This window comes from Empidonax traillii, unplaced genomic scaffold (genome assembly GCF_003031625.1).
Source record: "Empidonax traillii isolate 1590-97213 ecotype Southwest subspecies unplaced genomic scaffold, ASM303162v1 scaffold443:size705114, whole genome shotgun sequence".
Classification (NCBI taxonomy): Eukaryota; Metazoa; Chordata; class Aves; order Passeriformes; family Tyrannidae; genus Empidonax; species Empidonax traillii.
Genome location: NW_020955636.1, coordinates 81,750 through 212,373, shown reverse-complemented (window position 1 = coordinate 212,373; position 130,624 = coordinate 81,750). Strand labels below are relative to the sequence as shown.

General features: G+C 40.9%; 4 protein-coding genes, 1 long non-coding RNA gene and 1 other non-coding gene across 9 annotated transcripts; 2 read left to right on the top strand and 4 right to left on the bottom strand.

Moving 5' to 3' along the window:
- The first annotated feature begins 9,198 nt into the window (after positions 1 to 9,198).
- CNOT11 (CCR4-NOT transcription complex subunit 11) lies at positions 9,199 to 20,835 on the top strand. The gene is made up of 7 exons (XM_027894822.1): positions 9,199 to 9,622; positions 11,028 to 11,192; positions 13,237 to 13,389; positions 13,924 to 14,126; positions 14,909 to 15,111; positions 17,924 to 18,020; positions 20,495 to 20,835. Exons 1-7 carry the CDS (start codon positions 9,199 to 9,201, stop codon positions 20,690 to 20,692), a joined length of 1,443 nt encoding a protein of 480 aa, XP_027750623.1. The 3' UTR covers positions 20,693 to 20,835.
- Positions 20,836 to 22,637: 1,802 nt separating this feature from the next.
- RNF149 (ring finger protein 149) lies at positions 22,638 to 46,458 on the bottom strand. Its single transcript, XM_027894823.1, has 8 exons — positions 45,993 to 46,458; positions 38,214 to 38,464; positions 35,237 to 35,305; positions 32,339 to 32,421; positions 31,782 to 31,878; positions 28,936 to 29,131; positions 26,472 to 28,557; positions 22,638 to 23,244 (listed from the first exon to the last, which is right to left on the bottom strand). The coding sequence occupies exons 1-7, from the start codon at positions 46,456 to 46,458 to the stop codon at positions 28,499 to 28,501; spliced, it is 1,221 nt and encodes a 406-aa protein (XP_027750624.1). The 3' UTR covers positions 22,638 to 23,244; positions 26,472 to 28,498.
- LOC114062895 lies at positions 26,047 to 26,162 on the bottom strand. Its single transcript, XR_003572471.1, has one exon. It is a non-coding gene; the product is annotated as a small nucleolar RNA SNORD89 (small nucleolar RNA).
- A 3,084-nt stretch (positions 46,459 to 49,542) lies between the features above and the next one.
- CREG2 (cellular repressor of E1A stimulated genes 2) lies at positions 49,543 to 68,605 on the bottom strand. Its single transcript, XM_027894809.1, has 4 exons — positions 68,198 to 68,605; positions 66,087 to 66,256; positions 54,588 to 54,701; positions 49,543 to 53,169 (listed from the first exon to the last, which is right to left on the bottom strand). The coding sequence occupies exons 1-4, from the start codon at positions 68,594 to 68,596 to the stop codon at positions 53,022 to 53,024; spliced, it is 831 nt and encodes a 276-aa protein (XP_027750610.1). The 5' UTR covers positions 68,597 to 68,605; the 3' UTR covers positions 49,543 to 53,021.
- Positions 68,606 to 72,054: 3,449 nt separating this feature from the next.
- On the bottom strand, positions 72,055 to 105,145 carry RFX8 (RFX family member 8, lacking RFX DNA binding domain). Of its 4 annotated transcripts, XM_027894805.1 has the most exons (16): positions 105,015 to 105,145; positions 101,719 to 101,842; positions 99,274 to 99,335; positions 97,684 to 97,770; positions 93,246 to 93,308; positions 91,633 to 91,696; positions 90,433 to 90,567; positions 90,276 to 90,353; positions 89,637 to 89,750; positions 88,837 to 88,987; positions 87,335 to 87,393; positions 83,180 to 83,336; positions 81,556 to 81,650; positions 80,319 to 80,433; positions 76,250 to 76,537; positions 72,055 to 72,394 (listed from the first exon to the last, which is right to left on the bottom strand). In XM_027894805.1, exons 1-16 carry the CDS (start codon positions 105,104 to 105,106, stop codon positions 72,348 to 72,350), a joined length of 1,731 nt encoding a protein of 576 aa, XP_027750606.1. In that variant the 5' UTR covers positions 105,107 to 105,145; the 3' UTR covers positions 72,055 to 72,347. The 4 variants fall into 4 exon arrangements, with proteins under 4 accessions (XP_027750606.1, XP_027750608.1, XP_027750605.1 ...); XM_027894804.1 differs by lacking the exon at positions 72,055 to 72,394 and having other exon boundaries at positions 75,766 to 76,537; XM_027894808.1 differs by lacking the exons at positions 72,055 to 72,394; positions 76,250 to 76,537 and adding an exon at positions 78,996 to 79,305.
- A 95-nt stretch (positions 105,146 to 105,240) lies between these two features.
- LOC114062883 lies at positions 105,241 to 121,202 on the top strand. Its single transcript, XR_003572466.1, has 3 exons — positions 105,241 to 105,322; positions 108,560 to 108,675; positions 120,309 to 121,202. It is a non-coding gene; the product is annotated as an uncharacterized LOC114062883 (long non-coding RNA).
- The last annotated feature ends 9,422 nt before the right edge of the window (positions 121,203 to 130,624 follow it).

Genomic DNA, 130,624 nt, shown 5'->3' with positions numbered 1-130,624 from the left:
ATGGCAAAGACAGTGCTGACCACTTCTCTAGCAATGGCTTTGCATTTATTTTCTACTATGTTCCCTGAGCCACCACTGAGCTCCCCAGAATATGACCTTAACATTCAGCCCCTTTGGGATATAAAGAAAAACCCCAAGAGTGCTCCGACCTCTGCATCCCACATGTCCCACAACCCGCCTCCTTCCCTTCCACTGTGCCACCACCTCTCTCTCCCCACCTCTGAAATACTGCCAAGTACACAGGAGAGCCCCTCCAGAAGTACCTCTGAACTCCCACCCCAGTGCCTCTTGTTCTTCCACCTTTAGGAGACAACACGCATCTTAGCAGTATTGCAGCTATGCCCAGGGTGACAGGCCAGCCTGTTGCTGCCCACCTGCTGAGTTCAACCAGTACTGACTACTCCCATGAGGGAACTGATGAGATCTCTCCTCTGGCCCAGCCACTGATTTTCATAAAACTAATGTGCATTTAACACTTTTAAAAGAATTTTGCCTTTCTTTCAGATCCGGCTGGGAAGGATTAATGATGAGAAGTTGACGGGGGGGAGGGAAGAGGGGAAGAGGGTTGATTTGATAGACAGACAAATAGACAATGTGATTGCATCAGTGTCATTTCCTTAGGAAACTGGTCTAAAAATAAAGGGCTTTATTCGCCTCTGGGAATAAAGCAGAATGTCTCTCACATCTTTACAAAACATTTGTTTCTATGTATACTTATAAATAGTCATGATGAGAGAGGAAGTTTGCACTGGATTTTGAGAAAAGAATTAAAAGGAAGAGCAGGAGGTGCATGAATTTCCAAATCTGGGATCCTTTTAGGAATATGGAGGAATGAATGATGGGCCTTGTCCACCAATGCCACATTATCCATGTGTATATATTGCTGCCCTGCAAGCCAGCTGCCCACTGGGCAATTTTTCACACCCCCACAGAATGAATGCCCTTATACTGCACCAGTGATGAATGATGTGCTTTAGACCAAACCCTTCATGCACTTTGAGGTCAGCATGCTCTCCCAGGTGTAGGTGAGCAACATGGAAATTGGTGTATTTGTTCAGATTTATCATCCAGAAATTCCTGTCCGATGGTGACCAAGACAAGCTACAACAGAGGAAATAATCCCCCAAGTGGTCTCATCTATCATTAAGAGATTGTATAAGCCTTATAAATGTTACTTTCCTGGATTTACTTTAGAAATTTTGTTATCTTTGAAAATGTCATAGGCCTCCTTACAACCTTGGCCTTGATGACAGCCTGTAGCAGTAAGTTCATTTTTTGCACGCTGTATATAAAATGCTTTTGCTTATGAGATTTGAATTTACTACCCTTGGTTGAACCAGCAGCACTGGGAATTTGAACTTTTATTGTCACGCTTAACAGATAGGGAACAAACTAGTTCCACATCCTCTAGAAACTTCTGATTATTGTAAGACAAATGATGGCGTAACATCAAAAGAAGGGAACGGTTTTTACAGCAGGGAATTCCCTCATAGCAGGTGAGCAGAACAGAAGCAGTTGTATTGTACATCTTCTTTGCTTGTGCACTACGTGTTAGCTTTTGTTTCAATCCCCTATGCACAGAAGCCTCTTTTTCCAGAGACATGCTAGAACATCCATTACAAGAATACTTCCCAGTTCCCGAAAATGCTGTACTGAGGACTGTCACTAGAGGCAGTCCTCGTCCTGAAGAATTTAAGTTTAAAATATGAAAGACCAGCACAGTCTGGGAAAAGGGTTGCAATACACCACTGGAAGCTTAGAAAAGGAACAAGTATCTTGCCTTCAAGTATGACTGCGGTTCTTATCAGGAGTTAACCTTAACTCAATGTCAAACTTGATCTTTTTCCCCAGGGGATGGAATTCATCTGTCCTAACTTAGAGGTCAAAAATTGGATGTCTGAGCTTGTCATTCTACAATCCCTACACCATCACCAAGAGAATTAGGTGCTTCCAGGAGACCATTCATGTGACCTATCTTAAATAAAAAGGTAACAGTGATTTCTTCTGTTTTCAACTATATGCATTTGAGATTTCTTCTCAGACTGGTTTAATATCCATGCCCTGCTCTACTGTTTTTATCAGTTACTCTTACTATCACCATCTATTCAAGGTAGAGTAAGACAGATGCAAAATAGAACTTACATTTTAATAACAAAATATATGCCTACGCCTTTCTTAGGTACCTTATTTGATAAACAGTTTTGAATTTCTCATGTAACCTCTGAAATTGTGTACTATAATTTCAGTCTAGATACTGGGAACTAATAATAATTCCAAAAGCATCTCAGACTTCACAATCACTTACATATTCTCAGAAATTTTGCTCCTGACCTTACTTGTATCATGTTCTTGAAAGAAAACCACAGAGGTTGAAAAAACATCTGAACAAAATGGCAATGAAAGCAGCTGATTTTTTTTTAAACTCAGTAGCAAACCCCCTGTCTAATTATGTGCAACTGCAATGAAGTCTGAGTCATGACTTGTCAGATGATCCTCTTGGTTGATGTGGCTACAAACCAACAGCTCTACACTGGGAAAGCAAGTGAACTGAAGACCTTACAAAAGCTCAAGTCTTCCTTGTTTCCATGGTCCCTTGCTTTTCTCTCTTTCTCTATGTATTACTGGTTTTTCAATCAACCCATAGGGCAGAAAACGTATTTCGTAATATCCAGATAGCGTCATGCACATTTATGTTGCTGTACAGATGATTGATGTGCAAAAAACATGAGTGATGCTGTGAAAAGACATAAGGGTAAGGTTAATATATCATGTAAACTTGACTTGTATTCACTTTTTATTAAACACTCTCCGAAAAAGACATATTACAGCACTGGAAAAAGAAGGTCTTTGCTTATAACACTAGCAAAATATATGGCTGATACAGCCTTGCAATTCTGTTGATAGTTTTATGTCCAAGTAGTCACATATGCAGGCCAGTCAGGGCACTGCATGGCTGCTTCACATCTTGCTCATTGACTTCTCAGAAACCTCCCTTGAAAACAAAATCCTCCATAGGATGCAACTACTGAGTTATTCATCAAAAGGGATGTGTTTTTATTTTTTGTATTTCTTAGTTCATCCACTTAGCCTGAATAAGGCTGTCCCATAAGTCAGGTATCTCCTGTCTGGAGGGCATCCTTGGGCAGTTTACTTCATTCCGGAGCTAATGTGTTCTATTCTCTGACAGCACTGACTGCATGGGGATCATTTATATCTTCATTGGGACCAGAGCAGATAAGCAAAGCTGTGTCTGGATACTGCGATTTTGTGGTTTTCCCTTGTATTTCCTTGTACAAAGTATTATGGTATTATGGCTTGCTTATTTTAAGACACAGAAAATTATATACTTCCAGTGTGGCTGATTGCAACAAACAGATTGTGGGTGAGGGGGAAAGACATTCAGTACATAGAGACCGTGAAGTTTTTTTAGTAAAGAGATACTGGGTTGCATTTGCCTTGCCTTTGAGTTACATTAAATATACACACTGATAAAAGGCTATTGAAATGTTCAAATGTCAGTGCTTCAAATGAAAATCAATAGCATGCTATTAGGCTAATTATATTGCTGTTATGCATCATTAAAATGTATTTAAAAGCTTTCAGCAGAAACCAGGAGATAGGATGAATAACAAGACAGTTCGAGGACATGCAGCATACTTAGAAGGCAGTAAAGAGTAGGGCACAAGAGAAACTTTGTAGGCAACTGGAAAGAAAGCCCTGGGAAAAGCTCACTGGGTATTTGAAATGTATGGAAACACAAGAAAACCAAAGACGCAGAACTCAGGATACAGACAAATGAGTGGAGCTGAACCACTGCTGGAGGAAAACAAAATTGTCAAATATTTTTAAAGATACTTTTATAAATGGGTCCTTATGGTTTGAGGTTTTCTCTTTGCCTGGTCTATATAGACTGCAGTACCACAATGCTCAGTGATGCTGCTAAAAATACTGCTGACATTTTGCCTTCTTACACAAAAATATTACATTAGGTCCTAAAAGCACATTTATGAATTAGCTTTTCCAAGCATCTTTCAGGTCAAATGTATTGTCAAAAAGTGTCACATCATCAGATACTCTAACATACGTCTTTCCTATCTGAAATAGATTCCTAATGAGAAAAATTTGATTTACTATTTAAATACGGAGGGGGTGTTGATACATGAGTAACTACTTACATACACGTACAAATACACACACACACACACACACATATATATAACACTAAGAGAGATTTCTTACTAAATTTATGAAATTTTCTTTCTAAAGGGAAAGAATGGGAAGAAGAGACTCCCCCAATGGCTGGAAGTTTAAATTGGCAAGAAGGACAACAAATTTCTAGCACTACACAGATGTAGTGGTATCCTTTTATATGTGATTACCATTGAGCCCATGTTTGCGTTGTTTCTGGAGCAGGACTAGAACACAGACCACCCACCATCCTCCATGTCACCAAACACACTCTCACTGAAACCATCAGACCTTGCTTTTGCTCCCTTCCGCTTCCAGTGAATCTTCAATCCCTGTAATTACACAAGGTAACTTCAGCCAGAGGAGATGAAGAGTCCCCTCTACTCCTAATAGCCACAGCCTGTGCTGGAGTTTAAAACCCTGTAGTCAGAGGAAGAAAGAGAACCTAAATCTCCTACTTCCTGGACAAGAGTTCCCTAATCAACTCAGAATTACTGAATATTCTTTCAGAAGGTGGATTTCAAATTTGCAGCTTAAACATAAAGTACTTCCTCCTGCAATGTTATCTGCATAGCTAAAGATTCAGCTGAAATTGATTTTGGATTAAAACAGAACCATAAAGCACAAATCAAGTCACGGAGCCAGGGAACGGAAATAGTCCTATTTGAGTCAGATGTGCAATTGCACAGCTCAAATTAAAAATGCTGAGCGCTCAAATTAAAGTTCATAGTGAAGAGTTCCCGAGCAATGCACAGACGGAATGTTTTCACACAAAACATATGCTCAGTTATTTTAAAATTACAAAAAAATCCCGTCTGAATAAAGAGCCAGAAAAACAAGGACAAATGAAAATATTATTTTGCTTCAAATAGTTTTTGCAGGAAAATGTGTTTCTGACTTATCAAGGAAGGGTCTCCTCATCACAAGAATGGTCTATGCAAAGATACATGTGTAAATAGCCATACTTTTTGGATGCCAATACGACTCTGCTGGAGATTCACCATTAATTTAAATCAGGCCAATTCCATCTCTTCTGGAAGTGTCCAACACTCAAGAAACCAAGTGAGTGGACTAATATTAATTTACATGTGTGAGCATCTGCCATGTGAATACTGGCTTAAAAAACCAGAGTTATCACTAAAACTCACTGTAGTTAAAGAATTTAGCATCAAACATATTTATTTCAAGTGTTCAGCACTCATGAAGCCATTCATGCAATGACATTTTTGGTGTTTCTTAAGCACTCTTCAAGCTGTATCCAAGATGCCTTGGCAGCTTTGAGGGCTGACTGATAAGTGAAGATGTGTTCTTATACAGTTATTCAGGAAAACTTTTAGGCATTGTTGGTATGCCAATACTGTTGATTACTCTAGGAATAATAAAATCTGTTTTTGCATTGGTGGTCCTATCTTGTGTTTTGAATTGAAGAGATGAACTAGTAAGAAAAACATGCAGTTGTCACTAGAAAGACACACATGAAGAAATGCATGCAAAATGCTTCTACTCCTTCCTCTCTCTGATATGTTGCTACTTAAAATACATTGTAGAGAGGATGGGTCACTTTAACTACTGTGGAAAGGAATTTGTGTATGAGAGAGAATTCTCATGAGAATAAACAGAACAATCTGGCAGTGCTTTAATTTACCCCTTAAGGTGTGATTTAATTCCTTCATACTGTGTCCTTTCCAAATGAAAGGTGGAATAAGAGATATGCTGGTAGGAGTTGTTTCCTAGGTATTCAGCCTCTTTGCTAGAAGAAACTCAGATATTTGCTGCACAGCAAGTCAGTTTAATAGATCTTTCTAACACTTTTTTTCTCCCTTCAAATATTGTCTTTTTGTATTGATCCTTGATTAGTAGTTTTTTCCTATTGCCTGCAATGCAGTTTGTGTTCCTTATGCATCATCTAAAATACAATAACAAACAATAATATAATCAGTTTTAATAATGAAAGAAGGAAAAACAACTTCTGTGGTCAAATGACACAGACTCTCCCTTAGCTTGGGAAATCTCCATGTTCTCCCTTGGATGGGAATTTAATTTTCCAGTAGCAATTACTATTTATCAGAGGCAGATGTTCTTCTAAATACCAAAACAATAACATATTAATTGTCAAATAATTAGTAAAGGTGTATTTGTATTTGCAAAGGCTTACCTTCTAAACTAGATTGTCTGTCACTTTTGATCTGGAATCTCTGCATTTCTATGAACATTTATGAGCCAACAGGACAGAGTACACAAGTAGACTCAGAGTCAGTAATTTAAGTATAGTCCCAATCCCTTCAATCCTCTTTAGGAACTCAAAAGTATGATTTTTATTGAGGTTCTTATTCAGACCCAAGCATAAAGAATGACAGGTATATTTTATGCTTGTATTGGCCATTTAGTAGCCATTTTAGCCATCTAAAAGAAATGGAATATGCTCAGCCTGCTCCCAGAGGAGTCATTCTGCAAAGGGACTAAAACAAACTGTTCCCTTTACACCATGAGACTTTGCTGCAGTGAGGTATCTCCTCCGGAATCTGCCCCCGCTGACCCACTGAGGTAGCAGAGGCCCCAGGCCTCCTCCTTAAGGGCAATGTGATCCATTTCAGAAATCAAATCTGGCTGAGAACTCATTTTATTTGAGTCTGCACTAATATCACATACTCTGGCTTCTTCATTACACGTTTTGAGCCCAAGAATATCCAATACACTCATGTGTCCAACAAAATACAGTGCCCTGTGCAGTCACAGAAACCTTCTTCTGCAGTACACTTCATACCCCAAGAGTATTTTACCCCCATCTTTTCCTTAGATTAAGGATTTTCCTGCCCTGAAATGGTAATCTGTTTTAAAATCATTCTGACTTCAAAATTGCCTTTGTCGATTAATGTCTGTACCCATCCCATTTCCTGTAAAGTATTCCATCTTCTAAAGTGTTAGCTTTCCTGTTTCGACCAGAAACCTTTTAATTTGGGTAGAATAATTTCAGATGGCTGCATTAGTGAGCACATATGAGTCACACAACTTTTTTGCTATCTTAGTCATTGGGGAAACTTTCTATTGCTCTGAAGTCCATTTCTGCAGTTCTGCTTACATTATTCCAGTAAGCACAACATCAGAGTGGCTTGTATTTCTGAAATTTACAGGAAAAGAAGCAGCTTTCACTTTCTAAACACGATTCTTCTTTTGGCTCTGATGTCTTCAGCAGAGCTTGTTATTGGGAGCAGGCTGTACAAAAAAGATCACCCAGACAGAAGTGTCACAGGTTTGTTCAGGTGGATTGCTGGGTGATTAGCACCCAGCAAACTGCCCCTCAGTTTAAGGCACAATTTTAGATGTGATAATTTCTAACCATAAACTTCATCCCAAAAATGAACAAATACAACTTTTGCCAGCACATCAGAAACAGAAAATCTGCTGGTCAGTCTGAGGTCCACGCTTTCCCAAGTCCTCCAGCTCACCCTACCACACACATATACAGTTTACTTCCTCAGCAATTTGCAATACTTTGATCTTCCCAAATCTTACAAATAAAGTCCTTGCTGCAGCTGATGTAAATTCTAAATTGGTCTAAACTTCCAAGTAATCTTTGAATATGCTGGCCATGTTAGGCATCCTCTTCCATCTACTTTATTATTCTAGCAGTGTATCTTTCAAGCAGACCTCTCAGTGTGATCCAGTCTGCTAGTGAGTAGCTGCTCTATCAACAAGGCTTTCAGATCATGCCTCACCTGGCTGTAGACCCCGTTTTTTCTCCCCAAAGCATTGTTTTCATAACAGCTGTATATATACCCTTTACACTTTGAGATCTGGGTTTCCTTCCCATCGGTAATGTGAATCAGGGATCACCTCTGTTAATTAATCTATATGAGGAACACGAGCTTTCAATTAACTTCAGAAACTGAATCTCATTTCTTGCATCAGTATGGCTAACTGGAAAGCCAAGCTCTTCTGGGCTGGGTGACTTCCCAAGCCCTTCTCCTCTCAGCACATTCCACAGAAAGCCCTTTGTCCATCCAGGCCGTGACCTCAGCACGTCTTCAGGCTGCACCTGTGAGTTTCTGTCCCGCCAGATGCACTTCCACAGGACAACCCAGTGAAACAGATCATCACACTTAACAGGGATGGGCTTCCATCCCCAGCTCCCAGACACTGCTGCTCACCACCCTTCAGCTCTGCTGAGTGCCCCACCAGCAAAATGGGTATTCTCACCTGAGCTGGACAAGAACGGGACAAGAGGGCACGGGCTCAAGCTCTGTCAGGGGAGGTTTAGGTTGGATATTAGAAAGAAGTTTTTTACAGAGAGAGTGATCAGGCATTGGAATGGCCTGCCCAGAGAGGTGGTGGATTCACCGTCCCTGGAGGTTTTTTAAGACGAGGCTGGATGTGGCACCGAGTGCCATGATCTAGTAATCACAGTGGGGCTGGACCAAGGGTTGGACTTGATGATCTCGGAGGTCTCTTCCAACCCGGTTAGTTCTATGATTCTACGATTCTACGACCACGATGAAAAAAAAAAAAAAAAACGGATGGACATCGGGCCCTCCGGGACGCGCTCTGGGCCGGACGGAGACCGAGCAGCGGGAGCGGGTGAACACAGCCTGCCCTTGCCCTTTGAACACCAGAGGGGCAAGACGAAACTGCCACAGGCTGGAACACAGCCCCGGCAACTCTTTCCTGTCCCTCTCCCAGGGACGGACGGGGCGCCACAGGCCGGCCCCGCCGCGGCCGCGCGCCCCCCCTGCCGGCCCCCCCCCGCGGGAGCGCGCGGGGCCGTGCGGCCCCGCGCGCTCCCGCGGGGGGGCACCGGCAGGGGGGGCACCGGCAGGGGGGGCGCGCGGCCGCGGCGGGGCCGCGCTGGCCAACGCCACGCCCCGCCCCGCCCCGCGCGGGGCCGCGCGGGCCAATCCCGGTGCGCGCCGCCGCCGCCGCCGCCGCCGCCACCGGAACGCCCCGGGAAGCCTTTACGGCAGCGCCGGAAAGGGCGGGCGGCGGGCCCGGTGTGGGAGCCGGGTCGGCGGTCGGATGCCCGGGGGCGGCGGGAGCCCCGCGCCCGGCACGCAAGGGGGAGCGGAGGCGGGCGAGGCGGCGGCGGCGGCGGCGGCGGCGGGCGGCAGGATGAGCCTGTCGCCGAAGGAGCTGTCGAGCCTGCTGAGCATCGTGTCGGAGGAGGCGGGCGGCAGCACCTTCGAGGGGCTCTCCGGCGCCTTCCACCACTACTTCGGGAAGGCCGAGCACTTCCGGCTGGGCTCGGTGCTCGTCCTGCTGCTGCAGCAGCCCGACCTGCTGCCCAGCCCGGCGCAGCGGCTCACGGCGCTGTACCTGCTGTGGGAGATGTACCGCACCGAGCCGCTCGCCGCCAACCCCTTCGCCGCCGTCTTCGCGCACCTGCTCAACCCCGCGCCCGAGCGCGGCGGCGGCGACGAGGCTGAGCGCACCCCGCTCTCAGGTAAGTGCGTGCGTGTGTGTGTGTGAGAGTGTGTGTGTGTGAGAGTGAGTGTGTCTGTCCCATCGCCGGGGCCCTCCCGGGGAGAGCCGCGGGAGCTCCGCACGGCCCGCGGCTCCGGGCGCGGTGTCGGACAGGCCAGGCCGCCCGCGGGGAGCTCTGCGTCTGCCTGAGGGAGCTGGGGGCTGCTTGGCCTGGAGAGGAGGAGGAGGAGGAGGAGGAGGAGGAGGATCAGGGGGGACCTTATCACTCTCTACCTGTGAAAGGAGGTTGTGGCCAGGTGCGGGTTGGGGATGTGACATTGGAAGTGGCAGAGTCACCGTCGCTGGAGGTGTTTAAGGAATGACTGGACATGGCACTTTGTTCCATGGTCTGCTTGTCGTGGTGGTGTTTGGTCACAGTTTGGACTTGATGATCTCAGAGGTCTTTTCTAACCTAACTGATTCTGTGATAACGCAGAATTTTTGTGGAGAAAGCCGTTACAAAAACCTGGAGGTGATAAGAGGCTTCTGACGGCTTTGAAGCTGTGAAACAAACCTCTCAGAGACAAATACGTGAAGCACTTTTTCCCTTCGTCAGTAAATACAGCATTGTGTAAGTCGGTTTTAAAAAAAAATAACCTGTTGGAGAGAGTCCGGAGGAGGGGCCGCCAAGTTAATTAGGAGAATGGAGCATCTGTCGGCACAAGGAGATGCTGAGAGAATTGGATTTGTTCAGCCTGGGGAAGAGAAGGCTTCAGGGTGACCCAATTGCAGCTTTCCAGTGCCTGAAGGGAGACTATAAGAAAAACGGAGATGGACTTTTTACAAGGGCCTGTAGTGATAGGACAAGGGGGAATGGCTTCAAACTGAGAGTAGGTTTACATTAGATATTAGTAAAAAATTCTTTACTGTTAGGGTGGCAGAACACTGGAAAAGGTTGCCCCCAGAAGCTGTGGATGCCCCATGCCTGGAAGTGTCCAAGGCCAGGTTGGATGGAGTTCTGAGCAAGCTGGTCTAGAGAAAGGTGTCCCTGCCTGTGTCAGAGGGGTTGGAACAAGATGGTCTTTTAAGGTCCCTTCTGACCCAAACCATTCTCTGATTCTGTGAATTTCCATGTCAGGTCATACTTTGTAGCTCACTGTCTGGATTGGAAAGTGTGTGAATAAACCACTGTGAGTGACTTAGCCTCAGATTTTGCATGTCAAGATGCATACCGGTGATCAGGGTGGTGCTGCGTTTTGCATTGCTTTAGGAGCTGAGTGGGTAACAATTTTATGTGTGCACACAGACTCTCCAGCTGCACTGATCCTGCCATAAACAATTCATCAGTTAGCATTTTAGTTTTGCTTGTTCTACAGGAAGCACATGGAAACTGTTCATGCTCCTGCATTAAAAACCAGGAACTGTTTTCCACTGTGTGTCCACAGGCTTCTTACCACCCATAACTCCTCCAGAAAAGTTCTTTCTTTCTCAACTGATGTTGGCCCCTCCTAGAGAGCTGTTCAAGAAGACTCCTCGACAGATTGCTGCAATGGATGTGGGGAACATGGCCCAGTCAGTGGATATAAGTGGCCTTCAGCTGGCATTAGCAGGTAAGGAAGGTTTGTGGCTGTGGTTCTGTTATGAATGGAAACTCTGATTGTTCCATGACTGTGAGTTACCTGAGAAACACTTTCATCTGTCCTAAATATGGAAAAGCTTGAACTGTGCTGTAGTGTCTTCAAGCCCTTGTTCCAGCACATGGAGAACTTCAAGCACATATTACACCTTAACTCTTTTATCCTCCTTAACAGTAACATTTTAAGTATGTATGCCACTGCCTGAAATATGAGAGCATTTTCCAAGTATAGAAATGTGTTAATCTAAAGCTTTGTGTTTTGGTTTTTTCTAAGGGTGGAGTTTTTTGGTTTGTTTTTGTTTTATTTTGTGGGTGTTTTTTCTGCATTTTCATCCCTTTTCACCCTTTGCAGTATTTCTAGTGTGAGAGAAAAAGCATAGCTGTCACACTGCTGTCTTGTACCAGTACTTCAGCTGTACCTGGCAAATTGACTGTTACTTATTACAATTATATCATCAGTTTATAATAAAGTTACATCTTGGAGCATTAGCTCAAGAGTGGGAAAAGGATCCACTTTTGCTAGATGGAAAAAAAATGTGATGCTTATCCTTTGACAGGAGAACATGAGGAGGAATGTGACTGTTCAGGTCACACTGACTGATGAGTCACATCTGGAGCTAATCCGAAATATATTGTTAGGAAGAAGGAGCCGGTTTGAACACCAAAAAACACTGGGTTTCTTTTTCTTTAGGTATCTGCAAATAGACCTGCTTGCTTGGAAACTGGCCATTCCACTTCTATATCAGTACAATGTGGGGAAGAAGATGTGCTCATTTGGACTTTAAATTTGTTTGTTTGCTTAAATAACTGAAAAGTATGCTAGTTGTTGCCTTTAATAGAAAAACATACCCTGCTGTGCTACTTTGGTGAGCATATATGCAAATATTTGCATTATCTGAAAGCAGGGAAGTGTCAACGTGGTTGCACAGAAAGGAGCAAGCACATTTTGCTTAGGAGTGTTGGGGAACACAAAATATGACAGCACTACACTCAATTAGCCAGGAAAAGGATTGGTGTTTCGTTTCATGTAGAACTTCTTCAAAGATTTCTTTTGTGGTACCAACAATTTTGGACTTCAGATTGCTTAAGGCTTAATCTGCTTCCTAGTGTTCTGTGTTAATGGGCTGGGAGGGAGGAGTGTCAGGCGGTGTTTCTGTAGTGGGGATTTTTCTGGTTTTTGTTCTTTGGAGTTTTTTTGCCAAAGCAGTGGAAAACACGATCTATCAAAATAGTACATAGAATATTAGCCATCAAGTCTTCAGATACAGAAGGGTGAGAGGTTGTGACAGAAGAACACTTAAAAATCTGACAATGCAAGGATTGAGCCCCGATATTTTCACTTTTGGCCACCTTTTCTTCAAGTCTTTGACTGTATATACTAACCTTAATATTATTTTTATGTAACTTGTTTATGTTCCATAGTTTGGCCTTCAAAGAGACACTTTCATCTCCTTTCAGGTTTGCTTTAATGACAATCTCTCTAGAATTGCATAACAGTTAAAATTCCATTGTTTTCCATAGGAGCATTGATTGTGGTTTGACAGAGAATGCACAAGTAGATTAGGCAATGCCATGGAAAGGTGTTGGGTGAATTTGAATAGCTGACTTCAGGTCTGGTATGACAATTGTCTTGTGTAAATGGATCCATGTAGATTTCTCACTTTCCTGCTCTGAGAGTAAGTGATTACAAAATTAGATACACCATGTGAACTCTTTCAGGAGTAGCATGGGAACCTAATAATGTGCTTTTGGATGCAGATTACATCAGTTACATACCCTTTCTAGAGCCAAGACTGTTTAAGATTAATTTCTATTTCTTCTTTATCCTTGCTGCATACCTCGGTCCCTTGCCTGTCAGCTGATACTCTCACTACTGATGCTGTACTAAATTTCATGTTGATGTTATCTGGTTTGGGTTTTTTTAAGCTTGTTAATTTTTTAAAGCTGCTTGTTTCTCACTACCTTTAGTATTCAAGGCACCTCTGTTTCAATTTTATGCTTTAATATTCTTCTTTCAGAACGCCAGTCCGAGTTGCCAACACAGAGCAAGGCCAGCTTCCCCAGCATCCTCAGCGATCCTGACCCAGATTCTTCCAACTCTGGTTTTGACAGCTCTGTTGCTTCCCAGATCACAGAAGCCTTAGTGAGTGGACCAAAACCTCCTATAGAAAGTATGTGCATTTTCACATCTTTGTTTCTGTATCGTGACATGCTGTGTTATTCTGCTTCTTCAGATAAAATAGAATGGAATTGAGAAGTATGAAATGGGAGTTAAGATGAAGGGAACAGAACAAAACTGCACTATCAGGCTGTCTGTAGATCAGATTCCATAGCGTTTGCATTTTCAGACTTTGGAGTCTGTCTTCGAGCTCTTCCCCATGTCATCTGTTGGCTAACAGATCTTAGACCCTGCACTGAGATCTGCATTGGCTGGTAATACCTCCCAAGGAAGCGGTTGCTGTGTGAGGGGAAAAAGACCATGGGATCAGTACCTTCATGATCTGAATCAAGAGAAAAAACACACTGATGTAACGGTATCACTAAAAATCATAAATAAATGTTTTTATGGGAGGCAAATAGGATTGTAATGCTGTTCTCAGTGTTACAGTGGCTTAAAAACGTAGGGCTTTGGGGGTTCTTTTTGTACTGATGTAAAACTGAATACCCTCAGCCTAAGAAAACATTTCACTTTGTTGCCATTTTAGGTCATTTTCGACCAGAGTTTATTCGACCACCGCCTCCACTCCACATATGTGAGGATGAATTGGCATGGTTAAATCCCATCGAGCCAGATCACACAATTCAGTGGGATAAATCAATGTGTGTTAAGAACAGCACTGGAGTGGAGATAAAAAGAATAATGGCAAAAGCTTTTAAAAGTCCTTTGACTTCCCCACAGCAAACACAGGCAAGTATGATGCAGTTTTGCTGTCTAGAATGATTTCCTAACAAGCTGTCTAACTCGTGTATTTTAGAAAACTTTGAGCACTTTAAATGATCTGTGTTTGGATTCAGGAAACTCCAAGTACTTCAAATTGTAAAAACCCAAGAATTTTGACTTGGATTTGTGTTATTATGGAAGAAATCCTTAAACTCCATAGCAGTGACTGGATGTAGTTAGAGTTGATCAATAAGTGACACTGATATTTTTCTGCATGGAAGAATCTTCATATAACTAAGTTGTTCATGCTTCTGTGGAAGCTTTTTATAAATAATTATTTCAGAAATACCAACACCAAATTAATTATTTTTTCTCAATTTGATAATATTACCCCTGATTTCAGTGGGCTTTTTTTTCATAATCATCACACTATAAAATAACCCTTATTTGCAGAACTCTTTCTGACAACAGTGAACCTGAAACTGAGACTTTCTTCTGCTGGACAGGAAACTAAAAAAAGCTGAAACTTTTCATGTGTTTTTTTTGTTTTTTTTTCTCTCTGTTCTTTACTATCCACTGATGAAAGACTGCTAAATGCCTTACTAAAGGTTTTATGGCTACGGTTGCCACATGGAAATTTTAAAGTAGACCTCTGGCGTTTTTTCAGTCGAGAAGCCTACATCTAAAGGCTTATCATTCTCCTGTATCTTAGATGTATTATAGTAGTTTCTTCAAATAGTAACGTGAATAGTTGAGGCAAAACAAACCAAGAGTTTTTGGGTTTTTTTGTTGTTTTTTTTTCTTTACAGCTCCTTGGAGAATTGGAAAAGGATCCCAAGCTTGTTTACCATATTGGTCTCACTCCTGCCAAATTGCCAGACCTGGTTGAAAACAATCCTTTAGTAGCCATAGAAATGTTGCTGAAACTAATGCAGTCTAGTCAAATAACAGAGTATTTTTCTGTCTTGGTCAACATGGACATGTCCTTACATTCAATGGAAGTTGTAAATCGGTGAGTACAATCTTAAATCTAGCAACGTTTTGCTAAGTATGTAAAACAGATAAATTAACAGTTACTAAGTGATTGTGAGGCCACAGGGCTGTATTTAGATGCATTCCAAACACTCCCAAAAGTAACAGGAATGGAAGAAATAGCTAGTCAGATTACAGTGTAGGAAAAGAGTATCAAACTGTCATTCCCTTTTCAATTTCTTTATGGTGTTTATGTTGGATTTTTTTTTCATACTGTTTTAATAATAAGCCTTAGTGTTCTCCAATTAATCCTGCAAGGAAGAGCGTGCTGTGGATTTGTTGCTTTTTATGACTCCTGGACTGTCTAATGCTGTTTCTTTCATAAATGCTTTACTTCCTTTCCTATAGTTCTTTATTGGTGGTGCCTGTAGTTTAAGAGAAAAACCTCTTATTTTAGTCCAGACTAAGTTTATAAAGTTAGTTTAGGGTGGGTATTAAAGAATTGGACCTCTCAAACATCTTCAGGGCTAACTTGAGAGAACACTGCCAATTTTTAAGTTCCTTTTTACAGCCTTGCTATTTTAAAATATAGCTGTAATGTTAACAGCTTCCTATTAGCAGCTGCAAAATTGCAACAGGAAAAAACCCTCACAATTTCCCGGGAGAAAGATGTGATATTGGAGGCATATATTGCACTTTATATTAATTATAATTTTATATAATTTATATATAATTTTATAGTTTAATTAAAATATCTTTTTGTTAATGATTCATAACATACCATATTAGGTATGGTAAAAAGATAGTTTCTTGCATTGGTGCTTTGCCAGTGCAATCTTTCAGTCCCTGCTCCAAGAATGGAGAGGCTTATTTTCTTTAGAAAACACTGTATTACTCTCTAAAATTAGCAAAGTGTTTCTACTTTGATAAGAATAGGGAAATACATGTCCTGTTTTGCATAACTTCAGCTGGAGTGGGTAACTGCTAGAAGATTATTTTATCAAACTGATACACTGAGCTCAAAACAGTTATTTAAAATGGTGCCACTTAGAGAGTCTGTCACTGCAATCCATAATATGTCTGAATGTTTTTGTCAGACCTCAGGTTCTGGATAATAAATAAATTCCCCTATGTCCCAGGAAGCTGCCGGTTTAGTTCCTGACTTGCAAAATGACCAGTGAATGGATGTGTTTGTGTTTGAACTGTAGTGACTGACAGCTCCCCTAATGAGTCACACAAATTCATGTTCTTTTCTCATACCTAAAAACTTAGCGCCGTCTCTAGCTTCCATGTTTTCTGCCAACTAGGGGAGCAGTTGTGTTTTATTAGGACATCTGGAAATGTTCATTTTGATCCTTCTTGAGGCATGCCTGTGTGGGAGATAGAAGAGTACAGTGGGACAAAGGGCAGCTATTGTGAGAATCCTCCACAAACAGTTAATTCCATGTGGCTAATCTGCTTAATCCCAATTTGCATTCTTGATGCAGCTTAAGTGAACAAAAGGTGTTATTGTTAAATAGTGGCCCTGCTGTAGGTTCATGCCGTTTTCATTGAGAATAACTTCTGCATATTGATACAACCCATTTTCTAACAGAATGCTAGCCCCTTAAATAGGAACACTTCTCAGACAGCTAATCCCCACAAACTACAGAAGTACATCTGTCTTATTTTTTTCCATTTCTGAATGGCAATTACTGAATGTGATCTACCAAATCGGCCTCCTTCAGCAGTCTTTTTTGCAGCAGGGTCAAACTGCACTTAAATATCATTTGAGGAAAGAAACATACCTGAAATAAATCCCTCCCTACATTGCAGACAGCAGTGACTGCCCTGAATGTCCAGGATAGCTACAGCACCAGGCATGCTGGTTCTCCCACAGCACAGCTACCATAGGAACAATTTCTATCATCAGACAAATGACTCAGTGCAAACAGGGAGACACTGATTTTTAAGTGAAATAAGACAAAAAATTGAAACTGCACTTGAAACTAAAACATGCACCTTTTTCCCTATTGCCCCCCTTTCACTGCTTGAGATAGGACTGATTGGATTTACTTGGGTCAAGTTCTGTTGTAACCTTAGGCAGTTCTACATTTAGTGTATATGTTGTTATCTGAAGAGAGCTGTACTGCTCTTTCCGTTAAGAAACAGTGGCAACTCAAATATGTTGGTGGTCAGTATTGTTAAAACACAAATAGGTGTGATTTGCTGTTAACCCTTAAAAATACACCAGTACCATTCTTTGATGCAGTAGTTCTCCAATTCTTCTGTAGTAAGAAGCTTCTGAGGTTATTGTGCATCATCAGTCTCTAGTTAACCTTCTCCTCTAGTCAGGGTCTCTTATTTGAACCATAGAGATTCATTTTGCTCCAAACTTGCAGCTGAAGGAACTAAGGAATCAATATTTTGCAGTAACAAAGGAGTTATTCTAGTTGTGTACGTAAGGAAGGATTTCAGCATCTCGAATCAGTACATGAAATTCAAATATGAATAAGCAAAATGGTATTGCAGTGCTTATTGCAAAGAGCCTTGGTACTCAGACAGCTAGAGGGCCTCATTGTAAATTGAAAACTAGTGTCACTGACTCATTTGTGTAATGTTTGTAGGTGTGTCAGATATACTAGAAACCAATCTAACTCAGCTTCTATATTGTGTCAGAGCTAAAATAAAATGTTTTGGACTCTTAATGAAGAAATCTAAATAAGTAGAAATGTCTGTGGAAGCTGTCAAAAATCAGCTCTGTATGACAAAACAGGGAATAAACTAATATCACAAGTCTAACTTAGTTGTTTTGCAACAGAATCACTAGAGTTACGGTTTCATAAACCACTGGATATTTTTTATTTGAACAGGCTTACTACCGCAGTTGATCTCCCACCTGAATTTATTCATCTTTATATCTCCAATTGTATCTCCACCTGTGAACAGATTAAAGACAAATATATGCAGGTGAGTACTTGAATGAATTGGTTTGGAAAAAGTGTCCCATATATTGCTGTGTTTAATATATGCTGTGATTTTATATGGCTGATAAGCATTAAGTTATTCTGTCTTACTGTTTCTTTATTTCAAAGGCACGTGTTTTTTCCTAACACAGTTAACATAGTGTTTAACAGATGGTTCTTCACTTTTTTGTAAGACTTCACAGGTAATTACTGTTCCTTGTTTTTCTGTAGACATCATACATTTCTTCCTGGCAAAACTGCAGTTTTATGTGACTGGGGTCCTTACATCCAAAAGGGTTATCTGTCACTCAGCCTTTTTTTCTCCCCAGTATTAGTTTGCCTTCTCCATAATTTTAAGCTTCAAGCTCCTTTTCTATACAAGTGTACCCAACACTTCCAGACCTCTGAGGTGAATGTTACAAAACTCCCATGGAAGTCTCGCTTTTCAATCATGACAGCTTGCAAGTCTTTTGTCTTCCTAACACCTTGCTCTGCTTCACGAGCCTGTCATACTTCTTCAGTACCAGCATGCAAGTTACAGCCACTTTAAGGATCCCTGACTGGGGAGGATCGGGGAAACATGAGGAGGTTTCCACACCTTCAGCATGCAAGGTTGTCTGTGTGCTATGTGAGGTACTTCCTTCTCTCCTGATCTGTTGGTTTCACCAAGTGCCCAGTCAAACTTGTTTTCTTGGGTACGTCATTGGTGGAAAATAGTTCCACGTTCAGTTTACCCAAGGCTCTGTGAATCTTGACCAAGTCCTGCCTCAGCTTTTTCCTCTCAATACTGAAGAACTGCAGCCTCTAGTCCTTTCTCCAGCTCTACTATATCCTTAAGCGACAGAGATGAAAACTCTGCACGATACAGAGGACAGGGTTGTGGTGGGATTGGAAATAGCAGCAACCCTCCTTCTGTCTTTTTCTCAGCACCCTTCCAGGTGGTGACTAACCATTTGTTGTCTTCTGGTGGCTTCTGATGCTTCTCTGCTTTGGGACTCTGCCAGATACACGAGTGACTTAACCTGTGACCTGCTGAATAGCAGCTGTGCCTATATTATATTGGGTAGTGGAACAGGAAAACAGCAGCAGGCCTGGACTGCAGCTGAGAATAAGCCCAGAGTGGGATATTATGAGACCATGTAGGAGCTGTGCTTCAGGCACACACAGGACAAAAGAACAGAGGGTCAAGGAACACATACTGATCCCTAAGTAGCAGGCAGAGCTTGGGAGATCTAACATTTTTTAAATGTGTATAAGGCCTCACAGACTCATGATGTTTTGTTTGAAAAGCATGGTACAAAACTGATACTGGAAATGATCCTCACAGACTGGGAGTCAGCCAGTGTCTTGCATTTGTTCTTTTGCTCCGAGTTTCATGTTCCTCAGTTATTAAAGTTACTCTTGTAACTAACTTGTATTGCAGAGAAAGCATGATGCCTTTTGATTTCGGTGAGGGAAATCAGTTGTTCAGTTTCTGAATTCTCTTGTTACAGGTAGTAAATTTTGCAGTAGTAAACTCAGTTCCTGATAAATAGCTGATAATTTACATTTAGTGTCAAATAATCTGAAATGCTTTGGACACTTAATCTATCAAGCCCCTCACTCCTGTCTGATAAACATCCTTCATGTATATAGTTGCCTTTAGAGAAAGCTTTGTGTTCAACTCTTTCTCACAATATTAAGTATGAGACCACTTTAATGATAAAGATCTGCTTTTGTCCTTGGGAGAGAATGTGCTCTGTGTAAAGCAGAGAGTAGTGACTGGATCTATGTATGACAAATTGTAGGTGCCAGTTCCTAGGCCTCCACTTCCAACTCCCAGCATGCTCTTCAAGGTGTTACCTAAGCAGCTCTTAAGAAGGAGGAACACCTCCACGATCCCCTCTTTTCACTGGATCAGGCAGGAAATGAGCCATGAGCTCTGAGGCATATTCTTGGATTAGGTGTCCCTGGAACTGTCTTTCCTTCTAAGACAGAGTGAGAGGGTCATCTGCTAATTCAGCAGCAGAGCACTTTCCATGAAGGAAGTTTGGAATCAGTTCTGTTGCTGTCACTTCCCATCTGGAGTGCCTTGATAATGTAGTGATGGAAATTTTGAGATGTGAAGCTTTTTCGTTTTTCTTTGTGGTTTTATTGTAGAAAGTAAGACTAAGCAAGACCCAAATGATGACATCATCTTAAGCTATTATCCCTTCTCTCTGCCTCTATTCAGAGATTACATAACAAATTAATTACAGTGCATAGGTGGGTCTGGTGCTTCATCTGTGCATGGGATTAATCTTGAGAAAGCTCCCGTATCCAGAAGTACAGATCTATAAAGCAGAGGATTCAGTTTTTTAATTGAAAAAGCGGTACCAGATAGCTGATGAAGCTGAACTGCTCCTGAAATGCCTCACTTGCACTGCTGAGGGCCATCCTTTAACTGACGTGGCTGCAGACATTTATTTGGATTATGAAACCATGTCTCTTTTGTTTCAGAACCGCCTGGTACGTCTTGTTTGTGTCTTTCTTCAGTCTTTAATCAGAAACAAAATTATTAATGTACAGGACTTGTTTATAGAAGTGCAAGCATTCTGTATTGAGTTCAGTCGGATACGAGAAGCAGCTGGCCTCTTCAGATTGCTGAAGACACTAGACACAGGGGAAAATCCATCAGAAATGAAAACGTCAAAATAAAGTGACTGTCACTGGCAAAAAAACCTCTGTGCCAGCGTTCTATACCAATTACTTGTCTATTTTGAACTTAAATCCCTGGATTATGTAATACATTATAAATAGCATTTTATGCATTTAAACAATAAATAAGGATTTTTCTGATACAGCTGTTTAAGTTTGTGAAATGCTTTAGGCCTTACTCTGTTTTTGACTGGTTAAACTTTGTATGCTGTATACATGTCCTGAGATTCAGGCTCTGATTCTAGAGAGAATATAAACTTAAATACTTAAGTATTAATCTGCTACTCACAGTTTTGTGTCTAAAACTCTTTGTGTATAACTAAAGTCAACTTGTATCAAGGTAAGTAACTTCCTTGTTTTGCCCTTTGTTCACTGTTCACCATGTAAGACCTCCTTGGAGATGGATACAACTCCTAGAAATGCGTGGCCATTTCAGTGAGTAAGGGAAAGTCTAGAAACTACTTATTGTTACATGGCAGAAAGGAAGTGTGGGGTGCTGTAGGCTCAGAGTGGTACTCTCTCTTTTCACGATCACTGAATATTTCCAGAATCATGCCATCAAGTAGCTGAAATACCACACCTATTTCACGCTTGTAAGAAAATTTCACAGAGGAAAGATGGTGCCATTGCTTCCATAAAAATCCAAGGCATGAGCCTCTTCTCGCTTCCAAACTTGCATAGGCAGTTGCTCTGTGGCTGCCATAGTTAAAATAGTGTCTTCCTTCTAAAGCACAGAGGGATAGTATCATTCACACGTTAAATGCCTGGTTTTGGGGAAACTGGGGAAAGAAGTCTGCATAACTGTTATTTTAAGCTGATAGCAGAATAGCTGCTGTTATTCAGGCCTTGAGACTGAAAAGGAAAATAACTTGAAAAGCTGGCTAGGTCCAGCTTAATGCTGACTGATAAATGAAAGCTGTTTTAAATCTGCTTCTCAGATTTTTAGGAAGTACAAGATTAGTAATGCAAGGTTAAGACTGGCTTTTGGCTTCCTCTTTCCAAATAATTTAAATTGCAGAACTGCTTGTATTGAAAATCCCATTGATTGCTCATCTCACACAGCATAAGCTTTTGGTAAGACGTCATGTGAGAAGTATTCTCTCCTCATTAGGGCATAGACTTGTGTAACTTCCCAGAGTTAGGATGCATCAAATCAACTAATGTAACACTTATTTAAGGTCCGTTCCAATTGTAGACATTCCTTCTAAAACCCAAGACATGTGCTATGAGGTATTTTTAGCAGCAACAGTTAACTGAGCTTGTGCTCTAAACTTATATCCTAATGTTTTAAGAGAGGCCAAGGCTGCCCTGGGCGAGAAGCAGGTCGGACAAGCTGGCACAGCCAAGCCCTTCAGCCAGGCTGGTGCCAGCTCTGAGATAACCCAGCAGTGGTCTATACCTTATGGAGAGGATCCACACTGGAGCAGTTGTTTAAGAAATGCAGCCCCTAAGAGGAAGGTCATGATGGAGCAGGGGAAAAGAGTGACCAGGGGACAGCACAGACCAACTGTTACAAGGCTGACCACACTGCTCCTTCCCCATCCCCCTGCCACCACTCACATGAAAGCAGGAAGAGTGAGGAGGGAGTCAAGTTGAGCCTACCAAGGAGGGTAGTTTTAATTTTCTGTTTCTCACTATCCTACTCTAATTTATTGCCACTTAAAAGTAATCTTCATCTACTTAAGTCTGTTTGGCCTGTGATGGTAGCTGCTAACTTTCTTATCTTGACCCATGAGCTCTTCCATGTTACTTTCCCCCTCCTCAACAGGACAGCAGCCAGCCAAGGTTAACCCAACCCACGCAGGTATTGGTTACAGGGGTAAAGAGGCACATGCTGAAGGGATGTTCCCCTTAGATACCTACCATGAAGTTAAGCTCGTTTTGTGCTGTGCTAGTGCTGAATCTCTCAGTGTATCACAGAAAAAACCCTCAAGCTTTTCAGACATTGCTTTTTAAAAGGTCTGTATAATTTATTAAGGAATTTGAGCTTTTAGCCATTAAGTTACAACAATGCATAACTTGACATTCTTACAATTGTACATACACAATGGAAAAGACACAAGTGCTTAATCCAAACAATGCAACCAAGTCAGTACAAGGTTACAGTAAAAGACAGTCGGTTGTGAATAGCTGACAGACTAGCAAATTCAAATGGTTCTCTGCAGGTATGTTTATAATAGAAGTAAGTGACTTCAAAGTTTTGGACCTAAGCTTCAGACTAACAAAATGATGAAACTCAAATTATTTTCCTCTTCTGAATTAAGGATATGCTCATTTTAAAATGCAGTATCATTACCATGTTTGAGACAGTGAAAAGCAGCTTCAGGTCCAATGGAAGTATAATGGACAGTCCCAGGCAATGCACTCTTCACACAAACACATGCAATTATAGAGACATTCTACTTGTAAAACTTTCTCAAATCAAGTTTTGCAATACAGCAGGATATCTGAGGAGAGAGATCAGGACCCATACTGAAAAAAAACCAAAAGCCTTCAGCTTGATTTGTGCATGTTTAATCTACAATTCCAATTCCCAAATCTTCACATATCACCTGTGAGAGAAAAGAATACATCCAGTAAAGACCAGTCTCATATACGTGCTACAATTTCTTACAAGCATTCCCATTTAAAAAATTGGTGTTGCCATATTCAACTGTAATTTACCATGGCCCTATTAACAAAATTGCATTCTCTTCAGCTTACCCAAGGGGAGCCCTTCTCTCCCCTCTTCCACCCCAACAACTCCTCCCTTTAGCCCAGCTCTAAAACTCAGTTAAGTGCACAGTAAGTATGCAGTTTTTTAGCTTGTCAAAATACAATCTGCCGTGACAGATTAAGTTTTCTGCCAGTTAAAAGAGTATTTAATGAACTAATTCAGCGTAATCTAAATGTGAGACACAGCAAAATTAAAAGCAGAAAAGGAAAACCAGAAAGGACCACTCTTATTTCTTCTTGCAACAGCAAGCTCTTACATCAGTCCAAGCCTTTGTGTGAAGTCTCACCGAGACTGGTGACTGAAGGGAGACACACACAACAGAACAGTGAAGTTGCCAACACAATCTGGCACCCAGCAGTCAACACCAGCAACTCCATTCCCTCCAGGTTAACCTCAGGAGATACTTCAGCTCTCTCCTCTACTAGATTTCAGTTCCACCCCTGTCTGTAGAGCTGCAGAGTCAGTACATTCTTACTGATCTCAGTATCCTCATCCAGCACAGAAACACTGCATTCAGTGCCAAGTGCTGTAAACCAAACCAATGAAAACTATATATGAAACCTCTCCACTCAAAAAAACCCCAAACAAACAAAACCCCCCAGACCTTTCCCCCCAGTAAACCCCAAACAAAAACTCCAAAAAGCTAACACACCCCCCTCAAACCCAACCTATTACATTACCAGTATTATTGTCTTGGTTCATGGTGCTAAAGGCTCTGCTGACCAACAGTTCCCAGATCAACATATGAGATGTTGATGTGTAACTAAAGACATAGTTTTATTACATGTTGTGGCAGTAACTGAAAAAAATATTCCACAAATTCAGACTGCAGTCCTTAACCTACTGGTGTGTGCTTCAAAGTACAGTTGGTGTTGCCAACAGTACTTGAATGTCTACAGTTGTCTAGACAGAAGTCTGCTTTTATGAAACAGCTAAATTATCAGTCCAACCTATGGTGTTCTATCTGTTGTCACTGGAATGTGAAACCAACACCTTTTGCTTCTCATCGACCTCATGAAAGCCTGCAAGTGCCACTGCCACTGCCACTGCCTCTGTCTCATCCACAGGGCTTAGGATATGGGGAACCAGCACTGCACCCTTGCTGGACTCCTCTCTGCACAACTACAGCTGGCTGGTCTTAGAGAAAGCTTAGAGGACAGGCAGAAAACCTGAATGACCATTCCCAAACCAGTAAGTAATTAAAAAATCAGCTTGCACATTTGACAAAGTTGTTGCAATGGCATTTCTCTGTGCCAATTACACCCTGCACAGGACTGGAATTCCCAAAGTCTAATGGCCCAGCTTTGGCAGGAATAGACTGGTGCCCAATTTATTAAATCAGCATGGATTAAAAGCATTCTCTGTGTAGTTAAATTATCCTACCACTCCTTTGGCATACCTCCAGAAACTAGCCCTAATTACTGGCAACAGGTTACTGGATTACATTCAGATCTGAGGTAGGGGTGAGGGGCAGGGGAAAGGAGTTACTGATATCCTATCAAACTTCTCCAGTACATGCAAAGCATCTCCTCTAAGCATTGCTTAGAGCCAAAGAAGAATCCACTTGAGGGGTGATTAGTAAAACAAAATCCAATTTTAAATTGGTACTGTAAGCAATAAAAATCACTATTAACACACTTTCAGATCTGAAATGTCTATGGTTCATTTCTGCTTGCTGAAAGCCAGTTTAAATGGTTATTTGATATAATTTTCTTTACAATTTGTCATTTGTAGACTATTATTAATAAACTAAAATTTCTGAACAGAGGGGCCTCTAGTTTTGCTTTAAGACACCAGTTATTTTGACATGTTCATAGCTCCTTTAAAAACAACCAACAAAAACAATCACTTAACTTCACAGATTTTCTCCATAACAAAGCCACCAGAACTGACAAAGCCATATCAATTAACACAACACTAATAAAACTTAACCCAAAACAAACAGCATCCCCTATTCCTGCTAGGGATTCTTCCCAAATAATTTATTCAGCATCGCCATTGAGGGGCTTCAGACCTCACGTGGGCACTGGGCTTTAGCTTTTTGTATAATCATACCACATGAATACCTCTAATAAGAAATCCTCTGCCCAATTACAGCAAAGTCTGACAAAGGGACAGATGTCTCCAAGACAAGTTCCTGAATGTTTTACGAAAAATGTGCAGCTAGGAAGAGAAAGAGATCAGGGCATGGGCAGGCTGCAGGAACCCACAACACACACAGCATCGGCTCCCACACTAGGCAAGACACGGCCTAAGCCCAAGAGGCAGAATATAGATTCCCCAAATGGTGGGGAAGGGAGCCAGAAGGCACCTGGCCTACAAAAAGCATTCATGGGGGAGGGTGAAAAAAAGACACTAGTTCTGACCTGCATATAGGCTTTTGGTAGGTAAAGTGCTAGAAACTCAAAACACCAGTTTGATCCAACACAGTGGGGGTCCAGATCAGCAGTCTGTGAACCTGTACTTACCTTCAGCTGCCAACACCTGTTTAAGTGTTTCAGATGAGCTGTAACAGCAGCTCATATGCTTCATGTTTCTAATCTTCTCTTGATACTGTTTTAAACTCCCTAGATTGTCTTTTTCCGGCCCTATACTTTTTATCCTACCTCTCTTTTTGCTAATGGATGTCAGCTTTTTGACTGAGGTCAGACTAATGATTCGCTTCGGGTGATTTTTGTCATTGTGCTTCCAAGGAGAGCAAACTGCTTGCTGGAGGCACTGCAATTCGGCCTTTTATTGTCATCATTCCTCAGCAGCACAGCTGGCCTTACAAGACCCAAGTGTATCAAAGATCAACTGCGCACAAACCAATTTGACAGAAACAACTGTAACTACTCTCCTGAAAGGCTGAAGTGAAACAGGTACGGTTCTGGCATCAGAAACACACCCCAGGACTCTTCATACTTGGGTATTTTTCTAAATCAGCACAGTTCAGATTTTATAAGAACTCTTTTCAGTTTGCAGGTCCTTTAGCTTTTCTCACAGCTTTCTATCAGATCTCAGATTTGATTCTTAAGAAAAACTTTTGGTTTTATAGGTATACATAAAGGTTCAAGTACTTACCACATTTCTTCTCTCCAGAATGAATACTGTGCTGTAGTTATCAGCAAGACACAATCCACAGACTGACAACACTTCTCTTGATAACTTCTCTTTTGGTTCCTCCTTGAGCTAGAGTTTAAACCCTCTCAATATACACTACATCAATGTTCAGTTTTGTGTTAAAGAAGAGGGAGAAGACTTAAGTTTTTAAAATTGAAGAGACAGTTAAAAAGGCAGTTCTGGAAATGTTGATAAAATTCTTTTGGAGACATAAATGTCCCTATACATTGCTTGGTTTAGTTATGGGTTGTTTTTTCATTTGTTCAGTTTTGGAGATGGTGGGTCAGTCATATTCCATTCTCATGTGCTTCTTGTAAGATAAAGGCATCACAAAAACTTGCACCTGCTGGTGACATTAGAACTACAACCTGACAGTTTTCCAGTAAACCTAAAAGTTACACTCCTACAGGGAAGAGGCAATTTTTATTCCTTTTTTTTTTTTTTTTCTAAGTAGGCATTAAGAGGAAATTTTTGAAGGAAATTTAGGGTGAAACATCTGCTCTGCAAAGTAGAAGTTCAGATTGTATTTCCCCATCTGAAGCCTCTGTCATTTCTGGAACATTCATTCTAAAATTAAAAAAAAGTTATTGCTTCTACTGAAGCTCAATATAAGTTAGAAAAAGAATTGCATATTTTCTTAAAAACATTCCGAATATACATTTTAAAACCAAAAATGCACTCTAAAACAAATGTCTAGTGAAAGACACTGTTTTAAGCAACCTGTAGCAAGAGCTTTACAAAAGAAAATCAAGGAATGTAGCATATTATAACATGACTGCTAAAATCCTAAACAACTCAACACTCTTAAGTAGTGTTTTAAATATACATATTTCTTTACAAAACAGTTTAGCAATTCCTTATACCACTTACAGTATATAAATATTTGAATAAGAGGTCATAATGGGAGATGCCAGGGTTTATATTTACTCTCAGATGCTTCAGATTTCTTAAGTGTTTTACTATAAGGCACAATACTGCTAATCTAACAGAGAGGAATAAAAGCTAATGGCAAACCCAGTAAAAACTAATGTGGAATATCCAAGAGAAGAATTCCAGCATCTCTATGCAAAGAAAAAGAAAAAGCAAAACAAAACAAACCCAAACTTTGTATTTCTTAAGAAACAGTTTCAATTTGTACATAAAGTGGATCAGGATGGGAACAGGAGCAAGAAGGAATTAAGTAAATTCTTATAAATAGACTAATAAATATATCTTAGCCATAATTAGCCCTTTACCTCTGTTCTACTGAGTTTAAGACTGAAAGAGGTAACCAATGTGCATATACCTAAACAAGTCTACATGCTCAGCACGTGAAGACCACCTAGCATAACCTATTACTGCCAAATTCAGTATAAAAAGCTTGCAAGATGGAGAAAGTCTCCTTTTCTTAGCATCCACTCCGAGTAGAACACATTACAAGATCAAAGTATTTGTTACATATAAGGAAAGTTGCAACTAGCAATTTTTCCTTCACAAAAAAAAGAGTACACAACGTATCCATGAAGTTATTTGACTCTTTCAAGGTTAGTTCATGGTTTTTCTAAGAATATCTGTCTCCAATTACAACAGATCAGAACTTTAAGAACATTGTAACAGTTGTAGTCTTGTAAGTGTTCTCCGTGTGTACATACTGAAAGTAAATAGTGCATCCAATATATTCCACCGTTACACATTCTACATTGTTTTCACTGCCTAGTCTTCATCTTTGTTACAGCCCTCTGGAACACAATGACATTGCAACAATGCTTACAGAAAAAGGGTTATTGCATCTTTTTTTTAGGATGAGACATCCAGAGGAGATTTTATAAAATCCTCCTGTGTAGAAAATTCTTAGTTATTAGCCCTTTTGGAACACCAGCTAGAAAAGTTTGAAAGGTAAAATAATTTACATTGTTATTATTTCTGTTCACTAGACAAGAGTTCATACTAATTAAATAAAAAATAATAGTTCTTCAACAGTCTATTCAAGATATCTTCCATGAAGCAGTTCAGTGGGAATTTCCATTAGATAGATGTTCTCCATGCCGGTTATTACTGACATCCACATCTAAAAATTAAGAATTAAAAGGAATATCATTTGTTGATTTACCATTTTAATATGCTTCATCTGTTACATTAATCCAGACTCTGCCAACAAATTACACATTCACATATACCTCAAGTTGGTCAACATTCTCTGGGTAAGCAATCCTCCTATCTACATCTCCTGTTTACATCTCTTTTTTTGCCCCCCACCACCTCCAGTTTTCTCCAGCTTGATTAAATTCTACGAAAATCTACCTAACTTGTACGTTTTGAACACCAGTAGTAAGTGACACCACTCAGTCTGGTCTGCACCACAATACTAACAATATTAACACCAGTTAGAGAAGAGCTTCTTCTAATGCAATGTAAGGATTGTCCAACAATAAACTAAGTGGCTTACCAAGCAATGCAGTGGTTTCACCCGCGTCCTCTTTTAAACTGGTGCACTGCAATACAGATTCATTGGTGGAGGAAGCTGACAATTCGCTGACCTCATTTCTGTCATCATCTTGCAAAGCAATACTCAGACTTCCAACTGAAACGCTGCCACTTATGGATTCGGGTATTGGAACTTCAAGTACATCTTCAGGGTCCCCCTTCAAAATTAAACATATTTAACTGACACTTTAGTTTCCCCATCAGGCAGCAACATTCCTTCATGTTATCACTTTGTAACCTCACATTATTGGAAGAAGAGACCATTTTTTAGCTATTATCTATGCACTCCCGGAGACAGTGTTGAACATTGTCTACTTGCAGTGCTATTGTCTGAATGTAAAGAAACAAGGCCAACCAAAAGAAAAGCTATTTTTCAAAGCCACCTCAAAGCCAAGAGCAGCAATAGGAGTCCACCCCCTCAGCCTTTTGGATGGAATATTTCAACAGTGTAGCAACAGTATTGCTGCAGTCTAATTAGGAGCAGGCTCCACTAAAGAAACATATTGATCCTTTGAGTTTGCAGAAACCTCTTTTTCATGACAAGTAGTTGGGCAAGCTTAGACTTTTTTTTTTTTTTACTGGGGTGAGCAAACATTTGACATCAGAATAAACTTCTCTCCTCCTCTACCTCCAGCCAACTTAAAGTCAATTCCAAAACTGCAAATATGCTGCTGGCTTGTCACTTTGCAGGAACAAAACACCTGCAGCACAGGTAAAGGGATTTATTTCACCTATTGTATAGCATGGCTATTTCTGATCCATTCTGAAACTTAACTCAAAGTCCTGCATGTACAGTTCTGTTCCTGAAATTAAACAGACTACCTTCATTGCCGTGTCTATACTGATATTATTTATACATAAGCAAGTATATTGCAGTATAAGTAGCTATTCTGTGAGTCTCCTAACAAATATTTTTCCCTTCCTCAAACAACTAGCAAGGGCCCATCTTAACATTTAAGAAATTCTAGTCTGATTCTTTCTTTATCATCAAATCATCACATTTTAAAATGTACTGAATTTTAATAAGCTATAGAACTCTTACAACTGAACACAAGACACATATGATACTAATCTTTATGTATGTGGGTGGGGCACATTAATGATTTTGCAAAACTTAGTTAAATAAGCACTGAAACTGCAAAATTCAGTAATGCTCTACAAAATCAGACATGCTGAACTGCAGTTCTTTCTTTCTTAAGAAATAGTATAATGAAGAATTAGACCACTGAAGTCTGTCCTTTACAAAAGTCAGGTAATAGGACTTTGTACCTTCTTTCTACTTTAAGCCTTTAAAATTTTTGAAGCATCTCAACTATTTGTTGTCCATAAAACTGAATTGAGCCTTGAACCTCTTTGCAGAAGATTTAATAATTTCTATAATAAGGCTGCACATTCTTCTCTGCAGGTATGTCACTCAGCAAGTGCACCGCTGAGAGAAGCTGCCTTGTTTTTGCACGTTTTTCTTCATGTCAGTAAAAAAATTCAAGTAAACACTCTATAGACTAAATTGGGCAACCTGGATCAGGTTGAAAACTAAGCTAGAAAAAAAATCCTGAATGATTTCCCACATTATTAGTGTCAGTAAGACTTGAATGACTGATAACTAAGCAGGATATATTTCCTCTATTTCATTAGAAAAATGAACTGGGTTTCTCTATTTTAATATAATCCCATTCCACCTGCTTTCCAAAAGTCATTTTGGCCAAAAAGCAGAGGAGGTATTTACTCCTCCTGGTTGGGCTTGGTATCAGTATCCGCTGCAACAGCGTGAATTCAGAAAATACAACTATTCTGAAGATTCTAGTATTTTGGTTTTTAGCCTGTATTCAAAAGGATAAGTCCTTCTGCATATAACACAAGATACATCAACTCCAAGAACTGAAAGTGAGCAAAAAACAAGCTGCTAATATAACAATATTAAAGTAGCAACAACTCTTTCACGTGACAAAAAATATTGCAACTCTTGGATAAGCCTGACTTAATATACCGAAGCACCAAAATCTGGTATATACATATTGCATAGCAAGAGTATTGTCACCTTTGACAAAACAAAACAGTAATTCATAAAACTTCCACAGATCTGCTAAGTCTATTCAATGAAATAAGAGAAAAGGTAGTCAAAAGGCAGACCTAGTCTATGAAAGGAAAGTCCCTGAAACCAAAGAACACCCCTATTTTTTAAAGATCTCTGTAGATCAGTAGGAGATGAGAGAGGTACATTCATGTCTATAGCATTTTAGTGGAACTCAAGACTATTTATCAACAGTGACCAAATAACCTACCGCATGTGTCTTCATCTCTCTTTTCTGGTGCTGTCAGAAAGAAATGAGAGCACATCATTTTCTCTACTTAACCAATTTCTGGTTAATGACTTTAGGAAGGTTTTAGTACCAGCTCATTTACAGGGATGAAATGCAGGGCATATGTGGAAGCACACAAACACTAAGTAGAAAAACTAATTTTTTTTCCTTTGAATTGCAGTTCTCAACAACATCAAATATATGCTCTAGATTTACTGAATTCAGTTATATATTTGTAGCTTGGACAAACCATCTCACCTCCTTACTATCACCAGCTGGAGACAGAAAAAATCGGTTATCACAGAAGATTCATAAGATCTTCGATACACCATTTAAGCTCTTACCCATAAAATTCCCTTATTTTTCTGGTTCTCAATTACTCTTGCATCTTTGCTCAGCTTCTTGAGTCTTGTAAAGTTATAACTGTTCTCATTCTGAACAGTTACATGAAGTCTCGCCTCCTAAACTGTAATTCTACCTTGAAGATTAAAGTATGTGTGCAACATACCCAGTATCCCAAAGCTTTGATAACGTCTAGTTTACACATCGGACAAGTTCGGTGGTCCAAAAGCCAAGGATCAATGCACGTTCTATGGAAGATGTGCCTAAAGAAAAGAAATGCTCTTTAGAACTTATCATGAAAGCCACACACTACTCCTTCACACAGTGGGAAAGTTAACACATTAAACATAAACCCTTCCTTGATAATACTGACAATTAGATGTTGCTCAATTTACTGGTACAATTTTCTGGAAGCCTTGTCTTTCATGTTTTCTGATGTAAGAGATGTTACTAACCACAAAGACACCCCGGAGTTACTAGTTAAACAGTGTACAGTTCTAATTTAAGCAAGCTCTGTTTCACTGCTGCAGTCCTCCCAGTTGCTCCCTTGCCCCTGCATAGGTATGAAGCACTATGCGGTCTCACAGTGACCTTCAACATCTAACCGGCCAACAAATGGCAACTTCAGCTCTGCCACCAAAGGTTAAGGAGAGTTTACAGAAAACTCATCCCATTTCTTCAGAAAAACATGCTGAGGAGTAAAGAAGAATTACAGCAACTTACTTGCACGGCAGAATTCGGACAGTGTCTTTCAGTTTGTAGTTCTCAATGCACACAGCACAGTTTTCCACATCAACATCTAAACCCTAAATGTGATAACATGTTTAAGTGTATTACATCTATAATTTCATTACAGGATAAGCTTTGTGTAATAGCTTCATGAAATGTATCAAATGGTATAGCAAATAAAAATATCTCCCTCACTTAATTCAAGATTCTATCAAGAGGTGATTTGATCAAGTGTTACCCAAATGCTAAAAGCAGCCAAACCTGGATTTTCTACCTTAAATAGCTATACATGGTATCTTAGGTAATATGTTACATAAACATTGGTTTTGATCATGGGAGCACAGGAACATTTCAGTTTAAAGTAATTATCCAATGAAATAATTTTAAAAGAGGTCACCACAGATCAAAGTGCACAATGTAATTCTGAACTAATGGTCCCAAAGTGCTTGAGCAGGAAGAGATTCTCAGGGTAGAACACTGCAAATGTCTTTTCCACTTTTTTCTACCACATCCTAACAGATATTCCTTCATAGCTTCATAGTAAAGTATGTAACTTGGGACAGTTTAAAACTTTTCTCCAAGCTCACACTAGACAGAACATCAAATGCAGTGTTTCTCTACCTCTATTTCTAAAGGTTAGTATCTTTCCTAACAGGTCTTATTGTCTTTTTGATGCCATGCTTATAGTTGCAGTGCAAATATGATGGGTATCTCCAAATGCAAGAGAAACAATCCAACGTTAATTGGTCTGCATAAAACCCAAGTATTAGAAGAACAGAGAGTGGACAAACTTCTTTCTTTTTATCCCCATAAAATAAGTATTTTTGGTTTACTACTTACTGAAGCACTTCAGTTTCATTACCACACACTCAAATGAATTAGTTCTGCAAGCAAACTTTCAAGTTCAAGGCAAGTATTTCCTTCCTTTGCATGCTGTCAATTTACATAATTAATGCCTTAAATTCCTAAGTAAATCACATTAAGACTGTTTGTTTGTTTTTTTTTTTACATAAACAAAGTTAAGACATGTACTTATTCTGTAACAAGTTATTTTTCATTCAGTACAAGAGGCAAAATCCAAGTACACCATATGTAGCACATACTCCAATGAGTGTCCATTTTACAATAATCCCATAAGCTTCTCAGGAAAAATCTACATGATAGCAAATACACTTTTAATATAATGACCTACTTTTAGTTAAATACCTCAACCTCAAAAGAAGGCATAACCAAAGACTGTACTGTGTCACAACAAAAGAAACAGACCCTTTTTAAATGGCTGAAAAGAAATACTTGAAGAAAAAAAACGTACATTTACAGAGTAGACGGGACTGTATTCCCAGATAAATTCACATTAGTTCCTGAAAATACCTCTACCTCAGTAATTTACATAAATTTGCTGATAGCAGGCTGATTCAAATCAAATTAGAAGAAGTGATTGACTAAGCAGAAAGACTATTTTAATTGAGAGATTTTAACCTCATCTTCTACTGTGCTTATCTAACATGGCATTCATAGGTACAACCAGCATACTGTGTAACAACTTAAATTCTCCCACTTTATTTCGTCAAGGGTCTATCTGTGGGAAGGAACTCCCTGGCACACTGCAAAAATCACATGATACAAATTCTTTTTAGAGGTTTACTGAATATATTTAAAAGCCATTAACATATTCCGTGTGATTTTCACCATGGGTTTCATCCTGACCCTTTTACATCCCTTTTTTCCTATGCTGATGTTATGCTTTGATACTGCTTTACACATGTTTTGGTTCAATTCCTTCTTCCTTGATCTTGTATGAACTGAAGTATGACTATCTCTCTGTTCACAGCTTGAAATATATGCTAAATTCCATCAAAAAGGAATCTAATTAAAAGTAAGAAACACTCGTAAAACACTACTTAAACATGCTGAATGCATAAAAAAGAAAAAGGCAAGGAAGTTCAAAGACAGTTTGGGGGTTTTTAAGTTTCAAAACCGATTTCCTAAATGAAGGATATTCTGTGTAGCACATGACCTTAGCTGAACAGCTTCTGCTGAACCACAGCTTTTTAAGTTTTTACACATCAACGTCCTTCCTCACTTCAATATTATAGGTTTAAAGACAACCTAATCCTTGTTTTTCATCTCTGAGCAAATCAGTCCTTAAGTAAAAACTAATCAAATAAGACAAGGGCTGGGGAAAAAAGTGTCTATGTAGTAGCAAAAATCTAGTCAGAAGCTAATTTTGCATCTAGCATCAGTGCTGCCTGAAACTCCAACTCAAATATTTTCTTTCGAAACCTTGGCTTTTTCTTCGTTGCTTATTCTAATACAGCTCAGTTTAGGCTGTACGCTGTCAAAGCCAACTTTCTGAAAGCTGCTTTACTTTTTAGAACAGATTTCATAACATAAGAAAGGTACTTTAGAAAATTTATGCTTGAACGTAAGTCTATACAGCTCCTTAATGTATTGTATGTCAAAAGATAAACAAGTGTTTTATTTTTCAAATATTTTTATATCTTTAAGGTCTTTCGATCAATAAAAAGATGAATGTTCTTTTAAGAAAACAGAACGTTACATCACTGTAAGAACTGTGCAATCAGTAGATCCCAGGAAGTATTTTGCAATCCACTTGTTGATGTTTTCAAGTGCTGAAAACATAACAATGTTTCCCCATCTTTACAGTACCAGCCCTGTATACACTCTGTATAACCAGATATTATTTGCAACAAAACAGCCTTACGTTTCATAAGTAGTTAAAATTTGACTCTTCAGTTTTAAATTCTGCCTTTTAAACAAAGGCCCTAAAATTGTATGTCACACTGCAATTACACTGTGAGAGTTTAAATTCTATGAAGACTTTACAACCATTTTTAAATCTTACAGCAAAAATCAGAGACACTGAATTACCTTTTCTCCACGTTTCACGGTATGCAGCTGAAGCTGGCTGATTGCTCTCTTGGTTTCTTTCCTATGTCCCTGGAAAGAAGATTTTAAGTATTAGACATTAGTTTCAGGACAGTACATTTCAAAGTTTTTAAATACTTTCCACGCAGATTACTAAGTCTTCTGAATGCATCGAAAAAAAAATATAATCTGTGGCTAGTTAATTTGTTTACAAATTATTTCCAGCCAGCAGATGTTCAAGAACTGCAGGTTTTGCACTCCTGGGGCCCAGCAGCACACGTTCTCTGTACAGCGAACCCAAGCAGTACCAAAGGGAGCAGACCACAGCGACACATCCAGCCTTGCATCCTCACTGCTGGCTTTAAGGGTCTTTCCGCACAGGAAAACTGAAACCCGTGTAGGCTTTAGAGGCAGAGCTGAAACAGCACCCGTATAACCAGACCTTCCAGTTAGTCAAGCCCATGAGCAAGCAGACCGTACGTTTTACACCAGCCTGAGAGCAGGTGGAATCCTGCCAGGCAGCCTACAGCTGGCCACCAGGTCAAAAGGCTGCTTGTAGCTATTAATACTTCCCCCCAGTTAAACACTGTCTCCTACGTGAGACAAAGCTTCGCACTGAAAGGACACATTATGCGAAGGAGATGACAAGAAAGGCTTTACAGACATGATGCACCATACTGGACTTCTGTACAGTAACTCCTAATCATGCTTAGAGGGGAAGCAAGAAAAGAAAGCAGTACTGTATTCTGAGACAAAGTGCCAGCTACTGCAAGAAACCGAGAAACTCAGCACTCCCAATTAACAGATGCTGACTTGTCTAGCAGCAACACTCACTAAAGAAATACCATAAAGGAATAAAAAAAAAATAACGGCAGCTTTTCTCTATAGTAATAACAACAATGTATATAATTTTACAAGAGTATAGTGTTAAAAATTTTGATTTTAAAATTTTTATGGTGTTAAAAATAATGAGTCTGCAAGTTCTCTCAGAAATGGACAGACAACCAGCAGCAGAAGTCTATTCCACCTTCTGTAGCACCACAGTGTTTTCTGCACAGTCCTGTTTCATCTTCAGTAGAAAGGAGGTCTTCCAAAGTTTCACTGCTAAGCTGGCATTAGAATAAACCTGAAGATAACCATCTTCACCTTCACTTAACAGCTACACAGCAGCTTGCTTTAAAGCATAACATACATAACTCCTAAATTTTAATTGCACTGGAGTCCATAAGTCAAGAAAAATAAAATTTGGGTTAGAAAAGTGGCTTTTTGTCTCCAAAATTCTTTTAAGACTCCTAACCATATATCTTGACTAATATCTTCACAACACTTTCCGACCTGGCATCATTTTTGTTTTCAAAGGCCATTTAGAAGAGAGAGAATTCATAAAATGGCATAACCTTTTAATGCTAGACAGTTTCAATTATTTAAGAAGTATATGGATGACAAGCCCAATGACATAATCTATTAAGGGTCTGTGGTACATATTTCTGAGAAACACCACATTCACACAAAGAAAAACCAAAACACCTTAAAACTAAAGCACATTATATGATATGATGCTTAATAAAGCATGTGAACTTTCCTTAGTGTGAACTACCCAAAGGGCAACAGGAAGAAGCAACCTTCTTCACCAAACAACTGTTGCAACACAGAAATACATCCCTTTTTCTACAAATACTTATCAAAAATTTTGTTTTCTTGAAAGTATTCTCAGAATATAAGTTCTAAGACTTAAAGCTTAGCAAAAAAGACTCTATGGAACCAACATTTCAGAGAGATCACAAGTTTAACCAATATAGAGGTCCTGTGTGCTATCCTCAGTTATTGAAAAGAGAAATAAAATATCTTCCGACAAGAGTCCTATAAGACCTATACAGAGCTCAGATTCCTAAAGGCAAACAAAAATCCATTCCCTCCTCTCCCAAAATCTACATCTTCCAAGAGAAGGAAGGGGAAGTCCACATACAAAGCAGTGATTAAAACAATATTCTTTCCTGGACTGAGGATAAAACAAGAACCTTTTGCAAATATAAGTAAGTGCAACTTTATTTTTCACTCTTAGTAGAAAACTATGGTAGAGCCACTGATGACCATGGAAAGAACCTAACCTATTTACAGGAGCTGAAAAGCAGAGGGAAGTGCCACTCTAAGGTATTTTCAAAACTCAGCTGGACTTAGGTCCTCAACAATTCTATGCAAGTTCCTCTCTTGATCACAGGGGTCTAGAGGTCCATTCTAACCTAAACTCTTCTATGATGAAGTACTTCCTCCAGGGAAAAAAAGTAAAGCTGACTTTTTTTATTCTATCAAAGTACAGGAATATGAAAAGAGCACATATGGAGCAAAGTTATTCTTTCCTAACCTTCCCAGAACTCTCACTGCTCTCAGCATTTCAGGTAGCCTAAGAGAGGTGAATCTCACCACACATGCACCTTCTAGTCTGCTGCAATTCAGTAACTCTGCAATGGAGTTGGTAGAATTACAAGTGTCAAAAGCAGTTTTCATAAAGCCTTAGAACCAATAATTCTACCCTGAACAACTTGTGGGGTTTATTAAGGAAAGAAAGAAAAAAACTTACCATGGTCTCTTTTCCGTTAAAAAAAGTTTGTTATGGGAAGTTAATACTTTCAGAATGAAAATTACTGAAGAATGAAAATAACTTTAAATGTCAAAAGGAAGGAAGTTCAGTTAGGTGACAAATCACACAAGAAGCTGCCCTTACTCTGTTGTTGACAGAGTGGCTAAATGTATTTCTCACTACTTCATATGAGCATCTAATAATTATGACTAGCCAAACTTGCAATGCCAATTAGCATACTGCTTATTAGCCTCACTAACTACTACTGAGCAGCTTTCACAGTTAGCAAGATAGGAAGAAGGCACAGATCTTCAAGAATGCATCAATAAACAATAGAAGTTAGGCAACTGATTTGACAAACGGAGGAGGTAAATACTCTTAAGCATCATCAGATCCATTTACCTGGTTTCCAAACTGTGATCCTGTATACAGGAAACGTTGTATATAGTAAAATATGAGCCAAGCAAGCGATATAATCATCATGGTGATGAAGGCAATGGCTACAAACACAACCGACTGACCACTGATATATTCCTGCACGTGTCGTGTGCCAACAACAATAGTCATTTTTACTGGAATCCCTCTTCGTACTGGCTCCAGTATCTCTATGCCTTTTGGATAGCCAACCATTATCACCACTGTATTTCCTGTTCCTGTTGGAGGGGGAAAAGAAAGAAAAAAAGTCAGTCATCACAGTAAAAATGTTCTTGCTTGATGGCAATTTGGCTCTTCAATTTAAGATCAGGAAACAAAGTTACAGGAAAACCTCCAATGCTTTTTTGACTTGATAGAAGGTTTACCACTAAAGAAATCCTTATTTACTTTCAGAAACTCTCAAACATGAGATAAACTCCAACAGATGCATCTCTACTGTTCAAGGCCCTATATAGTCATCATTCCACACACTGAGGTGAGATGCAGATGCCATGCAAAAAAGCCAGACAAGTTATACACATCTCATCTTGAAGCTGCTTAAGTTCTAACTTGCAACTCAGGAACAGCTGGTCTTTTATTTCTCAGTATGGGAATTTTAGCTGCAGATGGAGACAGTATGTGAATATCACAAAGAGAGACACATTCAATTTAGTTTGAATCTGAATCCATAGTACAATGACACCGGATATGTAAACAAAAAGAAAAGAAGATTCAGATATTTAATAATAAATTGCATTAAACGTTGAAATACTTGAAGATTCTTTAATACTGAATACTCAAAATGTAATGAGACTTCACAAAACGGACTTGTCAAGAAACACTCTGGGACTCTTTTGGGAGCATTGGACCAAAGGATTCTTCTCATATATTAGAACTCTAAAGCACTCAATCTGTATGAAAAAAAACACCTCATTTAAAAATAAAACAAAAACAAAAACAAACAAACAAAGAAAAAAAAACACAAACAAAAACCTTTAGCCATCACGTTGCCACCAAAACCAGTAAGGATACTGTCAAGACTAACAGACCAACTAGCCAAAACCAAAGATCCTCTGTAACTAGAGTTTTGCTCAATTTTTTCTGGAATTGTCTCCAGTATTGTCTCAGAAACATCTAACCTAAGTATTAAAAACAAAACAAAAATAAAACAACCAAAACCAAACAACCAAAACAACAACAACAGCAACAAAAACACCAAACAAATGTACCTGTTAAAAATGTCACATTTTCACTGGTCTATACTATTTTTATTTGAATAATTCTTACTTTTTATGTACTAGCACTGCTACACCCTTGGTAAGTCATGGCTTTATAGTTTACTTTGCTCTCCCACCTCTGAGAAAAAGTGCAACTAATCTTAATTCTGAGAGAAAGGAGACAAAGAGGGGGGTTTTCCTAGCTGAAAAACTACAGCTGTAATGTCACAGTTACCTTTTTAGATTCACAAGATTACCCACCTGCAACAAGACCTCCCACTGAAGGCTTAAAGCCTTTTTCCCTCCCGTATGTGTTACATTCCCTACTGAGAAGCCATGTCAAAAGAAATGGTTTCCTACTTTATAACATTACATCAAATGGGGACTTTCAAAATCCAAAGCTGCATTCTGGACTCCCCCACCTCTCTGCCTACTAAGAGAAAGAGTTATTTGCCTGAACTATTTAAACCAAATTCCTTTAATTGAGACAGTTCTGGCTGTGACACCTTGTCAACCTGGCCACTCTGCTACCAAGCCAAGGGGAATTTGAAGAAGTTTCACTTCTGTACATAGGTGCAGATGGCTTGCTTTGGATGAAACACTAAAGATGAGTAACCCTCCTATCTCAGTGCCAGTTACCCTTTCTCAGCTTCCCCTTCTGCACATCTGATCACCTACTGTAAGGACCATTATACCTGTGTCTGCCAGATACAGACCCAGCAAAAGAGCAGATTTTCCTAAGAGAGTTATGTTTGTGGAAGTGTTGAGGATGGTGCAGAGACGCACACAAAACCCAAAAATATGCTAATAAAGAAAGGCCAAATTTGTGCTTCCCCTCAGGCACCCCACTCTGCTCACCAGAGCTCCTGTTGCCTTGCCTGGTGGGTGTGTTTGGAGACACAAAGCAGCAAAGCTGAAGACAAACAGGACAGGCTCCAATAATGAGTTCTGCTCACCAACAACATGCCAATCCAGGTTATCACCTGTTATCACAAGTCCAAGCATACTAAGAATTGATTAATTAATACTGTTATCCTCTCTGAGCCAGCATGAAAGCATTACCAGAGAGAATCATGAATCTCAGAGAAGACTGTGTGAAGCACTCTTTGCTCTTGACCCTGCACAGGGAGTTAACAAGAAAAAACACGTGAAAGTAAGAATTTATCTCACACTGCTGAGAACTGATATCCCCACACCTAAATCAAGAGATTAGGTCCGATGTCCTTACTCAACTGTAAGTTAAAAGTAATGGCAGGGGTGCCTCAGAATGGCCAGGGAATGGTACAGATGTATTGGAAAGATTTATGTGGTTTCATTCAAGCTTGGGGAAGAAAAGGAAGTTTCAAGATTAGAGACAGCCTGGATTTTTCAATCAATAAACATTTCCACCTCAGTCCTGAAATCTCAAGTCAGTTTAATCTTGCTATCTAATTCTCTGCGCTATTTCTAACAAAGAAGTATTTTAAACCCCCACAACAATAAGTAATGCCTTTCTCTGTTTTGCCACTAGCATGCCCAGCTATCAGGCAGTTTTTTTCCTTGAAATGAAAGTCAGGCTACTTTTACACAATGGCTGATGGATACTGTGACACCTTCCACTTCTAGAATTAACACATGCATGCCATAGATTTTTAAATAAATGCCCATTAAAACCATTTTAACAGTTTTAAAGACTTGGTGATGAACCTGCCATTAAAAATACATGCAACTAAACACAATGGCCTTGAAGGTCATGAGACAGAAGGGAGGGAAATAAAAAATAATTGCAATCAATGATTACAAAAGGAACAAGAGCAGTCTCAGAGAAGCAGTTGCCCTGAGCAGCATTCAAGACTAAGGGCTTTAACTCATTCCTTGCTAATTTTAGCCTTCTGTTCTGAAACACGTTATTCAAAGACTGAAATGATGTTGAGTCATTCCATCAGCTTCTTCAACTGCAACACAACTCAGAGATCTCAAATCACATTTATAAAGTAAACTCCAAGTGTCACATACATGTATCTACTGAAAGCAAGTTTTGTTGGCTTTGCCTTTCTAAAACTTTGTAATTTTACAATAAATAATCACATTTTTACTCTGCTAGAGAGAACTTGTTTTCTCGTCTAGGTTTGATTGATGCTTCAGTGAAACTGGGTAGATTTAAAATTTGGTCTGTGTTTTTAACATTATCGTGACTGGCAGATCCTTAGGATACTTGCAGAAAAGGGCAAACCTGTAATTCTGAAGATGAAGGTATGTCTCCTGCCAGTGCACCAAGGTCAGTTTTACTGCTAGCATTGCTAGTACTTTCTTGGAAGAAGAAACCAGTACTCTCCTGATGAGGAAAAAGTAGGACAGATACAGATTCCAGGCATCCCAAATTACAACATTTATTCCCATTCACGCTTACAGATAAAAAAAAAGATATCTTCTGTCATCTGGAAACTGATGGCAGACACACTCTAGTTTTTGTCCTCCTGAGAAACATCTGAAAGCTCCAGAGTTTGACCGTGTTGGTAAAAATGTTTAAGGTCAGTCAATTCATTTATTTAAGCATGAGCATCCTACTAATACTGCCACAATTAACATCAAAGGTTCTCTTCAGCTCCTGGTCCAAACAAATGGTTGTTACCAGTACACTAACAATCCAATGACAACCATCTACCCCAGCCTCATCTCATCAAATCCCTGGTGCATGTTGTGTTTTCACCTGCCTCAAGGAGAAGGATGCATAACCACTGGTACACAAACCCCTTTGCACATGAGCTTCCAACATATATGCACTTTTATGTATAACTCAGATTATACACAGCATTTTGAAGTTACTCCTGCTTCTTCAGAACAACATTAGCAGCTCAATATCGTGCAATCACTGTCTAAGTTAAGCAAGCCACTGATTTCAGTTCTGTTCTTTCAGTATTTACAGTACCAGACGCTTTCAGAAGAAAACAGCAGTAATACAGAAATTATGCACCACTTGAGAATCCCGAGTAGTGCTGCAAGCACTACTATAGCAAGGAGTTGAACTACATGCCAAAATAACCCTAACTGCTGCTTTGGAGATTGAAAGAGCTTATAGAATCATGAGCACAAAGTAATTTGCATTTGTTTTGTTCAATATACATGCATAAAAAACCCCATACAATGAAGGAAAGAACTAGTTGGATGTATTTTGGCAAATCTAAGACCCTTTTCTTTATGTAGCCAAAGTCATACGCTCAAATTAAGTCTCAAGCTTCCCTTAAATCCACAGGCCACGAACCAAAGCCCCACTCCAGACCTGCCTCAAACTATGACAGCCAGTCCCCTCTCACCCCTGTGTGTCAAGCACAATCATATTTTAATTCCACAGTCTTCAAGGTAGCTTATGTTCTGGTCAGAATCACCAAATCCTAGTTTGAGGGGGCATTCAGAGATGGCTGGAAGCCCAGCATGAACTACAACAAGAAAAGTAGAGAACTAGAAGACCTTGTTTTCTTTCCACTGGAATACACCTCTGCCTCCCTCTAATTTCTCAACCAGAACTGAGCCTCTGACCCTCCTTAATCTGGACTCCACAATACCTCACACCTTGCCTCTTCAGACTCTCCTCCAGCCTGCTCCCAGCTAATATTTACATGCAATACTTGTTTTGGTTTTGGAAATTAATTTGAAGTTTCTGTTTAAAGTTTGCCACCATCACAAAAAAATTAACAGATTTAAGATTGCCTGCAAAGTCTGTAATATTGAAGTTTGAGTTTATATTATTGAGATACAATAAGTGAAAAACACCTTGAGTAGTTTGGGTAAAATGAGTGTTTTCCATCAGAAAAATTGTCCTCAGCCACACATGAAGTTGTGTCCCTAATACTTTGATAGAGGAGGGAAGTCATTCAGCATTTTGAACAATGTAATTTGGACAAAGAGCAAAGGCCTGAAACACGAGACACATCAGTAGAGTCACAATTGAAGAATTTTCTTTTACAAGGAGGGACAGGATTGCAAGGCTACATATTTAAATTCTTGACTCTTGTGTTTCAAAGCTCTAAGAGCCCTACTCACTGCACTCATGAAGTTTACAAGGTATCCAAGAAAAATACAGACTATTTAGAGTATTTGCCCTTTATCAAATGCTTTGACATCAGCTACAACAAATCATTTCTTCACCTACTCAAGAAATTCTCTTTCTACTCAAGGTGAAAGATGTCAAAAACCACCAAAAATCCTACAACAACAACAGCACCCATGCATCACACACATTCCAGAAAATTCAAAGGTCAGGTTTTTCAGAAGGAGAATGAAAAGGCACTGGAATCAGAAAAGCCACCTGTTTATCACCTTCACATAATTTAGGCTGCACCTCTACCAGCCAAAAGCACTGTTCCATCTCACATCTTTTTCAGTGCCACTAATTGCAAACCCATTAAGTGGATTTTACTCATGCATACAACTCCACTCCTTAGTTACTGCACTGTAGATTTCCCAGAGTGTATATCCTCAGCACTCTCCCAGAAGCAAAGTTTGCTTCCTCATGCGTCAATTCACAAATCCCTTCACAGGAATGGAAGACTTAAATCGTGTAAAATACAGCTTTACCTTCCACGTTCTTCCTTGCCAGTCTTCCATAGACTCTTTTTTCTCCCTTCAAAAAGCCTAATATTTAAAATACCAGCAGTAGTTCTTCCATATATTCCCAAAGTACACTAAAAATATTTGAACATCTACACATCTGAAAGTTTCAACCATGAAACAAACATCTATGACTGCATCAGAGCTTGTAACTATATTGGGATATATTATTACATTCCCATTCAAACCATTCTGAGGTCCAGCCTGCACTTGTGAAATCAGTATAAGTACAAATACATTATTGTATATATGCACTACAGTAAATCATACTGTTTATATAGGCAGAACTTATATCAGCAATATTCTGCCAGTTTAAGAAGACAGAAAAACCCCAAACAGCAGTCAGAGCACTTCTCTTTATGACACTGACAGATATAACTACACTAGCAAGTCCAAACCTGAGCAATAAGCTCAAGAAGGTCTTCTGTAGCCAGAGATGACAGCAGAAAAGAAAAAAAAAATTAAAAAAAATTATCAGATAAGCAAGAGGAGAAAAGGAGAAAAAGATTCAACAAGAGAGCAAATAGTATTTATGAGATAATTCCATGCTACAATGGGCAGTGGAGAAGAATGTGGAAAAAAAAATTGTACTGATTGGCCAATACAGAGTGACAGCAAGAAGAAGAAGCTGATAAAGAAGAAAGAATTATTACACAACAAAGTATCCTAATTACCACATGGGATCAAAATCACAGGTCAGTTGTACCTAGCATCTCATCTCGACTTTCACAGTAGATTAAGAACATGAGATAGGCCAGTCTGATCCCAAGCAACAAGCAGGCTAAGAGGAACAGTAATCATGCTTCCAATCCCCAAATTGTTGCTCCTTGGTATTCCAAGGAGAGACTTATTTTCCAATTGATAAATGACATGTGTGATAGAGCAATAGCTCCCTAGTTTTTCAGCTCACTATACTAAGAAAATAAGTTTATTTCCTTTAGAAATGCATTATGGTTCTATTTCAGCCAGGTCTCTGGGCTTTCCCTTCCTCATGACCAAGGATCAGAGCGAGAGCATTAACAAACTCATTGTACCAAAAAGCCATGTGAAGCACACATCTGCAGAATTTTTTACTTAGTTTGCTTTGTCTTTGCATCCTCCTCTGAAGACCTCCCAGTTTCTCGAAAATCTACCAAAGCAAACCCAGATTTTATTGCTGAATTTCAAGGCTCTTTCCCCCCTTTGATTTAAGCATTTGATGTTGTCATGACCATAATAATTCAGCAAGGCTTTAGTGTCATAGCCCAAAGCCAAACCAGGACTGCGGTGACAGAACATGTGGATTTCTATCTCGGCAAAAATCACAGAACCCTTCATAGAACTCAAGATTGTAGCAGCTCAAACAAGCCAAGTCAACATCCTTCCCCAGGATTCAGTTTTTCTACTCCATTGGCAAGCGTTTAAGGATTACCTGATGCTTATTCCCCTCTCCCACCCTTCACAGACCTGCGCAGGAAGGACGATGAAGCTATTACAACAAAGCCTGTACCAAAAGCTACCTCTAAATAGCTACGGCTATGCCTTCGAAGACACCTGAAGGCATCTTCGGAATACCTGGTCTGTTTCCACACGGTCTGTAGAAAGCGGCCTGCCGCTGCAGCCGCTCTGCCAGAGGGTGCCAGGCAAAAAGGTGTCCCTGAAGGAAACCCAAGCCTCCCACCGCAGTCTGTCACACGCTGCCCGTCCCGAAGGCTCAGCCGCATCTCCCCCCGCCCGCGACACCCGGGCCGTAACTTGGGAGACAGAACAAGGTCCTGGCATTTTCCCTACCGTGGTTTACAGAAAGATACCCCCTCCCCCCCTGCTCTCTGTACCATTTTTACAGGGATTTGTGCCTCCCCGTCTCCCCATCCCTCACCGCGCAGAGCCGCAACACCGATGTGGGCCGGCGTTAGACAAAGCCATTCCCCCAGAAACATCCCTCCCGACCCCTGGGCGAGCGCCCGGCGCCGTCCCCGCTCACCCAGGTGGGACATGGACACGGTGCTGTTGCCGAAGCGGGCCTCGTTGTAGATGACCACGGCGGCCGCCCGCTTCCGCGCCGCGTTGGTGACCTTGTCCTTGAAGGTGCAGCCGCCGCGGGCCACCAGGGCGATCCAGGGCTGCGGGTCGCCCTCGGGGGACCCGCGGCCGCCGGGCGGCAGCGGCACGTCGTAGTCGGTGTCTGCGGCGCAGCCCTCCATGTGCCGGGGCGAGGCGCCGCGGGGGATGCCCACCAGGCCCTGGGCGCTCTCCTTGGGCGAGCTGTCCCCGTAGCGGCCGCTCTCCGTGTTGCCGCGCACGGTGCGGTTGCTGAGCGGCTCCACGTAGGCCGTGCTCACCCACGCCGTGTACCACTCCAGCGCCCGGGCGCCCGCGCACGGCGGCGGCGGCGCCCCCAGCGCCACCAGCGCCGCCGCCACCAGCGCCAGCCGGGCGCGCCGCACCATGGCCCGGCCGCCCCCGCCGCGAACACGAGGAACGTGAGGAGGTCGCTCCGCCGCCGCCGCCGCCGCCGCGCTCTGCCCGCGGCCGCCCCGCGCCGCGCAGGTACCGGCGGTGCCGCCCCGGGCGGAGCCGCCGCCGCCGCGGCTGATGGCGAGCAGGGGGCCGGGCCAGCCCGCCCCGCGGCATGACGGGAGAGCGGGGGGGCCGGGCCGGGCGGGCAGGCGAGCTCGGTGCGGAGATTGAGGCGGCCTGCTCGCTGCGGCACCCAGCGATTAGGGTGGGTCGATTAGGTTGGAAAAGACCCCCGAGATCATCGACCCCAGTCTATGACCGAAACACCGTGTCAACCAGACTATGGCACTAAGTGGCACGTCCATTCTTTCCCTAAACAACTCCAGGGACGGTGACTCCACCGCTTCCCTGGGCAGCCCATTCCAATGTCTAATCACGCTTTCTGTGAAGCAATTACTCCTATCCTCCTACTGTCCAACCTAAACTTCCCCTGGCGCAGCTTGAGGCCATGTTCCTCTTGTCCCGTCACTGGTTGCCTCGTCGAAGACGCTCACCCCCACCTGGCTGTAGAGGTAAGCAATAAGGTCTCCCCTGAGCCTCCTTTTCTCCAGGCTAAACAACCCCAGCTCCTTCAGCCACTCCTCTTAAGACTTGTGTTCCAGACCCGTCACCAGCTCCGTTGCCCTTCTTTGGACACTCTCCAGCCACCTCAATGTCCCTCCTGAACTGAGGAGCTCAGAACCGGTCACAGCACTCAAGATGCAGCCTCATCAGTTGCCGAGTACAGGGGGAGAATCACTTTCCTGGTCCTGCTGGCCACACTGTTCCTGATACAGGAAGATGCCAGATGGGACTGGTTTGCGGGTGCAGCTCAGCCCCCTGCACAAATCTGGTGCCTGAAGCGCCTCCTGCACGGACAGTGTCTGCTGCAGCCAACTTGGGGCTGCTTGGCCTTGGAACCTCGGATGGGTGGCAGTCCCGAGTCCTGTCTATCAGCCTGAGCAGTGACACGCGTGTGAAGTTAAATGAGTCACTACCACACCCTGCAAGGCACACCTCGCCCTCATTCGAGGGTGAAGTATGGCTTCCTGGACTGGAGGGAGGCTGAAGTGCCAGAAGTAAGGACAGACAGGAAGGAGCGGTCAGAAGCCAGGCAGAGAGCGGTGCACAGCCACGCAGGGGAAAGGGACCGGAGTTTTGCACATTCAGATATAAATGGTACCTGTGCTGTTGTGCTGAAGAAAGCTCACTCCAGGAGGATGAAAATGGTGAAAGGGTCAGTACCATGTCTGGAGGAAAATGTATTTAAATAAGAAATGAAGGTACTGAATAAACATGATCATTCTATGGATTCATTTTCCATTAGAAGTATCTGACATATATCTCTTCTTAAATAAACACATTTAAAATCTTACCTATTCTTTCATAAAAGACAAATGTACCTTTTTCCAGCTTCTGAAATAAATTGCTTGTTTTCACAAGCCTTTTTTTAATGGTCTCGTATGCCTGTTTTCCTTCAGAAGTCAACAATTGTGTGATTCTACTATGCTGTCAAATAACATTGTCAAACTTTGTTGATGTCCTTCCTAATTGTGATTATATGTTGGGGCTGCTAATACAGACAGGGTCTAGTAGAGCCTGGAATAGCTTGTGCAGAAGATATCATCAGCAAAAGCCATGAGCACAGTGAACTGCCCTATTCTGTGTCAGCATCAAGACCCATATGTTCCCATTTCTATTCCAGAGTCAGTGTTTAAACAAACAAGCAAACACCTTCAATATATTCCTTAAAGCAACTCTTTAGCATGCTACCAAAATAACACTTGGACTCTCTCCAAAGGCATTGAACATTGTGAAAACAAGTTTAAAGTGGCAAAATCAAGAAGACAGACAAGACTGAACAGACATAGTAATGTAGAAGGAGCTGTGGAGAAGTTGGAAGTTGAAGGAAGAACACAGTAAAACTGAAGTTAATGAAAAAATAGAGGAAAGAGATAAGGAAACTGAGGAGAATCTAACAGAATGTTAGATGAGAGAGGGTGTGTGGAGGTGGTAGCAGAGAAGAGGCAAGCAAAAGGTGAGCTGTATTGAAGCATTACAAGTAACAGGCAATTTGGAAGAAGCACAAATTCAGCATTTTGCAAAAAGGTGATTAAAAAAAGAAAAAGTAACAGTACTTCAGTGATTCCAAAAATGTTCAAATTAGATTTTTTTTTTTTTTGTAGTAAGTGAAAGACACTTGGTATAATCAGAACAGACTTCAGTCTGGAAATGGGACAAAAATAAAAAGAGTAATTAAAAAGGAAAAGAACAGCTGTAGGAAATGATCTTTTAAAAATATGAGTTACTGGAATAGGAAGCTGATGTTGACCATGATTTGTACAGGTTAGGGAACTGTTGTCATGGTTCTCAGAGTGAATGCAGTTCAACCAGTGGCAAAAGAAAGACTTAAGGTGTAAATAGGTAACACTGGCTGTTATTTTGTTCTAACAAAGGCTGCTCTTCTATTTTATTCTGTTCTATAACCTGTATCGGATATTAAATGGGAATTTTAGTACGAGAGCTTGACTTTTGTTGGAAGGAGATGGCGCCGAAAAGCAAGATGAAAAGGTAAATTGTCATCCTTGGCTTGAGAAAACATGGGCAGTGGAAACTGGACGGCAGAGAACAGGCTGTAACAAGAACCTGTAAGAGCAATGCTGGCAAGGGAAGAAATAGCACTGAGGAAACTTCCAAAACACCATTAATGCACACCCGAGAGGTGAGTGCTCAGTGCCTACACGCACAAAAGTAGAGTAAACTTCAAAGGTGACATTTAACTGTCACAGTGAAAGCTCACAGTAAAGAGATGATGAAGAAATGATAAAAGGTACTTGGCTAGGCTTTTCTCACTAGAGAAAATGCGGATCTGAGCCTCAGTTCCCATAAATATTTCGAGAGAAATTAGCTCGGTTCGAGAAAACTCAGGGGAAAAAAAAGTGGATGTTCAGATCAGACAGAAATCATAATGGTTGTTAGCAAAAGGTCAGTTAATGTGGCTAATGATGTACTGAAAAATATTCTAATACAGTTTCTACTTTTAAATTTGGTTTATTTGTATTTTTTCTCCATGGGCATTTTGTTAACAACTTTCAATATTTTTAGAAATCAAAATACATTGCAAATGACCATACACGTCCAGAAATGAGACAAATTGCATTTTATCCACTGAAGTTATGAAATTCCATCAGAAACAGAGCATTCTTTGGTTAAATAAGAACAGCAGTTCAAACTAGCTGTACTTAAATGCTGTACATGCATTACTTTTGCACAAATTAGCAAAAAGTGAGAACTCCACTTTTCAACTTTGTTTTCCTTTTTTCAGCAAGTATACAGAAATGACTAAATATAATACTTAAATATTGCAAAACCACAGTTAGAGTTTTAAACATGTTGCACAACAAGCTTTTTTGGGGAAGCTACAGAAATAACTAAAATAGAGAACACATGGAAATTACACATCAGCTAGTTGAAATGTTTAATGAATTCATAAGAGCTTATCAAGACCTTTTATAAAATGCTTGTTTGATCTAATCATTAAAGCACAACAAATAAATGCTGTTTTTATTTTTCACTTGATCTGAAGCAAGATCAGACTCTACAGTCTTAAGGAACTATGATTTTGTTATTATATTTCAAGTTCTTTGGGTTAAAAGCTTTCACGAGTAACACTTACCATGTGATGACCAATATCACTTGAGACATTTGTCAGTTTAAAGAAAAACTGGAACTGGCACATAAATAATAATGTAAATCCCAGTTAAGCAAACTTCTATTGCTTCCCCTTGTTTTGATCTGGAAAATTCCATTAAAAATCTGCAGGTCATATTTTTGATAAATTTCTACAGACTTTCAAGGACTTCTATGGTAGCTATTCCTTGGGTGAAGGAAGCATGAAATGAGAGCAGGTGATTTAAGGCAGAATTTCTTCATGAAGCTCCTTTTGTCACTTTATATGCCATCACCATTTCATGTTTTGGGCTTCTCTCAAGAGCCTCATGGCAGGTATAGAAACACTTCTTGATGAATGTGTCACTTTACAATACAGAAGTTACTCCAATTAATCTGTGTATCTAGGGAGACAGCCTATAGCAAGCAGGGTGTTGTAAATTCAAAACCTTTTTCAGTATACACTAACTTCTTGAACCATTAAAGCTCTATTGGACATCATTGACACAATCCCTTCCCGCTTCAAAACAAGTTAATATGTTAATGAATAGGATACAAGATTACGTTACTGTTGCCAGGAGACGTAAGTGAAATTGAAAGTGTAGTAACAGTAGCATTTCTAAAATTCTTCCTCTCTTCTTCAACTTTTTAAAATATTACCTTTTTACTCTGGATTTGTGTGTGTGTGTTTAGGGGTGGGGGTCAGAACAGGCATTTCAGGCTCTGGAAATAGTAGTGAACTGGGACAATGAAACATGTAATTATAGTTTCACAGAAATATTACACCTGCAGAAATTCCCTTACAGGGTTTAGTACTCTTCCTGTTGAGCTCAGATTTAAAAGTCCCATTAATCCTAATGGGCAAAGTTATCAAATCCATAGTGGACAAAGATCTCCATGGCTAAATCATATGAATCAAGGAGGATTTCACTTGATGGTATTCTCTACATCTGTGTAGGATGGGCCATTTTGCTTCAGTACTACACAGTGCAAGATTCAGGGACAAACTCAAATGGGAAAATGCTACTCATCTGCCAAGAAAAAAAAAAAAAAAGAAGGAAATAGATTGAGGCAGGATGCTTCCTCCTTTTGTGTAATTACCTCTGCAAAAGATCTGCACTGCCAACAGTCTCTGGCAATAAGACAAGAGAAAAAAAGAAAAAAAGCTCAGTGAGTATCTAAACAACATTTCCCCCTTTCCTTTGCATTTGATTCTTACAGAATACCAGGAATGACAGTGATGTGTGGAGCCCTGAACTTATCCAAGGGCTAAGTGGCCTCTGGTAGTTAAACAAGCATGGTTCCCAGCACTGCTCTGGGAATGACTCCCTCTCTCTATGCCTGAACCAAAATAAGCTCAGCTACACTTAATTGGCTTCCAGCTGATCGTGGCTCACACAGCTGCCTCTGAGCTCTGCCCAGGGATTAACCTGAACAAGCTTGGGCCACTTGCCCAGGCACCCAGGTTCCTCCCCAGCCCAGATGTGGTGTGGGCTAATGTCCAGAGTTCAGGTGCACTCCCAGGGATGCTGCAAGACCTTCTCCACAGGCACAGATACCCCATCTCAATGTATTTCTTTCTTATATGTAACAGAGAGAACAATTGTATCATTTTCAAACTATGTAGTGACTTGGCTGGTTAGCCATGGGAACTTTCTATGATACCCTTAGGAACTGCAGAATAAATTTTCCAGGAGGACATCTAGAGAAAGGGCTGAAGGTGATTAAAATACCTTTTAACTCTTTTGGTATTATCACATGAGATGCCTATTAATAATGTGTTTGCAACAAAGTTTGCACTTTCCACACTAGGAAAATGAGTTTTCTGTGGCCTGAAATACCTAACATCTTTTTAAAAAAATAAATTCTTTAAAAAATAAAAGCATGAACAAGCCCTTTAAATCTTGGTGAGGAAACAGAGTTAAGGGGCTGCTCCACCCCTCAGTGAGTTAGTGAGGGTTTACAGAAAATCAGTTGCACAAACGAGTTAAAAATAAAGCAGTAGCTGGAGAAGGGAGGCAAAAAAAATTGGGACTACAGGCTATTAAAAATACTTTTCCTGTCTCAACAGGAACAGGCTAGCTGGGAACATTTACTTAAATTCTTCTTATGACAGTGTTTATACTTGTATTGAGATAATCCTTGTGGGGCCAATTTGATTTGGCCCTTAATGTGTTTAACCAGCTTTGTGTCAGTGAGAGACAAGTTATGTTGGAGCTCTGTTCTTTGAACTGCTTGCATTTTTTCTACTAAAATGGAGAAGTTCTACACAATTTCCAAGTGAAATAACAAATTATCTTATTAGGGAAAAGCACATGTAGAAAATACAAGTTAGCAAAAGAGGATGGCTTTAGCATAGCATTTTTTAAAAACTTAAATACCTAAATTTGCAGCTATTAAATTCCTCTTAGAGTACTTACAAACCAAAGGAGACCAAGCAGCAGTAATATCTCCACAATGCATAGAGGGTTCTGAGTAGGCAATTTGCTTTTTCTGCAAATCAGAATATTATATTTAGCACATACTGTAGTTTCCCTGTGGGTGCACAGCAATAGAAGTCAAAACAAACAGATACAAAGCATTTTTTAAACAGCATTTAAGATGACGCATTGCCTGCTTGAAATGACAAGTTTGTACATTGCAGGGTAGGGCTAGTATCCACCACTCCTTTATAATTTGAAAGTCTGTGTTGATTTATTTTCACTCTGTTCTATGTCAGACTGGGCTATTTTGAAGCCTTTTGAGAAAAGAAAAGAAATATCACTGTAAAGTAATCATCCAGCATGAAATTTTAAAAGTGTTTGGAAAGGAAACTCAGGAGATTTCTATCTCAAAGCACATTCAATCACCCTTTACTTGGAACTGCTTTTAAGTACTCTTCTACTGGAATGGCAGAACTTTCTCCATACCAGCTTTGAAGCCAGATGTGCTCAATGTTCATTTTCATGAAGAACCACTCATAGCTACGAGGCCACTTTCTTACCACGGGGTGCCTGGAAAGACAAACAAAAGGGGAAAAAAATTAAAAGATGTGCCAAAGCATCTGCATAGTCTCCTTTTTAATTCAGCCTAGTGTGCTCAGCCAGAGTGAAACCTGAGATCCGAGAACCACCACTATTCATCTTTTTGGCCCTTCCTTGCTGTAAGGTTTGTGATCTTCCACACCCCAGTCTGGAGAGAACTGCAACACAAGCAGCCAGCAAACACCACCTTCCCCATATCTAAAGGCAGATGTTATTTGGTCTCTAAGCAAAAAACAGTTAGAGGAGACTCTCTGCATGTGTGTCATGCTTGTGCTTGTGCCTGTTCAAAGGAAACAGTGTTCTGAAAATACTACACCTTTGGCAGCAGTTGTGGTGTGGTGGGAGCTAATAAAACTGGGTAGCAGGTAGAGGACTCTCTGTCAGCTCCTACAGCTCCTACAGTCCCTTTGAGCACCTATGACTGAGGCATTGGAAAGTGGCTCCAGATGCTGCCGGCACTAGATAGGGTGTGCCCAGCAGCCCTCACCGTGTTGTTCTGGCTTTTGCACCCCGACAGTGGAGCATTCTCTGTGGAGGTGCTGGTGGACTGTTGCACACATTGAGATCTAATTTCTACAGAGTTTGTAAAAAAAGGTTCTGGTGCCAAGATGGCCCCACCTGTCTGTGGCCACTGACAGAGTTCCACCCTAACCCCTTCCCATAGGTCAGAGACAGAGTATCGCCTCTGGGCTGTTTTGGATCCCAACTCATCCCAGTTTTCCCAGCAGTATTTGATTGACCAGGCAAGGTGCGCCTGGAGGACTATCCCTGGCAGCCTATGTGGGAGGTGTGTGACCTAGCTAAGGTTCAGGCTTTTCGTGCCTGTAATTCTGAAGACCCCCTGGAGGGCATGGGGGCACACCCTCTTGGTGTGTGTACACCTCTGGTTGTGCTTGCATCTTTCAAAGGAGACTGTTCTGTAAGTACTGTGGCTTTGAAGCAGCTGGTATGTCAGAAGAGGCAATAAAACTCATAAGCTCCACCCTGAAAATATTTGTAAGCCCAAAGGCAGCAGAGCTCTGCTCCATCCCTGAGTAGGAGGCCGCAGCTGAAGAGCACTACCTGTCCTAAAGTGGGGTAGAATCATTGAAGATAACAAATACACCCTGGATTTATGGAATGTCTCCTTGCAACCAGGTGAAATATTTTCATAACCCCCAGATTATAAACTACATGCCATATGAGAGTCCAACACTAACTAATTGCATTTCCATATTTTGTTTCTTCAAGAGTTAAAAGGAGGTCTGTTATTCCAAACCACACAGGAGCCAACATGCTTTGTGGGCCCAAAGATCAGGCTTGTTACTTCTCAGATTTTCCGTACCACATTTGTACATTTGTCTCAAACCTGTGGGTTGCACTCTACTGTGTGCCTGTTAGATACAGACCTGGAAAACACTGCTTGCTTGGCAAATTCCACTTCCTCCGGAGGCACCATGACCATCTGTCCCATGAGAGTCAGCCTGGCGCACCTCGGATCCTCTGGATCAATTACATTTTTTCTGCGCACAGAGAAAAATGCTTATGAGTAATAGCTTGATTTCTTCCTTAAGGGTTTTGGAGAAATGTGAACTCCTGCTCACATATAGAAAGCTCTGTAAGCCTTGCAGGTCTTTTCTACACCCAGCTCTACCATTTGGTGGAGGGGGGAGATCTTGAAGGAATAGTTGCCTGGCACATAGATCTGTGTAGATATTTGCTTAATCTTAATTTATGATCACAAAACCTGGATTAATACATGTTGGCTTGTAAAAAGTACGAAAATGGCAGTTTTCCCAGACAAATGTACAGACCTGTATTCAGGATTCTGAGAACTGTGAGATGGTTACTCTGTGCCTGTGCCTACAAAAAAAAGTATGAGTACATGTATTTGTACATAAAATGTAAGGTCTTCTCCTTGTGCTTATCCTAGAAACTCAATCCTTTTTCATTTTCTATCCATTTTTCAACTGCTTTACACCAAACAGACAAGATCTGTTAAATTCTCCAATTGCCTTCAGATCAAGACAGAGAAGGTACCTGTTGCTTTTTTGCTCTTTGTAAACTGTAATAATAAATAACTCCCATGAGTAGCTGCAGGGCAATTGCTGACTCTGACATATACAATACAAGCATATAAATCATAAGTAAATTGACCAATTGCAAAAATATGTTGTATGCAATGACTGCAAAGGCTTGATCCTGGTGAGTGCTGAGCAGCCCAAAGTCCCATTGCCAGCAGTTTGGGACCGCTCAGCATCTCAGGGAACCATCTCCCATGTAAGCCCAAAAAACTGCATTAGGAAATGAAGGCTATGTTTCTTCTTCACTTTGTTTAGCCAGAAGCAGCAAATCACAGTAAATTGCATCTCATCTGTGTGCCATTTTACTTAAAGATCTTGGCTTGAGCCCTTTTGTCTTAACTGTGTACAATCTGCAATGGCTTCATTTTTGGTTATAATTCTCAATGTGTGTCTAGTGCATGCAGGAAACATATGGACATCCTCCTGCAGCTAATTTAACACCTGCAGATTCTCCACAGATGGTTAGGAAACACTGTGTAGTTCACTGGATAAAGTATCTGCTTTTCTAGAGAGGGCCATGAATGGAGATACACAAGGAAGAATAAGAGGCTGGTTGATACCCGGCTGTGCCCAGTGAGCACTTGGCACCACCTGTAGTCTGACCTCCAAAGGGCCATTTGCTGTCACATGATCTCTGGGATGTTTTTTTCAGCATCCTGTTCAGTCTAGAGTGGCACTTGTCTGAAGGGAGTGTTGAGCTTAACAACCTCCAGACAAACTCTACTTGTACTCTTTTTCCTCTCCCAGGTTTACTGTGTGGGAGGAAGGGCAGTGGCCAAAGGTCAAGCTCAAACTTTCTGTTCACATCAATGTATAATGGTCTAGTTTTCTCTAGTAAATTTTTTTTTAAATTGCTATGAAATAATACATGAGTGGTGTTCTGAGTGTCTGAAAACCTGCATCCTCTACCCTGGCACTGGGTTCATTTCTATCAGTGTGCATCTGGAACACGAACTTGTCTATGTGATCACCGTGGTGCTCTGTAGATCCTCAGTACTAACTCACACGGACTGCTGAAGTTGTCATTTCACATTTGGCTTTCAGTGGCCTGAGAGCACCCTGTCCCTAAGGAACACAGCTCCATGCCCTAGGGACACCTCTAGCTCCTTGGGTTTTTTTTGTGTAGGCTTTGGGTGTCGTGTGGCCATTCAGCACACATGGTCCAATGAGACTCACCCACCGAAACGTGAACAAACATAGGCAAATACAGCTGAAGAGAGAGGAGCCAAGACCCACATATACAGGGTGTCAGCTGAGGGTCTGCGTGTCCAGCAGCCAGGGCAGTGCAGATTCACACTCATGGAACTGCTGGCCCTGGATAATGCAGTCTTAAAGTCCATTTGAGGCAATCTCTTGATCTATTGTTATCTTTTGTGCTTAATCTTAATACTGTATCCAAACACTCTGCATATGCTTATATATTCAACATATATTTAACGCATATATTGATGAAGGAAGTAACTTCTCACTAGCAAAAATAACTTTGTCTGCAAATATGATCCATTTTCCTCTACAGCCTAACAGTATCATAGAACAACTGAAGAGCAAGGAAAAGCAGGAATATTTGCAAAGTGTCTTTCTTTGCATAGCTCCTGGGTAAGATGTGGTTATTACTTTCAGAGAGGAATTCGAAAGGATTGCTACTAAAGAATGTCTGCATTTCACAGACTGGATCAAGGTGATACATTTTGGGTGTGATCAGGAGCAGTGAGAGGTTTCAATCTGACCTTCTCAGATCACAGTTATTTGGTGGTTTTGTGCAAGTACATGTTTATTTCTGAAAGTGTGCTCACTGATTTTGAGGAGGCAATAGACCTGACATCGCTGTGGTTAAGCAGTGAACCCTGCCTGCCTATGCTGAGAAAGTTTTGCCTGATAGGATTAGTGGCAGATGTGACTATTTCCCAATTTACATAAGAAGCTGCTCTCCACATATTTGGCTGACAATGAAACCCACACACTATGGAACCATACCTGGAATGGTTTGATTTACATTTTTTTTTACCCCCAGCTTTTTCTTCTGTTAACAGTTTCCTGTACAGGGTTGTAAGCCAGAGTGCTACATTGACTGACACACACAACACTATATTGACAGTAAAAGTTATTCAAACTGAATTTTGCACATTGGAATAATATTCTGGAGGGTCAGTTTGTTTTTCTGGGAAATGAGGCAAAAAAGTTCTTTGCTGAGATTATGTTAGGTGAAATTTTGGAGGATACAATGATACAATTGAGTCCAGCACACTATTATTACTTTGTTGGCTTTGCATTCAGGGCTGCCTCTTATCATAGGTTTTCTGTTTCAGAATAGGAACCTTGTATTCTAACTTTACATTAGCATTAGTATTTTCTTTTTTAAAGGAACTCTTCATATTCTGAAGTAAATCTGTTTCTGCATCTTTTTTTTTGGCATAGTATTTCCCTAATGATGTGTGATTACTTGCGTACTTCTTAAACCACCCAAAATCACTAAACTTACAGTTACCACTTCTAAACGTTGTGAGCAGGTCTTGAATTTCCAGTGCTGTTACCAGCACAACCAATGTAAATGCAGGATTTGCTTCCTAGTAATAAATAAGGAATATATCTCATATTTGTACTAAAGATAATAAAAGGATACCAGGGATAAATAGATATATTTTTGTAAAATATTCCTCCCTTGTATCTGTAGAGGTCTATTCATGCATTCACTACTCACTTGTTGCCTTCTGTATAAATGCACATTCAGCTCTCGGTCCTTGGGTTCCTTTTATCTTTGCTGGCACAAGAACAAGTAGGTGCGGAGGAGCAGCTTTAAATAACATTTATGTGCTGCTGGCTGGGGGTGAGGGGGAGGCAGAGCCAGGGGCAGAGATGGTGATAATGTTACTCTGTTAAGGAAACCCAAGGTGGTTTCTCAGGCCCTGTCTTTACCAGAATCAGGTTCTCTGTCTCCCTGGAGAGGATAAAATATGAACTGAAGGGAAGAGAAAGAAGGTAACTGGAAGGAGACCAAGCAGTAGAGGAACATATTTTTCCATGCTTATTCGGAATACATACACTTCGTTGCAGGAAATGAGGAAAGCCAGATTAAAAGGGAAGAAGATTCAGTTTAGGCATTTTCTAAGAAGACAGTGCATTAAGAGGGAGCATCTTAATTATTCATCTGATTTGTGGAAAGAATTCATTGTTCCCGTTTCTCTGCTTATAGTGAGAAAACCAGGTATGCAGAGTTTGACCCAGTCCAGCCAGTTCTCTTCCAAGCATGTGAGATGACATCATGAGCCACATTTAGTAACAAAGGAGCCAGCTTTACTGAGAGGTCTGTATTCAAGTGCAATATGTTTCCCAACAGAGATGCAATGGTGTGAATTGCACTGCCAGCAAACATGTCCCATTTATTTTACTACGTAACACTTCCATGCTTTTTGGGTCACGGTTCAAGAGTGGTTCAGAGTAAAGAGTGCCACCTACTCATTAAATTGTTTATTACACTTTGCATCTCTTATTTAATTAAAAGGTTCTTATACAACAGCTATCCAAGTTCAGATGTGATAAACCCATAGTTCAAGCTGCTTTGGTTATATTGGCACATAAGGTGATGATGTTGGGTCTTGGTTAGGACTCCCTTTCACAGTGGAGATGTCTGCTTTGACTGACTCCTCTCTGTCTCCTGGTTTCTGACCAAAGGTATCCCTGAGTATTATCTTCATTCTCAGTCTCTGCAATCCGTTAGTGAGGTGACACACATCTGCCACAGATCAGCAGTAAAAGAAAAATAAGAGTTTGGGAGTCACTTGGGAAGGAATGCCAGGTGTCCCCAAGAAGGAATTGGTACCAGAAATGTTCAGTACTGTTCCAGGATCTGGGGGCAGAAGCAGGGGTCTATGGAGAGGAACATCTCTTTTTTTCTTCTTTCCCGGACTTCTTTTCCCACAGAGCAGCTGACATCATTCTCCTCCACTTCCCTGTCACGATATACAAACAAATCCTTCTCATATCTCTTGAACACAGCTCTCCTTGCCCTGTGAGAATGCACTGCTATTATCCCTTTACTTCTTAAGTAGAATGGAAGTTCGGAAAGAGCTTTCTCCTATTGCAGAAAATAAGAGACAGAGAGCCAAGAAAAAAGCCCTAGAGAACAGTTTTCCTACATTTTTTTTCTACTTTGAAGCATACAGCTCATGTGTGGCATAAGGGCAATGACTGCCTCCACACATCCCAACCTCTCCTAAAGTCAACAGCAGTGGTGCAAAACCATGTAATTAGGAGGTGGGGACTGGATGCTGACACAGCTCATCCCTGTCCCCTCCCACGGATGCAAGGTAGGCATCCTGTCACACCCTGCACAGGGCTCCTCTTCACATAGCCCCAAACTGGGCACAAGATGAAAAAGCCATGTTCTTTTCTAGGATATACAGTGCATCATGGGTATTTGTCCTCTAAAATCTACAGAAAAGAAGGAAGGGAATGCTATATTCTTAGAGAGTTACTGTAAAGTGCATATAATTTTGATTAATAGATGTGATTAAGTTTGAAAAGTAAGTTATCCTCCTCATACAATTAGTTTGCTCACCATTCACTACGTGCCAGAGTCTCCGAGACAGAAAGAATGTATTGGTGCTGCTAATCTGTGTGGCATGAACGTCAAACAAAATCTCTGCTGAAAGCAATTTCATAATCTGAAAAGCTGTTGCTGGCCTTCATCTGGATATGGCTGGGCAGTTTCGCCCTGCTCTGATTTTGACAGGAATTTCTTTATCAACCATGTTTGGGAGCTAGCAAAGACAGCTGGACATTTTTGCTTTTGGAAGAGGTCTTCTGGTCTGAATCTGAAGTCAGGCTTGGGAGCTGTAGAGTACTGAGACAGTGGCTATTCTGTATCTAAGTGAGCCTGTATTCGTGGTATATCTGTTTTCATGTTTTAAATAATTTCACTCTTTCTAGAAGATAATTCTTCCCAGAATGTTTTAATTAAGTGTTACGTGAAGCCAGTCTGATTGCCTGTCTTCATGGACAATAACAGCTCATTTCTTCAGCTTAACTCCATGTTTCAGACAGGAAACTTTAGTTTAACCATAGACAATTCACAGAGAAAAAAAAGAATCATAGTATCAACTATTTTTGTGAACAGTCAGAGGAACATATACTACTTCACTAGAGAGGGATTTTAGGAAATTGGTTATTTAAGAATACAGGAAAAAAATAGTAATTTAGAGCTGTATTGTGTGCCTTGGGTCATGATGATAGTAGGTTTCATGTTTGACTTTCTAATTTGGTATCTTTGTGATTTTTTTAAATACAGATTTTTCAGGAACAGCTACTGACATAATTATTTGCATATGACTAAAAAAGGCCAGTATAAGTACCAGAACTAGAATGTGTCAGTGCCATTGAATCAGGAAGTGGATCTCAAAAACTGATGGATGTCCCAATTCAGCCTTTGTCTTCTGCATGCATCGTTTCTCCTTGTGTGAAGGTGCAGTACCAAATTTGTTGTATTAATCCATGCATTAACAAGCAGTGACTCCACAAACCCAGGGGTAGTTATATGTTGGGTGGCCATCTCACATCTCTAAGGTCGTGCCTGCAACCCATGGCAGGCTTATTGTCACTCAGGATTGCCCAGAGACTTAAGTCAGATATTTGTGTATGCTGTTATCCCACCAAATTCCTCTTCTCTCCTCAAGGCCTGGTGGTATCCAGAAGCACTCGGGTTACTCAGCACCTCCTGTCAACATTTTCAATGTAGAGTTTAGGAAACCTCACAGAGTTTAGGAGCCAGCTTTTATCCACTGAACACATCTGCCTGATTGTGCTGATCTGCTACCTCAAGCACCAGATGAACATGGTGGGTAAAAAAGCCCTGACGGAGTCACCTGTGATGGAGGTCATAAATAAGGAGGGGAATCCGAATTTGAAAAACCATCCTTCAAACTAATAGCAAAAGAAAACCAATGGTGGACTGACCCCAAAGCTCACCGCTTTTCTCTTGTGCCACTTCACAGAAGCCATGTAATGGCTCCTTCTCTAAGAAAGCTGCAGTGGGTCCCTATGAATGTGCTGAACTTGATGTCAAGGAAGCGGCACACGTTTAAAATTAATTGCCTGTTTTCCAGACTGCAGCTGTAATGAGGCAGACCCAGAAGCCTTCTTGGAAAGAGGGATCCTCTGAGCAGCCTGTGTGTTGGGAAATGTGTTTAGAACAATAGCTGCTCTATTCTTTAATGTCGGGCTCGGTCTTGCTCCCACTGAAAACTGCAAGAATGGGACTCAATCTTTTCAGCTTGTCTGTGGCATAGACATACCAACTTAGTCTATTTATATCCCTGAACCATTTGATTTTTCTTGCCTCTATTATCCATTTATCAGCCTTCAGATAGGATGCAGTGTAGTTGCTAACAAATACTGTCTCTATCCTGGACATCAGAGAGTCTTCTCAGAGAGGGGCTGCCCATCTCCTGGGAAATGGCAGTCTCTAGGTCAGAGATGAGGAATCCAGACTGTAGCTGCAACACTAAAATGCCTTGCAATTAGTGCTAGTCAGATGCATCACAGCTCTCTTTCTTTCATTATTAAATATTATTTCTCTTATTACTTTAGGGTTTTCAAATTTTCTCTCCAGCTGATTAAATATTAAGGCTGGAGCACCAAAAAGGCCAGTCTGTATTCCTCACATCCTTGAAAATGAAAATATTTATTGTCAAGGTTTGGAACTTGAGTCTGTTCTAAAATAAAACAATTGAAATTTGCTACTAAATAAATTTAATATCAAATTGGTGTACACAAGTCACTTGAAACTCATTAGATAGAAGAAGACTACTGAAATGTCAGCTATGTTTTCTTTCTAAAGGCCAGAGATTTCTTTTGCGTTCAATAGGTCAGAAGCATTTTTCAGGAGAGTGCCAAATACTCCCAGGAGCATTGACTACAGGCACTGACCAGCTTTCACATTTATTTTCATTCTTGCAACTCGTAGTGGATTAATAATGGAATCCTAATAAAGTTCCACATGAAAACAAGCTACAAATGCATTGCTGGCATACAAGGACATGAACTTTCTCACGTATAGCATGATTCATTCAGATATTTTACATAATTATTTTGAAACCAAGACAGTAAATAACGCACTTGACAAAGAGAACATCTGACAAGAATGACACCTTCCTTTGCAAAGAAAACCTCACAGATACCATTTTAATACTGACCTGAGGTCTCTCAGAGTAAAAGGTGTTGCCTCTCATATAGTGTGAGTAAAGAAGACTTTTGCTATACAAAACCTGAGCCACCGCATAAAGCTCTGGACTAAGGATGCTGTGTGCCTGTTTGCATGGCACAGCCTGGCTATCTCAGCAGGTCAAGTGCACCCTGAAGCTGAGGACAGGTCACCCCAAACACTGGCAGCAGTGCTCAGATACACTTGTTGTTTCCTTCACTGTTGTGCTGGTGGCAGAAGCCTTTTCTGTGGGGTAACAGTAGGATGGTGTGCAGGACTGGAATTTTAGATATTGCTACTTTTAAACGTAAAAACCACTCACAGATTGATAGTTTAAAATGTAAATTAATTTCTGACTCTAGTTACAGGTGGAAGGAAGGGAAGTGCCCACATGCTTCCTGACTGTGAGAGAGCCTCAAAGCTTGCTCACATTTTTGCATCAAAACCACAAAGTGCACATCACAAATGTCCCAACTTTTCATGAGTCATACTGCTTGTTCTTTGCACTAATGCCAAACAATATCTGTTCCAGATGAGAAGTCCAGAAATAATAAAAACCAAACTGGTTTTGTTTTTGTAAGAACAAAATAAATAATGCAAGGAGGTCTGATCAAACTCTGAATCTGTGCACTCAATTCAGTAGTAAGCTCAATATCTAGAGTATGGTTACATGTTAAAATGAGGATATCTATTTACCTCCACCTTCTTTTCCTTTCCCCTCTCCTTTGCTCTCCTCTGGCTCTTGGGGACCTGATTCAAGTCACTAAGCCAGGAGAAATCTCATCCAGAAAAAAAAAAGAAGAGCTTTCTGCTGGGTTATTGAGCTAAAATAGGCACACCATATGGCCAGCTGGAGGGAAGGGGTGAGATTGCATGGCCAGGAGCAGCAGTGGCCAAAGGAGGAAAGGAAGAAGGATCGGTAGAAAACCTTATTTTTGCTGTCAGGTCCATGTTCTTCAGATTCATGTTTCAACTCAGGGTGAGGCAAAGCCCAGAACCGGTGGGGGGCAGGGTGGCACGTCACTGGTGGTAAGGAGGGAGAGAGAGTAGGGATGTGACCACTGGTAATTAGTTTGGCCTCAGCTGTCTTCGAAATCCAGATTTAGCTTCTTGGTGGTGCCCAGAGAGCTCTTCTCACCAGAAAGCACAGACTCGGGCTGCAGAGGAGACTAGAGAGCCAGGTGACAGAATCCACATTGCCCTGGCTGCAAAACAAACGGCAGCAAATATCTGGCATACTGAACAAAAGGGCAGTGGTTTGAAAATTAATAGTCACTTAACAAAAAGACACTGAATAAATATTCTCAAAGGTTTGTGATGTATATGGATTTCATATTTCTATAAATCATGCAGCTTTCTCTTTTGCTGGTGAACTGGCACTTCCCAAACAGGTACATCGGGCAGTGATGTTGCTAAACCATAAAAGACAAAGACTTTCAAGTGTGGCTGTTTAAAGTCAGGGATTAAAGGCCACACTTAAGTGCCTAACTGGGTGTGTAGTTTTCAGAAGTGCTCAGTACCACCACTTATCATCGATGGAAGCTGCTATGAGTCTTGAGTCTCTGAAAATAGGACATTGGGTAGTAGGACACAGGACTTCAAATACCTTTTTAAGCCCTTGGTCTAGATATGCAGCTCACTATTTGACTGAATGAGAAAGCTTAGAAAGCAGGATAAATGCCAATAGCATGTAATGAAAGAACAGATGTATTTATTTTTTTAATGATAAATCCAAAATATTTAATGAAATAATTAAAGGAGATATTTAAGGAACAAGCAGAACCATTAACTTCACCAGTCTGTTGACCTCCTCACGCATTCAAAGCTGAATTGCCTTAAGAAATGTGGTGATGGGACAGTGTCAGAAGAAGCCATAATTTCTATGCCTTGGGAATAGGATGTCAGCCTAAAATTACCTGTACTGCTTAGGACTAGGAAATATTTTATTCTTCCACCATATAAGTCTTCAGAAAACAGCATATTCTGGAGACAACTGTTACAGTAATGTTTAATATTTGCCATTCACTGCTTTACCCAGTGCTGTTCTCAGCTAGCAGGCTTGAGAACTGGGGTGATACACAAGGCAACCCCCAGCTGGGGAAACCTGTTCTTAAGATAAAACCTCTTCTTCCCTGAAGAGGACCTTAAGTTGGGGTAAAAACTGTTAGTGCCATTTCTTTCTGAAGGAGCCTGTACTTTCCAGATCAGTTAAGACAGGCTTTGGTAACGGAGTCCTGTCTGACACAATTTCAGGGTCATGTACCTTGTCACTTAAAGAGGCCTTTCTAAATAACACTTCACACAAGGCTGACCCAGACAAGTTTGCCACATGTTTGACTGTAAATAGACATATGGTAGAGATAAGTCTTTGTCAAGGAGATAAGAATGGAGGGGAAAATTGAATCATCTTTGAGTTACATACATACATTTCACACACGTAAAGGTTTGGTGAGCTGAAGTTATTCATTATACATATAAAAAGACATGGAGTGAGTCCAGAGGAGTCCACGAAGATGATCATAGAGCTGGAGCACCTCTCCAGTGAAAACAGGCTGAGAAAGTTTGGGTTGTTCAGCCTGGAGAAGAGAAGGCTCCAGGGACATCTTACAGCAGACTTCCAGTGCCTAAAGGAGCTGACAAGAGAGCTGGAGAGGGGTTTTTCACAAGGGTGTGTACTGATAGGACAAGGAGGAATGGCTTTAAACAGAAAAAACGTAAGTTTAGATTAGATGTTAGAAAGACATTCTTAACTGTGAAGGTGGTGGGACACTGGAACAGGTTGCACAGAGAAGCTGTGGATGCTCCATCCCTGGAAGTGTTCAAGGCCAGGCTGGATGGGGTTTTGAGCAACCTGATCTAGTGGAAGGTGTCCCTTCCCATGGTAGAGTGGCTGGACTTAGATGGCATTTAAGGTCCCTTTTAACACAAACCACTTTGTGATTCTAAGATTCTTTGATATGATTAGGAAGAAGTCAATTCATTGCTATCTCTGGAGAGAAGAACCTGGGACTGGATGTAGATTGATTGATAAACCTAAGACCTGGCTTCCTTTGTTTGTAGGGTCATTTACTGGCTGCTTATGATATATAGGGTATAAAAAAAAAAATTGCAAAAGATATTCAATCACATCCACTGAAAAGGTGGAAATTAGACTGTCACAGTCCTGAGTGTATACCTTCTGAATGGATAGCCTGAGATCCCCTTACAGAACCCAGAGAGCTAGATCCCCATCAAGCAATCAGCAGAGCAATGGTGCCTGCTTTACCATGAATTGGACAGCCTTTGAAACTACATGGATCTTATTGACTAGATCACTATAGACTAGAATAGGATCTTGAACACCTAGATTTTATGTAGGCACCTCCAAGTAGAGATTAAAATTTAGGTATGTTAATATGCAAGCTGAAAACCACTCTAGCTGTTGATGCTACAATACACTTCAGTGACACCTCTGCTTTTCTCTACTATGCTTTACCAGGGCAACTTACTGCACAACTAACCTAGGAAGGAACATGTACCTGATGGTGAGAGCCAAAAATAAAAGCAAGACATTGAAGGTCAGGACCCAGCATTTTGTTCTGAGGTCTCTGTTCTCACTGAAGGTGGTCGCAGGCAGATAAAACTGTTACCTGCAGAAATTTCCATCTGTTTCTGGCAGGGTCAGAGAAGCCACGGGATTCTTCAGGAGATCTGTCACAGTGTTATCCTTCCGTGTCACGTAAAAGAAGGGGATTCCAGTGCTGTTATTGACCGGACCATCGCTGAGAAGTAAACAATTCCCATAGGGCATACCTTGGATCTGCAAAATCCAAATAAGCGACTGGTTACATCTTTGCACACAGAGGGTTTACAATGGGGGGCATTCCCTCAAGGGCTCTAGCAGAGAGGACAGCCAGCCCCATTGCTCCCACTCTCTGTTGTCATCATGAGACAGCATGATACCTTTCCTCAAACCCAAAAGGGTAACGAGTCTAATTAAGCCTTGATTCAGCCTGCTTTTTACACTAATTTTGCCTGCCCTTTTGGCTTTGACTTACAATGTCATTGCATTGGTTTGTCAAGATAGAGAAAAAAGCTTTTTAGCGAGAACTGTTTCAAGTCAAACTGGACATCAGCTCAACTTCCTGGGCAGGAACATCAGGTCTGGAGGGATCCCAGCCACCAAGCCAGCCAGAGTAAAACCTCCTCCCATGGCAGAGGAGGGATGCCAAAGAGCCAAGTTTTCAAAAAGTTTTCTCCCATACACTGACCTGTGTATACACAGTGGATGTAACACCTGCAAAAATGTCCTTGCCCTGTAGTGACACCCATTAATATTTTCTATAATGATTTATAGTCCTACTTTGCTTTTCATGCCATTCTAAATAGCAATGACAAATACATAATGAGTTACTGTGGTTTTTTTCATGTCTTCAGATGTTTCTTTCCTCATGATGTTAAATAATAAAATTATCAGTAAATATATTAATTCAATGTAAGTGGTAAATCTTTTACAGTAAAATCAAATTAAATATTAATAGTTAATAAGAAAACCCTGGATATTGTTGTTACATGGATTGCATGCTTTCTAATTTTTAATCTTTATATGCCTTTAAACTTTTAATGCTTATAGTTCTTATAAATAGTCTTTGTTGGCATTCCTTAGAAGTAATGCTTTAATGATGCTACATAACTTAGAAGCTAAAGATACTTCTTTATTATTAAGAGTTACAATGAAAAAAAAATAGCTGTAAGTAATATTGCAGGACATGTTCCCATTGCTTAAAATGCTCAGTCTGTCACGCAAGGTTAATGTTACACTGGATTCTCAAAAAGAATTGGGATCACAGGCAGCATAGCTTAGCATTCAGAGCAGCAACCACCACCCCATGAATTTCAAATTTTATTATGAATTATATTTTTCTGTATTACTTCTGTGTTGTAACTAGAGGCAGCTAACTGCTGACTACATTATGTCTGTAATTCCACTGAGGGTTTCTGGCAAGAGCATAAACCAGAAGAGTTAAGATCATACTATTTAATAGGATTTCCAGCGAGCTGATGTAGAATAACAGGTCTCTCGTGACCATGTATATATTTACTTATTGGTATCTTGTTTTCAACCTGTTACTTTGTATTTCAGAATAACATAAACTGCCACCAATTTTGCCAAGCCTTCTGAAGATTTATGTGCTTCTAACTTTGTCTATTTTTGAAATTGTAAATTAATTAATATGTGAATACTTTCAACAGAAAGTTATGGATGTCTTTTTTTTTTTTTTTTTTTTAATTTCTTCCCTCCCCCCCTTTTGTCTGAGTGATACTGGATGCTGTGTCTGTATCATCCCAACCTTCCTCTTTAAAAAGGGAAATGTTTTAAAGCTGGAAAGAATAATGACCCCGACCCTCCGATGCAGCCCGACTATTTTGTTTTAAGGCTCCTGACAGAGATATCGTCCTTTAAGCTGGATGGCTGGACAGATTTTGGGGCAGCCCAGTAGGGTCTCCTCCTTCTCCTGAAACAGGCCCTCTCCTGCTGCTCTGCTTTCCGGCCTAGAGATTCTCGTTTATTTGGTGCCCCTCTGGTGCAAATTTTAGCGTGCCTCCTCCCTCGCTGCGCTCCAAGCACGATTTCTCTTCCAGAAAGACTTTCCGCTGTTCCCTCCGCGACGCGGGCGCTGCGGGCGGCGGGACAGCGCGGCCGCGGGGGCTGCGCTCGCCCGGCGGGAACCGCGTGGCGTGGGCACCGTGGGCACCGTACCTTTCCTCGGGCGGCCCGCGTCGCCACGAAGCCCCAGGTGTTGTGGCGGGCGAGGAGGCGGGCGGTGCCGGCACGTCCCGCCGCCCCGCCGCCCTCTCGCCGGTAGGAGAACATCCTGGAGGGGGCGGCCGCCGGCCCCGGCCGCCTCGCCGCCGGCCCGGAGCCCAGCGCCGCATCCTCCCGGTACGCCGAGGCCGGGTAGCTCTGCTTCCAGAGGCCGCCCGCCTCCTCCAGCAGCGCGGGCAGCGCCTCCTCGGTGGAGGAGCTGTGCAGCTCGTCCGCCGCCGCCCCCGCCTCGGGCAGCGGCCACGACACCGAGCTGACCACCACGTACCCCGCCGCGCCGCCCCACAGCAGCGCCGGCAGCAGCCACCACGGCCACCGCCGCCCCGCCGACATCTTCTGCGGCAGCTCCCGCCGCGCCGCGCCCGCCGCGCCCTCCCGCGGCCACCGCCCGTCCCGCACCGCCCCCTCCCCGGTGCCGACTGTTCGCAGCAGCCCCCGGCCGGTCGGGTGGTTCGTCGTGCCTCGCCGTACTGCCCCCTCCCCATCCCCGTGCGATGCGGGACCCGCTGCCCGCACCTGCCCGGGACCCCCGTGGGACACCCGCCCGCAGCGTGTGGGGGCCCCTCGGGGGGCTCTGTGCGGGGTTACCTTCCGTTTGCGGGGCACCTGGGTCAGGTGCACAGCCTAGCAGGTATCTCACGAAAATGAGTTCTCTACATGCACCGCAAAACCCGGATGGACAGATGGAGCTGTCTGGGCAGAGGCAGTGTGACCTCTCCGTTTATCAGAAAACAGAGAATGAGAATATTCATATCAATATTCCCTTTGCAGGAAAAGCTTCATTTGAGGTTAAGTAACAGCAAGACCCCAAGTCCAAGATGGCAGGCAGCACTAATTTGGTGTTTGCAGGATGCATTTTGATACATAGGTATGGAGTTGCTATTAAATGATATGTTTCCTAGGTGAGGTTTTAATTAGGCAAAGATCTGGATGTATATTTGAGTTGATATTAGTGGCTCGATTTAGTAAAGGCACTTTTTCATCCAGCTTGTTTTCTGTTCTTGGCAGTAAACCCCTTCAATATGGTAATGCAGACTTGTAATTCTTTGAAACATATGCTTGTAAACTCTCATTGCATTCCTACAAATTATTTAAGGAGCACAGGCTCAATAGGGGACAGGAAGCAATGAATCTCACAGGAGCCTTTGCCTGTCTGAAGGTTCTCAGGTACATCTCACAGCTGTGAAGAACATATTGCTGTTGAACTGACACAACTTCTGCTTACTTGTACCATGAGAACATGTTGTATATCTTATCTAGAATCTAAATTCTTATAAATGAATGTTGACTGGAAAATATTGAGTATTTTTAGCTTATATTTTAGCTTATATTTTTCCTAGATGCCCTATTCTGTTGTTTTGGGTTTTTTTCTTCACCATAAAAATCTGAAGGATAGTGGAAATGGGCATAATGGGTCTTAAAGCCCAAATGAATTTTTCTGACTGAAGATACTTCCCGAGAGTATGTAATTTTGGCAGCAAACTCTTAATCTTATCTGCAGAATACATGATTACCTTTTCCTTTAGCACATGGGCCTGTCTGCATATGCTGTAATACCACACTTTTGAATATTGATTCCCACTTCAGTGCTTGAGCTGAGACAGAGGGATAGAGATGCAAGTAGAAAATAAATTTAGATTTCCAAACCCAAAATAACTGAAAGCTTCCTAAGCTCCTGACAAGTGCTTTTCTCTGATTCAGGATATGTCCTTTCTTAAAATAACAAAGCGGTTGTCCCTTCTTGAAATAGCAACCAGGCCCAGACAACTCACTGCAGGCATGCTCTTCAAAAATATTTAACCCCCCCATTTCCCTGGTGTTTCAGGGAATTTCCTCGCACAATCTGATGCATGCAAGATACAAATTTCATCTTCTGTGTTTACTATTTCATGAAAATTTATGCCAAGGTTTCTGAACAAGTCCAAACAACCTAGTTTCTAACATAAACATGTCAATAACATTATATAAAACTTATTTTAGTTGATAGAATTATATGCGAGATACTGATTCTTGTATCCTGCAGAAATGGGAAACAAAGCAGTTGTTTTCTCAGAGGAATGAGCGCTAAGTTCTATATACAATATAGAGCTGGAGAGCCATGACTGCGAGAACAATGAACTCCCGATCAACCCTGAAACTGTACAGGATCTGCTGCTTCAGCTGGATCCCTACAAATCTGACGGGATTCCCTCAAGAATCCTCAAAGAGCTGGCTGATGTCATCATGAAACCTCTCTTGATGATTTTTAAGCAGTCTTGAGAATAGAGAGAGGTTTCAGCTGATTGGAAGCTGGTGGACCTCGTCCTGATTTTTGAGAAGGTCAAGAAGGAGGACCCTGGAAATGACAAGCTTTTCAGTCTCACTTCAATGCCTGGTGAAGTTATGGAGAAGATTATTCTGGGAAGTATTGAAAAACACCTGGAAGACAACACTGTCATCAGTCACAGCCAGCACAGCTTCAGGAAAGGAAAGTCCTGCTTATCAAACCTGATTTCCTTTTATGACAAGGTAACTCACCTAGCTGATCAAGGGAAACCAGTTGATGCAATTTTTTTTGCGTTTCAGAAAAGCTTTCAATATTGTCTCTCAGAGGATCCTTCTGAACAAAGTGTCCAGCACACAGATGGATAAATACATAATACCATGTGTGAGCAATTGGCTCAGGAGTTGAGCACGGAGGGTAATAGTGAATGGGGTGACATCAGAGTGGTGACCTGTCACTAGTGGGGTTCCACAGGGCTCCATCATGGGCTCTGTGCTCTTCAACATCTTCAGAAATGACTTGGATGCAGGACTGGAAAGGATACTGAGCAAGTTTGCAAATGACACAAAACTGGGAGGAGCTGTTGACTCCCTCGAAGGCAGGGAGGCCCTGCAGAGAGACCTTGACAAATTAGAGAACTGGGCAATCACCAAACACATGAAGTTCAAAAGGGAAAGTGCTGGATTCTGCACCTGGGATGGGGCAACCCTGGCTGTACATACAGACTGGGGAATGAGATGCTGGAAAGCAGTGCCATGGAAAGGGACCCGAAGGTCAGTGGCAAGTTGAATATGAGTCAGCAGTGCCCTGGCAGCCACGAGGGCCAACCCTGCCTTGGCTGGCATCAGGCAAAGCATCACCAGATGATCGAGGGAGATGATTGTCCTGCTCTGCTCTGCACTGGTGCAGCCTCACCTTGAATACTGTGGCAGTTTTGGTCACCACAATATAAGAAAGATATTAAGCTCTTAGTGAGTGTCCCAAGGAGGGCAACGAAGGTGCGAAGGGCCTTGAGGGGAAGCTGTATGAGGAGTGGTTGAGGTCACTTGGTCTGTTCATGCTGGAGAAGAGAAGACTGAGGGGACACCTCACTGCAGTTACAACTTCCTTGTGAGGGGAAGAGGAGGGGCAGGTGCTGATCTCTTCTCTGTGGTGACCAGTGACAGAATCCAAAGAAATGGCCTGAAGTTGTGTCAGGAGAGGTTTAGGTTGGATATTAGAGACAGGTTCTTCACCCCAAGGGTGGTTAGGCACTGGAACAGGCTCCCCAGTGAAGTGGTCACAGCACCAAGACTGACAGAGTTCAAGTAGCATTTGAACAATGCTCTCGAGCCCATGGTGTGACTCTTGGCAGGCCAGGAGTTAGACTCGATGATCCTTGTGGATCCCTTCCAGCTTGGTATATTCTGTGATTCTGTGATCTATGCTGTAGCTTCCAGATAAATTTACCACAATTACCTCAGATAGGTCTTCAGCTTTACTGACAACAGAAAAATACAGGAAATACATAAAAGCAAGCTACAAATAGTTCACCTTTTTTTTCTGAAGATTTATTCAAATAATACAAATCACAACAACTTAAAATAACTGCATTGCTAGTCCAGTTTTGCATTTAGTGTTTCCTTTAAGAAAAAAATCTTAAATTTAAGAGAATGAAAACAGTATACCATAAAGTTGTATCAAAAAGTAAAAATGGTGTAGCATAAAGAATGTTCAAGTCTGGATGGTTTTCTCTGAAGATTTGGTGTTCATTGGAGGCAAAGAAGTGTCTATCCGTCTTTTTGGGTAAGAAGTGTTTCCCTTCCCACTTGAAGATCCAATTTAGTACATGTTGTAATAAATCTCTCTTCCAAAATTACTTGGATGTGCTAAAAATTAGAAAAGAAACATGGAAATGTTTTGGCAATAGGAACTGTAAATCGTAAGTTTCTCCCTTCATCGAACAAAAAAAGTCTTCCCTGTTCTTTCCAGTTTAACCCGAGGTATTTTATAGATGCCAAGCCTTATTTTACATCAATAAACCCAACAAGAGGAGGCACACACTGGGGTTCCTCGTAGGTAGGCAAAGGTCTAGCAGGAGGCCACATCCACTTCTAATATGTCATTGACACTTTGTGTTTCTGCTATGAGCTCTTCTATTCACTTTCAAAACAAATAGTCTCAGCCTGTCTCTGTCCTGATGGGAACTGCTTTTTCATGCTGAAATGCTGTCTTGCTTAAAATCAGCAGAAGTTTTGACACTGAATTCAATTAGGGTCATGTTTTTGCTCTCGTTTTTTGATCATTTTAGTTAATGATTTCACTTGAGCTCTGTATCCTGGCTTATACAGACCACTCAGATGAACACTTACTGTTCCTATGTGTCAAGTAGTTAACTATGTCCTATTTTTTTCTCCCTTTTTAAGAAATCAAAGTGTTGGATTTGCTCTCTGCTAACAGAGCTAGGAATAGCATACCCTCAGTCTCCTTGTGTCCTGATTTGCAGTATATTGTATGTTACGAAGGTGTGGAATTGGATTAAAAGCTACAGCACAGTGCTCTGCAGATAAACCCACTGCAGGTGTGAAGTTTAATAGGATTTTAATTTGGTAACAAGTGAACAAAGAGCAGAAACCTAGAATGGGATTTTCTAGATTAAAAAAATGCTATTCGTGCTGAGAGAAAGCAACTGCAAGCTCTGTGATAAGGAATAAAGATCGGGCCAATGCTCTCTGAGCTGCACTTTTATAGATTGCAGCTCGCTCAGAACATCTCCGTTACTGCCACTAGTTTCATCAATTCTTAGCTCATATTACGTGTGTTTGGCTACATAGCATTTCATCTGCCACACTTCCCTCTAAGCCAGTGTGTACAAATATTCTATTGTCTCATTCCCCGCCTTCTACATTTTTTCATGTAAAACCAGTGTTTTCCTTGGGAGATGCCTCCAACTTGGAATGTATTCTCTCTTCAAGACTATTAACAATTATTTTCATGCTTAAAACTATATTTAAAAATAAGATTCAGAAAATGTGCTGCACTATTAAAAATAAATGGGAAAATACAGTTTCTCTGCTGAGGAGTGTAATTTATATTCAGCATGAACTAGGAAAGGAAAACCAAAAACAGATGGGAAAGGAAGAGAAAGAATTAAGGTGACAACTAAAAGATCATGAAGTGAGCTGCTAATCCACAGACACATATTGGTGCTGCTGATAACAGGGTAAGGTTGGGAGATTCTTTTCCGATTTCTGTAACCAGTCCTCCCTGTCATTTTTCCAGGATTTTGTAGCAAAACTGAGTGGTTAGTGCTAATTTCAATGAGGTAAGGGTGGAGGTGCGATGACTAGACTGCTTTTTTCCCCCAGCATAACATACTGTAGAGAAGGCATAGAAATGCTCTGTGAGACAAGATTAAAATGCTATGGAGACTGGTGTTGTGGGCAGTGGATGGAGTAGAGGATGGGAACTGACTGATGGGTCACAGAGAGCTGCTGAAGCTGTATGAGGTGAAGCAAATATTATGAAATAAACCCATGATGCACAGAGCAATATGTTAGGCAGCAGAGATGCAGTCCAGGAAACAGCAGTGTGGCTGGTGGATGCCACTAAGGCTGCCGAGGCTTCAGATATCCAACAGAATGGGCTGTGGCCAAAGGAGCAAAGTTGCTTGGGAGATGGTTGCCTGGGAGCATGATGATGATGGTGCTCAAAAGTCACAGAACAAAAATTCTCATGCAATGGGAATCTACTCAGAAGACCTACAGAGATGACCACACAAAGTGGTGGGTGATGGAGATGCTTTTGGCAGTTGTGTTTTTTATCAACCTATGGAATTAGTATTGACACACAAAAAGAAGGAATCTGCAGTGGTTGAGGTGGGAGCTACTGCCTGTCTGAAGAGCACAAGTGGGCAGAAATGCTCACTCACTCTATCACAGACCTTGAAGCTCTTTGGAGCTGCAGCTTCAAGTTTTTCAGCTCCCTCAAAAAGTTGAACCACAACATCAACAGGCTCTTACTAGAATCTCTTTTTATCCCACCATTATCAGCATCTTGCATGTGGACTGGCAGAATCCATCATCTGTTGTCTTCTTTCATCTCTAATCTTTATCTACACTCAATCCTTCACTGTGTCCTTTCCTCATTCATAACTTCTCTCAAGTTGTCCTACTCCTCATTTCACATTTTATACCCTTCCTCTCTGACACCCCTCATCCTTCACTCTAATCAGCCTTGCTCTGTTCTTGCAATCAGGTACAAAACATGCAAAACTGACAGACATATTGATAGGCACATCACTTACACAGACCAAACCTGGATCAAACCCTTGTCTGTGTCTGGATCAAACACCTGCAAAAAGCATTGAAATGGGCATAGGAGGACATACAAAAGCCCATATGGGCAGCACAGTGAAGAGCATTGGAAGCAAGGCAGATATTGAATGAGATTTCTAGTGGTTTATTTCCTAATTTCTGATCATCAGTGATTTAGAGCTCTCCTGCTAATAGCTGGCACCCAGCTCAGTTTGGTTTTTGACTATAAGGTGGTATGGCAGGATGGGTCATTATTTTAAAATTTGAAAAATAACAAAATCTATCAAATATGCCCATCACATGTATAAATCATTCTTGGTTTGTCCCCTTCATACCTGCTTTCTCCCCTCCAATTTTCCTTTCTGAGCTAGTCTTAGCATATCTTATGTTTAAGAAATTAGAGTCCCCTAAGGGTCGTTATAACTAATAAAGATGTTTTTAAAACAGTCAATTTCCACTCCTGGTCCTAGTATATGGAAACTGAATACCTCTTGGGAGTAAAATAACTATAGCAACGTCATCCCAAAAATGTAATTTTCCTTGTGAGTCTTGGTGCCATTAATATTTGTCCTTCACAATTTTCTGAAAAACACAGAGATTTAAGATTTAAGACAACGTCTTTAATTTAATTTAACTTCCATGTTACTGCATGGAAAAGAAATCTGAAAACAGCTGAATGTCTAATTCATCACTTGCATTAAGCACAGAGACTTGATCCATGTTCCTGTATGTCCTTATATTTTAACCTTGTATCCTAGAAGACTCAAAGTGTATCTTGTTTTCTACCTGTATGCCTTACTTTATCCTAATAATTTTGGAGCAGGGGACTGACTGCAAGGAAGTCTGGTGGAGAGAAAGGTCTCAAGGATTTAATTTTTCTGCATATTTTGATAGATGCAGAAAAACCTATTAAAAGATAATCTATTAATTATCTTTTAACAGATAACTGGAGAGAAGAGAATGTGCTCTCACTGCTTCCAACAGTGAGAAAAGACCACACAGTGCCCTCTCTCTTCTGATCCATAAATACCTGCAGCCTGTTTTGCCAACTAGCTCACAACCTGCTCCCAGCCCACCTGAACAGTACTGCTCTTCCTCAGCCAGCACCTGGGGAATCTGGTGGAGCACCAGAGGTCTGTTGGAAACCTAGGGAAAGATCAGGGAACTGTGGTGCTGAAGAGGTGGGTGGTGTGGAGATTACAATCCCTTGATAGGATCATGGGATAGGTGTGAGATGTGAAGGATGCTTTATGGCTACAGGTTTTCAGGGACATTGGACACAGCTCCATGAAAACCTGGTTTTCATTAGTTCTACTTTACATGCGTAAAACCCCTCAACCAAACACAGCCCTCCCGATCCCTCCTAATTTACCCAATTTATAATTGGGGTTTTGTCATAGTTTTCTTTTAAGTTAATGTTAATTTCACCTTCCTGACAGTGGCTGTGTTCACCAAACAGCTCAGAACTCTGGAAAATATTGCTTAATCCAAAGTTATTCTGGTTCTGCATCACAAGAGCTGTCTGTGAAGCATTGGCTTGAGGCTGATCCTCTGCAAAACAGGCTGAGAGATGGCTGGGCTCATAAACGCACAGAACAGGGACGTCATTTTGCTTTGCAACCAAGGAATTTCCATCTTCTTTCTCCTCCTCTATATAGGTCTGGAAAACGTGAGCCGCAAAATCGACGAGTAGCAAATTCAGCAAAAGCCAGGATCCTAGTTTTAAAGAAAAACAAAGATAATTATGACAACCTCTTAATTTGCTTATCCTTATAATGTGTTCTTTTTTGAAGGGTTTTGTTGTAGTAATGGGCTGGATAAAGTAGCAGATCAGCACTCATTGAACAGGACTTACAAAATTACATACTTCCAGATATCACAGCAAAATAGGCACCAAGGCAGATTTTAAACATAAGCAAAAGCTTTTTCCCTTATTTACCTTAGCGAGGAAAGTGTACTTGTGCTCATTCACTTTCCTGGTCAAGTTTTTCCCCAACATTCACTTCTCCTACAAGGCTTATCAATAAACACATACGATTCCCATTCTCCCCTCAGACAGATAAATCATTCCACCTCTTCCCAAGCAAATCCTCCTCCATACAAGACATCTGTATGTCTTGTATTTATGACATTAAATGGCCTACCTTGCAGCCTGAGCCATAACTGCTAAAAGCCAAGAGAGACTCAATGAGGCCACTGACATTTGAATCACACCTTGATTGGAAGCCCTTACAGTAAAAAGTAGATCTTCTTCCATGCCATAAATCTGCGTAGGAATTTATGAAGTAATTTAACTCTGCATATGAAGTAATTTAACCTCTGCATCCCACAAACAAGTTTACATGGACATCAACAAGGAGGTACCACAATTTATATGAACAACTAAGGTTTATAGAGCTTTAAAAATGAAAAATACTGTCTCTTTTGACATTAAATGTGTCTGAGAAGCTTCTGCTTCTGCTCTTCACCCTTTTGGAGGTCTTTAAACTATAGCAAAGTAGGTGCTTGTTTATCTACAGAAAGGGATCTTTATAGTTGGAGTTGTAAGTATGCAGACCTGACACTAGTAGTCCAAGAGCATTTCTATCAGTCTTTCAGGTATTTTCAACATATTCAGTAGGTAAGCTACCACTCCAGTTGTCCCTTGGGATAATACAGAGGAACGGGATAATGCACAGTCTACAAGAGGGACTAGGTTGAAGCAGCTTGCTTGGAAAAGAAGAATGCACAGGTCACTGTCCAGACCTTGGGACTTGGAATGCCTTGGAAGGTAGACCAGTAAGGAAACAGAGGTGTGTGAGCTGACATGAAACTCCATGAGGGAAGGATGTAGAGGCACAATTGCTGGAGAGGAAGTGGAGCAGAAGAAGCTGTAGAGGTCCCAGTAGCCCTGACTGTGGCTGCACACTTGCTCCATGTTGCCTTTCAGCAGGGGTAACTGCACAGTTTCCCCGACTGCACTTAGGCATCACCCATGTAGAGGCCCGGCTGGGCTGGAAAAGGCTAAAAGTCAGTTCTAAATTCTGAGGTGTAAGTATGTCAGGATATTATGAGTGCTGGATGTGGCAAACTCCAAGGCAAGAGATTGAGTCAGAAGTAAGTTTGGTTTTGGTTACTGCTATGTGGTTTATTTTGGGTGTGAGATATACTGCATTTGGCCAGATACACTGGTGCACACACGTTTCCCTAAGTAATTGTTTCCTCAGTGTGGATGGTACATAGTTTGACTTGCAGGATGCCCACCATTCCTGCAAGAAATGCTGAGATTCAAGAAATTTCTGAAAAGCAATAACCTTGAGAACTTTTACACCAGATGGCTTGTTAACAGAACTGCTTCAGCCTGTCTGCTAAAACTCAATATCCTAATGCAATAGAAACATGTGAAAGAAGGGATATCATTAGATCAAATAACTCAATATCTTAAAGAACTGGAGCTATTAAGAAAGACGACAATAATGACCAAATTATTGGAGCATCATAGCAAAAGATTAAAAACCATTTTTAACTCTCTCATATATGACAATAAATTAAATCTTAGTGTTATTGAAGTATAGTAGGAAGACTGTCGTGAGGTGAAAATATGAATTGTAACTAGCTGAAGGAAGGCTCTGCAAATGGAAGACATGCACTTCATCTGTTGCATCCCATCCTTCGATAACTGCAGAACAAGGAGACAATTCATTAAACTCTTCTTGTGGTGGAAAGAGGGAAGAGGATGTCATCATCATGGGGGATTTCAATAAATATTATGCTTCCAGTGCAGCTCTTGGAATTCATTCCAAATTTCCTCATTGCTAAGAATATTGCATGTAACATTGGAGAGTTTTGTGCAGAACTCCTCCAGAGATAAAGAAATGACTGATTATTTTATTATTACTGTAATGCAGCAGCTGATAGACGAGAGGCCCTACTGTCCTATGTTCCCTGCAGACACAGAACAAAACTCTGATCCTGCTTAAGACAGTTTACATAAGGCAAAAGGTAGCAGCTCGATGCTGAAGAAGGGTGTGTTCATAGATGCACGAACACAGGCATTATTGGGATAAGAATACTGAAGAACACAAAAGGCAACAACCTTAACATACTCCTTTGTTATGTCTTTGCAGGAAACACGTGAAAGTATGGCTTTGAAGGAGCATTTCAAAGAAGATAATGAGGTTTCCTTTGGCTATTTATGTGAAGCCCCATCCAACAGAAGAGTTAAAAATATGAAGGTGCTGCTTTGAAAATCTAAGTGGTGGTTCATACAGTTTGGGATTAGATGCTTCTCATAGGATATGGTGCATTTCTGCACAATGAATAATAGAGAGGGACCTCTGAAAGGTGTTACAAATGACAAGAAAGGCAGTTAGCGTAGAGATTGAACTGATTGTAAGACATGGTTGTATCACTTCAAATCACTTCAAGTGAACACAACTGCATAGTTCCTTCACTTCTGCCTTGCACTGGCATGTGATGGATTTGATGTTTGACAGCTCAGAGCCCTAAAACAGAGAGAAAACTAATCCAGCTAAAGGAATTACTATTTTCAGTCAGTTTAACACCTTCAACTGGTGTGCTGCTGGCTAGGCAAGCATTTAGGTCAGTGTAAGGCATAAGGAAAAGGAGTATATAGCTGTTGTCAGATGAACTGCTTTCTGGCAAGTAGTTATCACAGTGACCTTCTCTGGCAGAGCAGCTTTCTGTAATATATAGAAAGACACTGAAGGACTTGGAGCTATTACTTGAGAGACCTGGAATGTTTATGGTTTGGAATATTAGTGACCCCAGCTCTCCATCACACTCTGCTGCTGCGGTGTGCAGCTCTGGTATGGAGGGAGAGCAGAAACTCTCACCTAGGCTGCTGTTTCCCATTTCCACACAGACAAACTATGACTTCTGCCTAAAGAGGGAGTCCTGCCCTTCCTGCCATCTCCATCTGCATGCCCCTACTCTCCTCCCTTCTGCTCATCCTAGAGTTTTGCTCAGACAAGTCGTCTGGTCAAAAACTAACAGTTTAATTTCCCTGACCACATCACCAGGAGAATGGTGATTGAAGGAAGGGAAAAGAAAGAAGGAATGACTTTATTAAATGTAGCATGAATTTATGTCAGTTAAAATCAAGGAGTCATAGAAATGCAAAGTAGGTTGGGTTGGAGGGGATCTTAAAGACCGTCTGGTGCAAACTCCCCTGCCATGCACCTTTCACTGGATCAGGTTGCTCAAACCCCCAACCAGCCTGGCCTTGAACTTCCAGGGATGGAGTATCCACATCTTCTCTGGGCAATCTGTTCCAGTGCCTCACCACCCTAACAGTAAAGAATTTCTTCCAAATATCTAATTTAATACTACTCTTAGTTTAAAGCCATTCCCCATTGTCCTGTCATTACATGGCCTTACGAAAAGGCTCTCTCCAGCTTTTTTGTCGCTGCCTTTAAGTACTTTTAGATCTATTTGTATCTGTCATCTCAGGTTAGTAAGGGACATATCAAATGAGATTCACGAAGATCCTACTTACCAAAACTGTCTGTCCTGTTGATGGTCAGAATCTTGCCTATAGTGCTCAGTAGGAGGTTCCATTTCAACATGAAATCTGATGCCTGCTTTTTAAATGCCTCTTTACTCCTGCTTGGCTGCAGATAAAGAAAATAATTGGTTTACGATGAAGTTGATCAAAAGAATTCCTTATTGTGTGGCAGACTATTTCCCTGGAAAATAGTTTCAGGTTTTTCAATACAAAGGCAGAAAAAGCAACAAGCATTTTTTTTCTGTTAAAAATCCTAAAATAGCTGAGGTTGAAAGAGATCTTTGTGTATTGCCTAATCTGATCTCTTGTCCAAAGCATGGCCAGCTTAGTTCAGGACTTGTCTAACTGAATTCTAAATTTCTCTTGGATAAAGATTCCACAGCCTTTCCAGGCAATCTCTTCCTATGCTTAATTACTCTCATAGGAATTTTTTTTTCCTTTCTATTGCCTTATGCCTTATAACTGTGAAACCCCAGGAAAAGTCCTGCTCTTTCTTCTCTATACCATCCCATGAGGTACCTGAGGGTTCTATGAGATGAATGCACCACAGAACTGCGAAGTATCTTTCTTAATTTAAAAAAAGAAATTAAAAAAGGTCAATTAAGTACAGTTTATTTTGCTGCTTCAGAAAGGGAAAAAAATTACTCTAAGTACCACCCAAACCCAAGTTAACCGGTCTGGCAACCAACCCAATGCAGCATAAAAGCTACTACTAATTCTGAATCAGGGAAGGAAGAGGGATGGTAGAATGGGTAATCTATCAAAAGGTACATATGTGAGGACGGTCATACTTGAATCTTTCATGAGAGCTAGAGAATTTGTACTAGAAGTTGTCACTCTCCTACTACCTGCTAAAAGCCAACAGTTTAGTGAATCAATAATTTCAGGGATCAGGAAGTATTCTTTTCATTTTTAATCACATATTACTTCTGAATTTTGGTTTATTAGCAACTGTGATAATATGTGTCTATGAAATGAGAGCAGATACTGAAACCACTTGAATGGATATAAGTGCAGAAATATGCTTGTAGTTGTTTGCACAGATGGAGTTTTTGTATGCCAATTAATTCTCCCTTTTCCGCAGCATGCATAAATTGTAAGTATGCAAATCTGCAGTCTGGTCAGGTTGCTGGTGTGCAATGTAGCTCCTGCAGACTAGTGACAGTTAGCATGTACCAGGATAAATTATGTGATCACTCTTTCTTTACTGAAATTATTAATTTTATACCTTAATAACAAAAGTCTGAAGATCTGAAGAGAAACCGCTCAGGAGATCCCGAATATCTGTAGAAGATGTCAGTGAAGAAATTAAGTTTTTCAAACCTGTGAAATACAGAAAAGAAATGATTGCTTGAAGTGATTGGGTTGCCTTTTGGTTTGTTTCTGCAATTTTTAGCTTTCTTCTTTTATCTTTACCTTAAAATATATTAAGACATCTGTTTCTAGTGTTTTGATTAATATACTATTTCTTTAGTGAGGAATAGTACCCTACTTTGAAATCAGTCAGAATTCACCTTCATGTCCATTTCCACCATAACTCCACTGACCTAGTCATCATGACAAAGGTGACAAGAAAAAGCATTTCTAATGAAAAAGCTGGAATTTGATTATAGGTAATACTAACATACATATCTGAGATTTTATAGGGTTAAGAAAAAAAAAATCTAGGTTTATCTGTTGAAGGGAGAAAATAGTTTTAAAACAATAACATTAAATGCAGAATATTCTGTAGGCCAACAGAAATACAGATAATGTTGCCACATATCAGTGCAGTTGCTCCCCCAAATGATTGGAACCTACCACCCAATGCCTAAAGGGAAACTGCATCTCTCTGAATGTATACCCTTCTAACTGAGATATCTTCCTTCAAGAAATCATATATAGAGAGTCTGTGAAAACTTGCTTATTATAAATAACAGTTTGGAAAAGCAATGAAAACAGAGAATGCAATAAATCCACCTTGGAAGGAGTAAGATCATTGATAACATAATGGAAAAATGTAATAAGAGTGTTCTGTGCAGTGGTTTTGATTTTAACATACATACAAATATTATTCAAATGGTTCTTCTGATGGTTCTGTGAAGAAGGTAAATTATTATTCCTACTGAAAGCAGTCACAGAAAGTCTGTGGCATATCCCTTGTCAGTGCACAAATCAGTGATGGAGCAGGAACAAATAGCTGATGTTTCCCCCTGTCAGTTCTGTACATGACCTAGTCCCACTTGCCCATCTCTTGCTAACATTTTAAATGCCAGACCATTCATCTAAAAATTAACTTGCCATTATGTTTCTCTTCCTTTTCATTAAGCTGGCAAATGCATTATGTCATGTCTGCATAGAAACTGAATATTTTATTGTTTACAGCACAACACTGATCCCACAGGCCACAATACAGCAAAAGGACATGAAAGTTGAAAGGCTTTGTCCAATTCAGCATACAGTATTTCAAAACCTAGCCATAAGAAATGATTTTATGTGCTTTGATTAATTACAGAGAAAAAAGTGATGTGAGATGATTGAAAACGTCTTTTCTGTCAAAGGAAAGAAAAAATTGATATCCCTGCTTGGCAATCTTCTTCTAGAAGATACATAATTCAGTAACACAAATCCCATGCTGCTGCCACACAAAGCTTTCAGAGAGAGTGACAGTGGGCAGCCTTTAATTCTTAACCTTTAGAGTTAGGAGGATAATACTACATGATCCATTCTCAATTTTATTGGCTCTTTTCCAGCCCTTTGGGTTACAGCAAGACTGTAATTCCCAATAGGACAGATGCCATGAATGAGCAAGAGGAAATGCTGGAGCTTTAAAAATGGATAGACAAAACATAGCAAAAAAAAAAAAAAATTACATTTGAATTGTATGTTTTTCTGCCGCCTCTTTGGATTCCGAAACTTGTCTCGAAAGAGGTTTTTAGTCACATCCAGAGATTGCTCATTGAAGACAGCATGCAAGCCTGACCGCAGAACAGTGACTGTGCTGTTGTTGTTCAAGAGTGCTCTTACTGTCTGTAGAGAATAAAAAAAATGGTTAATGCCTTTTATTCTTTCAAGCCCTTAAGTCAGCCAAGTAAGGAAATTGAAAAAGGGAAGCTTCCCTTAGTCAATACTAGATTTCATATGAGCAGTCTCCAAATTGGGTGTCAGGGGGTATGGGATCAAAGGAGATAAGAAGTCTTCAAGAGACTTTTGTTCTTTCCAATGCACACTGTGTTGTCTGTGATGAAGCAGACAAGGCTAACATGCTTGAATTATCTGGGCAATTTGTTTTGCCCAGAGTTTCTGTAATTACATCAAATAACATCGAGCTTTCCCTCGATGCTACCTGTCCTTAATATATGTTTCAATTAAATGCAAAGACAAATTCAATTCAATTCTCCAGTTGTCCAAACCTTTGAGGAAGTAAAAATGACATTAGAAATATGGTTATTAGCTAAAATAATATCAGTTGGGATTTTATCCCATTTATCTGCTTAGAAGTCATTTGTGAAATAATTTATCTTCATATTTGTCCCAAAAAGTATTACTCAGATAGATATGGCAAATGATTTCCAGACTAACATTTGCTCCTTATCTCTTCACTTTTTTTTTTTTTTTATTAATTGCTAACATCACACAGTATTCCTTAAAATTCTTGATGAAATGATGAAAACAGTCAAGGAAACTAAATCCGAATCCATGAAATTTTGTTAACGCATACTGAAATTAGTAAGATCCTAAAGCCTTTTTAGATTTTGGACTTTTATATGAATAATCCTTGTCCATTTGGGCCTTCCAGAGGAAAAAAAAAGTTTTGTAAAATTCAGGAAAACTTCAGGATTGATAAACATTTTAACAAATCCCATTTACCAGGTGCTTACCACGACCCCACAAGCAACAGGGAATGCAATTTGTTTGCAAATACAATTCCCAATCTTGTCATTCTGCTAACTTTTTTGACATTCCAAAACCATTCTGATTCTCACTCAGTAATCTCCTTCATCTAAGTTAAGGACAAAGGCATTTTTCTTATTTGACTTGGAGTTTTCAGTGTCAGAAGAAGAGCCTGCAACAAGAACACGTGAGGCTGGGAACTACCAGGGCAGCTTCTTCAGTACCCTGCTAGCACCTGACTCCATGCTGACTGAGAGCCAGCTCTCACAACACTTAAATACAGCTTAGCAGAGGCAGGAATCAGCTCCAGGAAATGACAAGCATCCTATTCACATTCCTTTTTCAAAGGGAATTTGCACCTTTTTATGCTCTAATTACTTCTGCATGTCCAGGTAGTAGCAGCTGTCAGCCTGCTTTATCTACACATGATGGGAAATTTACCTTTTTTCTTTTGAATGCTGAACCTGACAAAATGGTTCATATTTGCTCACCAGATGGCTAAATTATTGCAAAGTACTCTGCAAGGGATGGTGTGGTTACACTGTTCAGAGGCTGCAACTGCACTGTGCCCCTGTAGTACTTATCAGGAGCACCCTCACCTGCTTTGATCATAAGTCTCTAGCTGAAATCCCAGGTGCATTTTAGACAGAGAAAGCAGAGAAGGGTAATTAGAAATATCATATTACTCCTATGTGAGAAGAGGAGATAAACTTCAGATTTGGACAGAATTAACTGAGGAAGGATGTGATGGAGATTTGCAGAGAGAATTGCATGAAGAAGAGTAGAATTTTTTAAAATAATAAAGTATTTTTTCACACAAGAAATAATCAAACCCTGGAACTCACTACCCCAAGATGTTGTGATGTCAAAAATCAAGCTATTAAATATCATGGTGTGGATATTAGCTGTCATCTCAGATTGTTGGAAGCCAGGAGAATACAATGGAGGAGGAGGGACGTATCGCCTGATCTACTCACACCCACTTCACATGAGCATCTGAGGGTGACAGTGTAAAACAGGATACGAGTCCACACAAGCCTAGGATAGGGTCTGACTGACTAAACCACTCAGCAGTCTTTCTAAGGGACATCCACTTCTCCATGAACCACCTGCATATTTTTCACAAGCTGAAAACTCTAAACACCTGTGCTGTTCATCTCACCATCTTGTGGCATGTCTTGGACAGGGGGATGTAATTTGCAGGAGGATATTAACTGATATTTCTTTCCTACCCCATTTCACTGGACCCCAGTACCCATGGCTTTGGCATGATCTATAACAGAAGTTGTAATCAAGGCTATATGACTGCTGAAGGATTATGGAGATGCTCATTTACAAGACTTACACAGTCTTACTTACTGAAATTACTGGTTTTAAATTGATGATGGGACTAATAATCAAGTACAGTGGAACTCCTTTGCTTTTCCCTTGTATTTTGAAGAGGCTCTAGAGACGGTACAAACATCATTTACTTGTGAGAGCTGTAAGCCTAGATTTGACCCTGATTCTTGGGTCTGCTGTGTTCACTTAGTGCTGATTACACAGTGTAAAGGAGTTGCAGAGCAGCCAGAAACTGCTGCTAGAGAATTTCCCCCACCAAGCTGCAATTCTCTTGCCCTACATCTTGAGGGTGTAAATCTAATTTTGACTCTGCAGCTTTTCTGCAGATTAGGAATAGGGAGGGAAGACTCAAAAAGCTACGACCAGCCCTTTAACATCACAAGAAGGATGATATGAATTCTGAGCATGCAAATCAAATGCAAATGGGCTGGGAATAGTTGACACTTGTGATCTTGCTGGATCATGTTCTTCAATGCATTAGAAGCCCTATTTAGAAGCAAATAAAGCTAAGTTTTTCGGGTATTAGTATCTCCAAGGGCTACTGCAGTAAATGGAAACCTTGAGTGCTTAGCACTTCACAGAGGTCAATTTGTTGCCTGTGTTAGCACACCTATGCATGTTTGTGCATTATTCATTTTTTTTAAAGTAAGTGGGGTGTGTGTTTTGTATTCTGCTGGTGATGGCACCTTCCTTCCTTCCTTCCTTCCTTTCTCCCTCCCTCTCTCCCTCCATTACCCCCTTCACCCTCTTCCCCCCTCCCTTCTCTCCCTCTCCTTCCCTCCTTCCCTCTGTTTATTGTGGGGAGACAACACAGTGATTCAAGTCAGATGGCACGTTGGGAAAATCTTGTCCTTGTTGTTTAAAGGAGAGAATATACCACCTGTTCCTTTTGCTTTCTTCCTTATTTCTGAACTATCTCTTCTGCCATGGTCTGGACCATATCAAAACCCAAGGGTTTGGAAGGATCCAAGGACAACAATGGAAGAAATATTACAGAAAGGGTACAGGCCTGTATAGTAATGCAGCACTGAACAAAACTATTTACTTTGCAATGTTCAAAGGTTTAAAAATGCAGCTTCTGGAGGCACTTCTGTAGCTGAGAAGAATGATACTCCAGAGCAAAAAGCAGGCAAAAATATTAATTGTTAGAGATGTTCTTGTCTCTTTCTTCACAAGGAAGAAGCCAATCTGAATGACTGGACCCTGAGGAGGAAAGGGCAGAGGAGGCTACCCTGCATCCGTCTTGTTAACACTGTCAAAGCGGAGGATGGAGAAGATTTTTCCAGCTGAACCCTGGGATACCGAGCCCTTAGACACTTCATGGCCTACTCCCTGACCACGCAGCTTCTCCACAGCCAGTGTATTAGTGATATCCCTTGTGCAGGCTGCTGCAGCACTTGTCAGAAAGGGTGGTCAGGACGTTGCCTAAAACCAGCTTTAGAATAACTCCAGCATGTGCTGTCTGACTGGCTTTGGCATGGATGAGTGAAGATACTGGAAACTGTCATCTGATCCTTCCAGCTACTGTGTTCCCCTCTCCATGGGGGACCACTGACCACATCTCAGAGGTTTTTGCAGAATTCAGAGGGAGGAAAAGGTCCTGTCACCATACTTAACAGTGTGGGAATAGATGAGTAGGAGGGTGAGCATGATTTAGACCACGGTCAGTATACTGTTAAGAACACCCATGCTGCCTCTGCTATTGCCTTACGACGGAGCATCTGAAAATTAGTCCAAACTGCTTGCGTAAATGAGATGCCCAGCTTTTTTGCTTCATGGGTTCTGCAACATACCTTGGCCATGTTACAAAGGTCTGTCTGTCTCCTGAGTCTTTTTACAAACTCTTTAACTTCTGTTAAAGAAGAAGAGGCATATGTTTCACATCATTAATACTTTACAGTCTAAAATACATTAATGAAGACAGATCTTTTAAGTTACAAAATAGATCCCTAGTGGAGCTTTGGAGGGTAACAGAGAGCACAGTGGGGGCACTAAGCCAGCATTATAGGCTGGTCTGGGGACCCTTGCAGTCAAAGCTTGCAAGGAGAAGCTGCCCAGGTCACCACTCTTCCTTCACTGTGAATCTATTAACCCATGATGTACAGGAAAGATACTTTCAACATTTTTTTACATTTAACACTTCTTAATTAAGACTAATGCTCTTTTACCTGTATGGTTTCAGGTGAATGAAAGCAATTGTAAATCTAAACCTCCTGTATTTTGTTTAGACAGTTTACATTTCCACCTTTATGCATCTATAATTCTGCAGCACTGTGAATAGGAGTTGATTTCTTTGGTTCTACTTTTGTCCTTTTTATGTGTTATATAATTATGAAAAGGTCCAAGAATACACTTCTTAAGAATAAAATATAAAATAACTGATTTTCAGTTGCAGGAAAATCAAGTATAAAGCAACTTCTGTAAACAGACAATGATTTTAAATGAAAATTTCTGTTTCTATGATGTTTCTACAAAGAAGAAAGATCAGGATGTATATACAAAGGGTCAGGGGTGATTATTGACTTATATGTCCATGCACGCACGTGTTAAAAATGTATTACTAAGATTGCTCTGTCAAGCATTCAAATGTAAGAAATGCCAGAATTAAGTTTCTCTGCAAGTCTTTCTTAGACATATGAATCCTAATACAATCTTTTGTCCACACAGGAGCTGTGCTTTACCACTGTAGAGTTGGTCTTCAGTCAAGGAGCAACTAAACAAAATGATGTTTTAGTCAGAATCTTCATCATCTATGTAATTACATACATATGTGTATGTACATATTTACAAATGCAAACATATACACACAGGTTTATAGAGTACAGACTTTTTCCAATCATCCTCAATTCCTCTAATGGAAGTCATAGTTTCCCTATAGGAGTATGACTTTTTTCCTCCCCTTTATATTGGACTATGCTGTAGCCATTAAATAATTTATCAGCATAAAACCAATTGCAAGGTGAAGAGACAGAATAACATCTAAATTTCATAGGGCAGGCTCCATATTATTTGGTCATCTACACAGCTGAAGCAATCATAGCAAGAGATAGATCTTTCTAAAGGTTTAAGTATGCTTCAATTCACCATGAATTGGGAATAATTTTGGCTTAAATTCATTCTCACACATTATCTGAGACTATTTATTTTTAACTGTATCCCAGCTACCTCTAGTTGTTGCTACTATCGAAGCTACATCAGCAAAAAAAGTTTTTAAAATAATTTGTCTTGTAAAACAATCTGTTCTGCAGTTTAATGAGAAGTTATTTTTGAAAATTTCTCTCTTATTCAAACCTACCATTAGATTTGGATGTTTGGAGCATTAATGGAAATCCTCCCAAAGGATTAAGCATCCAACATTTAACATTTTCACTGAACAGTCTGATTGAGTCAATGTGTTGTGCAGGCACCTCCTCCAGGAAATCAGGAAGTAGGATATTCTCCAGCTCCTAGAATACAGATTCATGGTGCTGCAACTGATGGGTGTACTACAGATATTTACAGCATCACCAAATAAAATTGTATTGATAGTTTAAATGTAAAGAAGCCCATTTTTTTCTTCCAATTAAGCAAAAGCTAAGCTACCTTTATTAGCAGAAGGAAAAAGATCTTAAGACTAAATGTTGTTTCCTGAGTTAATTACTAGACACTGCTTAATGACCTGCTGCAAGTAAGAAGCAAATTATTTTTATTAGAAAACTGCGTATTTCTATGTGGAATGTCACTGAGAAATGCAGTAGTGTTCTCAAAGGAAAAGTAACTCTCATAATCTGGAAAACAGTTATCAGTTGAAATTTCAGTCACATAACCTCATGCCAGAACCACAGACCACATTTATAACAGCATGTTCCACTGATATTGAGGACTTTCAAATTAATACATAGGAGGAAAATGGAAGCTATCTCAAATTCCACTGGCTCCCTTCAAAACACATACTATTCTCTCTCAGAAGACGCCAAAGAACAGAGATGAGATAAGAACAAAAATCCCATTTGTACAGCACCCAAGAAACATCTGACCTTTCTCCTTATATAGAATTACTAAAAAGACACAAACACATAGTAGCATGATTCCAACAAGCAAATGTGTCTACAATACCTTGAATAGATACCTATCATAGCTTTTTAACAGCTGGCACACATCTGGCAAGCACATCAGTTCTATTCTTTCAGGCTGCAGAGACCTCCAGAATGACGTGATACAGTCTTCTACCTGTCACACAAAGCCATTTTTGAATCGTTACTGATTTTGCACTTGTGAAATGTGAAGTGTAATTCAATAAAACAGCACACAAGCATAGAAGCAGAGGAATGACTGTAGAGACGGGCTCTTTACCGGGGCCAATTCTGGCTGGGCTCCAGCGTAAGTGGAAAAGTCCTGAGGAGGTGGCAACAAGCTGAACCTCACAAGGCAGTGTAGGAAAGAGGGGAGAAACAAAGAATTGTGCCATGGACATGAGGATATAATGAAAGATATGTGCCCATGGCCATGTGTTATGTGCTGGGCTCAGACTTTTTGATGTGCCAGGAGGGCTCAGGATATGCTTACAAACTCAGATTCTTGGAGCATGTTGTGTTAATTCAGAATTTCAAAATAACTTGACTGAATGCTCCTTTAGTCCACAAGTGATCATCTACCATAGATCAAACTATGAAGTAAATACACTACACAGACACAATTTTTTCCTTACAGTTGTTTGCTGTTGTCAGAAGAAGTGCTATTAAAGAAAAGGCATACCTTGTCAAACTTGTTCTCTCTCACCATTTGTAAAATAACTTGACAATAGTTGTAGTAGTCATTGGCAAGCAGTGCAATCTGTGATCAAAAAGAGAGTATAAAATGATGTCACAGTGAAAGAGCTAATTTGCTTTATGATCAGATACTTTGAACGTACCATTTCGTAGGGGTCTGTCTCACTTTGCACTCTCTCTCCAAGGAAGAACTGGTTGAATTCAGGAAAAAGATATTGAAATGTCTCTTTCTCAGCCTTTAGATAAATGACAGATGGGTAATACTCCAAACTCTTACTCTTGATGCATCAGAATTTGTTTTGAACAATAAAAAGAAAAAAGATTGCAATTATTTTGTCAGTTCAGTTGGAGGTATTAAGTATTTTCTTGAAAATGTAGAGCATGATTTTTTAATAAGATGTGTTTCTCCAGAGAAACGCTTATCCTTTTTTTTTTTTTTTTTTTTTTTTTTTTTTTTTTTTTTTTTTTTTTTTTTTTTTTTTTTTTTTTTTTTTTTTTTTTTTTTAAAAAACAAAATTGGGGTGGATGAAAGAAACAAGTAGGGCTGCCTACCTAAATGTTTAAATCCTAAACCGTACATGAATTTCTTTTTAAAACCGGTGAATATTTAATGCAATACATATCTTCCACATATATTTTGTATAGCACTCATGTCTTACTGGTAACCTTCTGAATAAGGCTGCAGATAGTTGTCTGTGCTGTCAGGGTGACAGCAGACTTCTCATTGGCTGTCATTACATCCACTTCAGAGCACTCTTTACTCTACTCGAGCACTCCGTAAAAGTAACACAGACATCCAGTCTCTCGTTTTTTCCTCACTTTGGTCCGCATAAGTTTGTTGCTCATGCTCTGCTGGTTGACACGACAGCTCACTGAGGGGAGAACTGCCGCAGGTTAGCTGTGCATCCACCCTTTTCAGTGAGCAGGGGCTGTGCTCTTTTTTCTTAATCATTCCCTAGTATTTAAATACTTATATCATGCCAATAAACTCTGAGCATGTTGAAAAGACACTGTCTCACCAGCATGAGGGCCTGGTACCACGGGCCACAGGCAAGGAAGGCTGTGCCCCACTGACTCCCCTAATATTCGAAACCTGGGCTGTCAGCTGCAATTTCCACTCTCAGTACAGACAAAATTGTTTGAGCTGACGTTAAGACAACAAAAATATTTAGCTAATGGGTGAAATAGGAGTGGGGGAAGTAAACACATAGTGAGATTACACAGACTATTTGATTATTTTGAAGAAGATGGGCAAACTGTATTTCATCAGAACATATTAGATAGCAATTCTAACTAAACACACAGATTGACATTTTGTTATGTCTAATGTATCTGAAACTCACTGTTCCTTTTTTTTGTCTATTCTTCTTGTAATCAGCTGCATTTTCAGAACTCCAGGAATTACTACTGTGATAAAATATACAACAGAAAAAACAAACTTTAAAAAGCTCACCAATTTATTCTGTATTTAGTAAGAAAATGAGCTCAAACTGGATAGAGTACACTAGGTTGGAGCATTGTGTTTGGGAAACAAACCCTGCTCTCTTTCCTGTCATTCAGTGGCCCCATGATTTTCTAACAAATCTGAAGACCAATTGCTTAATTTTAAGATAAAACTGAAACAGTAATTATAAAGACAACAAGGTATTGGCCATCTAGCAGTGCAATGACTTTGAACTTCTTTCACCAGAACCATGGGTTTCTATTTGTAATTGCAGTTTGTGTGGGATGGTAGTAATTATTATAAACATGAACATAACAAAAGCATAATAATCCTTATGCTTAGATTTCAGAATTATGACATTTTCTGCATTGTACATCAGTTTAAATAGCAGTTTGTTTCTGACTTTCACCCATCTACTGTGCAAGCTGGCCACGATGTTCCACACAGTCAGAATTTACTTGGACCTGCACAGGCTTGACAATGGCTTTTAGCTGGAAAGCCAGGGATGAAGGCACAACAGGCTGCCTTGTTGCTGTGCTATCTCTATGATCTCCTACCTGTCTCCCTGCCTGTTTTGCTGAGGCTAAGGCTAGTGGAGGGAGAGACAATGTTGCTAGTAAAAGGGGAGCGCTATGAGAATTGGATGCCTCCAGTCAAGCCTCCATCTGCTGCTGACACCTGCTCACTGTCTGTGAAAGCATTTTGAAGTACAGGGTCCTTTTGGACTCGGCTGTTTTGAAGGGTGACAGGCAGGGGCTTTGTAGAAAATGAGCTTCCACTGGTGATTGCCAGCACTCAGGCTACCTAATCAGAACTTGGCTGCTGGGTTTCACTGTTGTGATGTATTATAAACCGGGGTACCACTGTATATCCTGAAGGGGCTGAGGACAAAATGTAACAGCTTGAATTGCTTTCTGAAAATTAGTGCCTAAAACCACAGCTGCTGAAAATGCTTCCTCTCACTTCTCTGCTCCTCGCAGGACTGACCCTTGCCACCTTTCCCTCTGCCACTACTCTGTGCCATAAAGGCTGTGCTCCAAAGAAACCACCAAACTGGCTGCCCAAGACAGGGCACAACATTCATGTTGGGCATGTTTGGTAGTTCTGGTGATTCTTTCTCCCAGACATTTTAGAGGACAAAGGGAAACACATGTAAGTAGACATTTTATAATGCTTCTTTCAAATGGGTCCTTCCTGCAGATTTCTAAAGCCTCTGAAATACAATTAATGAATATTTTCCAGCTCCTGCTCTCCCTGAGAAGGCGGCCAGCTGTATTTTTTGCTGCCGCTACCATGGCAACGTGTATCAGCGCTGCTTGCCTCCAGTGGGTTGGCTCCCACGGCAGGCTGGCTCCCGCTCCCCCCACGCAGGGACATCTAGGGGTGAGAAGGGGTGCTGCGTGGGTTCTCCTGTGCCCCGGCAGCCGGGAGCTCAGCGGAAGTTAAATGGAATACCTATGGAATGCCAACATCTATGTGTCCCCATTGTTAGCAAAGGGGATTGGGATTCACCTGGTGCCTGCAGAGGTGCTTGGCTGCACATCAGAGATGCTCACTTCTCCTGGCGAGTAGTGCCTGGGTAAAGACAAAACACACAAAAGAGGAGGTGGGTGGGAGAAGGGGAAAATGGGTGACAGCAAAATCACAAGGAGATTCACTGTCTCTCTTGCAGAGTTTGGATGATGCTGTGGGGTAGGAACTAGAGCTAAAATGGGAAATACAAGCGTGGAGATGACAAAAATATTAACAGAGGCAAATGGGAAGGACAAAAGAAAAAGGAAAGGAGGAAAGGTGGTGAATGTGCATGCTATTGACTGTCAAATTACACTGAGATTAGAAAAGTTGATTTGCTACATTCATATCTGATTTTTTTTATGAAAAAATCATGGGTTTGTTTCACAGTGAGGAGCCTAAACCTTTCCTATTACTAGAATCATAAAGCACCTCTTACAAAACCAAAATTCAATTACTTTTTTTTTTAAATACTGCTGTAGTCTGAGCCACAGGAAGTACCATCTTAGAGAGTGCTTGTCCTCAAAGCTCCCATTCCTAGAGGGAATGTATTCCTATTATAATGAAAATCAGCAATTAACATATTCCCTTAATGTCTGTAACGCATTTGGAGTCCTCTTGGATTACAGTTGTGCTTATTTGCACTATTTTCATAACATCATCATCAGACTTGTGGTACACATATCCACAAAGAATCAAAGATTTCTAAACGAACCAGCTCACAGGTGGTTCTTATCACTACTTGTGTGAACATGTTCCAACCCTGATACATTCAAGGCCCCATTGACTATCAAAATGCAAATGCCTTCTTTATATTCAAAGGCACACCATCTCACTGCCATTTCTACGACACCAACAAGCATAGCTCCCAAGCTGCCCGATCCTTCAGAGGTCTAGTTCCTCACTACCAGCACCATGTCGATTGCTGACTATTTCAACATGGTCAAGAAATATCCTTTTCGATAATTAGAAAGAATCATTCATAGTTTTGAAACAATCATTTTCTTCACCAACCCGCAGGATGGATGGATGCCTTGGTCTCTCAGCTGGGCCCTGGGATCCACCTTCCCCTCTACTAGGTGTAGCAGAAAAAACATCTGCATGTTGGACTTTATTTATGCATGGGAGGGCGCAGTAGTTATTTAGGACACATTCACTACTGAAACAGATATCTCCTGTCTCTTCCAGAGAGAAGTGGCAACAAGCCAGAGAAGTATATCCCATTACAGGAGTCTGGTCCACAGACCAGCATTTGAACTGCACTGAAACGGTATATTAAAAATCTTTTTCACTCTAATTTGGAAATTTCCACATCAACACACTCTCAAAAACTGAGATTTTATATGTCAAATACCTAGGGCATGGGTATACATGTGATTACCAATGTGAGAACAAAATTTCTTCTTGTAGGTAGAAAAGTCTAAAAGTTCTAATTATTCTTTTTCTAATATTCAATTTTATAGTTAAAAAAACAATTGAGAATTTGCCATTGCTAATTTTACCAGCTTTGTTGGATCATAAAAAATTAACTGTGATTTCGAAAAGTGCTGAACCCTAGTGATAGGATAGTAAAGATGAGGTATTTCCTTGATATATTCCTACTTAAATACAAAGAATGTACAGAACTCTATACAAATGAAAACTAACTGATTTATTTGGTTGAAGCTGATGTTTATTTTGTATGTGACCTAATTATTTCTTTCAGAGTTGTGCTACTCATGCTTCTCTGGCTATGTCTTGTGCTTTTTCTCTGTTTTTTCCTGCTGTGCTCTATGAGACACTAAGAAATAATTGAGACACCTGGCTGCCCAGGTTTTGTGGGGCTGTATGTTGGCTTGGGACAGGGGCATGTGGCTGCATTTAGAGTGGAAGCTGTTCTGATTTCAGCTGTCTGGCTTCACAGCTTAGTGTCTTCTTATATCTGTCTTAAATGAAGGAAGCATTAGATAAGATAATTTTGCAGTTAAGGGACTTTTCTACTGCAGCTAGAAAGATGCCCTTTGTCTAATTACAATCGTGTTTTTTTTTGATTTTTTTTTTTTTTAATATGAAAAATTATAGAATCATAGAATAGTTTGGTTTGGAAGTGACCTTCAAAGATTATCCAGTTCAACCCCCCTGCCATGGGTAGGGCACCTTTCCCTAGACCAGGTTGCTCAAAGCCTCATCCAACCTGGCCTTGAACGCTTCTAGAGATGGGCATCCAAAATTTCTCTGGGCAACCTGTACTAGTGCCTCACCATCTTCTCAGTAAAGAACTTCTTCCTAATACCCAGTCTAAACCTACCTTCTTTCAACTCGAAGTCATTCCCCCTTCTTCTATCACCACATGACCTGTAAAAAGTCCCTCTCCAGCATTCTTGTAGGCCCCTTTTAGGTACTAAAAGGTCTCCCCAGAGCTTTCTCTTCTCCAGGCTAAAGAACCCCAACTCTCTTAGCCTTTCTACAATAGGACAGCTGTTTATGTCAAGAAACAATATCAAGGTCAGTAAACAGCTAGTTGATTTCAGCCCTTTCTCTGGAATACATCCCCTTTTCCTTGGTTTGACCAAATGAAATATCGTTTTTTTGGAGCAGGTGTCTGGGCAGGCACCACTGCTGCTGGAGAAGGAGCAGGAGGTCTGCAGCTGGTGCATCAGCTCCCCTATGGTTAAGCATGGGCTGCAGCATGTTCCCCAGCCCATTGGAGAAGATGGCTCATTTCCATGAGGAGGGCCAAGGACAGAAGCTGTGCTGGCATATGTGGTGCCTCTGTCTCCCAGTTGTGGCTAAAGTCCTTCTTTCTGCGTCTGGCCCAAACTTAGCCAACACTGGTTCTTTGGTTCCTCCTACTTTTTGTAATTTTTCCTCATATTTCTATGCTGAGAGGAAAAAAGAGCAGCAATTCAAATTGTTCTGTTCTCTCTCATCTCTGCTGTGACCAGAACCACCAGCTCTCCAGCTATACACATCACGATAGCTGTTTTCAAGTGATGCTGCTGGAAAACTTTCTTTTCCTGAAGAAGAAAGACCAACATAGACTTAGTCAGAGACCTGTAATGTTTCTTTAACAGTGGACAAGACCCTTCCTAATTGTGGATATCAATTCTTATATCAAATCTTAGGCTGGTTCTGGTAATACTGGGTGCAGAAGATGTGAAGACTGTCACTTCAGTGAAGGGTGTCATGAGAAATCAGCCTCAAATTTCCTATGAATAATTTGTTTGGTCTCACAACAACTGACTGCCACTTGATTATCATCTGCAGAACCTGATCCTCTGCACTGTCCCATCATTTACTGTTGTTCCTCTATGGACTTCCACAACATTTCTCTGCTATAAAACCTGTAGATAAAGGCAAGAAACCTATGGGTATATTTTTTTCCATGCTCTTGCAGAGCATGCACTCAGTTAATTAAATATTATATAATATATCACAGACACTGAGAGTATTAAACTCAGATATCACCAGATATCTGGGTGCTTAATAGGCTGACTTGTATCGCCCTAACATTCATGCTATGGAATAATGCTATATCTCCATATTAAAGAATAGAAACCAAAGTATGGAATTTACCCTTATACACACCAAAGTAGTGTACAATAATATAAGAGAGCGAGGATACAAGACTGATCTTCAAAGTCCATGGCATAGGCTGCACTTAATTTTCTTCTCCTGTGCATTAAAAAGAAGTGTAAAACTGTTACAGAATGGCAGCATTTTCCTTCCTTTTTTTCTGGGGAGAAAGGCAAGCCTGTGGTTTGTTTATCTGAACCATGAGCTTAACCACGAGATTCTTCCTCTCCTGCCCGCAACTGGAACATGCTCCTGTCTACACTCTAATCTGCCAAAGTATTTTACATTCATCAATTATTTTCAGGCTTTCAAGTTTTACAATCAATTTATACTTGTCTTACACTGTGTTCTCTTACAAGAGGTGATTTTAAAATCTGTTATTTCAAAATTAAGTAAAGGAAGTGTTTTTGAAATAATATGCCTTCTTGTTTCAAGTAGTAAAAACCCCATATAAAACGATTGTGTGTGGGACTCTTCAAAACAGCGCAGTCATTTATACTTCAATACTCTTCAGCCCATTGTTCAGTAAGGAAGGTGATACAATGACATGAAGGCATTTCAATATGGGTTTTTTGAGCTCCCATTTAGAGTCTCAATATATTAAGCTCTTCTTTTAGGTTTGGCATGGGTTCTTGCTCTTAAGATTGACATGGCTAAAATGTCCAATTCAAGGATGCCCAATTAGGCAAGGTCTGTTTCCCAAATGCAGTTTCTCCATTAGGGTTCAGCACCTAATGGCATAGCACTTTAATAGTGTGTGTAATGAGAAGAAAAATATAATGCTATTGTCAATGTTCAACAGATGATTTACAGACTTTTATGTACAGACAATATATATACTGTCATGTGACTTTTTTTGATTAATACATTTTAAAAAACAAACCTGAGATAATTTTGTTCATACAGAAGACAGCAAAAACGTGCATAAAAGGAAGAGTTCTTCTTGATAGCTATTCCATCATAATGATATCTAGAAAATTAAAAAAAGATCAACTGACAACCATACGATTTTCATCAAGTCATCGTATAATTCACAATCCTCCTTCGAAAGCAGATCATTCTATTTAACCAAGGAAAGACTAAGTAAAAAACCCCTTATGTTTGTTTTTTAAATTCTGTTTAATATTTATTTTCCCCAACAGAAAAAAAATTACATGAACTATTTACAAACTCTATTTAACAGTTTTCGCCCTGGAATGACACCTTTTTCTAAATGAAAAAAAAATTAAGCCAGTGAATAGGATGCAACAGATTTGTACAGGCCAGTTAGTGAAGTCAGGGGCCAGGGTCTCAGCAGACAGAGGTCTTCATATATCCATGGAAGTTGAAGGACTTAGTGCAGCTGTTTCCTGGCCATGCACAGTAGCTTGAGGATTAGATGGCCCATCAGTGGTCATGGCAAGCTAAAACTCAGTAAACCTGGCAGACCTTCTCTAAGGTTTATCCTGAGCTCAGTGAGCAATGGAGTCACCACCTCTGCTACCAAGGTGCCTTGAGCTGGCTCTTCCCAGATTGGGCCACCATGAAGCCAAGGGAGCAGTGCCATGGTTTGGGGCCACCAGTAGCCAGGAAGCAGTAACCTTCTGCTGATGGAGAGAGCTGGGAGGCTGGGGGCTACCAAACACATCCCAAATCCTGCCTACTATGAGGAGAAGCCTGGGAGTGTCTGCAGTGAGGCACTCCCAAATTAAAGGATCTCTTGGCTCAAGCTGATAGCAAGCCCAGACTAGTGGAGAAAAGCTGCAGATCAGGTAAGGGCATGTTGTTCTCAGAGCCTGTACTTGACAGCTACACAAAATGCTTATAAAATTTCTCTATTTCAGTATCCTTAAAACATCCCCTTTCCCAGTCTGGATGTTCAGAATGTGATCATAATTTGGATATAAAAGAGCATCAAACTCTCTGTGCTCTAGAAGAAGAGAGGAAAGGGAAAAAAAAGGAGAGGTAGGAGGAGGATCTGAAATTGTCTGATTTAAATGGTTTGAAAGTGTTTACAGCATTTCAACTGACCACCAGTATGTGCTGAGTAATTCCACGGATATGTGCAAGGATGAAAAACACAACACAGACATCAGTCATGGCCCCTGTGCATCTCAGAAACAGGCTTTCCTGGCCTTGAGACCCAGTGTCTGAGGAGCTCTGAGTAAGGGTGTGATGTCTAGCAGATGCCTCATGCAAACCATGTTGTTAGTAGCCAGTACAAATCAGAGCAATAATTTTTTTTTAAAGCAGTCTGACCTGGAATTCATGCCCCACCAAAGGAGATCCGATGCGGTGGTTTTCATGGAATTAACTCTATTTTAACATCCTTGGTGACACCATAAATCACTCTGGATCTTGTGATGTGTTACAGACTTGCAACCAACAGTTAAGCTGCTATATTGCAGTGCTGGGACTGAAAAGTCAGCCACTTTAAAATTTTATTAGAATAGTTAGAAGTAACATTTTCAAAGAAAGGACATAAAACCAATACCTGATACTCCCTGCCGTGGTCCGCTTTCTTGTCACCAGACCTGGGAAAACTAACTGAATAAGCTGTAAAGACAAACACAAAATTAGAGGTACTTCGCAAATTCATTCTAAAACACAAAAATGTATCTGCCTCCATTTTTTGTCTTTATCACTTAGTTTGCTTTCCATCATTTGCAGGCTAATTCCTGTTCTTACATACCTCTCAAATGGTAACTCTTGAACAGAACTCACTCAGGCTTTTGTGGATCCACGGCTAAGTAATTTAAGGGATTACCTTAAGGTCAGGTTCCACAGTGTAATTAGACATTGTCAGGTTAATAATCCACTTCACTACGATTATTCTGCATGAGCTGTCCTGTGAAGACAGAGACTAACCCAGGACACCTGGAACTAACATTCCCTATATAGCAGGAATAGAAGATCCAGTACTCCGTGTTAGTGAGGAGTGAGAAGTGTCCATTCAGCAGTATACAGCTTGGACTCTGTGCAGAGTATGTGTCGCTGGTCCAAAGGCCCGATAAAGGACATATTTCCCCAGCTCACATTGACATGCACCTCCAGTTTCAACAGCAGTCCTGTTCTTCGCATGTTTCTGCATACATCTACACCAGCTGCTCCCTTTCTCAAGCTGATAGTTTAGCATAATCTCATTTTCCTCAAAGGGCAGCCTATGAAACTGGTGCTTCTGTGGCACAAGACACACACCTCCTCCCCTTGCCTCTTCTACAGAGACAGCAGTATATTTAAGTAGAGGGACAGGGCAGATGACATAAGTAGTGTCTTCAGTCACCACAGTTTGGTTCACATGGGGCTTGACTGCAAAAGCCCTCACAGTCCACATGTATGTAGCGCTGTCAGGTTACTACAGCTTGGTGAATTATTAATAACTCAGCCCATTAGCAAGGCTGGGGTAACTGATTACATGTGCACCTTCAGTTTAAATCAGGGCTGCTGGAGTTCCTGTCCTCCTCAGCTTCTTGCTGCATGGTCCTTTCTCATGCTGCATAAGGACAGACCATTTCAAGCCACGGGGGAGATGCACCCCAGCTTGCTCCTTTGGGATGTGTTAGCTTGCACCACAATGCACTGGGTCAGTTGAGGCTGTGAGCAAACAGTTGCAAGTACCAACCCATAGCAGCTCTGGCTCATCAGCTAAGCTCTCCTGCGTGACCAGACTCATGCTTCATCTGTGCCTGTCCCAACTTAAAAGTAAAATGCATTAATGTAAACCACAAGAAGGCTGGTAATCAGTCATGCTGGAGTACCTGAGAGTGTACAGGCAGAATGAAATTAATCTCACCTATGTGGCTACAAGGCAGAGATATCTAAGCTAGTCACTGTAGACTCTGTTGTCAGTGGAGAAAAACAGGCAGTTCTGAGGCACATTTCATCTGAGCTGACTGAGATGACTCATTTAGTGTGAAAGGGAACATATGTACCTACTTATTTCTCTCCATTGGCTACCAAGAGATTTTTAAGGTGACCAGCTTCATGGCAGATGTCTACACTGAACCAGGCAAATTCTACCTATGGTCTTAGCTGATGACCCATTCAGCTATGGTAATAAATCACACTGGATCTCTCTCACAATTCTTAATTTTCAGTAAAAGTGATTTAACTTATCCAGTAAAAAAAGTAGATTCAACTGAATTGAGATAAATGATTCCTAAAATGAGGTTATCCACATAAATGAAATTGATTTGTTACAACTTGTACTTACATTATTTTGGACTTGTATTAAAACAGTGCTTAGTAGCTCTTAATGTGGGAACTAGTAAAATATTATCAGTTTAAAAGAAGTACTGAACAAAAAGTCTTGAGCAAAAAATAATCACACAGTTTTCTATCTTCCTTACTTAGTTAAAAAATGTTGAATAGCTATGGGTGTTCATTGCAACTGGGATTTCTAAGTGGTAATTCCTCTATGGGTTGCATCAACCTCCACACAGTAGAAGAGTGGAAGTGTTAGAAGGAGATTCAGTTTTACATCTGCATTTGTTTTGCTTGGATGTATCTGTGGTATGTCTGGAGCAAAATCTCCACAAGTATACTTTAGGGGGAAAGTATAAAATTATGTAACAATGGAAGGCATCTTTTAAGGACAGAAGAATCAATTTCTTGGGATGAGTTGTTTAACCTGTTGTTAAAAACTGAAAGCTGGTAAAACTTTCTAAAATATATTGGTAAAGGAAATCTTTGCTAGTGTAACGTACATCAGTTCCCCGAAGAAAATAAACTCCATCACAGACAACCCTCATTTCTCTAGTATAACTGCATCTACATGAGGGCTTACCAGAAATACATTAGAAAACACAAAAGCATAATACATTACATTTTCATTCTTCTCTGTTACCTAATCTCGTTTGATATGCAGTGTATATATTTGATGATCAAATTTTCTGTTTAGGCATCCCTGCTTATCTTACATATCCTGTCTACTCTGTACCTTTCCAAAGGTGGATGGATGTACTTGAATCTTGAAATCGGGATTGCAGGTTTCAATATACAGTTCATGTAGGAGCCGACAGGGTACTGTGCATCCTCCACACAAGTAGAAATTATCAGCTAGCCTTTAAAACAAAATCATCAATTGGTTTATATCAGAATTAGAAAAAAGATTTGTTAGATTTTCAAATTCTATTTTCCTTGTTTCCAAGGTGTAAGAGATGTCATGTGAGATTCTGTTATGCAATTAACTAGTTCTCATAAATTTTTAAATAAAAAATATAACTTTGTAATATTATAACATTAACAAAATAGAGCCAGTATTAGCATTTCTCATATGCTTATCAAAAGATCTAACTTTGGTTTTCTAAACGGAAGGGTCTCCACTACACCAAAGACAATAATATGAGAATTTTTCCACCTTAATGTGTGATACGGTGATTTGGAACAGAGAGTACACAAACTGTAAAGGACCAAATTCTGTTTTCATACAACCTCATTGATTTTAGAACAGGTTTCTTAAGAGAACAGAACTTTAATTTACAGTTACTATGTAACAGAACTACCAGGACTGAAAAAGGTTTAGATGTTTAAATACTCATCCTCTGGCCAAATCCCTGACTCATCCTACTTATCAGAATGGCCATAGTCAAGTAAATGCCACTACTTGTGTAAATAAGGTGAGGAAGACGTAAACTTGGTTACTTATTAGCCTAAGGTATTACCTTTACTGGGAAAAAATGACTTTTAATTGTGAGATAATGCCAATGGTTTTGATGTCAGAGGATAATAGGCTGCAGTACAAATACAGGAGCAAAGCTGAAGCAAAGGAGCAGAGAGATTAATTTTCAAAGCCTGACACACTGTTTGTATGACAGTGGTTTCTTACTGTAACTGTGCTTCCATTCTACCAAATGATTTATGCATATTTAATTAATTAATCAGCTGAATGCTAGTGCAGCACAGTGCCAGTTACTCACTGTGTCTACTGATAATCCAGCTGATTGGGAAAGAAGACTTTTCATATTCACTGGGTGAGACAAGCCAGCTGGATTTTAAATCAGCATCCTCTGTTTTATCAGTAGCCTGATTTCAGACAACCCAGTATTTATCTTTCTGAATTAGCTGTATTGGCAGTAGATAGCAGATAAGGTCTTCAGCAAACTGGCTTCTAGAACAGACTGAGCAAGAAGATGGTTGCTGTGCTGCCTGACAATATCTGCCTCAGCTTTTATTCATGCCTCCTACCCTTCTTCCACTGAAGAAGGCTCTCTGCCTCCCCTAGACTGCCTTTTCCCCAGCAAAAGATCCCCAAATACCTCTCTTATACATCTTTGGAGACCACCTTCTCACCCACCAGCCCAAGAGGCTGGTACTGTCAAGCACCAGAGCTGAGGTGTGCTGAGCTCCCTGTCAGATTCCCACCACCTCCAGCCCTACCACCCAACAGAAAAAGCTTCACTGAAAGACCTGAGCAGGAACCTGCATCTAAGATACGGGATCTGCTGCATTACTGGGGTATTTCCCATCATCAGGCTAAAAGGTAAATGAAATTTATTCTAGATAAGAGTCCTGGCTGAGCTCTGCCTCCCAGTAGGCAGAAATGTTGTTTCTTCTAAAGCAACCATCTCAAAACCCTTCACAATTAAGCAGTCCCACGGGAGATTAAAGCTCAGTCCAAACTCATCCTTAATATAACACCAAAAGAGTCACTGGAAGTGCATCATAAATTAATTCATGCTTCAGTAGCTGGTTTCTGCTGGTTTTTTCTCAGCATTTAACTACTTAGAGACAAAGTATTTCGGAATTTCCTTTAGTGAATTTATCATCTATTAAACTGCCAGTCTTTTTCAAATAATAAGTTAAACATATTCTTACTGCTGACACATAATACAAGAATACTGTCTAATAGGGAAAAAAAAATCCACACAGAATAGAGCATAGTGTTCATTTTCTTGCCTATTAGCCCTGAGATTTTCAAAACTTGAGGTTTTATGGCATCATCATACCAAAACTGGTAATAAAGACAAAAAAATCAGAAGAAAAGAGTGGTAAGGGAGAAAGATGGAGGTTAAATAAAAAGCACATGGAGAAAGACCTCCTTCATTTATCTACTGTCTATCCACACTTTGTGTGTGGTTTATTATCTGATTGATTTTGGGACCTCACATGGTTTTTGGGGTTTGCCACCTGTTCTATTTGAACCCCTGGCAGCTAGGCCATTTTACAGGTTGGCAAGTCTGCTGTTAAAGCATTTGTGGACCAAAATCTGGTTTGCTGTTGACAATGCACCGACTGCAAAATGAAAAGGGGATTCAGAAGGTCATCATTATGAAAAAAAAACATCAGTTCATCCTTTCAAGGATTGTTTATGATTCAGTTTTATGCTGTGTCTCAAACCTGTTGAATGAATGACCTTGCATGAATCTCTTCCTTCTGTCCTTTTAAAATGGGAGGACTGGTATCTATATCACAGTAAACACACAGATGAGCTCCCACTGCTTAGGTATTACTGAGAGGTAGAATAAAATGTTCAAGGATTAGTTGCTGAGAAGTTAAAAGTTTGTTTGTATGTGTTGTTACCGTTTCAACACTATTTACTAGCTGGACTCGTCTGTGATTGGGGAAAGTAGAAAAGTACCCCTGGTTTCTGTTTGGCTGTCACATGGCAGGTGACGCTCTTCTCAAAGCATGAGAAAATTATGGCAACTTTAATCCACCATAGAAAGCATCTCATTAAGGATTTCAGCCATCACCTTTGTCTCAAGAAAGTGTAACCTCAGAGAATGTCAAATGCTCAGCATCACTCTGAGTGAGTGCCAGTGTGCCACCAGCTGTGCAGCCTTGCAATCACCCGTGGCATGCTGTAAGAGCCCACTAGTCATGAGTGGTCCAGTCAGGGAGAGCCCTCGCCAGCTGCCCTGCAGCATCACACCAAGTGGGTGGCAGCCCAGGGGCCAGGTCCCGGCCAGTGGTCAGGCTGACACAAAATCCCCCGTGTCAAACCACCTTTATATCAGAAAGGCTTGAGGCAGGAGATGGGACTTTCAGGGAAGTTTCCTCGCTTTCCCGACATCGTTTATGCACTACAGTGATGACGGGCCCTTGCAGCAAACCAGACGTCTTGCCCCGCGGAAGGGCGAGAAAGGCTAAAAGCGGGACTCCTGCGCTGCCCGTGCAAGCCCACCCGGCAGGTCCTCCCTCCCGGTGAGGGGAGAGCCCAGTCAGCCCCGCCACCTCCCCGCTCCATCCCCAGCCACGGCCCGGCCCCGGCTGCGGCGCAGGGGCAGCACCCACCACTGGAGGACGGGCAGGTAGGTGAGGGAGGTGGGGCCGCAGTAAGCCATCTCGGCCGGCTCCTGCGCGGGCTGTGCGGGGCTCTCGGCCATTGGTGCGGGGCGGCGGGGCCGGGACCGGCCGGTAACGGACGGCGGTAACGCCCGGCCCGCGCCCGCCCCGCGCCGCCCCCGCGCCCGCCGCGCCCGCCGGGGGAGGGCTGGGCTCGGTGCCACCGCCGGCATCCCCGGCATCCCCCGGCATTCACCGGCATTCCTGGCACCCGCCCCCCTGCCGCCAAATGGGAATTCATTCCATAGGAACTGCCGGTGAGAAAAGGAATTATGTGCAAATCGGAAAGAGGTGCGAATGGCCGATTGTGCCGCTCGACAGTAGAGTATCACTGCGGTGACAGGAAAAGGGGGAATGGCTTCAAACGGAAAGAGAGTGGGTTTAGATTATGTATTAGGAAAAAAATGGTTTTCTTTTCTTTACTGTGAGGGTGGTGAACCACCGAAACAGGTTGCACAGAGAAGTTGTGGATGCCCCATCCGTGGAAGGGGACAATGGATGCTCCATTGTTGGATGGGGCTTTGAGCAACATGGTCCAGTGGTAGGTGGCCCTGCCCATGCCAGGGGTGTTGGAACTAGGTGATCTTTAGGATCCCTTCCAACCCCGGCGATTCTATGATTCCATGATTCTGTGATCACAAGTGTCATCTTAATAGGTTTTGCACGCCTTTAAAATGTTACTTTCAGAGTTTTCAACAAGAATGCCATAACCTCCTATAATTCTATAATAAATCATAGAATCAACTAGGTTGGAAAAGACCTCTGAGATCATCAAGTCCAACCCTTCATCCAACACCACTGTGGTTACTAGATCATGGCACTCAGTGCCACATCCCATCTCATCTTAAAAACCTCCAGGGATGGTGAATCTACCACCTCCCTGGGTAGGCTGTTCCAGTACCTGATTACCCTCTCTGTAAAGAATTTCTTCCTAAAATCCAACCTAAATCTCCCCTGGCAGAGTTTAAGACCACACCCTCTTGTCCTTCTGCTGGTTGCCTGGGACAAGAGACTGACCCCCACGTGGCTACAAACTCCTTTCAGGTAGTTGTAGAGAGTGATGAGGTCACCCCTGAGCCTCCTCTTCTCCAGGCTAAACAACCCCAGCTCCCTCTGCCTCTCCTCATAGGACTTGTGCTCAAGTCCCTTCACCAACCTCTTTGCTCTTCTCTGGACCTGCTCCAGCATCTCAATATCCTTCCTAAACTGATGGGCCCAGAACTAGACACAGCACTCCAGGTGTAGCCTCACCAGCAGGGGAAGAATCACTTCTCTGGTCCTGCTGGCCACACAGTTCCTGGTACAGGCCAGGATGCCATTGGCCTTCTTGGCCACCTGGGCACACTGCTGGCTCATGTTCAGCTTCCTGTAGTTCCAAACTCCAAGGTCCCTTTCCTCCTGGCTGCTCTCCAGCCACTCTGTGCCCAGCCTGTAGCCCTGCAGGGGGTTGCAGTGGCCAAAGTGCAGGACCCGGCACTTGGCCTTGTTGAACCTCATCCCATTGGAATCAGCCCATCTCTCCAGCTTGTCTGGGTCCCTCTGAAGAAAATTGTTTAATTTCTCTTTGATGCATGTAGATGAAAGGTCTGTCTGCTCTGCTGAAACCCTGTAAGCACTTTTCCATTGTAAGTATCCACTATGCAAAATTAGCTTTGCTGCCATGTGACTGATGAACATAAATTATGTATGGCTGGAGCATCTAAAAGCTTACTAGTGGATGGCTTTGGGTTACATCAGAGCTCAGCTTCTCAGAAACTCCCACGGCTCCCTCCTGTTAATTAGGTTCCTGAAAGCCCACGTATGAGACAGACTGGCTTGCTTGCTTCGTTATGACAAGATGACCAAAGCCAACATGTTGGTAGGCAGCAGTATTAAAGTGGGAAGGATGGACACAGACATGAGGACACAACACCAGGAAAGGGAATTCATGGAAGAAGATTGCTGGTTTTCTAGTCCCTCAATGTAGCTTGCTTTTGAGGAGCAGCGCACAGTGATGTCATGTATAATACATGTTGCTTTTAATCTGTGAAGCCTCATGCTGTGTTGAAAACCACATGGGAAGATGCTGTTCACTCAAGGGCCCCTGAACCAAAGCCTCTAAAATTATTTCTGCCCAAAGCACAGGTTAATATATGCACTGTAACCAATACAATCTGTCACTAATATCTGTACTTAATAACCAATTGTGTAAGCTTCCCTCAGCAGTCACAGTTCTTGTTTTTTTTATGTCTAGAGTCTACTGATCCTCTCTGTGGGACATTTAACTTACACAGCAGATACTCCTGCAAATACTGTAAAGCGAGAGCTTTCTCAAGTTAAACTAGCTGTTGTAAGGACTGGCAGCAGTGATATTGCAGCCAGTAAGACTCGTGTGGTGTTGTAATCACATTACTTACAGAGCTTCCGTGCTGGGTCTTGCAGTAGATATTGCCTGACATGCTCACGTCCAGTTCAGGTGTGCCTGTCCATACTGCACTGAGAGCAGTCTCCTCCACTTAGTCTACCTGAGGAACAGGAAAACTCATCTTCAGTGTCCAGCAACTGGCTTGTTTATGAGTTTGCATGTTCTTCTGAGTCCTGGTCATAGTTCTCAAGGGTAATGACCAACAACTAACTTTTTAGGACTATCGGAAACTCTACAGAGTTAGTAAAGCTCCTGAGGCCTGATACCTGAGCAGGAAAAAAAGACCCAAAAAACATTTACAACTTATCTAAAACTGAAAAATGATAAATGGACTATTTCTGTGGTAACAGATTAAAGCAAAGGAAGTCACACAGATCAGAAAGTCCCTGGACTACACCTAATACTCAGATAGGTCTCAGTGAGAGGAAGCAAAAGCTGCACAGAAAACCTGTCCACTTACTGTCCATGGCTTGAGAGATATAAATTAGGTCACAGAACTTCTCTTGCCCAGTTTCCAGATAATGAGACAGATAGATCTGTGTGCTGTTCAAGTCTTCACACTACTTTTATTTGATTAGGCTCTTCCCATTTTTTTCAGAAAATGACTCTTTAACCTTTCAGATAATTCTAACGCTTTTTTTTTTTGGGGGGGGGGAGGGGGAAGGGGGCAGGGATGGGAGGGAAATTCTGCCTTGAAATGCCAGGCTGCTAGTAGAATTTGATTGCAAACCTGAAATCTGCTTCTTCAGTTTAATCCAGTCAGATTGGGCTGGGTGGATGTACACTAGGTCAAGCTGTAGAAAGTCTTTATTCTTGCATAAGCTGAAAGTTGCAAAGCTCTTTACTGCTGTCATGGGCATACTCCTTGTGAAGAATTAAAGAGTATTTAATGAATATGCACTTTGACTGAAAAAAAAAAAAAAAGGACCTAAAATCAGAAGCATGATTGAACTGATTAAAAGAAGTGCTAAAGAAGCTCCATTCCTCTGACTTTTACCCATAACTAGCACAAATATAAACCAAACTCTGAGGTAACAGACATCTCCAAAACATTGTAAGGAGTGTCTTTAGCATAAGATTGGCTCTTCAGATTACTGCCTTCGCTCAGCCCCCCATCCTGTATTCAAGAGAGGATTTGGATACCTTATGAGAGTTAGATGCCTTGTGAGGTAAACAGATCTTGCTGCTGACAGCTGTTTTGTAAAGGTAAGTGCTGATGTGTCTCAGATATTTACAGTTTTTAAAAGTAAGTGCTTTATAAGATTTTTAATACTTAAGCTAAAGTATGTATGAAACAGTCCTGAAGGCAAGTGAATCCACTACAGCTTCCACCACTATCAGCAGCAATGAAAATATTTGACTGTAGTAAATTGTACGTTCCCCTAGAGTTGAAAAGACTTCTATGGTATTTATTTCATTTATTCTCATGTAGAAAGGAATGGGTAAAAGAGGTTGAAAAGTCAAATCAAAAATCAAAACTTTCCCTGACAACCACCAAACCAAGGTCCTGGAGAAACATACCGTTACATTTTCAACATGAAAAGTTAAAAGAATCGTATCAGTGTTACATTAAGAGTCCTGGTGGACCAAGGTAAACATCCCTATTTGGGAAATGAATCAGTACATTTTGTTGGTTTGGCTTTTTTTTTTGTTTGTTTTTGTTTGTTGTTGGGGGTTTTTTTGTGGTGTGGGTTTTTTTGGTTTTTTTTTTTTTTAATCTCTACTAGTTGACCTACTAGGAACAAAATTGCATATGTGCAAAGGTTTGCTCTTTTTCCTTCCTTTAAGATCTGAATAATGCCAATGACCAGGCATTACCTCAAACTGATCAGTTTACTGTGAGCAGAGATCTTCAGCGTCCTAGTTATCTTTCAAACTTAAGTTTAAAATAGATCACTTGAAAGAATTAAAAAAATACAAAAGGTTATAGCTGGTTGTGTCAAAACGTTTGAAGAGCAGCAAAACCAAAACAGGATTGCAACCACCTTCTCCTTGAATATAATGCTTTGAAATTATAGGAAACTATGTCCTTCACAAGCCACACACTTCAACATGAATGCACATGAGGAAGAGGAAGGCTCCTCTCCTAAGTGCCTATGGCATGAGAACTCTTTTGCAGATGAAAATCCAGTTCAGCAAAGCTTGTCAGCATGTGTGTAAGACTGCTTCATTTCAGCAAAGCATTTAAGAATGCATTTAAATTTAAACATGTACTTAGCTGAATCGGTTTGGTGAGTGGGGATTGATGGCTGAATTGAGGCATTAAACATTAGTGATGGAGCTGAGAACATGAAATCATATGTAAATTAGGATGTGTCATGTTGGGACTAGAATAAACTGATTCAAACATTGCACGATTAAGATCTCTTGAAAGATGTGAAGCCACAAGAAATTCTTAAAACCTGGTGACTTGAGAAGGGGCATAATCACTGACAATCATTCAGTCCTCACCTCACCTCATCTCATCTCATCTCAAATCACTTGGTTTTAGTGTTTGGTGGGGAGACTGGGTGGAAATCTCTTCCACTTAGTAACTGAAACACTTCAATCTCTGTTGGTACAACATCAGTTCTAGATGTTGCCCAGGACAGTGTCATCTATTGATCGCCTTTTAACCAGGATGAAGAATTAATTCTTTGACTTCTTTTGGTCCAGCCACAAGTGGTAGCAGGGTCTATCTGAGCAGCTCTGTCCCTCTTGTCTGGAGAGACTCTGGTGTGAACATTTCCCATGGAGCCCTGCTCGTCACCCTTTGTGCTCCTGTACAGGCAGTGCCTCTAGGAGGGTGACCATGGAGCTGAGGACTGTGGTTTTCAGTGTGAAACTGTGCTGATGACGCCTGCTCTTTATATTTCCCCCCGTCTTTAGACCCGCTCAGGGCAGCCAAACAGTTTAGACAGTGACTCATGAAGATGGAGATATGGATAAAAGCCTATCTGTCCAGAAGAGGCTGAGGTAATGCTTGAAGAAGAAAGCAACTGCTTCATTTCTGCTTGGCAGAAGATGCTGTGTTTGCTCCTCCAAGTATAAGTAGTAGTATATTATGCTTCCCAGATACATGCTTTTTGTGGGTTTGTTTTGTTTTGTACATTTTGGATGCATACTTTCTGTTAACTTTCTGTTTAATGGGACAATCTATTATTAACAGCTGTGCTATAAACTCTGAAATAGTGATGCTTGTTTTACATGTTACAGTAATTTGAACAAAACCAAAATATTATTTTTTTCTGTACAATAAAAGCAGTGGTGCATCATACAGAGAAGCTGCACCTATCTCAGAGGCTAGTGGGTCAGACAGCAGCTCTAACATTAGCTCCTGTGTGTGATTTGCAGAGCACATGCAGATGCCCCTGGACTGTATTTGTGCATCAGGAATGCTTACACAGTGGATCAGTTAGTTTTGAAGGAAGGAAAAGCACTAACGGCAGCTTTGAAATACACTCAAGGTAAAGTCCAGCTACAAAACTTTTGAAAAGAGAGAAAACATCTCCCTCCTCCACCAGCATAAATACAAACTTTACTGTGAAAAGAGATGCTTGCTTAGTGGGGCTTTTTTTCTCTTAAATAGGTACATTAACCATAATTTCCTTGAAAGGATTTGTTGAAAGATTCAGCATAAATTTGACATAATTAAATGATGATGCAGTTAACACTAATCTCCTCTGAAAGTGACTTTTATTGTAACAAATAGAAATCCTGTCTCTATAGTTCTTTGAAGGGAAAGCGTGTGTTACATGAGTGATGTAGTTTTATTTATGTAGTTTTACTTTTTTTTTTTTATTTCCAACCTTTTGATTATCTTAGACCAAAGTGGCACGTGAAAGAAATGTTTTCTGCAATAGTGTCAGGGGTGAGATGATTAAAACTGTATACAGTCCTGTATTCCTATTATTCTTTTAAAAATCTTGTTTTATCCTTCAGTCTAGAAAATGTAGCAGGAGACGGAATGATTTATGCCTTGCTTATAGTTACATAACTGATATTCTCATATAATATTTTATCTCAGATTATGAGTAAATTCAAGAGAGAGAGAAAACACCCTAACAGACTTAATAAGCCTTACCATATAATCATGTTGTAGGAACAATGAAACTTGAAGCACCGGAACCCATCGGAGTTGTTCAGATCCACCAGGATCCTGCTTTGAGCAGGGAGATGAACTAGACAACCTCCAGACATTCCTGATAACCCAATTTCTTCCATGATTGCTGCATGCTCTCCTTCTTAATTGCATCTGAAGCATTTGTGACTTGTCTATGTTTGGCTTTTGTTCAAATAAGTAGAACACTCATTTATGTTGCTAACAGTAGCATTGCCCTAGCTACAGCAGTGTAAAGATATAGCCAAGACAAAATTTATAAAAAGAAACATTATCTTTCTCTTGGACCAGTTGATGCAGCTAGACTACATATAGATACCGTGGGCCCACACAGATTGTGTTGGATCTGAAGCTAACAGCAAACATGCACCTGATAGAGGATGGGGACGATTGCTCTGGTAGAATGAAAGTGTATTTCTTTTTCCCAGTTTAGCAAGTTAGAATAGACTGGTATGGTTTATGATGATGAGATGTCTGCTATATCAACTGACACTCCCTGTTTCCCTTGGAATAAGTTACAAAATCAACCTCTGTGAAACTCTGAATACAAAATTCCCCTTTGAGGCGTTTGAGTGTTTATACTCTGACCCCATAGCTTTGCACTGACATGAAGGAGCTCTGGGGTGGTTGGAATATGAGTTTCTGGACTGATCAACATCCTTGATTTATGGTCCTGATTTGTGATCCTAATTTTGAACTACACTCCATCGTTTCTAACACTTACAAATACATTCCTTGCTGCTAAGTGCTCCTCAGATGGCTTACAGAAATATTTCCACCATTGCATACGTCTTATTTTCACTCTGTGCTATTTGTAAAACGGGACTGGCCCTCTGGTTGGTACTGTTGGGAGTTTTGCATGAGCAAGGACTAGAGCTGAGTGAATACATACCCTAAATATTTATTTGCATTCAAAAGAGAGCTTATATTTAACTCTGGCTGTAATCCTTTCATATTTATTTTCTATGAATATGTGATCATGTGAGCTTTACTAGCATAATACTTGTCTGAGAATTTCTATGTGATTTGCTCATGGGAAGCAAACATTTAATTCAAATGTTGGGTCAGCAAAAGGCAGCTCAGAATTTTCTGTTGACTTTGGTTATTAAAATTAAATGTTACGATCCTTGTGGATTAAAGAAAGCAAAATTATGCAATGTTACAGTCAGTGGCACAATAAACATTCACACTGTACTTGTTAATTTAAAAAACTGTATCAGTATAGGTGAAAAGATGTATGGGGCATAAATTAACTTTACTTGATTTATTGCAGAAGATACATTCCCAGTTGAAAATTTCAATCTGGATTACAAAATTCAGAAATGCGATGATCTGCAGACCTACAATTATTCACTGAAGTATTCCATTAACCATTTTATAAAAGCACATTTTAAATATGATCTGCATATCTCCAAGTGATTCAAGGTAAAATTTGCCAAAGAAAATCCTCTAGTAAGAGCAGCACACGTGAGTTAGAGACACAGGATGTGGTTGCTTGGTTACTAATCAGGAGTCCACCTGGAGAGCACTGCACTTCAGAGTGTGGAGATAGGTTTTGCCCTTTGTTTTTGACTGGCATTACTGCTGATTGTTAACATCCAAAATGTGAAACCAGGAAACTTTATTGAACAGTGACTCCACTCTGGCAACCTCACTGCGACTGCAGCCGGTGGCAGTGTGACCATCCTTCCGTCAGGGAAGATAGAACCATGGGAAAAATTATAGACAAAATTTCATTTTAAGAGGCATTTTAGAGAATGTACCTTGGATATTTTTCTCTCAAATGCCATCCTATTGCACTCAGATGGACAAATCACATAGTTTTATTATCTCTTTTAGTATTTTCAATATATTCTTGGATTGTTTTTAATAATAGTAGGGTTCGTAAAACCCTAAAAAATCATTAACTGATAGTAATTAAAATTATTTTTCCCTTGAATCTCATTCTTGACAGAAACAATATTTAACAAGATTCTGTGAAGTTTCTGCAATTTGCCAAAATTTGTTTTTTTAAAGAAAATATACTTTCTACTGCTGCTTTTGAGTTCAAACAGGCTTAGCATCTTCCAGAAGATCTGAAAATGGAAAGCTGTCATCTTAATAAAATTTCTCTGGAAGCGGAGATGGCTCTTGAGAATTTCTCAGTCTACAGTATTCCTCATGAAAGTGACAGAGGTTCAGCTTGCTGCATGTTTCAAACTTGCAGTAATACTTACTGTCTCCCCAAAATGCAGTCTTATTTTGAAAATGTAACTGAATCATTTTTGCCAAAAATGTAGAGATAAATAATTAAGAGCAAATGCATATCACTGATTTTTTTTTCTCTTTAGCCAAAATGGGTTTTTGCAAAACTACACTTATGACCAAATAATTTCTCTCATTACTTGTTGCAATACACCTCTCTGTGAATATAGAAATGTTGTAAAATTCAATACATGCAAAATAATTTGGTTCTGAATTTAAAACTTCTTGAAACTTTTGGAACTGATTATAAGAAACTTAAAGAATTCAGTGCAAGACAAGTCATTCCTCTTCATCATCCTCATATTTGTCTGTTTAACAAGTTTAAATTCTAAATGGGGATTCCTAACCTGCTGTACAAAAGAGACTAATTTTTTCCAAACACGCTGTATAAAAAAGAAAACTTAGTCAAAATTTAAAGATTTGCTCACTTTTAAGGTACAGAGTCCTGTATCTTGCAGATATGTGTTACTAGTTCAGTGCATTCAAATATGATAAAATAACATCTGTATTGCAATTCTGAAATGGTTTTGACAGATGATAAAAATCAGTTGAAGAATCTCAGCTATACAACTTTAAAAATGAAATGGTACTTTATCTGCGTTCTTCTTTGTGCTATGCAATGAGTTTGGGCATCCATTAGAATTTCCAATTATTGAATAGCATTGCCTCAAAGATAAATTCAGAAATTATGCTATATTTTTTAAATTCAAATGTTCAATTTTAGTGTATATTTTAAATTTTCAAGTATTTATAATGTGTTTTCACTGCTGTCTTGAAAATAATCAGGAATACAGTGGATTTTTCCCCTTTCAACTGTGCAACAATAATTTCCATAATTTGAAGCCTAAGGGGCCATAGGGAAGAATATTTTTAAATCAAATCTTTAATGGTTTTCATAACTGAAAGGGATGCTAACATATTGTTGGGAATGCACAAAATTCTTGTTTTGGAAGATATACAATTTTGACTAAGAGTATATCTTGGAAAACAGCATGATTTAATTTGCCATCACAGTCAAGTGATCTACATGAATGACTTAGATAATCTTATGACATACATTTTTATGCTTCTGCAGCTGTCATCTTGTCTTTTTCCAGTTTTCATATTTCTTAGCTACAGATCTCAAACCCTTTTTTTGTAGAAGTTACCCTGGAATTATTTTATCACTTACACCATTTATATGCATTAGTGTACTGAAGGATGCAACTAGTTAAGAAACCTCTGCACAAACTGAAGTAAGTATTGTATTGAGCTATGCACAGTCATTTCTTTACAAATTCTAGGAAGTACAAAACATCTTTTTAGAGTCTGCATCTTAATGGCAAGTCACTGTCACAGTTATGGCCACAGTCTGTAGAAATGTAGCTTGACCAAGTAAAAATACAGAAATAATAAATAAAGCCCACCTTACTGTGGCATTACTTGCCTATGCAATACCAATTTTTCATGCCTAAACCTCAGATGCTGTTTTCCTTACAGTTAATATTTCCCCATGTGAAAATGCATGGGAAGGACCTCTGGCCATAATCTGACTCCCTACTGGCATGACAGCTGGAGGTACGCATCTGCATCCCCTTGTTTTCCTCCCCACTGTGTGGAGGCACAGAATGCAGACAGGATCAGGGCACTCCAGCAGCTGGACAATTAAGGGACCATGAAATAAATACCTTTCAGGTGAGCCTCAGCTGCTCCAGAGGAGTGAATATTCATAAGTCTTTCTTCTCTGACCTTTGGCTTACTCTTATGGGTTCTTTCATTTTAATTTTAATTGGGATATGCCCCAATTATTACCCATGGGAAAGGGACATATCCACCCCAGTTTTTCTGAAGGAGTCTTCCAGTTCTGAAACCCTCAACCGCCTGTTGCCATCCAAATTACTTTTTCCCCACCTCTCTCCTATTTCATCTTGGGGCTTCCCTCTGCCGCCCTCTTTCATTAGGAGTTCCTAGCACACAAGCAGCATAACACAACAAAACCATATCAAGATGAAACCTCCTTTCATGCAGGCAGCTGAATCCTGGCGGGGAATTAACGAGAACGGACAGTTAGGGTTCTCCTGAGGAAATCCTGTAAACTGCAGACTACCCTCACACAGAAAAATTGCATTGAAACACAGCCATTGGCTGTAGTGTTACATCTTGTACACCATCACCTTAGCTGGGTTAAAAGAGTTCAAGTGACAGTTGGAGCAATGTCATATTTTAACAGTCAAAAAACAAAGCCACATCTGCAGTTCTTAGTTCAGGTGAGCACAGTCTTAGAACTACATAAAAAGACAGGGTTTTTTTTAATGCTGTGATTAATTATTATTATTATAACTTTATTTTGGCCAAATTCTACTTTGAAAATGAGATTTAATCAAGAGTTACTGTGCTTAGTGTGTTACTCTGCGCAAGTTTGATTGATTTCTTCTTGCTCATGCAAAAATCAAGGCAATAAGACATGACTCTTAAATTAAAGAGTGGATTATCACCTTCAGGGAGAAGTCTAAGGATTTAGGAAGAACCTCAAATAAGGAATGAACACATTAATGACAAAGGGGTTAGCATTCACTGTCTGCTCATTTGAAATAGAGGAAGATCATTTGAGTGTGTGTACAACAAAGCCTTTTCAGTTTCCTGAAACCAAATTTATTAACTATTAGTCTATGCTAAAAACCCCTAGCCCTTTGATAAAATGTTGGGAAATAAAACATGCATGTTAAATGTGAAGTAATTTTTCATTATTAGTAGTATTATTAAATGTGGTATTTTGCCCTGTTTGTTTTTGTTGGGTAGGTAGCTGCTCATGTTCTGCCAGTTAATCCTGTTCTTTTGTGTATTTTAATTATAAAGCACCTAATAATGTGGTGACTGCTTTTAATAAATTAAAAATACCTAGATAAATAGAGAGGTGATGTTGACTATTAGGCACAACATGCAGGTTTGGTTAAAAACAGTAAAGTTTGTTTGACCTCTCAAAGGAGCTTCTGCAGCTTAACAGAGATATAAGACATTTGCTCTCAGCTCTAGCAGAAGCGCCTGAAGCATAAGGACCTGGGAAGTTCTGTTCACGGACAGAAATAATCACCTCACACAACATCAAGATTTTGTCTGTTCAGCCCGCATAAATACTGTTGTGAATTCTACATGTGACAGTGAACAGCATTTTGCAGACTTGTGAAATTTTTACCTTTTCAGCTCAGTGTGGTTTGACCACATGCTTTGTAGCTTGGAAAAGAACAAGCTACTTGTGCATTTCCCCAAAAGCAGTTGGTTCATATGTCTCTGAAACAGAGAGGATAAAATGCTGAGGCTGTGGCCAGTTTCAATGCTTACCTCGTCAGTGGTGCGCCAGTCACCCTGCAAAGCCAATGCAATGTAATTGTTAGTCACAGGTGCTTACACTAACTTTTGATAGTCTGAAACAACTGGAACTTGCCCTGATTTTTTAATCAGACCCTTATAATAGTCCTTATGTTAGTACACAGAGCTCAGCAACTCTTACAGGCTGGGTTTAGCCAGCATTTCTGGGTGAGATCTCAGCAAAATTTGGATTGTTTCATGTACGAGCCCATATGGAAACTGAGATCTTTAGATACCCTTGTCATCATTATCTAAGTGTGACTTTATCATTCTACATCAGTGGAACCTTTCTGGGGATCTCACCATTGGCAAAAGTACTGAGATGAGGAGAAAAAAGAATCAGGAGAAAATGTACTACAGTAACCCCTTATTAGTGAATGAATGCACACTCATGCATACTTTAGCTATCTGCTTTGATATCCAAATACAATAGAGCTATAGACTAGGCTCAGAATTTGACCTTCAGTATCTTACTGCCAGGGCATTTATTCATCAACTGGTTTCTTTAGTCTTAGGCTGTTTTTGTGCTAAGTACTGAAGGAATCTGGTAACCCCTGCTGTGCCAGATGAGATTGTCCCTGTAGAGTGACAGCGGTGTAAAACTGGCAAACCTGAGCCTGCCATGTAATGATATCGCCTGCTAATCCTTCTTCATCAACAGAATCCAAGCTTTACTAAACTGCTTTAGTGATGGGATAATGTTTCTTTCTGTCTGTCAAGGCCTCCTTTTCAATGGAGATATAAAAGGGATCTTATAAAATCTATCCCCTCTTGGTCACGAAATATTTTATTATATTATGAAGCCCAAGTTGTACAGCTGAGAGCATAACAATTTGTGTACAGAACTGCTCCAGAAAAAAACATTTCTGCTGCTCTTCTGCACATTCCTATCTGCCTTTTATATCACTTTAATATTATGAAATACATCCTTCTGCATGGTATTCATAGTTCAAAGGGAATATTTCTTGATGGTCCTTTTGCTTGCTCAAGCCTTTGTAGTACTTGAAATGCAAAGATTTATGTGTTTTTTTGCTCTGTTTGTTCCTTACATACACATATATACATGTATATATCTATTTCAAATTGGCTGATTAAAGTAATCAGTATAGAGGAATCCCTATCTTAAGAACAGTATCATCAGCTGTATTCATGGCTTCAGTCAACACTTTTGTTTTGAGATCAGAATACAAATACAAAATCAAGGGGCAGGAAGTATTTTTTTTCTTGCCTTCAAAAACTATGCTGACCTATGCTCCATTGCTGAATATTGAAAGCCCATACAGCTACAGAACTTCATACCACAGCTTTGAGCACGGGGACTAATTCAGCAAACACAAGGCCCTGATGACTCTATAATTTATTCTCAGAACTGTCCCTTCCCCTTTAATAGCAGTGATAAAATGAGGATGTATTTTGGGAGTCTCCATAGGACTGGACCAGATAGCCAGGGTTTTAAAAAGAGAAAAGAGCACTTCCCTTTTAGGTAACAATCTAAAACTGTTTTAACATCTCTTAATGGTTTCTCTGTCCCGTTCCAAACAATTTTCAGACTGCAAGTGGTTACCTTTTCTTGTGCCTTTTGGTCACAGCTGCATTAACGTTATGCAGCAGCACGTGTGAAAAAAAGCTTTGTCGCTCCACCTTAACTTTACAGGTATTTGAGCACAGCACCTGCTGTGCTCTCTAATGTGTTTTATTGAAAGCCACGACTGAACATCATGACAACCATACCATTAGTGATGTTATTTCTCTCCCATCCCTTGCCCGGGCTGCAAGTCATACCTACAGTGCACTACTTTGTTTTGGCAGAAGTTTTGTTTTAAATGCACATACTGCTATTTATATACAGTAGAAAAAGCGAGGCTTAAAGCAGAGGTATTGCACTTGACACAAGAGACACAGGCTTATAATGTTCATAGTCTCTGAGGGAGTTCATTCCCATAAGATGAGGTTTGCCATTATGAGAAGTTCTCTTCCAAGTGAGGAGCAAAGCTGGTCATCACAGTCTTTGCACAGAACTTTAAATTAATTTGGGACCCACACCACTGCGTTGGAGACAATAGACTTGGGCTGGACACAACACTGTATGAAAACACTAAGAGGGTACTTGTTCTAGTCTGTTCTAGTAAGAAGGGAAGTTGTAGCCTTGTACTTGCTAGAATTTCCTAAGGGCTCATGACTTGTCTCTCATATACATGGTATTGTTTTAGTCTAGACAAGAGTTGACAAAAGCTTGTATAATGGGGAACAGGTTATCATCTGTCAGAATAGGGAGGAAGTGTCCTGGAACTGAAAGTGGTGGGGTGTGGTAGGAAGCAAGAGCTTCTCATCTGTCAGGAGCCCCTGGAGCTCTGCAAGTAGCTGACCCAGTGTGCCAGCTGCGGTTTGGTAATTTCAACCAAAGTCTACAAGAAAGTCCCTGGAGCTCTTCCCTTCACACAATACTGTAACATCTTTCTATTATAAGACTCACTTGTAACTAACTCCATTTGCTCTTCTCAAGACTTGGGAATAAGCTGATGGCAATGATACTGTTGTAGAGAACTATAATAATTTTATGTAAATGACATACTGCTGACATACAAGTCCAGTTTGGTAGTGTCCACATATGGAGCTGGATAAAGCACTGTAAAGTGCTTTTGGGGGAATGCAAAAAGAAAAGTATGAGAAATGACAGAGGTGCAGTTTCACACCAATACACTGATGATACATCTTGCAGAGAAGAGCTTATACTATTTTGGTGCAACCGAGACTCTTGTTACTTCCCTAAGACAGAGTAACAGCATCTCATTGCTGACAGTATCAGCACAGACTCACAGAGGAGGGGAATGGTTGTCTGCTCAAAAGGTACTGATGGAAACCGATTTAACTACACCAGGGTGGCCATTCTGTGACTCTTGAGAGCACTGTTCCCATGCTGAGCTATATCCTATGACAGACTTCAAGGTTGTGCCAACATAAGGCTGCTGAGTAATTGGCTTCTAGGCTGTAGGAGGAATGCTGCCAGCTGAGGCTCCCTAGGTTAGGATGACTTAGAATCTAAATTGTTTCTATCCTATGTGTTGCCTTAAATCCAGACTAGAACAAAGGATCCAATTTCTGTTCGATGAGCCTGTAGATGACTTCTGACTAACTTCTTTCATTTGTTTAGATATGAATATCTTGATGCTCTGCATTAGCTGGATAGAAAGGATGTACCCAGAGCTGACTACGCTAGTCTATGCTTGAAGAACAAAGGCAATAATTCTTCTTCAGCACTGCATTGCCAGTCCTGGTTGTCAGTGATGCCACTTCTCCTTCACCCATGGGAAGAAGAGACAGGGAGAAGGACCAAAGTTTTGCAAAACTACCAGGATTCACTACTTTGTCCAGTGGGGCTGGTGGTATGCAAGGTTGGCTTGCCTAGAATCCATTTCCGTAGCTGCAGCACCACAAGGAGCGTGGGAAGAGAAAAACTGGCCCTAAAAACCAGTCAAAAAACCCCACAAAGAAGCATATCTGTAGGAGACACATAATGTCTGCTAAGGAGCGAAAGCAAACCTCAGCAGGCTTGTTGTGCCTGGGAGTCATCCTTGAGGAAAAAAATGTATTCACACATCATATTGGACATTTTCAAGCTGGATTTGTCATGGCCCCCATCAAGTGGCTTTACTTGTCAAATAGGTCCCTCCCCTTCCCCACCCGTATGAAATACAACGGATAAGCAATCAAAACTCGTGTGGCATACAGAAAAATGCATTAGTTAAGTTGTGCTTTCTGAAGGAATCAAGTGATCATGTGGTTACATCATGAGGGTGTAATCAAAGGGGTAAAGTGGTGGTACTAGTGGCACAGTCATCTTCAAAGAGAGCTTTTTTGGCTGGGATTTCAACCTCAGTCTCAACTTATTTCTTCCTAAAAGGGATGACAGCTCTGCAGAATGCTGAGTGACTCCCGTGACCATTAAATGACATTATTTTTCCAGACAGTTATCGTAAATAACATTTTCTGTTAAAACACATGACAAAAACTCTATTACATTTTCTGCTGTGTTTTGAAAGATATGCCTTTCTACAATTCATGATCAAATATGGCTAAAAGACTCTGGAAAGAAGCTTTTGTGATCAGGTTGTTGTGCTGTAAACTGAATTAAAAAGAAGTACCTTCTTTGTCAAGGTGGTTTAAAGTTGCCACAATCAAAAGTCAAAACTTCCCCATAATCTGAGATGACCAAGAGTATTTGTACAGTGTAATGCTTGCTGACAAAAAAACCTTCAGAAAAGCCATATCACCAGAAAAAAACAATTCAAAAGTGATCACATAATATTTTCTTTTTATTCGAAATGTCAGGATCTCTCATAAATAAGCAGATATGTAACTTGCTGGATGAAAAGACCAAGTCCTGCATGTTCTAAAAGTAGGCAGTAATTCAATAAAGATTTCTTTTAAGAAAAGCACAATATTTGACTGACCCTGTGAAATTTGCCCCTCTGCTTAGGCCCTCACCTGCACCACCACACTTCAGCTTACAGTCCTCTCAGGGTGTGCCATCACATGTGCTTATTGTGATCGGTGCTGGCCAGTGAAATGATCCAATTTAGTCCTCAGAGTTAGCAAGTGAGCTGGTGCAGAGGAAAAGGTGCTAACCCCTAAGGAAGGGATGAGAACAAGCCCTGTGCACATGTGTAACGTCCTAGGCCGGTGCACAGCTGAGGCTGGAGTTTTATGGAATTCCCTCTCCTACTGTATTTATTAATTAGATGGTGACAGGAACTCTCCTGGCTGCTGGCCCTTGGTCATCAACACTGCTCATTTGTTGAATGGTGCCTGGCCTGAGGGTTTGGCCTGCAGTGACTAATGCTATTCCAAGGAATTTGGCAGCTGGCACAATCAAGGACCGCTTCCTAGTAGATACCCTATTTTAGAAGTTAAGAGGGTTGAATACAACAGGCACGAGTTAAACTCTGCAGAAGCCCTTCTTGTTATTCTTGTCTTTCCTCACCAAGTTCAGCTCTATCTGCACCTTCTCCTTCCTAACCCCATCCCTACGCATCTGGACTGCATACCTCTACTCTTCCCAGGATATCTGTCCCTATTTCCACTGCCTGTGCATTTCCTTCTTGCCTTTAATTTTACCAGCAGGTCTTGACTCAGCCATGCTGGTCTTTTGCCTTCCTTTCCTGATTTCTTACATCAGGGGATCAAGAGTTCTTATGCTCTTTGGAAAGCATCCTTAAAGATCTGCCAGCTCTGTTCTGCTTTCTTGTCCTTGAGGGCAGTTCCTCAGAGGGTCCTACTGACTAACTCCCTAAACAGCTGGAATTCTGCTTTGGTAACATTCAGGGTCTTGATTTTATTCTTTGCCTGACACATATCCCTCTGGACTGCAAACTCCACCAGTGCATGATCACTGCAGCCTGGGCTGCCTCCAGTCTTGACATCCTTGATTAGCTCTCCTGCTTTGATAACCATCAGATCCAGTATCACATCCCCTCTGGTAGGGCTGTCTACTACCTGTCTCTTGAAGTTACCCTCCATGCATTCGAGGAATCTCCTGGGTTGTCTATGGGTCACTGTGCTACTTTTCCAGCAGATGTTGTCGTGGTTGAAGTCAGCAGGACAAGAGCCTGTGAGCACGATGCCTCCTGTAGCTGGAGAAGGAAAGCTTCATCAGTAGGTTTCCCTTGGTCAGGTGACCTGTAGCAGACACCAACCACGAGGTTCCTTTTGTTGCCTTTTTCTCTGATTCTTACCCTCGGGTTTTCAACCTGCTCATGGATATTCTTCAGAGATAGCTCTTCATGTTCTATCCAACTCCTGATGTAGAGGGGAACCCCTCTGCCTCTCCTTCCTCTCCTGTCCTTTCTGAACAGCCTGTGGCCATCAATAGCCACACTTCAGTCATGGGACTCATCCCACCAAGTTTCAGTAATGGCAAGTAGGTCGTAGCTTTCTAGCAGCATGGTGGCTTCCAACTCTCTCTGTTGCCCATGCAGAGTGTGTTGGTGCAGAGACACTTCAGCTGGGCTGTTGGCCACGTCACCTTCTTAGAGAAACACCCCTTAATTCCTCTGAGATATTTCCCTGTTGGTTTCTATTACCACAGGAGCTCCTGGTTCATCTCAGTAAGCAATGAAACTGCTTTGCTTTGGGTAGAACACAGAACTTCTCTGCTTTCTTAGAAAAACAAAATTATGCTGATTTGTATTTTTTCCTTGTGCAGCCTGCATTTGTTTGCACACAGGATGAGAATAATGAAGGAGTCTATAACATTCAGCTGGTGAAATTCTATTGGAGTTTGCAAGAAACAAAACACACAAAAACAGCTCATCAAGTAAAAATGGCTGATTGATGCAAAAGGCAACACAGATGGAGGTAATGGGGTTTCAAAAGAGGAATTAGAGAAGATCTGAACGGAAGCTCATAAATCTGCAGCAATTCAGCTTTGCCAAGAATTGCAGTGGGAAATCCTCATTATGAGAGATATTTCCATGCTGTACTCACCCATGAGAGGAGCTTTGCTAGGGCAACCACAGGGAAAGCATGATCTAGTGGTGACAGTGAGACCCAGCAATCAGCATTCCTAAGTCTTGTCAGCCTGTGCTGCTGACTCACCAGGCAGCCTTGAGTGAGTCACTCATTGCCGGATGCTTCCACCTGACCTTGTCACGGTGCTGCAAACAAGGAAGCAAAACAGACTTACCTTTGGCAACTCTGGCAAACAAGTTTTATCATGTTGTATTTCAGCTTCCCCCTGCCACCAGATGAGTAGTATGACTGAGAAAGAAGCTTTAGGCCAGGCCAGGCCATTTTTTGGTCTGGGGGCTGTTGCCCTGGCATGGCAGAGACACAAGGAGTTGTTTGCAGCAGAGGAGGACGAGAGGGGCTCTCGACTGTCGCAAAGGAAACATGATGACTGGTAGACAGCTCTTTGTGCATAAGAAGTGGAGAACCTGGTTGGTGGAAAGCTTTTTGTACGTAGGCAGCAGAGAATCCAGTGGCTCAGCAGATCCCATGGGAAAGACCAGTGAGAGAGGAGGATGCAGAGCCCCAGGGAGGGAGCCACATGAATGTATGAAATAACCTCATGCCACACCAGCTCAGTTGAAGGACTCAGAAGCTAGCCTTGAATCTTCTACCAAATGGAAAAAAGATCACTGCTTCTAACAGTGGGCTAATGAATCTTGGAGGGCTGCAAAATCTGGGTATTTTTCTGGTTTATTCTACCAGTTTCTCACCAGAAGTCACACCCTGTTGCTAGTCTGGGAAGGACCATCCTTGGTATGGCAATCTCTGTCTCAAGGCAATTGCTGTGACGTGCTTTTTCTCTTCTGTGGGATCAGATGAGGGCAGCCTGATCTATGTTAGGGAAAGATCATCAAGAGTGTCTGAAACAATTCACTTGGCATTAGGTTTTCCTGAGGGTTTCTCTCAGTAGTGCCTCTGCAGAGCACTTCTTGTACCACCACGTCCGACCACAAACACTGAGCTGGACTAACATGACTCACAAAGCCTAAAAAAAAGAGCTGAGACCTGAGTGGTGCTTGGTCAGACCTACAAGTTCAGGACAGAAGGAGCCATAATCACCTTCTCCCTGCCTGAACTTCAGATCCCCTCACCTCCCAGTGCTGGCGCTGGACCAAACATCCCTCTTCCATTACAGGAGATAATGTTGTCATTAATCACTTTGCTGCATCCAGTATTTATACATAGAAAATTCAACCTGTATTCCAGGTTTTTGAAAATCCCTCCTGCGTGCCGGCACAGGGTTAGTTTTTGGTTGCCCAGATCCTCACTAGCAGCTGTGGGAGCAGATTTTCAGGAAGGGGCAAATGAGAGGCTAGCCACCCTGCAGAGCTGTAATCTGGGGTTTGGAGTCAGCCCACGTCTTGTACATATATGTGGCATACACAAGTGCCATTAAAGTCAGTCCAGGAGTTCTCACTGCAGTAGGCAGCTTAGACACAAACACAGGCACCAAACTGTGTCCTGAGTGCTCTCCCCTGCCGCTTCCACTCCCTGCTCAGCTTCCCCTGGGCTCTCTGGGGGCTGTGAAATGGTGGAGGGTTTGAGGTGGGTCTCAGCTCCACTGGCCTGAGGTGGGTAAACCAATGTGAGTAAGCTGTAAGTGGTCCCTATTTTCTGTTACTGTAACCCTTCAGTGACACCTGGAAGCTTCAGGGACTGATTCATAAGACCACATTTACAACAAGTTAGCTGCACTAATGGAGCTGTAGGAAGAGGTCTCTAGAAATCTTCATAGGTATGGCCTTAGCCCAGCTACATAGATGGGCAACGCAGAAATCTGTCCTGAGCTGTTTGTACTAACCCACAAGCCAGGTTGTATTTTAGTAGGTAGTTCTCTATCAGTCTGTAGAGCCTCGTCAGCACTCTGGCAGTTACCCAGGTAGGTGATGGACATCCCTCTGTGTGAGGTCTCAACCTGACACCACAAGGTACTCCACAGGGAGCAAGCCTTCATTCAGAGAGGGAGACACCTCCATGCAATAAGTGCCTCTTGTTTCTGGTCTGTGACTGTTGGAAAACCAGGCTAGTGAAACATGTTTGCCAATTTTAATCCCTGGATAGCACAGTGAAGCCTTATGTCCTTTGTGCTGCATCCAGGTAGAGCATTGCATTGCTAAACATATTAAGTGTTAGAGTTTTTGTACTCTCTTGATGGAAGCAGATAAAAATAATACTTACGATGAAGCCGACCAATCTGAGCTAGTGAAACACTGAAAACACCCAGTTGTCTTTGAATAGATACATTTCAAAGTGTTGCCCAAATACTTTGGAACAATATTCAAACTATGTTTTCTTTGTGTAGTATTTTATTTGACGCTTGAAAGATATTTGATGTCTGCAAGCTATTGAATTTGACTCTCAGCTTATGTTGAGGACTAAGCAACATACTTCATGGCTGCAGGACTGAAGTTTCTCTCCCGACAACTAGTGATTTGCACACAATAATTTTTCTCTCTTTTTTTGGCTTTTCTGCAGGTAATTTACATAAATTCACAAAGCATTTGCAGAATGGCTTCTACCAATAGCAAAACCATTATGTTATCTCAGACGTTGCAGTAAATGAAATTATGTGTTTTATTTGCAGTGCACCTAAATGCTGTATTTGCTCTTTGAAAAGAGCTATAAGCTAATTTTCTCTTTCTGAAACTATTAAAGGTATATTTTCTGTCACATCCGGAACTTGCATGACCAACTGTCTTGTTAAATTCCTTTGAGCAAATCATTGTTTCATACTGCAGGTGCAAATTCTTCTGGAGCCAATGGAAGCAGCAAGTACATATCCAAGAGCTGCATTTTGCCAGTTAATTGAACTGTCCAGACCATCAGATGACCAAAGGGGACAAGGGGAAAAATGGGAGCAATAAACTGCAGTACCCTTAATATGCTGGTATGCTGGAAGGATACAGAGGGAGATGCCTTTTTGGACATAAAATCACTTTTTAGTGATTAGCAAAACTGGGGAAAGGGAGGATATTTGGGAGGGTGGGAAAGGGATGTAGCAACTGAAGCCAGTGGGAGAGCATGACTGTACCCACTGTCAGAGTTTCAGTGCACCGAAGCCAGGGTGCCTCACCCCATAATGACACAGCTAAATGGAAAGATTTTGTTTCTTTTGTGTCTCCACCCAGTTAGATAAAGATATGGCTAATGAAAGCCAGGTCACACCTGTCTACTGGCACCTTTTCCTCTCTCATTACGTGTGTTACCTTCCAGATAGATTTATCTTGGCATAGAGGTAGAGCGGGTTCTTTTTGTTTGTTTTCTGTTTTCCTTTTAATTTTAGAGGAAGTGTTTCATACCTGAAAGGTACAGATTACAGATGCTTTTACTTTCTCTAAACTTAACACTGATGGCAAAATGGGAGCTACTGAATCTTTTGTGTTTGATTCACTAGAGAATAAATATGTAAGTAAAAAGTTAGGGCTGCACAGATTATAGCCCTCTAACAATAGCCCATTAAAAAACATGAAGTAAAGCCAGGAATATTTTATGCAATTTCATGAAATGAAAAATATTTATGTGTCTGTTTTTAATATTTTCACATATCTCTTTATTTTGTTGCATATTATAATTTAAAGGAATTTTAATTCACCTCAAAATACTTGTTGATGCAATGGAAACACTTCACTGCCTAGGGTAGCTGGTTCTAGATCTGCACCTTTCATCAATACCTTCTCTGGGGAAATCCTCTTTATTTCTAACAGACAACCCAAATCAGGATAACAGAGTTTGACCTACAATGAATTAGGGATGCAGACAAGGCTTAACTGAGAAAGCAGAGGTTTCTGTTAATTTTGGAATTATCTGTCCTGAAGCAAAACCCCTTCTTGAACATACTGTGTATTCAGATGAGAGAATATTTTTCCCACTTCAAGCCTCTAGCAGAATGATAAAAGTCCTCATGTTGAAACTACAGGTGCTTCATGCAACACTGAGTAAATTACTTTGGAATGAGTTTGGCTAGAGAGAAGTGACAGTACTTCTATTCATTGCACAAGCACCTCAGTCAGTCTGCTCAGGTTTCTGGAAACCTCTGTGGTCTGATTCACTATTTCCTTACTGTTTGTTCTGGGACTAGGAGTAACTATGCAAACATAATGTTGATGCAATATTGTAGGGAGTATCTAGGCTAATCCCTGCATTCAACTTCTGAACATGTTTGTTGATAGCAAAGGGTTGGATTCCTTACTTTCTTCTCTCCTGTGTTGTCTGCAAGCCTTTGGAGATACAGCCACAGGTAGAGTTTTACACTTATTTTCTAACTGTAAACCACCATGTGCAAGCCAGTGAAAGAAATAATTTCTAGTGTACAGTGAACATGTTCTGGCAGTTGGCATAAGGACATAGCACAAAAATGTATTATCATTTTACAATATTATCTTTTTACAAATTTGCAGCTTCTAAGAAATCATCTTTGTCTTTAAAATCATCTAAGGTAATCATTCTAACATCTTGGTTTTGGTATTGACTTGGTGCTTTCAACAAAGAATTAAAATTTTCTTCCCTCCAGATTTGTTTTAATACGTCCAAAGATTTAGTTGTTTTACAAGGACTCTTCCAGTGACTAAGAGTTTAGTTGGGGTGGGGGGCAGTATAGGAACCAGAAGCACAATTTAGAGATTTGTGCCATTTTTTAATATGCATTTCGGGCAGCATCTGTCTCAGCTAACACTGAACAGCTTCACCTGCATCTGAGCTAGTCCTGTATGTCCCGTTCCTGTAACCATGAGAAACATCTGACCTGTTTTAGATATCTGCCTTATGAAGAAGGCTTATGCTTTCTTACATCAACTGTGAAGGGACCTCTTCAGTGCACTCATATGTGGAAGCTTGCAGCCAGTTTGGCGACGGGGGCATCCCACCCTTTGAAACGGATCAAGAAGCAGGATTGGATACAACAAGTATCCAAACATACAACAAGTAGGTTATTTACAGTAGCAGAATGTCTGAAGGAAGAAAAAATCAGCAGACCTTTCAGACCTGCTTTGCAATTCCTGATTCTCCAGGGAGTGTTGTGTTGGTTTTGGAGATATTTATGGGGGAGGAGGATTTAACGTTTCCTTTAAGGGCCGCAAAGTTTCTAAGGTGGATGGTGGTTGGAAGTCTTTTTAGGAAAGAAAACTTTGACTTGTATTTCTCTGTAGACAGTCCTACTTTCAGTTGCAAAGCAGTGGTATGGAGACCAAAGAGGTTTCCTGTTTAATCTCCCAGCCAGAACTACAAACATATGAACAGTTTTCTAGAAAAACACAGCTAGAAGATTGCAGTTCCTGGCACTGGCTGTGCAACATTGAATTGTAGGTGTATGTGGTTTGATACTGTAAAGTGTACATGGCCTGCAGACAGGCAAGACAGAAGTCCATGGGACTCGGGATACATCTGAGTGTGCTGAGGGAGACAGCTATGGCTTTCTGAAGGCTATGGCCATTGGAGAAGGTCTCTAATACCTCAAAAAAATGCAAATATCACATTTGAAGTGTGAGAAAGTATCCAAGGAACTACAGGTTTGTTGGCCTAATCTGAAAAAGAAAGATTATGAACATATCTTCTGGAAGCCATGACTGGACTTGTGAAGAATAGATAGATAAATGGGAACAGCCAACATGAGCTTAACAAGGACAAATCGTGCCTACCCACCCTGCCTACCTTCTGTGCTGAGATGACTGACTCTCTAAAAAAAAAAGGGAAAGCAATGCACATTACAAAGATGTTAAACAGTACTGACCCCTGAGGGAGTCCACTAGAAACCAGCTGCCACTGGAACTTGGTGCCTCTGACCACAAACCTTTAAGCCCAGTGATCCAGCCAGCTTTCCACCCACCCTGCAGTCTGCTCATCCATTTCAGCAGCTTGGCTCTAAGGATGCTGTAAGAGGCTACAGTGAAGGCCAAGATCAAATCGAGAGGCAACTGGCACAGGTTGCACCAAAGGCAATCCTAATCAGATAAAAGGAAAACCAAACCTCATGGAGGGGATTGATTCCTACTCTGAAACCCCCATCCTTGGAGATGCTGACAACACAGCTACCCAAGGCCCTGAACAACGTCTTCTGAGAGAGCCCTATTCTAGTGAAGGAGTGAACCACATGGGTGAAAGGCACCCAGACAGGTCCTTTCCAAACTGAATTATTCTATGATCTATACTGTAGTGTCTTGTTTATACGTAGGTGTGCAGGAGACTTTCAGCACCATCTCTGGCCTTGTGTGGGAGGCTGTTTTGTACCTTAATTCAAAACAGTTGTGTCTGGCTTTCTCCAGGAGAAGAAACAACCTTCTGAGAACTGATGCTTTTGTTTCCACCTCTGTTATGGGGATGTCAGAATCATGAAAGTTACCACCATGTGCAAGACTAATTACCACCTATCTGAGAAAAGGAGTATGGGGCTGTATTGTTGTTTTCTTACAAGGTCAGGTGTGGAAGCTGTCTGGGCAATGGGAGGAGGTCGGTGCCATCCTACAGAGGAAGGGTTGAAGAACAGAGCTGTCACCCTACTGTTTATCACCCCCGATACCCATCTCTGTTTTGCGCGTAGTTTGTTCCACCCCTGACCCTGCTCTAAAAGTAAAGATGATACTAATTCAACATGTTCTTGCCATGTAGAGGCAACTAAAGAGAAATAACAGCAAGGATAGACCCATGGGGAACAGCAGTGAGGGGCAGTATGTACCTTCTGCGTCCTCTGGGTGGGAAATTGCATAACCTTTAAGGGTTCAGCCAAAAGTAAACATTTTTGTGACATCATCAGTACTTAACCTAAGTAACCCATGCTAATATTGCTTCCAATATTGTGATATAGATAATGCCTGTGAACAGACAAAAGGCTCCACACTGTGGGGCTACATCCGTGTACATTTTATCTCGTGATGATACAAGCACTAGTATCTGTGCTCATTCTGGATCTTAGAGGTACATCAAACAGGGCTCCTCTGACCCATTTTAAAGCAAACCCACCTACACTAA

What these genes read in the sequence shown, in the direction of transcription:
- CNOT11 (XM_027894822.1), top strand. Translation starts at nt 9,199, where the DNA reads ATGCCCGGGGGCGGCGGGAGCCCCGCGCCCGGCACGCAAGGGGGAGCG. An exon ending in CCTTCAGCTGGCATTAGCAG is followed by an intron (nt 11,193 to 13,236) that starts GTAAGGAAGGTT and finishes TTCTTCTTTCAG; the next exon opens with AACGCCAGTCCGAGTTGCCA. An exon ending in ACCAAAACCTCCTATAGAAA is followed by an intron (nt 13,390 to 13,923) that starts GTATGTGCATTT and finishes TTGCCATTTTAG; the next exon opens with GTCATTTTCGACCAGAGTTT.
- RNF149 (XM_027894823.1), bottom strand. Translation starts at nt 46,458, where the DNA reads ATGGTGCGGCGCGCCCGGCTGGCGCTGGTGGCGGCGGCGCTGGTGGCG. An exon ending in GATCACAGTTTGGAAACCAG is followed by an intron (nt 35,306 to 38,213) that starts GTAAATGGATCT and finishes TCTTCTTTCCAG; the next exon opens with GGACATAGGAAAGAAACCAA. An exon ending in CCGTGAAACGTGGAGAAAAG is followed by an intron (nt 32,422 to 35,236) that starts GTAATTCAGTGT and finishes TATCACATTTAG; the next exon opens with GGTTTAGATGTTGATGTGGA.
- CREG2 (XM_027894809.1), bottom strand. Translation starts at nt 68,596, where the DNA reads ATGTCGGCGGGGCGGCGGTGGCCGTGGTGGCTGCTGCCGGCGCTGCTG. An exon ending in CGCGGGCCGCCCGAGGAAAG is followed by an intron (nt 66,257 to 68,197) that starts GTACGGTGCCCA and finishes TGGATTTTGCAG; the next exon opens with ATCCAAGGTATGCCCTATGG. An exon ending in AAGCAAGCAGTGTTTTCCAG is followed by an intron (nt 53,170 to 54,587) that starts GTCTGTATCTAA and finishes TTGTCTTTCCAG; the next exon opens with GCACCCCGTGGTAAGAAAGT.
- RFX8 (XM_027894804.1), bottom strand. Translation starts at nt 105,106, where the DNA reads ATGGCCGAGAGCCCCGCACAGCCCGCGCAGGAGCCGGCCGAGATGGCT. An exon ending in ACCACGGCAGGGAGTATCAG is followed by an intron (nt 97,771 to 99,273) that starts GTATTGGTTTTA and finishes TTAATTTTCTAG; the next exon opens with ATATCATTATGATGGAATAG. An exon ending in ATGATAGGTATCTATTCAAG is followed by an intron (nt 88,988 to 89,636) that starts GTATTGTAGACA and finishes TCTGTATTCTAG; the next exon opens with GAGCTGGAGAATATCCTACT.